Raw genomic sequence first — 129217 nt, 5'->3', positions numbered from 1 at the left:
TTTTGTTTTGTCTTTCTTTGAAGAGCTATGTGACATGGTAACTAACACAGGAACTGCGTGTCAAGAATATATCGCAATATATTGTAGATAAAGTTGCATTATTTTTTGTCGGCTGTTCCTGCTCATTAACACAAGCACTTAACACCTTAACTTTTTTTGGTGTATATATGTCTTCAACAAGCAGATTTGGAAGAGACATAGAGTTTTCTCTTTTTACTGTATTAAACCTCACATTCACGTAACAGTACAACAGCTAGTGTTTAAGTGAAAGAGATGAACACTTCCTCCCTCCCTCCTTCCATCACCCTGGAAATACCACTAAAACTGTTAGTTTTTTCTAAATTATTCAAGACACTTAAGGGAATAAAATTAATGGGAGGGGGAATAGGATGGGATGAGGCAGAGAAAAAGGGAGTTCTGCTTTTCTTGATCTGGAGAACCACCACTTCTGTGAGGACAGGCAGAAGGACATTTCTGCTGCTCCCTTGTTTAATGCACAAAGCAGTAATCTACAACAGACAAATTACCAGCTAAGGAATGACTTCACTTGCTTTCCAGTAGAAGATACTGAGTGAATTTGGTATTCTGCATCAGTGTCTTACAACAGGAAGTGCTGCTTCTCCCCCCACCGCTCATGTTTTCTCTTTTGGCTTTGGGGTTCTACAAATATTGTGCCATTTTGGAATGCCTGGGTACAAGCCAGAAACTAAAAGCTTAACTTTGAAGGCCCAATAACTTGTGATTCCCCATTAAGGTAATCAGTACAATGATGAAAATGCACTTCTGTGCAGGACAGGTGTTGTTCTGCATTTGGTAATACAGGAATGAAAGAAAATCTCTTAGCATTGGGAAAGAGAGAAACAACCGTATCTGAAAAGGACACTACAACTGTTAGGAAATTTAAACTACACCTGTTCATAATTGTTATGTCCAAGTGATTGTGCATGTATAACTTAGGGCCTGGAAACAGCAAGGGCTGTATCATGTCCAGCAGAAACAGATACAGCTCCAGTGCCAAGAAGAATCCGAAAGAGTTGGATTTGGATGTAGGTTGCTAATTCCTCTGTGAACTTCTCGGACTTTGAGAACAGTCTTGTGTCGATAATGTGCTAGAGCCAATGTGATTATACACAAATGCCAGTCACATTTACTAGCCACCAGTTTGTGATTGTATAATGAGTGTATGTTTAGTAGCTGTTTCGTTGACGTCATCTGCTGCATGTGAAGAATAACCTTCTTTGATTCAACAAATGATCTGCTTGGCAAATTCTAAAGCATTAGCTTCCATGAGTGCATGGTATTCCCAAACAATGCTTAAAAGAGGAGTTTAGGGGTAGGGTGGAAAGCTACTTCTTAGGTTCCTCCTTAGTCATTTGAATACTCCTCAGGGCAACTGGTAAAATAGATGAAGAGGATGAAGTAAAGTTATTAAATCAGAGTGGAAGACTAGGTATTTCTGAAGAATACACTCTAGTCTTGCCTTATATGAAATGTAAGGCAGCATTGTTTTGTTATTCCTATTAATGACGACCCAACTCTTAGTGGGCATCAAGAGGTGGCAGAGGTTGGGGTGAGGGAGGGGAATCTTCAAGATGAATGTAGTTGAACTCCTCCAGAAGAAAAAACATGATTTGCTGATGGACTATTCCCCTGTTCCTTCCATTGAATTGGAGAGAAAAAACTGTAATACCTAAAATTCAAAGCCCTTAATCTTTGATTTCATTTGATTGGCCTTGATTCTTCATGGTATACCTAACTATGTACCATGTATAAATTAAGTACTGTATTCTCTTAGTTAGTTAGTGGCAAAAAATTGAGATAAATCACCATGTGGAATATTCAAAAGTATTTACATAGCTGTCAAACGCAAACGCTCACAGATTTAATCTTAAGATTTGTCCTCATTTTTAAGCAGCTGTGGTATCTAGTTGCATCAGGTTATGTGAACTGTAAATCTGTAAAAGTCTCCTATACCTCAGACTACCGTGAAGATAAGAATTTGCAGTGTGCCAAGAAATGCTCATTAAATATTCCATCAAAGTCTTCGAAGTTTCAAGTTAACCCTTAAAAATAGAGCAATTGTCAGTATAGGGGGTTCTGCTTCTCCTGACAGAGAATGTCAAAGCAATGGGGCATCACCTTTTCATAGTTCTACATCTCTGTTTAGATTTTTTAAATCTGAATTTCATGTTGAACAAATGCATAATTGTTGAAATGTTTTAACATCCAAGTGTAAAGTATCCCCAGATGTTTAACAGTCTATAATTAGGTGAACCTAATCACTTTATTCATTAATGAAATTACTGGCACTTAAGGTATACGGTGGCTTTGATTAGAGGCATTCCCTTATTAAATGGACGAGGGCAGCACCCGAGGATGTCTATACCTTGAAATATTAAGTTGTTCCTGTTTTGTTAGTCATGGCTCCTTTACAACTGTCTTCAGTCATTTTTAATGATGGAAATTTTTACATTTTTAAGATGTAAATTCAAACCTGCTCTGATTTATGAATGAGAACATTGTGTGCTGCTCTGTAACTTGCATAAGGAAGTCAACAGTACTAACATGAAAGAAATTAATTAACCATTAAAGCAACTTCCCACAGAAATCTAGGTTTAGTCATTATTTACATTCTGTATGTGAATTGAGATTTAACTTGATCACAAATTACAGGCTTGATGCAGAGATTACTGCATGAGGTTATGTAGCATTACCACTGCATAGGGTTAGGTGGGCACAATGGTACCTTATTTTCATACGGGTATCATATCACATACCTGAATTCCTACAGGTAATAATGAAAAAAAAGAGTATATAGTATACACAGCAGAAAATGTTGTTGATTTTTAAGTAAGCTGATACAGAGGCAGGAAAGGGAAAACATAGAACACAGTGATGTATTATAAATAGTGAGGTTTAACTAAAAAGACAAAACATCAGGTTGTGTGAGTACTTCAAAGAAGTCTACCAGCGGACAGGGTTTTGTTCAAATAAGGATTGGAATGATTTGAAATACTGAAACTGAAGTCTGTGGATAATTGTTTTGTACTTATCAGTCAGGTGTAGAGCGTAGCATTAAAGCATTGTAGTGCAGTGTTTTGCAGGTGTCAAAAGAAAGCTGGGTACGGAGAATGCAGTTACTTAGAACACAGTATGGCTCGAGCTGATGTTTCCACCTCTACAGAACTGACTTTGTCATGTCTAGTGACTGAACAGAGCTCTTAGTCCTCCTTTTGTGTCCTGTTTTTTTATAACTAAGCACATTTCAGTGCAGCAGGGTTTTCTAGTACCGATCTGTTTACCGATCTGTAACACAGCAAGTCAAAAAGCAAAATACTGGCTACAGATAATGCCGCACCCCCTCCTGTACCACACGGAGGCTAACGACACTTGTTTAAAGTATTCCCTCTGAGTGCTAAGCAGGGCTGACCTTGCTTAGCCTGTGATATCATCATACCCAGAGCAACAACACACTAAAATACAGTACATAGAAGGAAATATTCACAAGAGATAGAATATTTAACAGAATGGTGATGTTAAAGAATGGGCTTGTTTATGTGGTAGTGAACATCCAGAGGAGTAAAGGGGTTGAAGCATACAATCGGTTCAGGGCAGAGAGAGAATTAAGTCCACAGAACCTGTGGTTGAAACATCGGTTAAAGTCTGGCCAACAGTGGCTATTTGCAAGTACTAGGGTACTTAGTGTACTAGTGCTGGTGTACATTAACCACTAGTGTACTTACTAATGGTTAATATATTTCTAGTTGAAAAAATAATTAATAAATTATAGTTGGACTCAGAATTACATTAGTCCCCCCCAGCTATATGTGTGTCTGCCTGCTTGTTTAGGCTCTTCCCCCGCCCACCCCCCATGTGATCCTGAGCGAGAGCTAAGACATAGTGGCTACAGTCGCTCTTAATCCAGAGTAGTAAAGCAAGGACAAATTAATTTATTTCACAGTTGCTTAAGGCTTTATATAGCTCTGATTTATCAAAAATACAGTGAAAATAATCCTTAAAATAGTTTTGACTGCAGTTTTCTAAATGAAACGCTATCTAAACAGGCAGACAGGGGAAGGAATGTGGAGAGAGCTGCAATTGGTCCCCTTGGTTAAACAGTATGATTGGTCCCATCAGTAGATGGTACTCCATTTCTTCAAACGCTAAAAGCTAATTAAACACTTGCATTCTGCAAACTGTGTCTGCTTTTTTTAAAAATGAGAATTTTCAAAATGAAGAAAAACGGAAATATTTTAGGCTGTCAGGTGTGCTTGGAAGTTCAGTAGATGTAAAAGGCATATTCTTTTGTGCCCAGTGAAGATAAAAGGCTGAAAAGAGAGGTAAGGAAGGGTCTGCTAGACCGTGTTGTCAGGAAAAGGAAGTAGGTGAGTCTTTTCTTGTGTAACTTTTACATTAATTTAAAACCATAGTTTGGTGGTGGTATGAAATGTAAGTTGCCTATCATCAGTGGGGAAAACAGCAGAAGTCAAACTGGAACGATTTTGTCTCAAAGTGAAAGAAAAAGCAGTTAAAAGCAGCAGATATTTTAGATTGAATTCTGACTCTAAATTGATAATCTAAAGGTGGAAGGCAATTGAGGAGAGAGAGAGAATAAAACAAGACTTAGAAGACCTTTAGAAAACATGTCAAGAAAGATTAAAGGAATTGGGTTGGTTTAGTGTAACAAAACTGAAGACTGACCAGGATGACATAACCACGTTTCAACACAGAAAGTTGCTACACCAAGGCAAGTGATTAATCACTGTGTCTTCAAGCAATAGTCTGTTCTAGCTTTAGAGCATCATGGAAGAATGGCTGTACCGGGTCAAACTGAAGGTTCATTTACCCTGTTACCTGGGTTTTGATAATGATCAAAAATTCATGCCTAGCGAAAAACATAAGATTATCACACACACAAATACTTACCCCAGGTATGCTCAACCTTCAACAATTTTTAGCTCTGAGAATGCCTAAGTGAAAATGATTTCTGTGTATTTAATAGTCTTAAATAGTCCTCTTGTTCAAGAACTCAGCTACTCATTCTTTTAACTCTGTAAACTTTGAGCAGCGAAAGACAGTACTGTGTGACAAGTTCTTTGACTTAATGACACACTGTCTGAGGAATCATCTTTTTGTTTGTTGTGAACTTCCACTTGCTAGCTTCCTGTAATCCTCTCCAGTTCTTTTTCTGAAAGAGACATGAACACATCAATCCCCATTCATGCTCCCTATGCCACTCGTGCCTTTACATAACATACGAGGTTGTCCCATAGGCATTTGAGACTTGTATGCTTTTGCCATTTTATCTGTTAGATGTCATTGCGATTTGTTAAAGACATAGGTCTGGGATGCCTTATGATTCGCTTCTCTCAGCGTCTTTGGAAGAGGATATTTCCTCTTAGCCACATTTATTTTTCAGATCTGTCTCCTTTTGCAGCTATTTGCCATAGTGAGTCACCTACAGGATACACCTATCTTCTGTACAAGATCAAGAGTTTGAAAGAAGTTTGTGTGTCACACTTCTAAAGTACTAAATATGCAGCTGAATAGAACCTTCCAAAGTGTTATTTATTCACAGATGTGATGATTATCAGATTCACAGATGAACTTTTCAGTTCTCTGGCCAGTGAACAAAAGAGTTTAAAAACTTGAGGATATGATACATAGGTTACTTAGTGTACTGTGATAGTTTTTGATTAATTTCAACTTAATGAGATTGCTTTGGCAGCTAAAATGTGCAATCTTTACATGTGAAATTTCAATCTATTTTTCTGATAGGAATTTCTGTTGAAATCCACTACCAGCATACTATATTTGGTTAGAATAGCTCATCTAATCTTTCTAATTCATCCATTAGCAATTTTCCCAGGAAGTTACCAAGGCATAAAGATATAAGATTTCCAACAGTGAGATGGGAAATGAAGAAGTGTAACAACAAACAAACATTCCTGAAGCCTCCCACCTGAGCACCAAGAGCTGTTGCTCCCAAAGGGATAGCAAGTCAGAACCCAGCGTGGTAACACAGGGACCCTGCTGGGCAGGGCCCCATCCCACCATCCCTGAGTGAGGGAGCAGGGCAGGCCTGGAGACAGCAGCCAGGGTCAGCCAAGAGTCCAGATTACCAGACAAGTCCATAGTGAGGAGGAAAAATCTGTGGCACAGGTGCAGAGCAGCAGGTCCACAGCCAGACTAGACATGGATGCAGCAGGAACTGTAGCTCAAGCGGGGACAAAGCAATAGAGCCTCAGATCAAGAGCAGCTCCCCAGGAAGGGGACAGCCCTGACTACAGCCTCCCCACCGAGCTGTCTGAAGAGCTTTTCCCAAGGTCACCACCTGCAATGCCTGGCCTTGAGCTCTGGGAGCCAAACCCAGAAGACAAGGGAGGACGCATTTAGGGCCTCAATACCTGGCTCTGATGGAAAGTATGCACCTGAGTGAAAGGAGCTACAGCAATGTAATACTTGAGATGTGCTACCGTTCCCCCCGGAAAAACATTTTTCTAGCAGATGCACACCAGGTCTAGCAGGAAAAGCAAGGAGCTGCGGGCAAGTTACTAACGCTGCTGTGGTTTTCTCAATCCCCTTCAATCCCCATTCACCAAAGCAAATGCAGCAGGCAATCTGGCCATAATTCATACTCCTTCTCGCCTTTTTAAAAATCATATTTGCACTATAGTCAATCACTATGCTGAAGGTGACTGGAAAGTACCAGTTGAACGAAGACCACGTAATTGCATGAGCACTTTCGCCTACAAATACAAGTAGCTGTCCAGGCATCTAGGACAGGGAGAATGTATTGCCTTTAGTTCAAATACTCTTTCTAATCTGGCTTGCAATCAAACACAGTGTTTTCTCCTGAACTATTTCTGCTGATTCATTATTAACTTTGCATTGCAATGTTAAAGTGAAACATGTTTCTTTAACTCTCTTTAAATGAACTACCTTTGTGGCAGTATTTTTAGATGGGTCTTTTGATGCCTTTTTAATGGTACATTAAAACTTAATGAATGCTGAGTAACAGAAGAACCCCTATGGAAGCACATATGGTATCTACATTAATACTGAATGAATGCATAATGATCAGTAAAATTTCTGTGATTTCCACATGAATCAACAATGATGAGCCACTTAGCGTTACACTCAATTACATCATGTTTAATTTATGTAGCATTGTTTGGACATTATGTTTAAAATGTCTTTAGTAAATCATTGAGACTCTAATGGAGCCTCCATTTCAGTGACAAATTGCACTGTAAACATTAAATTCAGTTTTCTACACAACAATTAATTTATGTTGAAGCCTGCTTGCAAAGGGTCAACAATTTGATATATTCTCACTATTACTCCCTGAAAAAATGGAATCCTAGTATGAAAACAAATTGTAGTACTTGTTAAATTATTTCTGTTACCTTAGTTATGCAGCAGCCGGACACTGGAAATGCATTAATTCCCTGAACCCTGGAAACAATGGCAGTACCTCAACTGCTCTATATGACTGCTGCCAAGCAGTTCAGAAGACCTTTTCAGGTCAGAGTGCCTTGTCCACATCTATACAGCAGACTCAGAAGAGTTCTCCACAATGCAGAGTCATACCACCTCTCATATATTTGGGAGGCCCTTCTAACACATCCATGACTCACTTGCAGTGCCTGTATATTTGGTGCCAGCAAGTTGGACCAAGAGCTTTTGAAGGGTGAACATACCACCACTCTGCCAGAGGTAGCTAAAGAGCTGGTCAGGGAACCTACACCAAATGCAGACATTGTCTTTCGGTTGTTCTCCCACACTGTGCAGGACCAGGAAGCAAACACCTATTCCCATGGTGTTTGTCACCTAACAGCCTGTGCAGACGAATATAATCTTGCCTCAGTTCCAAAGCATTACAGAAGTGTGAGGGCCCTCTACCTCACTTCATGTCTCCTGTTCTACCTTGTAACACAGTGACCGTGGGCAGCTGGTTGCACAGCTGGTTGCACTGAAGGGCCTGTAAGAGCCTGCCAGTGGCAAGAGTCTGTAGCTGTAGCCCTCCACTGAAGTCTCCCACAGCAACTGCTGCAGCAACAGAATTTGGAGTGAAACAGGGCAGAGACTTGTCAGAGGACGCTATGCTAGACTCTATCTTTCCAGACTGGCTCCACAGGAAGACTAGAGATACGCACATATCTGAGCACCGTGAAAAATAATACAAGTAAATACACTTTGTAAGGGAAAACTGGAAATAAAATACACACACTTTAACCACCCCTAGGAACAGTAAACTTCTGCTTGGCTTTCACTTTTTCCTGTCAGGTGCTTCAAGCAGGTAAGATCCTGACACACTGTTTTAGTAGGGATCTGCTTGAGCTGGTTTTGTAGATGTTCCAAGGCAGGTCTGTAAAGATTAATTCATAGAATAAGGCTGGGATTGCCTGTTTTACTCAGTCAGATCAGTTATCTAAAGAGCCATCTGAACTTGTCTGACTTTTGGCAGAGAAGATATCCTCTTCCACTATTCCAGAAGAGATCTTGCACTCTCTATTCTCTCAAGTAGGTCCTTCTCATTGGTAGTTAAGAACTTGCTGGCCTGATCAAGAGTCTTTTTGACTTTAATATTCTTCCTCAAATAGCTTTTCAAAATACAGTAACCTTGAGAGATTGGGGAGTTGGCTTAGGGGAGTTTTTAGTTCTGAGAGATTGTCTAGTCCAGGTGTCTCAAAAAGGACTGGGGAGAAAGAGAAGTGGGTTTGGAGACAAAATCCTATCAGCTATTTACAAACAAATCCATCAATATATTTTTAGATTCTGCAAATTTCCTGTGTTAGGTTCTAGCACTAGGCACTGCATCCAGTTACTTTAGTTCATAGAGGATTTAGCATCTGTGAGTATACAAAGCTATCATTTTAATTTGCTGTTCTTTTTGATCTACTGTGAGATAATCTGATAACTGGCAAGGCATCTAACAAACAGCTGACCAACAACTTCGTTAGAAGATCCATAGATAAAAAATTTTATAATGATAATGATCACAACAATAGCTGCTCTCATTTCTCTGGATTGCTGAAAAATGCAAATTCAGACCTTTAATAATTGCAGCTCAGACTCTCATTTCTGACAGCAAAGCGAGAGAGAAAAAAAATCTTTCCATCCTAAGAAGCTGTAAAGGAGGCTATCAACTTTTTTTTTTTTAATTATAATTCACTTCATTCTTGTTAGAAGAATTTAATAAAGTATAAGAGGGAAAAGATACTTACAGAGAACCTTTTCATTTTGCTTTAGGAAGTCCTTTTTGGTTTATGTTGATCATTTTAATGATTCTGTTCTCATGATTCAGGAATTCTATGCTGTTAATTTAATTCAGCTTTAATTTGAATTGAATAAAATATTGGCTAGCTTGCTGGCTATGATGATAAAATGCATGTACTGCTTAAACAGAAAGTGTTTGAAATATATAAAATGATCTGATATACACTTCTCTTCAATGTATGCCTAATAGATTTTAGTGATGTAATTATTTCTAATTTGTTATGTAGGTATATATTTTTAGAGCCTGCCATGTAAGGACATTTTGTAAAATTAGATGTAATGAGGTTATAATACCACTATAGCCTTTGGAATAACACCAATACAAGAAACAGTACAAGAAAATAATCGAATGTATGCCTTGAGCTACATGATGACTGTACAAACAGACTTTATGGCAAATTAGACTTCTTTGACTAGTGTTGTGGTTACAGTGATATAATTCATGTTTCATAACTCTGAAGAAATAATGAAGACATTGTAACCAGAAATTTGTCAATTTGAATAAATTTATTATGAACTGCTTTGGTTCTAAAAGCTCCCAATATGTTATAATAGAAGCCTACGTTCTTCCTTGAGAGCCAGCCAAATTCTCTGTAGAGAATGGAATGAGGTTTTAACCCATTTAATTTATCAGTTAGGAAGTTTCATGTGTCACCTTCAGTGACACATTCTGATTTTAATATGACTTATTGGTCAGAGGCTCTGAGGTCATGGCTTAACAACATGCTAAAGTGGGCCTGAGGCCTTGAAGAGTTGCCACAGGAAGAAGAATCCTCAAACTCACTTTGTTAGTTCAAATTTCTTAAGAGATTTTCAATAGGGTGAATTTTTCCCAGTAGGCTTTTTGCCAGATCAGATATTGTCTGTCTTCCCACAGCCTGCAAAAAGTCAACACAGTAACATAAAGCTGCTACAGATTCTTTATCATGTGCTGTGGCTAATTTGACAGAAATGTCACTGTGTGCTCATTCCTTCTGTGGAATGGGTATGTCATCTTGAGTGATCCAGTAGCAGAAATCCAGTCATGAGAAAGAACACCAACCTTTGTGTCTAGTGTGGACTTATAAAAACCTGGACTTTATGAAAAGGGAATGTATTACTCTAGTAGTTGTTCTTGGATGATAGGATGAAAGTTCAAGTGGGTTAGAAGTCTGAAAACCGTATTGCTATTGTTTTATAAAACAAGTTCAAGGAATGTAAAACAAAAAATTGTGTTGCTTTGAAATATTTGAATTTTCAGACAAGTACAATGGATTGAGCTAAATTTATGGAACTGATGGAGAACACCGAAGGTTGAATTAAAAAGGGCAGAGTGTCTATAACAATTTTCCTAATTTTACGTGTGATCTCAGTTTGCACTCCTGCTTCTCAAATGCTTCAGATACATCAGATGTTAAATTTCTTTGAAGTCAGGTGCAAATTATTTATGAACTGGTTCAGTAGCCAGCATTTTTCTCATTTCTCCTCCCACCCCAAGGGAAATTTTGTAAGACTTTTTAACTTTTAAGCAGAATTTACGGGGCCACTATGTGTAATACAATTGTCTGGAATTACCTTGTATGTTACTCTTCATGTACTGTGTAATGTCTCCTTCATAAATACATAGAAGTGAACTAGAAGGTTGCTTATGTTCAGTGTTATGGAAGTGTTCTGTTTGTCATGGTAAGATTAGAACTATCAGAAAAAAGATCACTTTTTAAATGAAGCAGAGTGGCTACTAAACAACTCCAGAGCACAGCTTCAGTAAATGTGAAATCAAAGGAAAATCTACTTTTTTCTCCAGCTGAAAGGAAGATCACCTTTTGGACCAGATTTAAAGCTGACTTATTGTCAGCAGTACCTTTTTTATTCTTAGAAATAAGAAACCTACATTGTAGTTACAAAGAAGGACAGCCTGATTGTTAAGAGTACTAATTTTGGACTCAGAGTTTGCATTCCTTACTCGGCCACAAATTCCATTAGACCTTGAAAAAAATCACTTAGCACATTAATTGCGTTGTCTAATTTTCAGCAGCTAACTGAGATGCTTAAGTCAGAAGACAGGTCTCCCTAGGTTTCTCATGTCGTCAGAGGAAACAACAAGTTACTCTGGGATGGCTGTCAGCACTAAAACCCCTATGTATTTTTTAGTTGACCTCTGGAGACTTCTGTTTCTCTCCATGGAAGTTCTATGCCTCTATGTTAAATGGCCAACCTAACTTGGTATTGTGTTTAAAGTCAGGTACTCTGAATACCCACCTAGGGTTAATTTTTAAACATGTTCAGGCACATAAAGATGCAAATATTTACTCATCCGTATGAAGGGAATAAATACATTAAAATGTTAGGTGCACTGATGTTGTGATAATTAGGTTCATAATAAGTGCTGAGATTGTCATTGTTGGATAGGGTTCCTGAATTATAGACATTTGCATTAATAACCTTTTAATATAATAATTTCCAAGTAGTCAGCACAATGCTTTTAAAACAGGAACAGCAGGTTGGCTTTTCAAACGTTTATTGAATACCTCATTCCCTGAATATAGACTTCTTGGAAAAATTCTCGAGACAGAGCAAATGCCCCTTCTCTATGTAAATCTTTCAGGAGTAATTCATTCCAGAGTACTAAAGGTCCACCACCCAGGTGATGTATTAAAATGGTAACAGATATGTTATCATACAGTGGCACTACCTTAGGAATTCCAGCATTTGTTTGTTTTACTTTCTGTCATTTGGGAGGAACATAATGATTCCATCATTAAGGTTCAACAGACCTTTCCATTTCAGAGCCCATTTTCAAGGCATTCTAAATTGCACACGCGCAGGCAGATTGATTTGGAAATTGCTTTGCTCAGTCAGGGCTGGTGAAAATTTGAGGGTGCAAATCTGGGCTAATTTATTCTAGTGATTTTGGAAGAGAAAAATTCCTCCTCCCCTCACATGTATACAGATATGCATACAATCACATTTTAAATTTCTTTCTGTTCCCAGAATTCGAGAAAAATCTTAGATCTAATGAAAGCTTCCAAACCAGATTTCACAATGAAATATCTCCAAAGTTACTAGACTTTTATTTTGTTTCCTAAAGTCACAGACAGTCTATTGTGAGCTGCATGTTGCAGAAGCAGAAAAGAAACAATATGGGTGAGGTTCAGACACCTAAATACAAGTGTCTGGTGCCAAATTTAATGTCCAAGAATATCTGTAAATCCACACTGGGCTGTTATATGTGAGACAGGATGAACAGGAAACCCATGCCTTCTTAGGGCATGGTAGAACAGGTATCCAAATTGGTATTAGATGCCTACATTTAGGCAAACAAATATCTATACATCAACTTTTCAAAATAATGAATTCACTTTGTGTTTAAATTTCATGTATCAGCCTTGTACTCTGATAGCAGAAGTGGAATGCTGCTGGCCTTGAGTCTAACCAGGTATGTTGTTTCTTTTTGCCCAAAATAACTCTAATCTCCCTTCCTCTTTACATATATCTGGGGACTCTTACTGTGCTTTGTCTGGTACTATTGCTTCAGTGTCCTTGGCAGCAGCTCAGAAACGGCTGAGACTTAGGAGTGTGTGGCTGTTTGTGGAAAGTCATTTTAGCTCTACATTTCTTGCGGATTTTTGGGTTTTTCTTTGGTTTTTGTTTTGTTTTGTTTTGTTTTGTTTTGTTTGCTTGGCTTTTTTTTTTTTTTTATTTTTTTTTTTGTGGGGTTTTTTGTTTGTTTGTTTTAATACTTGTATTTTTTTTCCCACTTTACAAAATTACTAGTGTTAAAGGATCTTGAATCTGATTTCCCAACAACTCACATTACGGAAACTGAACCTGTATGTCCTGGATAAACTCAAGCAGTACCAGATAGCATAGTCACCTGCACCCTTCCCTCCATAAAAACTACATGTTTGTGTGCAGTATCCTGAAGGTACATAAGGTCAGAAATTATGCTCTTTGTGTAAGGTGAAGTTCCTGAAAAACGGCTGTAAAAAGTATCAGCAATACTCTGCTGTTGTGAAACATCGCCTGCTTAATTTATCTAAATATTTTATCACTTACGTGATGTTTATAGTCATCCACTCTTCACAGCAGTTATTTCAGAGGAACTAATAAAGCATTAATTATCACTAATATTTACATTGGATTAGTAAGAACAGAGAAATGTATTAAAAGAAAAATGTTTCTTCCATAACAATACTATCATTACAAATGTTTGGCACTGCTAAATCAGACTCGTCAATTCACCCCCACAAATAACTGCAGCAGTATATTATGCGGTTCATTCATCCGTAACTACCCAGAAGATTACATCTGGTCCAGTAGATTTAGACCCATTAGATAGAGACCTAGCCACTGTAACCCACACATATGTAATATTCACCCTGGACTATTACAGTTCCCTCTAGGAAGGAACTTTATTCCTTATAGGAGTTCAAGGTTGGCCAGTGCAGATCGCATCGCCTAATGCACAGTTTATTATAGACGCTGATGAATGACTGATTTCACGCAGCCTTAGCGCGAGGGAGCAGAAGCCAGTATGTTGCGTTGTACGACCTGCATCTCGCAAGCCCTACATGCCACCCAGTCAAACCTATGCTGAACCTAATTATTTGGTTTTAGCTACAACAACCTTTCAGAAATCATAATGATTTGATTTGAATGGTATCAGTCTTACTCTCAAAACCCCGCACAGAATTTAATTCTGTTCTTGTGTTACAGTTCAAGGCAAAATGCCAGCAGGGGATGTTCTGGACTGAAGACAAAGCTGTCACAGGGAATCACAGAACTTGAAATAGCAAGCACTGTTGTCAAGGCTAGCAATAAAATCCATCCCTCTACTCAAGTTTCTTATGTGAGTACGCCAAAGTATTCACGCTTTTCAATAGGTAAAAAATCCCCAACCCAAACAACAACAGAAAACACAGTGCACATCTGCTTCTTGATAGTAAGTATAGAAAAGGAAAATTAAGTCGGGGGGAACACCAGAGCGTTACTGTGCTGTGGTTTGTGTAAGTACACACACAGGGAGATTCAGATTAGGTTGAAAAGCAGCTTCTGGAAATGACTGAGACTGGCGGTGCTGATTTAATACCTTGGAACCTTTTCCTTACCTGCAATAAAAGATACACATTTTAACAGTAACCCCAAACTTAACATTCAATGCAAGCTATAATAACAGGCAAGACTCCTCACAAAACATTCAACCACAGATAATTTTCAGAGTTATGCACTACTGCCAAGAAGTTAGCTAGCGATACCTCTACTTGGATAAATTTGGCTCTCATGAAGTACTGCCCAAACTGATGGGTCAGTTTTCAAAGTTAAAAATGGGCTTTTGAAATGCTCAGGAAGGAGCAAGACTGCACAGCTTGTTGTATCAGGACCATGATATGTGTTCAACATATTCTACATACATTGAGAAAATAAATACACATAAATTACAAATTCAGGCTTTATCTTGGTGCATGCCTTTTTCACTGGACAAATAACTTTTTTTTTCTTAAGGTGATCCTCTGTATCATTGCATTTGATGCAATTTATTTTGGGGTGCTTGTAAAGAAAACAGTGTATTGGGAGAGAAGACTTAGGCCTCGTTATAGCCTTGCACTGGAAAAACTAGCTGCTTCTGTGGCTTCAATCCACTATTTCAGTAGAGATAATTCTTTTCTCTGCTACTGCAGCTATGACAGAAGATGGTGTCAAGGTATGATATAAGTTCTCTTAGTGTAACCATCTTTAAGAAATTATAGTGAAGCTTTTTATGGTGTAGCCATTATACATACAAAACCACACTGAAAATATATTGATAAAAGAAAGGGGGGATGTATGGAAGGGTGAAATAAAAAAGTCCAACCAACACCCTCTAGTTTTCAGAGATAATCACATTTCGATTGGATTTTTTAAACTTTCTTTGTCAGTAATAACTGTGAAAGTTTACTCTAATTAAAGGCATAATTTTGTCACATTAATCAAGTGCTGTGGTTCTAAATAGCACACAGGCTTTTAAGAACTGAAGAGCTTGATTTTCTGGAAGTGGGGTGCATACTGAATAGCTCGAATCCATTGGAGTTTTTCTCAATATATATTTTTAATTTTACTTAATAAACACCTGGACCTGATTAGGGCTAACAAAGATTAAATTAAATGAGAAACCAAAACCACTGAGTTGAGGACTGAAGAATGCCCAGAAATTTAGTTTTAGGGAAATGTTAAGTCTTAGAACAAGGACCACTGTGCTGCAGAAGCATAGCAAGTATCAAAAACCAGACTAGGCAGCTTAGGTGTACTTATGATAAAAAGGAAGCCAAGTCACACAGCTCAACAAATATTTTGGTGTCAGGACTTAGCAGCAAACTGCTAGCCTTTTATTATCAACACTACTAATTGTCGAGATTACTGGGTTTGTACTTGTTCAAAGAGTTAAAAAAAGTTATGCTCGAACAGAGTCTAGGCTAAATGCTCTCAGATATCTTTTGCCAAGCTCAGGCCGTCTTTTTTATCCTTATGGTTGTTTGCAAGGAGAGACAGTAAGTCAGGAAAAACTTTAGTTTCACAATATCACCTATGCAACATTTCCAATGCTACACTGGAACAATCACCGAGGTCTTTCTGTGCCTCAGTTTTCCAATGACTGTGTTTTTCTCCTACAATGCTATTCCCACAGGAAGAACTGAAAGCAGCAAGCATCACAACAGACTATGAGAAGTACAAAAAATATTTTTAAGTCAATTTGTTTCCTAAATTACTACATTCAAGTGAAAGTATTGAAACATAAGCATTGAAACATAGAAGTATTTAATTTATTTGCTAATATTCCAATTGTGGTTTTTATTTACCTGCCATTTTAAAACAATTACATTACTAAGCCAAAGACACAAAAACATACCATGAATATTAGGTTGCAGCTGCGTAAAAAAGTTTTTACATGGCTGAACTTTTAAAATGCTGACTAATATCAACATATAATTGCTACTGGAAGGCTTTTATCTCTTCCCAACCTCTATTTTCTACCTAGAGCACCTGCACCAGTTGTCCTTCCTTCTATTCTTTTGCAGACAGTGAGGTTTAACTTGCCACATTTATGCCAGTGAATCAATTAGGCAAAAAACAGTGGTCTGGTCTGTGCAGTTGTGTAAAAAGATAGCTGTTCGCAATCAACGAGCAAATCCAGTCAATCATCTGACACTGTAAAATTCCAGATACATTTGTCAGTCTCTGTACATAAAATTGTTAATCAACTCAGACTTGTACTTCTGCTGTCAGCATTACACAAAATGAGCTGTTCAGAGGACAAGGAATCCTTCATTTCATTGAAAATAAATGTCCTGCAAAATCATCTGTGACTCAGCCAAAATGAAAACTGTGAGTATTGCTTCTATATCAGAAAAAATCTTCCTCCAGAATTGAAATTTTGGCTTGTGTGTGATGATTTATTCGGTGGATTCAGGAAAACAGCAAAGCACACATGTACAAAACATTCTATATTTTCGCCAATCTGACTTCTCAGTTACTGCCCCTGAGCATGCCAAATACAGTCAGAAGGCTTCTTCACACAACTGTTTTTACCAGTGGCTGGGTTTTAATTATATGAGTTTCTATCAAATTGACTGAATTACACAATTTTACCCACTCTGTTTGGTGCCATCAAACTGTTCTTCATACAGCAAGGGGGTGTTTTTATTTTGCAATAGGATGAACGCTGATAAGGACAGCCATGGCATTGCCACGTAGGATTTTGTGTACACAAAGCAGGGCAGGAGCTGGGTTCCTCAGCGGCTATGGAGGACCCCAAGGCACGAGGAAAAACCTCTCTGCCGTACCGCACCTGTGGCCGAATGTGAGCCCTGGGCCCAGCTGGGAACCCACCTTCCCACCAGCTGCTTCTTTGGCACAAAGGTAATAGGTCTGTCCCCCGGCCTTGTTCGTTCCTTATTTCTCCAAGGCAGAGCCAGATATTCCCGACCTCACAGAGGAATGGGGTAGCTTAGCTCATGACTAGTCAGGCGCTCGGACAAGTGCCAGGCCATTCCGGCGGTCCGCAGCTGGGCCCTGTTGCGCTCCCGTTCGCGAAGGGCCGGCCCGGCCCGGCCCTGCCCTGCCCTGCCCTTCCCTGCCCGGGGCAGAAGGTGCCCGCGCCGGGCCAGGGCCGCGCTCCCCCTCGGCTCACGGGAAGGGCCGAGGCACACGGCGGGATGCGTCCGGCTCCAGCTGCGGGCGGCTCGGCCGCCTCCTCAGGGGCCGAACGGCGGCGCCCCTTGCCCTCAGCCGCCCCGCGACCCCCCTGTCAGGCCGGGCCCGACGCCCCGGGCAGGCCAGGTTACACCGCAGCTTCGGGTGCCGGGGCCGCGCACCTGCCGGGGCCCGCGTCGCTCTGCCGTGAGGGAGCGGAGCGCAGGTCTCTCCCCGCCCCGGCGCGGCAGCGGCAGCCGAGAGGGCACGGCTCAACCCCGCCCGCCCCGCGCTGCCTCCCCGTCGCATCGCGGAGCCGGCAGCCGCCCGCCCCCGCCGCCGCCCGCGCACGTGTGCCGGGGAAGGCGTTCGGTGCCGCTCGCCGCCCGGGCGGCGCTTCCCCCCCGCTCCCCGCCGCCTCCCCCCTCCTCCGCAGCGGTACCGGAGAGCAGCCTCCGCCCGACACGCCCGGCAGCGCCAGGGCCGCTCGCCGACGTGCCTCCCGCGCGGGCGGCCGCCCAGCCAGGACGTCGCCGCCACTGATGGCCGCTCCGCTGCCCGGTGTGCCGCCCGGCGCAGGGCAGGCGGCGGAGCCCGCGGGAGGCGGCCCCCGTGGCGCGGCGCGCTCCCCCTGCCCGCTCCCGCTGCCCCCCGGGGGGGACCCGCCGCCCTCGCCCCCTGACAGGTAAGGCCGGAGCCCGGGCGGGCGCCACCGGCCCTGCCCGCTCCCTCGAGGGCCCGCCCGCTGCCGTCTAGGGGCTGGCAGGCGTCTTGCGGGCGGGAGCGCGGGGCTGGCGGAGCCTGAGGGCACGGCGGCTCGGTGGCGGCGGTCTGGGGAGGGGGCGAAGCGCAGGCGGGGGGCGGCCTGTCCCGGGACCATCCCGCGCCTCCCTGGAACTCAAAAGTTGTTCCCCGGCTTTGCCGACACTTCCCTCCGCTGCGGATGCGTCTCCCTCGCGTCCTCCCCGTTTTTGGGGTTTTTTTTTTTTAGAGGTTTCCCAGTTTGAGGTGAAAAGAGGCGACGCTGCCGAGCCTGCCTTGTCGAACTGGACCGAGCCACCACTTTTCTCACTGCAGTGTCCTCCTTGTACTGTGCGTGAGATAAACTGCTTCGCCGTTAGGGCTGCCGCTGTAATTGCTCTCAGGGATGTGCACCCCGTTTGTTTTAGTCTCTATTCTTAGCAAAGGAAACTGCTAGCTAGGTTTTTCATGAAGCGTCTAATCAGTTTTGGTAGACCGAAGTTTACAAAATCTTAAAATACTGCATACAGGCTTTTTCACTCCTTAATGCTAAATATCACTTTAAATGAATGTTCGGTGAGGATTTCCATGAAGTAAAGCATTTTCCTTCTGCATTGTTACCTTACTCTGATGGTTTTCCCCACAGTTGTAACAATTAGTATGTGAAATCTGGAATGATAATAATGAAGGCAGTAAAGTTAAATATTGATCTCGGAGCCATCGACTCACGTCGAAAAACCTGATTGTATCTTGGTAAACTCAAATACTTGAGGTGCTTTGGGTGCTGCTCTCCAAATGAAATCAAGTAGACAAAGTGCTGCTCAGTATTTTATGTGAGAAAACCATGCACTGTAATGTACACAGCAGCCTAAACAACCACATTGTTAATGTGATGCTTTAAACCAGTGCATAACTGAGCTCTTCAGCAAGTGCAGTGGTGATTATCTTCACTACTCCTGCAAATGCTGCTTGGTGATACTTCTGACCCAATCAGATTTAGGTAGCCAGCGACTACTGAGGCATTTATTTTTTGATGGAGCTATGGAGATTCGAATACAAAAGTAATTGAAAACGGAAATGAATGTATCGCTTTGCACTCTTTTGTCTTGTCAATCACTTTTGATTCCTGATTCTGGTGAAAAAAAGTTTCCATTTGTTTAAAATCAGTTGTGATGTACTCAGGAAGTGTTACTGAGAAGTTACATACATCCACTGTTGTAATATGTGTGCACAGGGAATGGCATGAACACAGGGACAACAAAATATTTACTAATGTCCGTAGGAGCCAATATAAATATATCTGTGCTGTTACTCTGCGAAGGCTTACACGTTTTCAGACAACTTTGTATTCAGAGCTGAATACCTGGGTTGCTTTCAGGTAGTATTAGCACTGTATGTTAATAGGTTCAGCCTACTGATTAAAAAAAATAACTGCACAAAAAAGCTAATTGCTGCAGCCAGGAAGTATCGTGGTATTAGTGCCTTAGTATTTCATGTGTTGTGGTTGGATATTGCTTTTAACAGCAGTTGTTACAGTTATCGCTTGATGTTATGTATTTTGTTGAAATAGGAGAAAAAAGAAAGATGACAGTGTTTTGGAGATCCCATCAATTCCAAATCCTTTTCCCGAGCTGTGTTGCTCTCCATTTGCATCAGTTTTGTCAGCCAGTCTGTTGCCCAAGGCAACTTCAAGAAAAAAACAGGTAAGATTTATAAATTAGTATTTGACAAACTCTAAATTGGTTTCATGAAAGCTTGAGGAAAAGCTCAGTTACCTATTAAGTTATTTTTCTAAAAAAGGTGTTCCATATTTCTGTAATTCGGTGAAATTTTCTTTGTAGGTCACTGATGACTGTAGAAAATGAGGTTTTGGAATCTGTGACTTGAGACCTGACTGTTCTTTCATAGAGTCTACATGTGACTGTGCAAATTTTTTTGGATAAAGCGGAACCAGGGGCAGGCAGGCAGTACTTTATGTCCTTAAATGAGAAGTTAATTTCTTTCTTCCCTTCTTCCCCACCTCCAATTACTGTCATCAAGGCTATAGCACGGAACGTTTTAACAGTCACTGAGTAGCTTCTGGTGTCTGAAGGTCTAATTTTGCTAGGATAATTGCATGAAACCGAAATTGATGGGGAAGGAACAAATGCTGTGTACATGACTGTATTTTATACCCATGTGTGTTTATCCGTGTATGGTTGATGTTGTTAGATTTCCATACATACCTTAAGCCAAGGGAAGTTCTGAGTGGGCAGGCAGACCTGGCAGTGCTCTTTCTTAGTTCGCAGAGTATTTGTGACCCTGAGCAGGTGTAGAAGTTAAAGAGGAAGAGCTTCCAGTTAATGGAGATTACTGGTGTTGAAGATCTGTGTCACTCTTTGAAAGCTTACCTGTCTCATTTCTCTTTTCTTTTCTCGAGGCTGGAAGGAGTTCTGACAAGGAACAACTGTGGGATTCAGAGTACTACCTCCTTCACGTTCTCTTTTTTTTTGATGGTCTGCAAGATCCTTGTCTTAACAGTTTTAGGGGTGATATTGGAGGTGTAAGAACTTAACACTGCTGCTGCTTATTCAGTTTTTAGATTTGCATGAAGAAACTGTCTGGAAGTCAAGTTTCTTGTAGCTGAAGCTCACTGGCCATGGCTGTTTCAGTGCACCTGTCAGAGAACTTTACCAGCGAAGTCTTGGCAGGCACCTTAAGCAGGAACCTTCTCCCCCCCTTCTCCAGTGAAAAACATGTATATGTCTAGGAAACTGTGCTGATTCTATCTTGCCATATTTTGCATGTTCTCTAAAAATAGCTATGGTGTCTTTCTGGACTACTTTTATTAGTTTTAGTTCCTTGCTACAACAGCAATACCAATCTGAAGCATTTCTGGTCAGTGGGTATCTAAATGTTGCTAATACAGTGGGGTAAAATTATGCTAGTTCCGTGCTTGGGCAAGGTGGAAACGTTGACCATCTCTGCAGAGGCAGGAAGAACACTGAATTGGTAACGTTATCTTTCAGAACATAAGGACTAGAAGTCACAGTTAAAAAAATCAGTGTAAATTACTCGTGTTGCTGGCTTAAATTGCACTCATCGAGGTAATCTTTGTGCTTGCAACTGGAAAGTAGATTTCTCAAGCGTGATTAAACACACAAAGGTCAACTATCTGCTTTTGTAGCCTGTCGTGTTTAAAATTACTGACTGGCTTGATCAGTTAAGCCAGCTAAGTATTGGCTTCAGGCGCACAGAAGCTGAAGTTCATAGCTCCACTCATTTAACTTGTTTATTCACAAAGGCTGCTCAGAGTTCTTCCATGTCTCTTGGTTTTCCATTTAAGAATAGTAAAGCTCTCTGGTAAAAGCAGGATCAAGAACAACTGATTTACCGACAGAAGCAAGCTAAAATAATAATAGTGTCTGTGGAGGGCCCGATCCATTTTCCAGTTACCGGAAAAATTGACAGGAGTCTTCCTGTTATTTTCTGGAGGCATTTTAACAGGACCATGGTTTCTATGAAAAAGCCTTTCACCTTGGTTATCTGTTTATGGCCACTGCGGGAGAAATGGTACTGGGCTAAGTAGACTTTTTGTCAGGTTCAGCGTGGATGTTCTTATCTTCTTCATCTACAGTTATGAAAGGTTAAGGCCAAATGGCAACTGTTGAGTTAAACTTTTATCTTTGAAATTTGGGTTGAAGTCTTCTTATATATTCGTAAAATTACTTAGGTGAGAGAGGGAATGAGTAGCAGGTGTGCAAAGAGAAATGAACTGGCTGTGGAAGTTGTGCTTGGAAATGCCCTGTTGCCACTCGCATTCTTATTTTGCAACTTTGTAACAGCTCTGTCTGCAAATACCTAATCCATGTGCAAAAATTTCATTGAATATAGCCCCCAAGGTCATGAATAATACTGTTACAGTTTGATAGTTTCCTAACTCTTTAAGGGAAATGAGCTACACTTAAGCACTTTTTTTTTTTTTTTTTTTTTTTTATAGTATTGACAGCTGCCAGAGTTTTTTTTCTGTTGCTTCTCTGATAATCTATATATGTTTCCAGTGACTCTTCTTTTAGATTACTTTCTTTCTGATTTGGTTTCTTTTTCTGCTGTGTTTTTAATTTCAGGCATAATAAAGAAAAATTACAGAGTGAATTTCTACTTATGTCTAGTAGGTAACTATTATCCAAATAGGTGTTTTTAAAAGAAAAAAGGAAGTTATGCCTCTTCTGTCTTGTTTTTCTCTCCAGAAAAGATTTTCTATTTCCAGGGAAAAGAGTAGTTGTCACAAATGCCTACTCTCTTATTCATAGCACCTGCGATATCTGAAATCTTTCCTCTTTGAATAGGTTATTAACATTACTTTGAATTCTTATTTTTCTAAGCTGAAGTTCTTACTGTCTTCTGATGATTTTGTATCATAAGCCTCTCAAAACATTGAACATGCTGCTTGAACAGCATGTCTGTTTGTGGGATTGACTTACGGGAAATAAGTTTATAAAAGCAGATTGGTAAAAGCCACATAGCAGAATAGTGAGTTGCCTCTGTGCTTGGGAAGTAGGACATCTGTGTGTCTGAACATTATTTGGTCTGCCTCATCAACACAGCTGTCCATATCCTTCCTTCCCCTGCAGTTTGGAAGAGTTTTGTGTTATATCCTCACACGCTCATAATTGTGACACGTTAACAGTAATAAGAACAAATCTTCTTCAAGAGGCAACCTTGACTATTTTTCTGTCTTTTCATTTAAAAAATGAAAGGAGGGGGAATGATGGGGATCAAAATGAGGAGTAAAAGTATAGTCAGTATAGTGACAAATTTTTTTATCCTAGAGGGAGGACTGGGAGCTGGGCAAATGGGAAGAACAGGCCTGCGTTGAGCTGCTGAGAACGTGCAGACTTGAGCCTCAGATGACCTGTTGTCGGTAGAGCATTTCATGGAGGTGACCCTGTAGAGTTGATGTTACGGTATCACACCCGTGTTTGGCAACATGGAACTTGGAGGCGTTGCACAAGTGGGAGTGGGTTAAGTATTTAACATCTCCATCCTCAAGGGAATAATATGGAGGTGAAATAACAGCTGAAAGTATAAATGGCAAGACCACTTTGTGGATTGCGTAATCCATTCTGTGAGAAATCAAGTTTAGTATCCTTGGAAGAAACATAGGAGGGAGTTGGGTGCTTTTAGCATGAATGATGTTATATTTATGTATGTTCAAATAAACTGAATTTTATGCTTCAGAGTGGAAGACTTTTATCTGAAAAGGCCAAAAACCCCAGCCTTCCCCTCATGTTCAACATGGCATGGTCAGCTGGGTGTGCAGTGGGAAATGTTGCCTTCCTCTCAGGCATCGATCATTTGCTGTTACTGGGTGGAGTTTGTGAACTTGTGTGGAAGATCTAATTGTCTCGGAGTTTGTGTTCTCTAAGAAGCGACAAGGAACTGAAAATGTAAAACACTTTATACTTTTGTCTCTAATTATGATCAAAATGGGTATTGGTAGGGACAAATGGTAACTGTAAGAAAACATGTTCTGTTCTTTAGTATACTTCTGGTCTCTTTGGTCAAATGAACTAAAAATAGGTTACTATAGTTTTATGAAAGCTTAGTTTTTAATTCTTTCTGAAAACAAAACCTGAATCATTTGCACTGCAGTGACAGTTCTTGCCCTGCTCAAGGATAAGCCAAAAAGTGTTTCATCACAAAAGTAGTTCAAGGTAATTAGTGCCTTGTTTCTTTAAATTAAATTAGAAGTGGCAAAAATAAAACTCAAGTAAATCTCAAGGTGAAGAACATTCAAATCTTTCAAATTTTAATATTGCCTCTTTTGTCATCTTGGTGTTCTAAACAAGTAGATATTTTTATCATTTAGAATCCAAATACACTCCTACAATGTTCTTTCCAGGAAATCAATTGTATAAAGAGACCTCAAGTACACATTTGATTGTAGTGGAACGTCACTTCTCTTTTTGCATTAACAAAGAATTTCATGTAAAGCTCTCTGGCAAAGAAGAACTGAGAGGAACTTATGACAAAGAGCAGATGTTTCTTTAAATGTGTGTGCTGTTCTAAGTTTATAAATAATATTGAGCATTGACAGTTGTAACTGGTGTACCTTTTTTTCTTTTTTTTTTTTTTTTTTTACAGCTGTAGTTCAGGGTCATCTAGTGTACCCACTTGAAACCTCATTCTTCAACAATTTTGAGTATAATTCTATTAGCAGTCATAAATGGCTAAGTATCTGGTACTTAGACTTTTTCATGACAGATTTTTTGGCCGAAGTGCCTGTTTTCTCTTGAAAGCTTTGACTTTTAAACAACGCAAAAATGAAAGGATTTTTTATTGGAATGTAATAATTCCTCAATTTCCAAGCACTTTCCAAGGGTTGAAATATTTTTTCCAACCACAAGATGCATTACTTAAATTGACTCTGCAATTCCATTCTGCCTGTTTCTTGCCAGATTTCTTTCCAGGTTGCAGAGCTTTGCACATATCCTCCTTTATCAATTCTCAATTTTTTTTCCTTCCAGCTCCTAAACATATGTCTGTTTTTCCCGTGTCTTCCCCTTAAATTACACAAAAAAGACTTAGAGTTTCAAAGGCAAAAGGGAAGGGAAAAAGTCTTTCCAATCAGTTTACAGATTAACAGAAAAAAACATACTGTACGGAACCAAGTTAAAGAGCTTAAGGTTTTTATTTGAAGTCTGTAATATAAGACTTGACTCAGTTGGACTCATTTTTGTGGTGTCTCATCTGGTGGTCTTCTGCTCCAGTTTCTGTGCTCTGTTCTTCGTTTAAATGGGTGTACCCTCCCACCAAGGAAAGATTTATTGCTGTTACAGTAGGTTAAAATTATTTAGAGCCCTATTAAAATAGTTGCTGGTTTAATATTATTTATATATTAAATATATATATAATATAAAATATAAATAATATATAATAGATCTTAATACTAATTGCTATTTTGATGCATGTACCTTTGTGCTTTGACCAGTCACCTTAACAGTGCCAGAAAGTCAGAGGTCTATATAGGTAAAAATCAGGCAGCAGAGTTGAACAATTTCTCATTTTAGCAATAAGTAATATCACTTGGTTTATATTGAGTTGGCCTAGCACAAGTTTTCTGATACATCAGCCTGGGCAAGCTTCAGAATCATCACCTGTTTCTCTTTTTGTGTTTTACTTTGTCATCTTTATATTCGTTCATTCATTGGTGTATCTTATAGAGAAAAGAAATTGCTTTCTGTCAAACTTCACATCAGCTCTCTATGTTATTACATATTAACCTTGTACTTTGTTACCGTCCAAAAACAAACCAAGCAAAAACTCTATAAACATTCTAACTTCACAAAAATAGCTTGTCTTTTATTTATTTTTTTTTTTCTTTCCCTTTCTAATGAGCAAGAAAACAAAGTCACTTTAACTTTTCCGGTTACTAAGATATTGCCTCTGCAAGTTTGTCGTTTAATTCATTTACATGAGGAAAATGTTAGGCTTAAATTTTTACTGTTTTTTACTATAGCTGTGTAAAATAAAAAAAATCATCAGTACTGTCAAAGGTTCTGGTAGACATTTTGGCAATACTTGTCAAATTGGAATGATTTTAATAGTTCTTTCAATTTTGATTGTTTTGGGCTTCATCAGCCTGAAAGTCAACACTGAAGTTTCTTTTCTTTTCTGTTAGGATTGTTTTCTCAATACAAGAAGCTGCCTCTTCTGTGCCATTTGGGAAGTTATATTTGGAACAAGGAACCTCTGGTACATCGCAGTACATCTAATTTTTTGTGTAGAAAGCCTTCTCTGTAAATTTGGAAACCTTGATTCTCTAAAAAACGATTCTTTAATATTCATGTCTTGAATTCTGAGTGGACTACCTGGTATTTTGGTCCTGTGACACCTCTGTAGTACTATGTAATTATGAGGTGGCTAGAGCAGACTGATAAAAACAGTCTCTATTTCTTTGAATATGATGATATCTCTTTGAATGAGACTTGACAGTTAAAACCAGCTGAAACTGCAAGGAACTTCTGCTCTAATTTTGCTGAGTCACTTTTGATAACTGAAGTTTTATTGAGTTTGGCTTTAAAAGATTGAACTCTGATGAATGGAGCTTGAATCCTCATAATTTTCAGGAGGAATGAGGTATGATAGATGCCAACACTGTTCTTTTTCATAATTGTTCCCAGGGATTGGTGCGTTTGTTTAGGGTTGGACTGGAGAACTAAGAAGTTCAGATCATTTTGTAGCAGCTCCATACCTTCCACAGACAGATCCATGATTAGATAAATATTTTAGTGACAGATCTTTTCCCAGGTGCCTTCTTAGTGGTGGCATTGTCAGTAAGTGATACTTTGGTACGTGTGGGATGCAAGATGTCAGTATTGTAACAACAGAACGCTATTGACATCTTCCCTTTATAGGCCACTGTCTGAACTGCCTTTTGATCAAAACAGATAAACATTCCCATCAGACTTCCAGGGACACACAGTGTAAGTTAGTCAGAATAATGTTTAGTAGCATTTGTGATTTGTATCATTTATTCCAGAATAACACTGTGATTCATATTGAAGAAATTATGTGGATTTCTGTTTAAAGGCATTATGAAACTAGAAGACCCAAATTCTGTTGCTTTTTGAAGCAGTAGTCCTCCCAAAGTACTGAGAGCTTTTCTATTGCCCCAAAGAATTGGTTTTTACAATCTTAAAAGACTTAAATGACAGTGTTTTTAAGCATGTACATTTAGAATTAAAGTTCATGTCTGCATGTGTGTGAGCACTCTGTAGATCATTTTCTTTTTTTATTGCCACAGCAGTTTTCATTTTCAACCAGATAAAAATGAGACTGAGCCTTATGCATTTCTGTATTTCTTGTGTTTTTTCTCTGTTTTGTTTTTCCTCAACTTTCTTTTCTGATCTTAAGACCTCTGTGGTCCTGTTCTGGTCTACTTTTGTCATCTCATTGACCAGTATTGTAAACACCTGCTTTATTTCATGTTCTGCTATTTTTATAATCTAAACAATTTAACAGTTGTGTAGTATTGAATGAGATGAGTAGTCAACAATGAATAAATTACTTAAATGAGTATCTTTAGGATAAAAGTAGTCTTCTGTTTGGTACTTGTATAGCAGGAACCACAATGGCCAGGCAGTGGAGGGGCATCAGAATCCTGTTACTGACAATTGATGTCAATGCCTTTTTTCTCGTGTGCGTGTGCAGAGCCAAGAACTGATACAGCTTCCAGTTGGGGATTTCTGGGCTGAGGGATTCCAAACTTCTCTAAGCAGCTGGTTATTTCCGCTAACAAGATGGGATGTATCTCTAGCAAGTGGTGAAATCCTGCAATGATAAGTGGGAGATGACAGCTGACCACTGGGTATATTCTCCTTGTTTGTCTTCAACGTGTTTAAAGCTGTTTCTTCTGAGGGCATTAATGCCTTTATAACTGCCTTTAATTTGGGAATGAAGATAAAGGGAAACCTTCAAGACAGCATACTTAAGCGTGTCTCTCATGTTAGAGATGGGAGTCTAACCTGATGGGAGTCACCTCAAATGGGAAGATTAAAAAAAAATGCTAATCAGGCCAAAGAAAATTTTTCAAGAAGGGCAGTTGTGGGAGGAGGAATTAAGAGGGAGAAGAAATTAGACCTCTTTACTCTAGTAACAGCGTGAACTTTCTTTTCTCCTGTTTCAGTCACAGAACATTCGTTTGCAGCTAATCAGCTCATATTTTAGCCCAATAGTGTACATGATATTTAATACTTAAGTCTCGAGGGGGAAATATATATCGGTTATCTTAGAGGTGTGCCTGTGCTCCTAATTAGGATACTGGTGGATTGTTCCTGCCTATTTCTGGTATATATGCATATGCTGCATACCAGTGTGTCTATCTCTTTGCTTCTTAACTTGATATTATATTCACAGGAAAACAAGATACAGTAGATTGCCTTGTGATCAGAATTGTATTTTTCAGTGGCTGCATTCTTAGGCTATAAATAGCCTTTTTATATTAGTTGTGTTATGATAACTCCTGTTACTGATTACATTAAGACTTGGAGTTTATGAACAGCTGCAAGCACTTGATAATGGCACAGAAATGGTATCAACTGTTGAGGAACAGGCTGGAAGTTTGCAAGAATCTGTTCTCGTGATCCCTAGAATTTACTGCTATGTAGTAAGGGGGAAGCCCATGCAATATGAGGATTTTCTTATTACTCAATTGACAGAACTCTGTTACCAGTGTGCTTTTCAATCAGGCTTGAACCTATTGATTGCAAAAATAGGCAGCTGAAAAGCTTTGCAAGGAATGTATGTAACAAGGCTTTAAGATCCCACAAACTTGTGAGGAGAATTGGCGAGCGTGAAACACTGCATCAAGCTCTTCGATACTGCAAAATTTAGATCTGCATTAAAGAGCAATGTTCAGCTTTTTGCCGTTGTTCTTGCAATGTGAACTTTTCTATAAACATTCAATGGGAGATGAATAATCTGATGAGAGAAGATTTTTTTCCAGGCTGGTGTCATTTTCATTATGAGGCTTTTCTCTAACATCAGCCCCTCTCTGATTAGTCCATTGTAGCATTAGGATACAGGAATAGTCACTTCCATTTTGGTAAGCAGGCAGGATCTGCATAGTTTCTGTCTAGTACAATAATTACTTATTGGGCTAAAAGGAAATGTGTCTGTATCCTGATTTTCATACTTTAATTTAGTTCCTATATCTGTAATTTTTGACTGGTTGCCTTTCATATTTATATCTGATTGTTCTCATTAAGTTACATTTTAAAGTGATTCTCTTTGAAATTTTCTCAAAGTATGGAGTATGTGTGTGTGTGTGTGGTGTGACTTGTTCAGGAGGTAACAGCTGTCTGATTTCAGATTGTCCTGGAAAGCTGTTTTACTTCTGCTGTAGTGTTAAGATGTTGATTTTCTGGGTAAAATATGAATTACTCAGTTAGGATAGACCTGGAAGAGAACAAGGTCATTTAGACTTCTCAAATAGGTAAAAAGAAGTGATTTGCAGAGTTGAAGATTAGGGATTCTGCTTGTGGTGCTGAAGAAGAAGGTTTAAATCCTTTCCTCAATTTGAAGTGATCTGGATAGTTGAGCCAGCAATGTGCTCTCATGGCCAAGAAGGCAAATGGCATCCTGGGGTGTATTAGGAGGAGTGTGGTCAGCAGGTCAAGAGAGGTTCTCCTCCCCCTCTCCTCTGCCCTGGTGAGACCGCATCTGGAATAGTGTGTCCAGTTCTGGGCCCCTCAGTTCAAGAAGGACAGGGAACAGCTTGAAAGAGTCCAGTGCAGAGCCACGAAGATGATTAAGGGGGTGAAGCATCTCCCTTATGATGAAAGGCTGAGGGAGCTGGGGCTCTTGAGCTTGGAGAAGAGGAGACTGAGGGGTGACCTCATCAATGTTTATAAATACGTAAAGGGCGAGCGTCAGGACGATGGAGCCGGGCTCTTCTCGGTGATGTCCAATGACAGGACAAGGGGCAACGGGTGCAAGCTGGAGCACAGGAGGTTCCACATTAACATAAGGAAAAACTTTTTCACTGTGAGGGTGACAGAGCACTGGCACAGGCTGCCCAGAGACGTTGTGGAGTCTCCTTCTCTGGAGACAGTGAAAACCTGCCTGGACACATTCCTGTGTGATCTGCTCTAGATGGTCCTGCTCTGGCAGGGGGGTTGGACTAGGTGATCTTTTGAGGTCCCTTCCAACCCCTAACATTCTGTGATTCTGTGATTCATTGCTCTAAATTGAGCAAAGCTGGCTCTTCCTAGTGTTTTTATGACCGATAGTTCTGAAATAAAAGAGATACTTCACAGCTAAAAGTTTTAATTGGCAGCATTCTGATAGGCTCTAGTCCATGATTAGTCACTTCTGTAATAGTAAATTTCTTTGAGTGTAGTGTGTTCAGGTAACTTCGGAACATGGAACTTACAAAGGGAGTTTATGTTCTCGTCTCCTCTGGGCAACTCACTGGGCAGTGAGATCCAGTTTTACCCAAGTGTCCTCATAACTACTTGTTAGTATCATTTTAGGATAATATCCTTCTCATTCATAGAAGTGAGGAGAAACCATGAAACGAATATGCTGTGTTTGTTGGGTTTTTGTTGTGGGTTTTTTTGTTTTTTTGTTTTTTTTAATTAATGTAAGATCAGAAGTGTGTTGAAAGGATTTTGGAAAAGGGCTCCTCTTAAGTACTTCTTAGCAGGTTTTGTACTTTGCCCTTTGTACTTCTGCCCATGAAACAATGACCTTAGTAAATAACACTGAAGATTAAGCATTAATACATTTTTGAAGTAAGCTAAGTATGCATCAGGAGGTTTGTAACTTTGTTCTTTTTTAGCAGGCATTGGGCAAACAGATAGAAGACTCATAGGTATGAAAGATAATGCCAGTCTTGTCATGTTCCTGTTAACACTTTCGCAGGAGCTGGCAAAAGCTTATGTAAGGAATAGACTTTATGGAAAACTGGAATATGTAACTGCTGTGTCAGCCAAGCCATACAGGAGACATAAAATGTCTCAGTGTACAGTGAGGCAGATACATGGTTTGTGGAGCTCTCGTACTAGCTTGCCTGACTGCTGTTGGTTGATTTCTGTGTAACGGAAATACGAACATGAGAAAGGCTTCTCTTTCTCAAATGAAACTACCTCCTTCAGAAGACAAACATAGGGAGGCAGTAAAACTGAAGCCAGTGATTCAGCCATGGCACCAAGAAGCTGCCTTATGTGTCTTTGTCCACTCACTTTCTTCCATCAAAAGAGAAACCTGTGTTTCTGTTTGCTTTGGATCTACGTGTATTTCCTGTGGAAAACTGACACTTGCTAAAAAATTGTTTTCTGATACAACCAGTCTGTAATCTTGGCTGTCAGAAAGTACAGTCCCTGAGATTTTTTATCCAAGGATCTTGTTTTAAGTGTGTTTAAGGGCCAGTTTGACTCAGTTTTTTCATAGCTATAACCAGGGGGAAGAAGGAAGCAGACACATGAGTTGGTAATTGAAGGATAGCGTTAAAAAGGAGTTCAGTGTTCATGTGGTACATGTTTCTTGGCCAGCAAAAGGACAGTGATCTGCTGAGAGCTATGAAATTATGTATTTGGAAATGGCTTTTCAGTGCAGGGTTTGGGGTCTAGGGTTATCTTGCTTTGCCCTTAATCTACTCTGTCATGGTATGTTGTTTGTAGTGCCTGGCTCATCCATGAGCTATGATGTACTGGTTCGTTTTTGTGGTGCATTACTCTCTTAAAATAGAAGCATTTGATAGGTGGATAATTATATGAAGAAACAGAAAAAAAGAGATCATGATGACTCAAATTGTGAAGTTCCTAGGTATGTTATAACATGTAGGTTGCTTTACAGGTAGTATAGCCTTAGTGTAACTGTTTCTGCATAGGAATCAATCATTATCAACCCTCTAAGAGGGTGTACTGTGTGTTTTGTTTGAGGAATAAGACCTTTATAACTTTCTTTGTATAAGGGACTATATGAGTAGAAAGAACAACTCAATCACTTTGAAACCTTTCTTTTGTGGGGTGGTTTTAAAGAAAATAGTTATTTGCCAAACGTATGCAAATGTACCTGTGCAAATAATACCCTCTGTGTGTTTCACCATCACATTGATATTAAATGACTCTTCATCTAGTGAAGAGACAAAGTGACTGTGCAAAGCAAACAGGAGAACTCTCTCAAGAAAGTGCAGATAGTACCATGAATAACTTACCTGACTTTATATTGATCTTGTGTAATAACCTGCTTTAGCTTGAAGAAAAAACAAGTACAAAGAAAGCATCCAAGTTTTGTAATAAGCCTTAACGAATTTATATTCTCTAGATTTTTTTTTTTTTTTTCACAGAGAAGCAAAAGCTGAATCTGAGTTGCTCTTGTTACCTAAAAATGCTCACATTCCTGCATTATGTCTGGCAGAGCCAGGAATAGATCAGCTGTTGTGACTCCATATCCAGTGCCTTAAGTACATCACTGACTTTCCTCTACTAGCAGGAGATCACTATTCCATATGTTGTTATAAAACCCTTACTTGGAGCTACTAACTCTTATTCAGACCTTTTAAATTCTTGCCCACTCAATTTAGTCATGCTTTCTTTAGAGGCAAGAAGTAGAAGTGGTTTATGTTTTGAAGTATCTAAAAAGTATCTTCACAATGTTTTCAGAACTGTATCTGGTAGCTTAGTGACAAAAATAGGAGTGAAAAGCTGCATAAACATAGTCATTTTACAAAGCTCTCAAGCAAGTGAGCTGGATCTGATTTCCTTCCTGTCCACTGGCACCAGCAAAATTCTTTGTAAACCTGCCATGGACAAGTCAAATCTTTTACCTGTAGTAAAAAAAGTGTTTATGTATGTTTCCCTGGAGACATAATTGACTTTCAAAGCCCTTCTGTATCTTACGTTTAGGAAGAGGACTCCTCTTGACTTTCACATAGTGAAGTGATTCTGCAAGGCTTGCACTTAGAAGTTGAGATGTATTTTATTTTATTTTATTTTATTTTATTAAATGGGTGGTTGTGAAATTAAGAGGTGAGGGTATTCCTCAGTGTCATTTTTAGCACTCGGGTGCAGCTGATGTGTGCTTTCATTAGTAAAAGTAAATAATTGTAGTATTTTTATTTAAAATCAAGTCATATCTGAATATTGGATTTTTATTACAAAGTCAAACACAACACTCAAGTTTTTGCTTACTTTCTAAATAGGTCTAGTCTGTATATCTGACTGGAGAAGATAAAATACAGATAAGCTTGCCAAGGAAAATAATCCTCTGCTTCACCTTGCAGACAAATAGGTCAATATTATTCATAGAACAAAAAGCTGCACGTGCTTTTCAAGAGCTAAGGACCTTCAGTACCCAGGGGTAAGGAAAAATGGCTTGAGTTATTTTTATTTCTTTCCCAATAAAGCCACTAATGCAATGAACCAAGATTTACAATTACTATTCCCAAAACATTTTTCTGTAAGATCCAAGGAAACAAGATTGTGGAGGGAGTTTTTTGTTCTGGTGCTGCAAACATATGCACTTCAAATACTCCTGTGAGTAAAATGCCTACAGGATCAGGCTCTGGTACCACAAGTTTTTTTCTGAATCTTACAGCAAAATTTTGCAGCTATATTATAGAATTTTGAGAACATGCTCCCGTAGGAAATAAAAACTATGTGCCTGAAAGGTAAAAACCTAATTGCAAACACTTGACATTTATCATAGCTATCTCTAGTAGAAAAGGATATTCATTCCAAGTTATTACAAAATTAACGCTTCAAACGATCTCTAGAATAGGTTTTTATTCTGATTTCTGAGTCATAAGGAGCTTAAGAGAGAAAATTTGGACTGGAGCTTAAGAGAGAAAAATAAAAGTAAATAAATATAATACCTTAAACCCAGAACGTTAGTTGCTATGGATCTGTTGCAGCTATAGACTCAATGTAGAATGAGTCAAAGTTAAAACTGAATGTTTATTATTGAGCCAAGGAAATGGATAATATCTGCTGTATTTTAACTGGTTTTATGGCTTTATTAAAAGCTCTTGTTTTAAAGCGAACTGAACAGGGATCAAATGTCTGCCTCCAAACAAGTTCTCTTTGCGACTTGGCATCAGTTTCTTACTGGGCTTTTTCCATCCTGTGTGTCTCGATCAAGGACAACAGATTTTGAAAGTTTAGGAAAATATTTGTCTTTACTTCCTATGCCTCCGCAGTGTTTTATTACTATTTGAGAGCTGCTGGTAAAATGCCAGTGCATTGCAGGCTTCAGTTTTTGGAAGGGAGCTGTATTCTTTTTGTATTTAGTGTTTGTCCTTCTTGTTCATCAACAGAATTTACCCAAGCCCTACTGATTTAAGGATTTCAGGAGAGTGATTTACCATCAAAATAGGTGCTTTGAATGCATGGATTCTGAAGTATCTTACTGGTGCAAGTGACTTATCTATTTTTTGCCACTCAACAAACTCTGAAAACAGAAAATTACATGAAATCATATTGTTTATGTTTAACTTGCCAGTATATAGTTTATTATGTCTTGGAGACAAGATTTTTTTCTAGACATGGGATTACTACATTGTGTGCTCATCTCTAGTTAATGAGGGAGAAACACTGTCAATATGATTTAGTGAATTTTAACATGTATTATTGTAATATTTGCCAAGTCAGTTCAGAATGCTTCTAGGACATATACATTAGATGTGTGCTAAATAATATTCTTGCAGTAACTTCCTATGAAACTACAGTAGTCAGCATATCTGATACGTTATTGTTTGAGATGTTATGAATACTTAGTACAAATAATTTTTGCAGAATTTCTGCAGTCTTCACCTATGGTGAGCAATGTTTCTGATGCAAACTGCTTGTTCAAAAGTTCTAGAAGAAATATCCAATATCACAGTTTAACATCTTTATAATAATTTGATTTACAATGGGATTATTGCTTAGTCATGCTGCATAAAAACAGGAAACTTTTTCTGCTATAAAGCACATTATAAGACCTTAAAAAAAATTATAGCTTGGGTTATTATACAAGCAATCCAAAATTTTACCCTTCTTGACAAAGAAGGAGAGGAAAAACCCTGACTTCATTAGTAGAACCATGTTAATGAAACCAGACTTGTTATGCAGATATTTGATACATAAAGTAAATATGTGACTGAGGGTGATCAACAACATGAATTCATAAAGCAGTCTTAAATTTCACTCATTTGTAACATTTTATGTGCGACATATTCAGGCCTTCTTTGCATTGCAAATGTAGAAATTACATTACTTTAAGTAAAAGAGGAGTTTTGCTGCTGCTAAATGGTAATTAAGAATCATAGAATTAAACTCCATGGATTCAGTGCATCTGTTCTTACGCTTAGTTACTTTCCTGAGACCCTAAGATCAGAAGCACTGAAGAATATTTTGTTTGCTGGAAAAAGCCAGGGAAAAAACCCCAATGCTGTAACTGCTGTGTAAAGTGCTAGGTTAGTCTTTAACATTTGGTTTTGTTTTTGTTTTGACCGTGAAGACAAGGTTCTGAGTGTTAGAAATGCATGTTGTTCTGCTTATTTTTATAGCCAGAGATATCAGTGTGTGCCTTTTCAAGGACAGAAGATGAGTTTTCAAGCTCTTTGGTTGGTTGATTTCGAACCCCAGTACTACACGTGTCTTCTGTAGTTGGCTTTGAGTAGGACTGGATTCACATAAACAGTAACAGTTACTACATCCTTAGTCTTTCTTTGCACTGACTCTCCACTAGTTGGGTTATAGGAAGTTAGGCTTCAAGGAATATTGCTAACTACTTTATTGTGCCTCATGTAATCACCTGGAAGAAGGTTGGTGAGTTCTGTGAAAAGCAGACATGAGTTTGTCTTCAAGAAGAGTAACATTGCCTGCAGTTATTCCAAAAACTCTGCAGAAATGGGTATGGCATTTAACTCAATCTTGTAATTCTGACTTTTGTATGGGTTGCTAATACATTTGCTTAGTGTAAATAAACAATGTTTAAAATCAACAGGGCTATATTTAATTTTTCACTTATTTTTTTTATTTCTCTAGTGTAATAAATTTTCTTTATTGATAAATATAGATTTTTTTATTTCGTTGTGTGAAATATATATTTACATAATATACATAAATATATATGTGTGCATAATTGAATATTTGTTACTGTGCTTTTTTCTCTGTTATTATAATTCTGTACCTTGTGCAAGAAATTGATTTTGCTTACTGATTAATGTAGTTTTTAAATATAAAAGTGTCATCATTGCATTTCAGAATATTAAAATATGCCTCAGTAGAAGGCTATGGTACTGTTCCTAATGGAGGATTACTGGAGTCCACTTCCACAGGCTTTGAATCAACCTTAAGCACAACATACTTTTTCCTCACCCTCTTTGGCTAACATCTGAATAGCAAATGGTCTATCATGTGTTTTGGGAATCAGGGTAACACTGTATAGTGTTTCTCTGTAGCCACTGTAGCTTGCCTTTTTTATATCTTGCTAAAAAGTGGAAGCAATACAAAATCATTATGCCTGTGTGCACTAGGACTGCCTGGTGTAACTCTATGCATTGGGGGTATCTGTGAAGTTAAAAATACACATGGAAGTGAAGTATGGAAATATTACTGTCTGCTAGGCCAGATATATTAACATCTAAGAAGTTAGTTCAAACAAACTGTAATTCATTCATTAGTTTGATTTATTTTGTAAATGTGTAGATATTTTTCAAAAATTCATTGCTGCATAATGTGCCCGAATCACTTAGACTCTTCTGTTACTCAGAGGCTTTTAATATACCAGCAGTGTGAAAAATGAAATTTCACTGAAATACTACTACAGTATTAAATAGTTCTCATGAGCAATTTACACGGGATGTATATTTCTGATGGAATAAGTCCAGTGGGTCTAAAGTAGTTTATGAACACAGCTCTTGTTGATTTGGGATATATGGTATTCTTTCAGATTACTTCATTGTTTGAGTTGGAGGGGAAGCCTGTGAATATATAATCTTAGTACAATTGATTGGTACAGATTAGAGTATACTAATGTCTTAATAATATGATAATATACTACTTTTCTGGTATAGTAACTGCCCTTTCAGTTTTAGAAGTATGCAAGGTGTGCTTTTACACAGTTTTATTGAAACAATTTGGTATCTCTCTGTTACACTCCTCAAAAATACTCTTTTAAAAATTCTGTTTTAAGTTTTAACTTCTCAGCTCTCATCCTCTCAATCCTGTGGTTCCCTCTGCTTCCTCTCACCCTCCCCCGAACATCCCACCTGATCTGTTGTTTTATTTTTGGCTGTTCATTGGTTATTCCTGTGTTAGGAGATGAAGGTCTTTGTTCTTGCAGTGTGTAGTTGTGTTGGACCCCTCTGGTATGCACACAGCAGTACTTGGTGCTATGTGGGAGGGGAGGGACATGTAACTTTGCTCAGTCTAGCATTCAGAAGGCTAGGAAACTCAATTTTAACTGTACTGTCTATTTTAATGGATTACTTTTATTTTTTTTTTTTTTTGCTGTTGAGAGGTATCATTCTCTGACAAAACTTAAGGGTTTTTATTTTTTAACAAATGCATGGTAAGATGGTTTTCTGTGCATTCTCTCCTATTTTAAAACACAAATATTTTCACACTACTATCAAATGAGCTGTCAACAGTTACTGGCTTTACTTCTCTTTATCTGTGCACTTTGTAAGCCCAAAATAAAAATAATGGAAGTAGTAGGAGGAAGCAGCACAGGATGGTGCCTTAGGTAGGTAGATATTGGGTTACACTGAGTTGCAAAAATTCTCAAAGGCATGTGTCCTCACTGAGGGCTCACTATATGCCAAATTTAATAGTCCTGTTTATTCTTGTGGTGTTTGTATCTATGCATGTAGAATTCCTCCTGAAACTCTCTCTTTTCTCTATTCAGAAAGTGCTTTTGTTATATCTGTAGAAATACCCTAATTTATGGGACTGGAATACTGCCGGGACAGAAGGCAGGAAGGCAGGCAAGAAAGAGCATTGCTTGTAAGAAATAACATTGGTTATGTGTGGACATGTGCATGTCTAAAGTTGTTTTTGTTTCTCACGGACACTAGAACCTTAGACATCATCTTTGACTTAAAGTAGTGCAACTTCTATTTTTTGTAATGCAAGAGGGACCTGGAAATATAAAAATGTTACGTTAGCACTGCATAGTCCTTTTTTTTTGTTTTTCCCTCCCTCACAAAAGCTAAAATTTTGCATCGTCAATGTGCTGATCTGGCTGTTCTGCCAGTTTCTTGTATACATGGGTTTTTCTCATTTTCATTCCACATATATAATAAGCTTTGTCCAAACTTATTGCATACTTCTTTCTGTTTTAAAATCTGATATCAAGTACTTATTACAGTTGATGTGTTTTATTCTTAAGTAATATGTTTTTAACTAAAGCTACAGGGCCTCATTTAGATTCCAAGGGGTCTTTTAGCACAGGCAAAGTGACTTGCTTAATAAGCATGGAGAATTATGCATACTGAGTACTTTTACAACTAGATTTATAGTGTCTGTATAGACTAGATGTATAATTAATCCAACACAGTTAGAATAACTGTCTTCTTTATCTTTTGTATGAATAACTTTGTACTCTAAAAATGTTTTTAATAAATTAGATTTAAAAGGTCATAATGCATTCAAAACATTGTTTTACAGTCAGTTAAAGACCAATCATTTATTCAAGATAAACACCCACAAGTCTAGTAGACTTGTTATGTGATAAGTAGAAAAGTACTTATGCACCTGATGTTGGATGCAGGGTGTGTAGAGTTGTAGTTTTTTCCACAGCAGCTGGGAAATTCATAGCATACTAGGTCACATGATGTTAAAAAAGCCTTGTGTACGTAGGCTTGTACATGTATGTATTGCAGCTGAATAATTTCCAGTGATTCTTGAAGAGATTGTGTAGTGTCTTTTAGTTGGAAGAAATATTGATTAGAAAATGAGGATGTGATTTAGGCTACTTAAATCTAGGACTGGTATAAGCATGCAAATTTCAAGATCCTCTTGCATCTTTATGCCGTCTATTTTTCTGGCCTGAACATGCTGCCTTAATCAACACTTGTCCCTCCTCCAGGGAAAAATGGTCACTTGAGCCAAATTGTACTGAGAATTAGTAATGTCTGTCTGCAAGGCTAAGAGCGTGAAAGTAATTTTTCAGTTTTGCATTTGGGTGCCCTGAGATGAAAGGCCAATGTACTAATCCAGGAATTTTACATAAGGCACTTTAAGTAACATGATAATGGTGTCACTAAACGGATACCTTTTATAAAATAACTGGAGGCAGACAAAGCATTCATGTATGAAACATCTCTTTGTAAGGACAGTTTGAAAAATCGTCATTGGAATATGCATAAACAACACTCATGCCCTTTTTGTCTTTTGTACAGTAATAAAAATAAAAGAAATAAAATAATAAATAATATAATACAATAAAAAAATAAAAGAAAGGGTAACATCTTGCAGAGATTTGAAGAGAGATGAGAGGTTTAAGTGGAAGATGGCCTTGAGTGTGCTTTAAAGACTTTAAGAACAGTGGTCAGAAAACCTGTGGTGATTGAGGTGAATATTTGAATCACTGTAAAGTCTTACTCTTAATGGAATGTTTTGTTTCATCACTTATTTGGGGATCTAAGAGAAGATAATGGGGGTAACCACAAGTAAAGCAGTAAGGTGGACCTGACTGGAAATTCAGTATAGAATTTCATATAAATTAGTAGGATAAAGCATCAGGATACGCTGCTACTGGACCTGCAGAGTTTGATACAAATAGTAAAAGTTTTGAGCCAGAACAAGAGTAGAGGAAGGCTGAGGAGGAAGGATGTATATGGGAATGGGCAGAGACCCACACAGAATTCAGGATACTGATAGTTTGTTTTTTGAAATAAGTTTATGTTTAAAATTGCTAGAAGGCCAAGCTAGTATATAGGCTCAAGAAAAGGTCTTGCCACCTTTGTGTATCTAACATGTGCTAAGATAGCTGCATTTTATTTGGGAAGATCTGGACTTCTTGCTTCCTTTTAATAGTACATGAAAACTTTTATGAAGCTAGTTTTACAAGTATCTACCACAGATACTTGTTTGAGGGAGCATACAACTTTTGTGTTAGCTATGAAAGGATTCATGAACTGCCTAGAATTCAGTCATCTGTCATACTGTACTTGCAGATATTAAATTACCTACTCATGATAGAGTCTGATGTGATGCTAGGGATTCAGTTTGTGCATGATAAGAAAGAAGGAGGTTAGCAGACTTGTATTTTCTGTCATTGTGGAAGAGGTCTGGTTAGGTCCAGGGACTGTTTAGGAGAAAGCTACTGTCAGGGCCTCCTCAGGGGAAGATATTGCATGACTTTTCCCCTTGCTGATGGTGTTGGACAAATAAATCTAGATCTGATACTATACTTGAGAAGAGTTCTAGGGCCAATTTTTGTTTTGAATATGTACTCTTTATGCTCAAGCAGGCACCTGAAAATGGATTCAGGGAATAGCAGTCATATACTGGTTGGCCAGTCATATTTCCTGCTTTGAATAACATGAAACCAGTAAAGCTTCCTATCATTTTTATTGTGCGTAAAAATGATCCCACATGGGTAAACTAAATCAAAATGGGACTAACTTTAGCAGTCCCTATGGTTCAGCTACTGGGGTAGAGAGGGAGGTTTTTTCTATCCCGTGACATTCCAATCTCTACAAGCAATCAAATTTTACAGAATATTTTGTACACAAAATTGTCAATGATCTTGGAATTTAAAATGTCTGGCACTATGCTGCATATTTGCAATGAATGGTAGATAGGGATGCGTGTGTGTGTGTATGAAAGGGTGAGTAATAAGTGCACAGAGCTTTTTAAAAAGTCTTTTAAAAATCCCAGTGGTTTAATACACTTGGTTATTACTTGTCCCTTGTATAGTTTGACAAGGTTTAGTGGCACAATTAATGTTGCACTCTGTCGCCTCTCTGTCTTCAGTTCTTGAACAAGTCTTTGATATGTTTTTCAGTTTCTTCCTGCCTGCTTTGAACATCTAACATTCTTCATACAGTAACCAAGGAAATTGGCAGTGTTTAGTGCCCTACTCTGCTTTTTTATTGGCAAAAATCCTTTGGAAAAAAACCAGATTTTTCATCAAGTGAAGTAAGTGCTTGGCCATTTTCTAGCTCTATTACTTTAAGTCTCCTCTTGAATAAATTAGGCTTCAAGAAGTCCAAACTTGACCTTCAGACTGTGTTATCTAGCCTTGAAGTATATCAAGAGCTATTCCCGAATAGTTATTTCTTCTGTTAGTAAAATCCGTACTGATTGTGTTGCGTAGGTGTATATGAAGGGAGAAACTCAACCAACTGCATAAGAGGTGTGTATGCGAAAAATCAAATTTCCCTTACTTATGCGTCTTCTGTGTGTTACTTTCAACATCCTACAATACATAAGGAAGTACCTGAAAAACTAGATGATTTTATTTTTAATAAATTGAAAATATACTAATGAATACCAAGAAAATTTATCACCTTGCACCAAGGAATTATTCATATTTAAGCTTGCTTCCTTCCTTGTTTTCATGCTGTTGCTATGGGTATTGGCCATGCCCTGTGCTCCATCACTCCTTGTTTTTCTGCCTGTGGGTCAGGAACAGAGGCAGAACCAACGCTACAAAATGCCAGCTGCCTTAAGGCCCTAAAAAAGAAGTTATGACTGTATGATCATGTATTTGGTTTGTGTGGCAAGGTTTTGGTAGTAGGGGCCTAAAGAGATGCCAGAAGCATCCCCTATGTCTGATAGAGCCAATGCCAGCCAGCTCCAAGACAGACCTGCTGCTGGCCAAGGCTGAGCCCATCAGCGATGTTGGTAGCACCTCTGTGATAATGTATTTAAGAAGGGGGAAAAAAAACCCCGTGCAACAAACTGCAGCTGGAAAGAGGAGTGAGAATATGTGAGAGAAAGAACTCTGGAGACACCAAGATCAGTGAAGAAGGAAGGGGAGGAGACGCTCCAGGTGTCAGAGCAGAGATTCCCTTGCAGTCTGTGGTGAAGACCATGGTGAGGCAGGCTGTCCTGCTGCAACCCATGGAGGTTAACGGTAAAGCAGATATCCACCTGCAGCTCTTGGAGGACCCCATGCCAGAGCAGGTGAATGGCTGAAGGAGTCTGTGACCCCGTGGGAAGCCTGTGCTGGAGCAGGGTCCTGGCAGGACCTGTGGAGAGAGGGGCCCATGCTGGAGCAGGTTTGCTGGTGGGACTTGTGACCCTGCGGGGGACCCACACCAGACCAGTCTGTTCCTGAAGGACTGCACCCCGTGGAAGTGACCCACGCTGGAGCGATTTGTGAAGAACTGTAGCCCATGGGAAGGACTTGCATTGGAGAAGTTCATGGAGAACTGTCTGCAATGGGAGGGACCTCATGCTGAAGCAGGGGAAGAGTGTGAGGAGTCCTTCCCCTCAGGAGGAAGGAGCAGCAGAGGCAACGTGTAATGGACTGACCACAAACCCCATTCCCTGTCCCCCTGTGCCGCTTGGAGGGGAGGAGGTAGAGAACTCGGGAGTAAAGTTAAGCCCAGGAAGAAGGGAGGGGTGTGGGGAAGGTGTTTTAAGATTTGGTTTTATTTCTCATTATCTCCCTCTGATTTTGCTTGGTAATAAACTAATTTCCCAAGTCAAGTCTGTTTTGCCCATGACAGTAACCGCTGAGTGATCTCCCTCTCCTTATCTTGACCCATGAGCCTTTTGTTATATTTTCTCTTCCCTGTGCAGCTGAGGAGGAGAGTGATAGAGTGGCTTTGGTGGGCACCTGGTGTTCAGCTGGGGCCAATCCCCCACAGGTTGAAACTTCTGAACCAATATAATTCAGTTGTAATACTGGAAATTTTACCTCGGTTCCAGTCCATCTTAGTCTCTTACACTTGGTAGTGACTTCCTAAAGTTACTGTTTTGAAGTTCTTACTCAGTTGCTTTCGACCTTTTATTTATGTTTACATTATTTCAAGGCAACCTGTTTTTCATAGTTTAAAGTAGTTATATGAGAACAAATTTATTCTGGCACAGTACAGTGCATAGTGGGTGCGTAGGGAACAGCTCAAGAGTCAAACTTCCCAAGTCACACTTTCCAGGAATGCACATCCAGCTTCTTGAGCCAGAGTTCTCATCATATTTCTCATATTTCATCACCTCTCTCTGGCAGATCCTAATGGCTGTCTTAGACTGCTGACCTGTAATTCTATCAATACACACCCTTGGGCATTAAAAATGTTAACTTGGAGAGACATCCTTAGGTCCTTTCCTCTACCTTATGGTTACAACTTCCTGCTATTTGTGTCTTTGCTGATACCTTTTCTGTTTGGCACCACTGAAATTCTTACGAAGGACTGAGACTTGGGAGGAAGTGTTTGGTTGACACTCTTAATACTTTTCCTTTACTTCCTACTAGAATCTTCTAATCTTCTTTTTTTCTCACTATTCCTCTAGTGTACTCTGATTTCTTCACAGCCTTTTTCATCAGTCTTGTTGCGTGTTGTATCATTTCCACCTCAGACCTTTGCCCTAACATAACATTGTGCTTTTTTCTTAGACCACTTAGACTGCTTTTCTGAACCAGTTAATTCCCTTCTCTGAGAGGTTAGCAACTAAATGGTATCTAGACTAAATAGTGGTTGGAACCCTCTGCTTATCTTGTATTAGCGTGGCAGCCAGACTTAACTAGCTCATCAAATTATCCACCAGCTGTGTATGCCAACCCTCAACATTGTCATTTTTCCGTTGATTCTATCGATTGTAACTTGTTGGATTGAGTGTCTGTCACCATCCTTTTGGGTATCATGTTTGACAAGACTTTTAGGATGATCGTAACACAAATACATACATTTATGATGTATGAACATGACTTGTGTGTGGAGAAGAGAAGCAACAATCAGACCACCCAGAAGACCTCTGAATGTAGCGTATCACAGCATGTGTAGAGATGAGGAATGTGCTACTGATTTCTCAGTTTTCGTGTATGACTGAAGGCTGTTCAGTCTATGTACCTCATTTTTACTTTAGAACAAATGATTAGGGGTAAATATTGTCAAAATACACTGAATTTGTGAAATTTTCCTTATTAGTACATCATCCACTTAATCTTTCTGTTCCACTTTGCTCACTTGTTTCAGTGAGTGTCTTCTACATTAGATGACTATTGCATTTTTTGGGGTTGGACTATTACACTATTACACTTGGGGCTTTGACTAGATCTTTAAGGTCTCTTCCAACCCAAACCATGTTATTATTCTGTGACTTTTAACAACAATTACAGGGCCTGTTCTCCATGCCCAGGTGCTCCTGGTCTTTTTTTCTGTTCCTGCAGTGATTTGGATTTGTCAACAAAATTTGTTGACAAATCTACAATAACGCAACAGCGTGTAGTTAAAGGTTTTACATGGTTTGAGTAGACTAACTAGCTTTATTGCAGGATTTACTCTTTATTTGGATTTTATGCTTTGGCTGGAGGGAACAATGCTATGTGAATAAAATGAAAGACAAGTTGAAAAGTGCTGAGGGATAAAATGTTGTCAGAATAACTATTCTACAGCAGTTAAACCTTGCCATTGTGTACCACCAGTGACTAGAAACAGATACCCAGAGACAGTACTGGGCTGGAAGGACGTTGTAGTATGACCCAGCAACGCAGGTTTTTTGGTCTTATGCCAAATGGCAAAGTGTTTCAGCATTCTAAACCAGCTATTTATTATAGCGGGTTAACCTATATAGCCTTTGTCATATTTGCTCTGGAAATTCCTTGTATCACCACAGAAATTCCAAGAAAATTTCCGAACTGTATCTTCTTTAGCTAAGAATCTAAATTTTGCTTAGTCTTACAGCATCTACATTCTTTTCTCCTCTAGTGACCTCCATGGGAATACATAGTGATAAAGGTGATGACAAAGGCATTCTTTGCTTTGAAGCTGTGTTGTAATTCAAGTCAGAATTGTAGAAGTGAAAGGATGTTTTAAGAAAAAATCTTTTATATATATATATTTAAAAAAAAATATTTTAGGACTGCTGCAAAGGAAATAGGAAACTAATTGGTCTGTTAATGGTGTTATTCAGAAACTTGGTCTCTCTCAGCTTCAGCAAGAGATCTGCTCTGCTGAGAAACCAGCAACATAGTGTGAGAAACCAGCAACATAGTGTGAAAAACCTGGTAGAAACAATAGGTACTTCTTTTTATAGCTGGTATCTCTTCAGAAACATAGAGTGCAGCCAGAATGTGGCAGTAACAGATTTGCTTTTTCTTGTGCTGGAACACAGCATTTATTTATCTCTGACAAGCGACAGATATGTTGGACAAACTGCACTATTAAATACAGAAAGCCTCATTTAAATAGTGTTAGTACTTTGACATAAATAGGGACAGGCAATTCAAACATGAGGCTGGTAACATTCTGCCCTTAAATTTGTTGTACACAGAAAACAAAAACTGGAAGTGTATTTTAGTAGCTTTATATTTTATTTTCTTTGTCCCCTCATCTTCATACATGACTTCTTTGAAAAGCAGAGTAGCATGTGGCTAATTTCTACAGTATTTCTAATTTGGGGGATAAAGAATGCTGTTGCACTGGGAACTTTTTTCATTTTCTGTTCATTTTCTATTTCACAGACTTTTTAAAAAAAATGAAATAGTGAAGTTCCTTCTTCAAGTCAGATTCTTTGAATCCTCTAGTATGATTTGCCATCCCCTCCCTCTTTTTAATTCCGGTTAGTCTAACTGGGTATTTTTCCATCAGTATATGGTAAGCACATTCTAAGTGTTGCTATTGTATATGGTAAAATGTAAAGCTGTGTATTACTATTAAATATATGAAAGCTATGTAAAGTTAAGACTTAGCAGGCAGTGTGGAAGCAAAGGACAGAAGATATTAAATGCCATAAGTTTACTAATAGGGCTAATAAGCTGTTCACTTCCACTAAATTAACTTTTCATAAAGAAAAGTTCATGTGAAAGTACACTGTTACTAACTTTAATGCAGTAATCAAGTCTGGTCTGAATATTGATCTCTTTAAATCGAACAACAAAGCTTTTCAACTGTTATCATAAAGGACTTGGTTTAGGGGCAAAAATATGAAACTCTTAGCTGCTACCAAGATGAGTTTTGTACCTTGCTAGTTATTGTAGCAATTTTCTGTGGATTTCATGAGAAATGTAAAGGTAGCTGCAAGTGAAGAGAATGGGTTATAAACCACGTACATTTAGCCTAAATAACTTAAGCTTTGTACTGTGAGCTTCATTGGTTAGATACACTGAACTATGTGATAGAGAATGGTGATTCTGGCACTAAGAGGTGATGATGCATGGCTAAAAGGGAGAATAGCTTGTATACGAATGTACTTGTTTGGAAGTTGGATTATGTAGTGTTCTCCACTGAATTTTACAATTACTTTCCCTTGGTTAAAGAGTTTTACCCAAGTTTCACTGTGTGGTCATCATCATTTATTTGTTTTTAGTGAATAGGAAGATGTAAAACTCTCTTGTCTTCCTAACTGAGATCTACATGTCTATGTTCTAGGTTTAGATTAACCTGGGAGCTGTGTGTACTGTGCACTGAGGTTGAGAAGTGACCTATATTTGATTAGCTGTCTGTAAGTAAGTGGTACATAGAAGACAGGATTAGGGAACCTTTTACCTTTCCCAGGGCCAAGGGGTTTTTCAAATAGCTTTGTGTCAGATGTTAATGTACACACTTAGCATTACTCAATAACGTAATGAAAAAATAACTAAGACTTATTTTTATCATGGCTTATAAGACATGGGTTCTCCACTCTGATTTAAAGGTTAGTGTAAGTAAGAGTCTGAAATTACTTGACTATAGCCAGCTGTTCTAAAAATGAACCATTCATTCGAAGTTTATCTTTATTTTGTTTATTTATCTCCATAACTGTTTGATCTTCATAATAGCTCTTCCTTTGAAGAGCTTGGGAAAAGTTATTGATACCAGTCAATGTGAGCTGCATTACCCCACTGAGATTTTTCAGAAGCGGGATGATTACTCTAAATCATTCTAGTAACTGCTGTGAACAAGATGAGGAAAAGTTTTCATAAATTTAAGAGTGGATTTTCTTCTAGGAAGAGACAGATTCAGGTAACATTACAAGATTCTTACCTATGGGCTGGGCAACAGTGACTCACAAATTCACAATGCAACACCCCAAAATCAATCTGCTGCAATAGGCCTTGGGCTTTTCCTCTTTCTCAGGACTGAACAGAAGTTAATACCCTATGCATATCAGATGAAGTAATAGGTGGAGGCTAAGACTCCATTTCTATTGATGTTAGGATAGACTGGGGTTTGCCATTTAAGTTTCTTTAAATTTTAGACTGTATAACCTTCTCTAAACTATTTGGGTTTTGTCCTTTCGTTTCCAGTGTCTCCTCTATTTAAACTGGCAATTTTATTTCACCTATAAAGAGTAGATCTGGGAACATGTTCTTCCATATCTGTTGTGAATAATTAATGCAAATAAATAATTTAGCTGCTCTGCAGTGTGTTTATCTTGTATAAGAGATCCTTGGACTGCTTAATGATTTGCAAACCTGCTAATTTTCTTTCGTTTCTGCTATTCTATGGAATTGTACTACTTGAAATTTTTGCTAATCTTTAAATTTCCTGACAACTTTCTAATTATTCATACACACCTTACCAGTTGTGCTTGAAATGCCTTTAGCTGCTTTTGTTTGGAATCTCCATAGTCTGAAAAAAAATTCTGGTAAGGCAGAATAATTTGATACTCTATTTAAATAAATCGTCCCATCCACCCCTGCCATTCTTTACAAATGTGTATTCTTTTTAAGGACTTTATTGTGGTTTTTTACTTCTATAGATGCCTTTGTATTTCTTACCACCAATTTGGTTCTTTGTTGGCTGTTGGTAATAAATCTTTCACTTTCTATATTTAATCTTCTACATGTTATTTATTCCTGCAATTCTTACAGTATGTTGAACTTCACAATGTAGCTATTGTTATTTAATTCTCCAAGTATAGTAACTTTTTGAGCAAAGTGTCATGTAATTATCGTGTCTAGTTAGCAGTGATCTCACTTTCTGCTCTAAAAGTAGTTACACTATGAGTTAATTGTCCAAAGCGTGGCAGCTGCTTTCTCTAGACCTTGCCTTTTGTTCAGTTTTATACAGAAAAATGAAATCTTCTATAACTATTCTATTACTCTTTTGCTTCTGTTGACCAATATTGAAAAAGTGAATCTATCAAATTCAGGATTAAATAATGATATTTTAACTTCCCTGTTGTCTTTCAAGCCTTGTTTCTCTTCAGTTTTATTGTCACTGTCTTTGAGATGATTGCATGTCAGCATTGTCCTCATTCTGCCATTTTTTTCTAATATCATAATGTGATTGTCATAACCTTCATTTGAAAGAACTTTGCTGGTATATTTTTGCACATAGCTTATTATAATTTGGAGATCTGCATAATTTAACCTCCCTTTTCATAATACAGCGTATTTACACATCTAAAGCAGTAGTCATATGAGAAAGTCTAAGTGCTTTACAAATCTTAATGAGTTCAATCTGTTACCCTGCTGTACAGAAACAGATTTTCAGTTCCCCTACCCCATTTTACAAAAAGGAAACCAAAGGACTAATACCGGCTTGCCCAAAGTCAGATGGCAGATGCATATTTTAAAACTAAGAATTGTATCTTTTTTGCCTATAGGTAATTTCAGATATTTTTTGGTGACTTCTTCACATTGCTATTTAATCATTTTTTTGTGTGTGATTTTTTTTGTTCATGGGGTGGTCAGCTCGTGCTGGATAGGTAGGGCACGGAGTCTGTACTAAGAGTCTGGGGTAGGGGAGTGACTGTATAAGCTATATAGTATAGACAGTTGCCATAGTGCCATAGTAAACTATAAGAAGACTACTACAGAAAATAAATAGAAATTGTTTTAGTTGATAATGTGCGCATACTGTTACTCTGAAATTAAACATTTTTAAAAATACCTTCTAACAGAATATTTAGGTCTAAAAACATTCATTGTGTTTTGAGGCAGCAAATTAATGAATTGCTGGAGAAATGGAGCTTGTCCATGGTCTTATCAAAGGCTGGAAATTGACGTTATTTTTGCTCTTTGAAATGTCATTTTAAAAATGGTTAGATTTTGGAAACAATATGAGATTTTTCTAGGTTGTGCTAGGAAAGGTAGGCAACTTTCCTAGACTTTACTGTTCCTTTCTTGTCACTTTGATTTGTTGCAAGACAGACATAATTGATTATTAGTGTTTTTATATCTTTTAGTGCTTGTGTGACCGTACCTCAATCTATTGATAATGGGTAAGTGTATACTAAGTTCACTGTTGGTCACTCGAAAGAACAGCTCCTCCTCCTTCAGGCAGCTACTTCGTTCTTTGATGTTTGCTGTCCTTGTAATCAGTGACTTGGCTTACCTTCGGTTTCTTTAAATTGATCTTCCAAGTCTTCAGTATATGGCTTCACAAGCTGTACAGAGTGCTTAACTTTTCATTAGTAGTCTTGATGGTCTTATTGAAGAAGATGACAGTTTCATTTCATTTCATGTCACTTCTAAAGTGTCCAATCTGCCTATATAAATTTTCTGTTTCATACCCTGACAGGAAAGCAAGGTATTCTAGAACATTGGAGCTATAGAACAGAAAATGTTGCTGGCAACAGGATCTTAAAATTTCCCTTCCTGAAGTTGGCAGGAATACAAGGAGCCTGTGCATGACAGAAATTTTGAGTCTAATGCTCATGTCACCTAAACTACTGTATGTATATCCTGTATATTTGTCTGCATGAAAGCAGTGCTCCTTCTACCTCTTGAAGCTGTACTGCGTTCCAGATGAGAAGTCAGGATTCACTGGACCTGTATTTTACATAAATTTGGTTTTTTGGGTCACCTGCTGGAACTCAGAGTTGCCCTCTTTCCCTATGGACAGGCTTCCAGGTAATTGTCCCTAATCCCTGGGTAACAGTTCGAATCTGCCCAATTATATGCATTGACAAGTCTGCACAGAAGTCATGTGGTGCCTTGTGAACCCTTCTCAGCAGAGAGGCTGAGAGGCTTAAAGACCACGATTTTGGATTTGGATGCCTGAAATATTAACAAATCCTCTGTTGTTTTTGTGTCTGTGCTTCAGTTCTCTGCGTTCATTCCTCAAAGGGGCATTTACAGGACAAATTTTGAAAGCTGCTGTGGTGGTGACTAAGAAAATAGTTGCTTTACAATGATCAGCTACAGTTTATCATTGTGTGCACCTTTTTGTTTGTTTGTTTGGTTTTTGTTTGGTTTTTTTTGGTTTTAATGACACATGTAGATTTCTCCAAACTGAGATTCCCTTTGGCCTGGAAATCTTCCCTTTGGCCTGGAAATCTTCCCTTTGGGGGAAATACTGGAAGCTGGCCTCTTAACTGTAGTCTGGGATATTTAAAGGGAAGTCTTGCATTCACACCTGATAATGAAGATGGTAAACTTTATTAACATGCTTTTTTTTTTTTTTTCCCTAACTAATTGTGAGTTCACCTGGGCTTAAATATTTTTATCAATGTGGAATTTTGTTGATTCTCTCTAAAACCAAGACAGACTATTGCTTAGAAGTCATAAAATACTTCAAAATGCTAGAAATTTCCAATTACTTCCATCATAGTTCAAATACACTCCAAATTCCCCTACCCTCTGCCAATATCAATAAGCAAAAAACTTTGTTTAGCAGGGAGCAAGGTTGGAAGCTGGAGAATGAATGCTTCAGGCAAGTAGCCTGTTAGTTATCACTAAAGACAGAGGTTAGCGCAGTATCAGGCAGGATCTCGGGGGAAGTATGGCACCCTGGAGTGTAAGACTTTTTAAGGCCTAGTTTTGCATACAATAACTGTGCATTTGAGATAAACGTGACTGAAATTGTAATGTAAGTACAAAATGTGCCATGTTTTATTCATGGGGTAAAAATAATTGTAGAAATGATAAACTAAAGTTAGGTGCTCATATCTTTATAAATAAAAGTGGCTTGATTTTTTTTTTTTTTTTTTTAAAAGGTATTGACCATCCGCTGTCTTAATGGCTATACAGGAGCATTAAGAATCATGTAAATGTCAGGTCATTTTGATATAGGCACATAAATATGGACTCCATGTGCTGGGTGGTTCTTTTCCTGTTGGATCTACCTGGCTTTTTTTGCACATTATGACTTAGTTTGAAATTTGAAATTCCTTGGTGCAGGGTATGGTCTTTCCATATGTTTGTGCTGTTTCTGCAGATTGGAACTTCCAAAACAGATGGCTTGAAGATTCTGAAGAATCAGACTTGGACACCCTCTCTTAAAAGTCTATTAAACACGCTATTTAATTATTGTAGTGGAGATGACAGTTGAGTGTAGAAGAAGACTTGGGGGAGTAGAGTCCAGCCTTCTCTTTCTCCTACCTCCTCCCACACTGATTACCTTATGTACTCTTTTACTTATTCTTTTAAACAGTTTCTGATTTTTTTTTTTTTTTTTTGCTCCTTCTGATTATTTTTTAATATAAAAACTAGGGTCTCCTTTTTCCTTTTCTGTGTTAGATACTAGGTTATATTTGTCAACATTGATTTTTACATTACGAGTTCAGATGATTAGTGAAATACAACACTATATTTTATTTTGAAGCAACATTTCTTATCAAAATCATTTTTGGAGGGATAAGGATGCATTGTACATACTTGTGGGATCTTAGCTGAGTTTTAGTATATTGAAAAATGAAAGGAGGACACATGGGGAAGCTGTACCTCCTTGTCTGCTCCCATAGGCGTTGAAAATGGTTAATGCTTGTCGTGCTCAGCTTGATGCTTTCCTCTTGTAAGAGGATCTTGGAGCTGTTAATTTCTTACTTCCAATGGCTTAAATGGAAGCTATTGACATGTTTCTTTTTCTGGCCTTAGGAAGAAGTAAAATCTCCTTGTATTTATAAAGTAGACAGGAGAATATTTGAGCACTACGCTTTTTCTGTCTACTAATAGGTATAGTCAAGGGAAGTTAAATAGCTTGCTTTAGAACAAAGCTTGAGAGTGTATGGTCATGAAAACTGTAATGACAGCTTGTTCTCGATTAGCAGCTCTTTTCTTCTGCCACTTTTCAGTGAAATTTTCAGGAGAAAAAAATGTAAGAGAGTGGGAATAACTGGCCAGCCTAATGCATGATTATAACAGTTAGTAAAAATAAAGAAGTGGTCACTCAAGCTTTCTCATCTCTGTTGGAGGTCAGCGTAACTGGATGTTTAGCATAATCCTACCATCTTTTAATTCTTGGAGCACACTCTACTTCTGTGAAGAGAAGTATTTATTGTAATGTATTTCTAAGGAAAAAATGTCATTTAAAATTTATCCTTTTTCATCTGATCCATTCCCCTTGGAGCAAATACATTCCTAGCAAGTCCTACAAGAGACTTTGCTTCAAACACAGCAGAAAGCACAGACTGAGCAACTTTTTCTAATTAAAAAACCCCTCAAAGGTCACTCTAACTGATGAGATTTACACTATCACATGCAATTCATTAAACTAAAACTGTAGCAGAAGTTCAGAAGGGTCTGTTAGGTGACTGCCTGTCTGTTGTCCCCTGCTGTATTTGAATCCCTTGCAAGGAAGAGAATAAGGGCACAACATTTGTGTTTTATAAGGTAGCTCATGTCATAGCTGTGAGCTGGAGTGATTCATTGTCCTAGACTTGTGCAGGATTTATTTCCCTGTACTAAGAAAGCTGAGTGAGAATACTCACAGAGAATATAAACTCTGGGGTTTTTTTCAGTTGATTTTTTGTTGTGTTGTTTTGTTTTGTTTTAGCTGTGCTCCTGTAGTCCAAGGCCACCTCCAAGGCTTCCCACTCCCTGAGTTGAATGGCTGCAGGCAGCTCATTATCATGACTTGTGTTGCTGTCTTCAGCATTTTAAAAAGTCTTTTTCTGTTTCTTCTGCAGTAAGAGTGTAGTCATCTGCACTGTGACTTTTAACCCTTTTAAAAAGAATTTCTGTAAAAATTGTCCACCAAGGGCCTCAGCATGGGCTGTACGTGCTCTTGCTGTAAAACAAGCATAGCACCTAACTTGATTAGTACCTGGAGAAAACTGTAGTTGCTAGTATGTGCTGGCAGGGTCCCTAGCTGGGGTGCTGGCATGGATTCTCACCCTGGCTTTATTGTGAGAATATTGAGAAATAGAATAGAATATTTCAGTTGGAAAGGACCTACAACAGTCATCTAGTCCAATAACAGGAAAGTTGCTTTAATTCTCTCCTTTCCTTTCCCCTTCTGTAGTGTCTCTTTTCTTTACAGCACTTCAGTCTGTAAAATCTTTTAGATTCAGCCTGACACAGACTTACTGGAGAAGGTAATGACACTGTCTCTGACCTTCAGTGCTCCCTAGAGTAGGACATGTTTGAAGGTGATGGGATGCTGTTTTGTTTGCTCACTTGTACAGGCCTCCATCCCATTCACAGCATACCCTGCCAGACACCTCTTAATTTCATCTTTGAATCCTTGTAAATACTACAGGAATTTAAATAATTCATGCTGGTTTATCCTGAACTGCGGAACATCATTTCTGTGTGATTGGAGTAAGAATTTAAGTTGTGTGTTTGGAGCAAGACCCTACTGCAAGCAGGCTGCATGGTTACCACTCTCACTTGGTTAGCAGTGGAAATGCTACCAGAGCATAGACATCTTATAAAACCAAACATAGCCATCAACCATGGCTGCTTTGTCAGCACTGATCATTGAATTCAATTAACAATGTGGTCTTTTTGCCTTTTGTATTAAATATAAGTACTGCACTGTAGCTTAGGCCTGTGGAAACTTTGGATCAACTTTCTCCAAGGTCTGCAAGTTTTCCCTGGAAAACTCTGCTTTGAGGGGATTCATTCATGAGTAGAAAGAGATTTTTACCACTTTAGAAGTATGATTTTAATGTTTGCCGTATCCTGGAGATCGGTGTCATGGCAAGGGTGGCTGAACCTTGTCTGGAACTCTTGAGCTGTCATCATTTATTAGGTGAAATATTAAAGCAAGTCATCGTGGACTTCCTGCTGATTTAATATGCAGGGCCAAAGTTTGCAACAGAATTACTGTATATGTAATTCCATAGAGAAAAACAGGTTTTGGAGAGGAGTAAGGCCATCAGAGTGCTTTAATCTCTATGTGGTTTTCAAATGGAGTCTTTTTTCCTTGTTCTGATGTTTGGAAACCCTGAGTGAACTGAGCTGATTTTTTTTTTTAATTATTATTATTTTTGCCATTAGTGAGAGGGAAGCAGGTGGCAGGAGAAGCAATTGCAGCTCCTTACTCACTTTCCTGCCAACTTCAGCACAAACCAGAGAAGAAGCTGCTGTAACAAGTTAGGGCAACAATACATTGCTGATAGTTCATTAGATGCTCAAAATGAGTATGTGTTTAGTGAGGTAGCAATTAAGGACTGGCTGACAATAAGATGCTTGTTTGTCTTTAAAGGAAGAACTTGTGTCTTGTTTAAGGAAGGGTTTACAATAATATTTAGGTTTTGTGAATAAAGTTCAGGTGAGATGTGTAGTGTATTCTGATGAATATGGATAAATTGAATAAACTGAGAGGAGGATTTTTGAAATAAATTTAAAATATCTTGGGTGCCCTTTGTCTTGAGGATGTCTGTACTTTGGCACAGAAAAGGTAGGCAGGGTAGTTTAACCTGTGTTGAGTTCCTTGCTGTTGTAACCAGATTGTCACTAGCGAGTGAGCTGCTTATTGTTGCCATTGACACAGTACACAGCAGGCGCTGCGCTGGGGGTGGACACTCAGATGGACATTCAAACTGGTACTGTTTTGGTAGAGAGGGAATAATGTTGTTCAGCGTTACTTCACACTACTGGAAAATGTAAATATTGGGGAATAAATCCTTCTTAAAGATGAATTCTTGTGTTCACTTCGCATTCTCATGTCACTGAGTGGCTTTTGGGTGAAAATGCTTGTTTGAAAATAAAAAGAGTAAGAAAGATACATTCCAGACTCGATCGCTTAGTGTGTTTCTGGAAGACTTTTATGGCATGTTTAATGTTGCATCAAATCTTCTGTACCTACTGCTCATGTTTACCTGCCTGTTCATGTTTATAATAAAATCTCAAGCATCTGTTTTATTTTAGGAACTATGTTACTGTTCCAACATACAGTGCCACAGATAAGAGTTGATTCTTTGTCAGGAGCCTCAATATTTTTATTCTTTTCTGTTTTGTCTACTTTTAAAAAATGAGAAATAGGGGAAATTAAAGAGTATTGAGCTTCTTGGCTGCTGTAAGGAATATTAAATTATTTTTTACTCTTATACAAAAAAACCCTTCTGTGTTGCCTCTAATGGAATCAGTCACTGTGCAGAGCTCAAGAAGACAGAGCGCTAGTGATTTGCATCAATTCCATCCAATTCACTGATTCATCTGATTTATTTGATTCATTCTCCTTCAGAGAAAGAAAATACAGAAAAAAATACCTAAATTGCCATGTCTTCTTTCAAACAGTCTATGCAATAAGACTTCCTCAGTCTCTTCATTTGAAACTAAGAGTAAGCTGGTTTAGCTTCACCTCTTCAAGAATTTAATGGACACTTAAATGTGTACCAATGTTGAAAAATAATTCTTTTTACTGAAATTTAAAACTGAAAATTACAAGAATAAGTCATGTGAGTTAGTATTGCCTCCTCCCTGCCCCCCCCCCCCCCCCCATACTTAATAGAATAAAGAAACTTGGAAAAACTACTGAAATAAACCATGATAAAAATTGTCTACTTTGTGGTGAGTTTTTTGCATGTACTTCTTCTAGAACATTTTATTTACTTTCCTGATCCTCATATGATGGTAATTCTTTTCCCTGTATGACATTTTTGATGCTGTATGTATGTATATATGCCTTTTTTTTACTCATAGTTACAGTTCTTGCTTGTCAAAATTTGGAGCAGCTCTGTAACATCTGGTTTTATTGTCTATAGAATTGTGAGCATCTTGAATCTGATTGCTGTTGTCTGAACTAATTCTAACTTTATGACTGCAGAACTATAGAAAGATTTGATAGACTTCTTGAGTTTCATTGTTTATCCTCTGTGGTTTCTTCTTTAGCTTATATGAGAACATACAGTTTCACCGGGTTTATTTACCTCTCCATTGCTTTTTTTTTTTTTTTAAAGTGAATTCACCAGTCTGTCCAGTGTCCTGTGGCAAGGGATGTCCACTAGCCAAATTTAGAAGTGGGATATGCTTTGCTTAGCTCTTTTATTCTCAATTACACGATTGCATTAGAGAGAAATGGCTGTCTTTAGTATTGAATCCTATGTGTATAGGTTCTTGGCTCAGTCATGAAGCTGAGAGCGCAACATATTTGGACTAACTGAATCAAAAATTAAACTTATGGATATTTTAGCCTTTTTATTTATTGCAGGTAATTAAAGTGTACAGTGAAGATGATACTAGCAGAGCTTTGGAAGTACCAAGTGATATAACAGCCAGGGATGTATGTCAGCTGTTGATATTGAAGAACCACTATATTGATGACCACAGCTGGACTCTGTTTGAACAACTTAGCCACACAGGTTTAGGTAAGACTAATACGATACAGTGGTATAGCAGTAAATAAGGTGTTTGGTTTTCATTTTCATGTAGAAGTACAATTATAACAGAAAGGCTTGGAAGGAAAATGATGTGAGGGCTTGTATGATTTTGTTCTTTTGGGAGTTTGTTGCTTCTGTTTCTCTTTTTTGAAAGCACAGCTATAATGTACATTATGTTACAGTGTATTTGCCTCACACTGCTTTTTCTGCATCTGTAAGGGTGATTTGGAAGACACTGACCATTAAGGTTCTCACTGCGAATTCTTCCTTGCTTTTCCTTGCTTTTCTTTGGCAGTTCTTCCTCTTTTGCCGGTATTTCCTGCTTATCTCTAGCAAGACTTGGGTTATTGGCACAGGTTAGGCTGTCAGTATTTTCCTTCAGTACAATCAGTGTGCTAGATTTATTGTGAACTCTGGGACAAGACTACTTAAAAAGCAAAACAAAACCATTCTTCTAAAATTCCAGTTATGGACCGCTGAACTGTGTTGAAGTGATTTTATGCTTAGTGTTTTAAGTTGCTGGAAGTGAAATGCTCTGAACTCCTTCCTCGTCATCAGTGTTCCTCTAGTGTAGTAAAAACCCTCTTTTTCTGTTATTCAGTTTAAAAGGTGTAATCTGTGGTTTCAGATTACAACTGTAATTTTAACTTCTGATCTGTTTCTTTTTGTAGTGCATAGATGTAATTTCACAGTACAAAAACACATTAAGACAAAGGAAATGTAGGGAGAAACGGCATTTTTGTATTGATGTAAAAAATGCAGAACACGGGAAAGACTTCACTCAGCAAGTGATGAGTTTAGAAGCCTACTGCTAGGATCTAGTATTGAACTGATACTCTAGTGAGAAAATCTTCCTTCCTTTTACAGCACTATGTTTCAGTACTGTATTGTGTTTGGTTTTAATAGGGAATTATATCAGAAAAACCTACTAGAAGACAAATGCCATAAAAAAATCTGGTTTTAATTTCATGTCACTCAAAGTTTCTGTTTAATTCTTGAACTTTGGCACTGTACTAGAGTTACCAAAAATAGTACTTCTGCAACCTCAAGGGCAGTTTTGGCTGCTAGTGCAAAGTGTGACGTGAGAAAGAAGATGTCTGGGGAGGCCTTCCTGCATTCTGAAATACATAGGAAACTCCTTGGAGTCCTTAACTCTCAGAAGAGACTGTGCTGGTACCTGGTAAGTCCAGTACTGTCAATTTAAAAAAAAAAAAATACACACCACCACCAAAAAACAAACCACCCCCTTCACACACACCATAGATATTTATATATGGCTAAAAGCTATTGTTAAACTCTCTTTCTGTGCATTTGTCTAGGGAATCTGGACTCTTGCATTTGTGTAAGATAAACTTGACTGTGCCTCTCCGACTGTATTATGTTTAACAGCCATATTTTAAAGATGAACTACAAAAGCTAAAACTATTTTCTGCCCTTTTCTGCTCCTTTATCCTATGAAGGCAGCCACAAACATTTTTCAATTTTTTTTTCTTCCTTTGTAGCATTTCAAAGATATTTATAACCTTTCGCACTGAATGTAACAGTTGTAAGATGCTTCCAGCTTAGAGTAAGGTCAGAGTTAAATCTGGGTCGAGGCTGTAAATGACTGACTGCTACAGAAGAGGAGGTATAAAAATGGCTTTAGAGAGCACTACTATATAAATAGTAGAAGTGTTTTCTGTGTTTTATAGTGTGGCTGCTGTTTAAGTAGTGTAGTAACTATTGAAGAAGACACTTCTGACAAACCAAGCCAGAACAATAGTGGCATTGTTTCTCCAGGTTTATTTATTTGCACAATACACTTTCTGTCAAATAGTTTGCTTCAATCTGAAGGATTTCTTGGAAGATTTCAATATCAAATCATTAGTGAAGTTGCTTTTCCTAACATTCCAAAATTCTCAAAATTGCTGGCGTGCAGGTCTGAAGACGTGCATTCACCATACAGTCTTCTGATTGCTCCAACTGCCTTGGGTATAATTTTAGGAAAAGGTGAATTGTTCATTTTTTAAAATAAAATTATTTTCTAGATGATGAGGATGGCAATTCAGCATTACTAGCCAAGGAAAGGAACAACTTGAGATATCTTCTATTTTTTTTTATAATACTGAATAATAATGGATTTATTTTTATGATACTATTTGATCTCATTTTGTTTGAAAAACAAACTGATCTTGACTTGCACTAAGTATATTCTTAGCCACTGGATGAGTAGCATGAACAAATATTTTTTGAATTATAATTTGTTTTTGTATTGTTTGCTATTTATTATTCTGTTGTATGTTTTACCCATCAAAATTTGGACAGTCTTTTTCTGCTCCTAAGTTAAATGAATGAATATAGAATGGAGAAGTGCTGTGGGTGAGAGTGTGTGTCTGTGTAAATCCCAGTATGATGTGGATTAATAATTCATTCATCAGTTAGTGAACATTTTCTTTAATATCTAACAGCTGTCTGAATATTCCTGAATTAGATATAATTGCATGAATCTGAGTGAGCTGAGCACAGCGTTCTGCTTTTAATCAAGACAGACATTAAATACATCACTGGAGTGTTCCTTCATTGCTGTGTGGAGGTACCTGCATGTGAAGGCTAAAAAAAAAAAAAATTAAAAAAATCCCACCTAAAAGAAAACATAAAATCATGGTCCATATATTCCTGTTTTCACATTTAACAAACCTATATGCCCTTTAGTGTTGAGCTATATTGTTGAACATTAAGCATGGTCATATCTCCGCTGCATTGCATGGCAAGTGCTGACCAGGTGGTGTTGATTCGGGGTGAGTGGGCAGGTAAGATGGTTCCTCCAGCTGCGTCTCTTCTCCGGGGCACCAGCCAGTGCACCCCATCTGCCTGCTATGGGGCACCCGTGCTGCACACAGCCTGCTGCCACTGCCTCAACACCCAGGAGGCTGAGCCTTCCTGCCCACCTCCAAAGTTTTGCAGTAGCCTGGGCTCTATTTCAAATATCGGAAGTATAAAGATTATTACAGCACTATAAATATCAATGTATTTCGGAACTGTGTGCTTCTGGTATGTGTCCTTCTTGTCCCAAGCTGTTGAATTCAAAGAAATTCTTGGATGCTTTTCACCAGCATCTGAGATTATTGAAGGTGGCTGAGATATGCCTAAATTTGGATGATGCCATGTCATCCCTACCAACAGGTACCTTGGTGTTGGTGTCCCCAACTTCCACAGGGCAGGCTGTGAAAACAGAACAGTTTTCCCATAGCTGTGCTTTTCAAGGGAAGTACTGTCTTCATCCTGGAATTTTTCCTTTTCTAGTGAGAAATTTTTGGTTTGGCTGTAAACAGTTCTCCATTTGCTTCTGCAGCTCAGCAGAGTTGTGTTCTAGGGTTCCTCTTTGAGTAGGCGATAGTACCTTGGCCAGGCACATCATCATTGTGTTTCAGTCTCTTATTTTGATTTCACAATCTGCATTCTTTTAGGTAGTCTGTAGGAAGGCTCACAAAGCACTATCTGTGCAATAGTACTGGGCAATGGCTTTTATGATTTTATTTAGTTTGAATTTTTTCCCCCTCTGGGTGGCTAGAGAGAGGCTATTTGAAGTGTGTTCTGTCATGCACTTCCATATTAAATCTTCATGTGCTTTAGTTACTTTCCATAGTTAACGAGACTGTTTTGGACTGTAACAGGTGCTCTTAGTGTTAGAGATAGTAGCAGTAAAGAGATGGTAAAGAGTCTTCAGTCTAGCTGAAGAGAAAAAATGATCTAACTAAACCAAAGTACCGTTTTTTCATGGCGACATTAGGGTTTTGATTACAGGGCTGTGTTTTGGAGAGCACTAACTCAGTGTTTCAGTTCCTTCAAGAAAGTTAAGTTGAATCAAGTGTAAAATATTCTGTGATGTGACGCCTTAAAAATAAATACCAGCATCCTTACCCATCCACTGGGGTGATGCAGAATGTCTAGATTTTGTACCAAGAAGTAAGTCTTGAGGAAATGGTATTTTCTTAAATGTCACAATGCCAAGCATTTAAGAGTTTTAAATGTCATGCCAGAGGAGTACTTTCTCTCTATAAAACTGAAAGAAAAAAAAAATGCTGGTTTTGAGTAAGAGCTCCAATTCTTCAGTGTCTTTTTACCCCTGCATCTGAAGAATGTGTTTTGGAGTAGAGCAGCCGGTACAAGATTTTAAAATGCTCGCTTTTCTTTCAGTATTTCAGGGGTATTTTTTGTTTTCTGGATTGCTTTACGTTTTGTTTGCTTCATTTGATCTGATTACAAAATGGGAGTTTCATGTAGCATCCTTAATTGCTATCTTTATGGGCTCAAGAGTGAGTTAAATTCAGTGAAGAATGAATTAAATTCAATGGAAGTTTAGCTTTCCCCTACTTGATCTGTACATCATGGGAGTGTTTTGTCTTCTGCTAATCATGAGCTTGATATTTTCCTGCTGAGGTAAAATTTAGCTGTATGAGCGTAGTCTCTAAATTTGCTACCTGGAAACTTCCTGAAGAAGCTTATATATTTGCAAGATATAATAAGGCTGTTACTCACCAGATAGGACAGTGTGGAAGTATGAAGCAGTGACTGGTGAAAGAGGTGGCAAGAGAAGATCAATAAAAAGTTAGTTCTAAAGAGGCATTAATGATTTCAAATTTGAGGTTTGATTTTTATCACTTAGAAGATTGTGCATGCTATGTTTTGTGAAATTTAGGCTCTTTGTTAGCCAGGACCACTTGCAAAAGTTTACCATTTATATTAATTTAATGTTATGCCTAATTAAGTTTTTTAAAAAAAATCTTAGGTGCAGGTCGTATGTTGGGTTTTTTTAATTTGTTTGTTCTTTTTACAGCAAGAGCTATAGAGGACCATGAATTAGTGATGGAAGTCCAGTCAAATTGGGTAATGGAAGAGGAAAACAAATTGTATTTTAGAAAAAATTACGCCAAGTATGAGTTTTTTAAAAATCCACTGGTAAGTCCTAACATTATATCTGTGAAGTGGTGCAATTACTGTTGCTGCAAAGTAATCTTTTCTGTTGCTCACAGATACAGAGTGTGAAGCTGTTAGTGTAACATGAGTCAAAAGGAGTAATTGGGAGGGAATATATGTGATACAGGGATAGATTATAGTGCATGTAACTGTTGGCTGGTCCCTTTGTTGCAATTGTAAAACATCCACGTTCATACTTTTTTTTTTTTTTTTTTTTTTTTTGGTGAGGGGGGCAGACATTGGTTTAACTTCATTGAAGTTTGCACACAGACATCTGTCAAAAGAACATTTTTGAGTTTGAGTGAAGTTTACATCAAGTGACAGCAAAATATAAAATGAAGCAGTGTGAGGAGGGGCATCTGTAGCAAAGATGATTTTATTGTTAAAGTGAAAATCTAATGTTGTGGTCCAGCACTGCCCGATGGCCTTCTCACAGCTGCAGCTAAATGACACCTGATTCAAAAGGCCACAAGTGGCCATAACCTGTTAGGAGTAAGTGAAAGTAAAGCCAAAGTTAACGTATGTAAGGAATGGGAAGAGAGCAGAGACAACTTGTAACTCGAGGATGTTGCCAAAGGTTAATACTGCTGATTCAGGCCTTGGCTGATGGCAAAGGACATGGAAGCAGTCCTGGCTCAGCAAGAGAAACTCACCATCTGGTTGCTCAAATGCGTGGTGTATTTGGATCACTCCTAATGCTCTTATAAAGCCAGCTTGTTTCAAATGTCAAAAGGAGAAACAGCAGAAATGTATGAAGACTTGAAAGGTGAAAAGTGGAAGGGAACTCAAATTATCTACTTGTGAAAAGGATGAAAAGGTAAATGTTAAAATACCAAAAGATATGAGAGATCTGAGGGTTTTTTATCTTGCTCCACCTGTGTTTATCTGTGCAAATCATGTGCTTCCCTGACATGGAGATATCACTGCACTAGTGAAAAATTCTAAGCTTGAGATGGTCTACAGTTAGTAGAGAAGCTTTCAAAGAATAAGTGTGTTTGTGTATTGGTTAACCAGTGAGTGGAACGAGCTGTGGAGTGTGGCAGCCATGCAGCTATGACTAGTATCAGTGGCTCTGGCTAATCAGAGTCCTTACTGTTCTGTTGAGTCATTCTACTGGGTACTGTGGTCCCAGGTGTATCAAGAATGCTTTATCACAAATGAGTTGATATGAATTAACCCTACCAGTAGTTCAGTTTTATTAAAAATGAAAGTCAGTGGGCATTGAATGATCAAAGGAATATGTCCTTTGTCCATGTCCTTGTCCAAGTCTTGGGAAAATTTTATTAGTAATGGTCAGGCTCTTGGCTGGTTCATACCTGCATGACTACATTGAATTCCCCAGCTGCAGGTCAGTCCCATAAATTACCCCTTGAGCTTTCCTTGATAATGAAATTGGCACTTTAAATTTGGACTTGTTAACCACACTATATTGATGTAGTCAGATTTTGATGTTAATGCACATTCATATCATACAAAATGGACAATTAAAAAAAATCTGAAAGGACTTGTTCTCTATTAATGGAAGTTATTCCAAAATACTTTACTGGGTTTTTAGTGTAATGAAAACAGTAGAAACCGATATGTTTTCCAGCATGTTGATGTGTGCATCAGCCAGGGCGTGGCGCGGCAGTTTGCGCAGCACTTTACGTGGAAGGGTGCGCAGGGAGGGTGTAGTCACCCTACCAGCTCAAGAGGTGAGTTCAGTTGCTGGTCATCACTCTCTCAGAAGGAGCATAGCTATGGTATCCACCTGGCAGAAGGCTCTGTCCTCTGCGTTCTACAGAATAGATGTGGCAACCCAGACAGAGCTCCCACAGATACATGCAGCTGTCCAGGTCTCAGGCTGCAGGGAGTGCCAGAGCCTGTCACTGGTAAGGGTCACCAGTAGTGAGAACAGCTGTGTGCAGTGTGACCAGGTAGACAATGTGCTTAGCCTGGTGGCAGAAGCACGAAAGGAAATATACAGGTCAAGGAGCATCAGGGAGGCTGAGAAAGAGATAGGCTGGTGGAGCCATGCTCTGCCCTCCCTGAGACAGAAACAGGAACACTGACCAGAAAAAACCCAGATCAAGGGGACCCTGTGTCCTCCCCCTGCCAGGATGAAGGCAACAGCTTAAAGGGAAAGGGTGAATGGAGATAAGTCCGTGCTTGAGGTGGCAGGCTTCTTGCCCACCGTGCCCCTCCAGGTGCCTTTGTACAACAGGTATGAGGCTCTGGACATTGAAAGCCAGTTAATGGGTGATACAGATGATAGTCTGTCTACACCAGAGGTGTCATCGAGGTCAGAAAGGCTTATCCACCGTATCACAACCACCTCCACGAGGAAGAAAAGATGGGTTATATTTGTAGGAGACTCCCTTCTGAGTGGAACAGAGGGTCCAATGTGCTGGACAGACCCCCCTCTTAGGGGAGTCTGCTACCTCCCTGGGGCCAGGGTTAAGGACATCACTAGGAAACTCCCTAGCCTGCTATGGCCTCTGACTGTTACCCGTTACTGCTCTTCCATGTGGGTGGTGATGAAGCCGCAACATGTAGTCCAAGAGCGATCAAAAGAGACTTAAAGGTCTTGGGGCAGGTGGAGAGAGAATCTGAGCACCGGTTATATTTTCCTCTCTCCTTCCAGTTCAGGTCAGTGACATTAGAAGAAATAGATGGACTCATTACTACATGGACTATTACTACATGGCTCTGGGGCTGGTGCCACAATTTTGGGTTTTTCAATAATGGGATGGCCTACACAGCACCAGGCTTGCTGGCATCAGATGGAATTCACATTTCTAAAAGGGGGAAGAGGGTCTTTGCTCAGGAGTTTGTGGGACTCATTGACAGAACTTTAAAAGAGACTGGAAGGGGGATGGGAATAATATCAGGCTTGCCTGTGACAAGCTGTGGGATGGCGTGCCATGATTAGAGGGATGAGGTGCTAGTAAGGGCCCTCAGCCTGTCACCCTGAGATATGCTGGGTACACTGCAACACACTTGAAGTCTTATGGAGGTGAGCCAGGGGCTCCTGAGGCAATAGGAGCCAACAGGGAAACACAGGTATAATCCTTCAAGGAATTCAGGGGTGTTCCTCTAAGAAGGTGACACAGCCGACAGCCCAGCTGAAGCCCCTCTACACCAGTGCACACAACATGGGCAACAAACAGAAGAAACTTGAAGCCACCATACTGCTAGAAAGCTACAAAAGCTGGTTGCCATTACTGAAACTTGGTGGGACGAATCACAAGCTGTTCAGAAGGGACAGGCGAAGGAGGAGCAGAGGCATTTTGCATATGTCAAGAACTGGATAGAGCATGAAGAGCTGTCTCTGAAGAATAGCCATGAGCAGGTTGAAAGCTTATGGGTAATAATTAGAGACTGAGGCAACAAAGGGAACCATGCAGCTGGTGTCTACAACAGGCCACCTGATCAAGGGAGCCTATGGATGAAGTCTTCTTACTCCAGCTACAGAAGGCTTTGTGCTCACAGGCTCTCTTCTTGCTGGGGGACTTCAGCCACCCCAAAATCTGCTGGAAAAGTAGCATGGCGAGCTGCAGACTATCCAGGAGACTCCTCAAGTGTGTGGAGGATAACTTCTTAAGCCAGCTAATAGACAGCCCTACCAGAGGGCATGCAATCAATACTGGACCTGATGATCACTAATGCAAGTGAGCTAGTTGGTGATGTTAAGACTGGAGGCAGCCTTGGCTGCAGAGGTCATGGACTGGTGGAGTTCACAGTCCTGAGGGATATGGGTCAGGCAAAGAGTAAAGTCAGGACCCTGCATTTTAGGAAGACAAATTCCAGCTGTACAAGGAGTTAGTCAATAGGACCCCCTGGGAAACTGCTGTCAGGGACAAGGGAGCAGAACCGAACTGGCAGATCTTTAAGGATGCTTTCCATAGACCTCAAGAGCTCTTGATGCCCAGGTGTAACAAATCAGGCAAGCAAGGCAAGAGAACCAGCATGGCTGAGTCAAGACCTGCTGGTCAAACTAAAGGACAAGAAGGGATTGCACAGGCAGTGGAAGGAGGGGCAGGTATCCTGGGAAGAGTAAAGGGATGATGCCCGGTTTTGTAGGGATGGGGTCGGGAAGGCCAAGGTGCGGCTGGAGCTGAACTTGGCAATGGATGCAAAGAAGAATAAGGGCTTCTACAGGTATGTCAGCCAGAAAAGAAAGGCCAAAGAAAGCGTACCCCTGCAATGAGCAAGACGGGTGAGCTGGTAACAATGGACAAGGAGAAGGCTGAGGTACTCAACAACTTTTTGGCCTCAGTCTTCACTGGCAACCTCTCTTCCCATACCTCTCGAGCGCATGGGCCGCAAGACAGGGACTGAGGGAGCAAAATCCCTCCCACCATAAAAGAAGATGAGGTTTGTGACCACGTGACAAACCTGAACATACATAAGTCTCTGGTGCCTGATGACATGCATCCCAGAGTCCTGAGGGAACTGGCTGGTGTAGTTTTCCAAGCCACTGTCTATGATATTTGAAAAGTCATGGCAGTCAGGTGAAGTCCCTGGTGACTGGAAAAAGGGAAACATTGCACCCATTTTTAAAAAGGATAGAAAGGAGGACCTTGGGAACTACTGACCTTGTCAGCCTCACTTCTGTGCCTGGGAAGATCATGGAACAGATTGTCTTAGAAGCTCTGCGAATTCACAGGAGGACAGGGAGGTGATTCAAGGCAGCCAGCATGGTTTCACCAAGGGCAAGTCCTGCCTGACCAACCTAGTGGGCTTCCATGGTGGAGTGACAACCTCAGTGGACAAGGAAAGAGCTACGGATGTCATCTATCTGGACTTGCAAGGCCTTTGACTGGGCCCCCCTGCATCCTTCTCTCTAAATCGGCGAGAGGTGGGTTTGATTGATGGATTATTCAGTGGATGAGGAATTGGTTGGGTGTTTGCATCCAGAGGGTAGTGGTCAAAGGCTCAATGTCCGGATGGGGATAGGTGACAAGTGGTGTCCTCAGGGGTCTGTACTGGAACCAGTGCTGTTTAATATCTTCAGCAGTGATGTAGATGGTGGGATCGAGTGCACCCTCAGCAAGTTTGCAGACAACACCAAGCTGAGTGGTGCAGTTGACACGCCTGAGGGACAAGATGCCATCCAGGGGGACCTGGAGAAGCTTGAGAAGTGGCCTGTGTGAACTTCATGAGGTTCAGGAAGGGCAAGTGCAAGGTCTTGCACCTGGGTTGGGGCAATCCCCGATATCAATACAAGCTGGGAGATGAGAGGTTTGAGAGCAGCCCTGCCGAGAAGGAGTTCAGGGTGTGGGTGGATGAAAAGCTGGATATGAGCTGGCAATGTGCACTTGGAGGCCAGAGGGCCAGTTGTATCCTGGGCTGCATCAAAAGCAGCATGGCCAGCAGGTCATGGGAAGTGATTTTTCCGCCTCTGTTCTGCTCTGGTGAGACCCCACCTGCAGTACTATGTTCAGCTCTGGGGTCCTCAGCATAAGACAGACATGGAACTGCTCGAGCGAGTCCACAGGAGGGCCACGGAGATGATCAGGGGGCTGGAGCACCTCACCTGTGAGGACAGGCTGAGAGAGTTGGCGTTGCTCACCCTGGAGAAGAGAAGGCTCTGAGGAGACCTTATTGCAGAATTTCAGTACTTAAAGGGGGCCTATAAGAAAGGTGGGGGCAATCTTTTTAGCAGCGCTGGTTGTCATAGGACAAGGAGTGATGTTGTTAAACTAAAACAGGGGAGATATAGACTAGATATAAGGAAGAAATTCTTTACTGTGACAGTGGTGAAACAGTGGAACAGCTTGCCTAGAGAGGTGGTAGAAGCCCCATCCCTGGAAACATTCAAGGCTGGATGGGGCTCCGAGCAACGTGATCCAGCTAAAGGTGTCCCTGCTCACTGAAGGGGGGTTGGACTAGATGGTCTTTAAGGGTCCCTTCCAACCCAAACTATTCTGTGATTCTGTGAATCTATAGCCTCCCTACTTTGTAGCATTTTGAATCCCCAGGCAAGTCTTACATGCCAACAGCAATAGAAATTACTAGAAAAAGAACGCTAAGGGCCACGTACTGCAATATGACTTGCACTGGCATATGAAACCATTGATGTTTTCTCAACATCCTGTTTTTCAGCAAATAATATATAGGATGTCACAAATGTAGATATGATATTAAGGTAAGCTTAAATTGTTGGGTCAGAGAATCTGTGGTGTCTTGCACTGCATTGAGAACTTTAATTTTATGTCCGAAAGAGATAGGACGTTCTGTATTTATTTTTATGGAACTTTGATACAAATCATTATTGTTTCAGAGCTTTTTTCCAGATCATATGATATCTTTTCCAAGTGAGACCAATGCAGCTGTAAGCAGCTCTGGGATATTACAGGTATGTAAACTTTGAATGATGAGCTACCATAGCTCAGAATTTCCCGTTGTCTGTGTTGTGTGAGCATAGTTCTTTGTCACTGTTGGATCTGTTGCTACACTTGGAATTGTTGGATCAATTTCCACACTCGGAAGCTTGCACATTCTTTCAGAATCAAGGAGTGCCAAAACAGACAAAATGCAGTAAAAATGGTTAATACCTTTATTGGGCAGTTCAGCTGAAAGACCCCGATTCCTTAAAAATGTAGAGTGCTGTAGTACTCATCACATACTCAACAGCAGGCCTTGGTAGAATACTGAGGAACTGGTAATGTGATACAAATGGATATAAAAAAAGAACTAAATGGTTAAACTTAATGAGTAGAAAATTTAGACTGACCAGTATGATTTGTTAGCTTGAAGGCTACTGTAGCCTTCGAAAAAAAAATATGGTAGGTCACTCCGTGTTAGTCATCTTTTAAGCAGACACCAGAGTTTAATTTACAGTGGGAATAATTTCACAGAATGACCATATCAGGGATCATCATCTTACTTCTCAAAAAGGGGAAAAATGAGTAATAAAGGTGGAAACATGCACATCATCACTCTTATTTGCTTGTCACTAGAAAAATTAATTAATAGAAGAACTGTCTGGTGTTAAGACAACAACCCTGTGTGTGAGTTTTGGGGATAAAGAATGATTGGAAAGGCAACATAATAACAGAAGATATATAAGGTAGAACTGAAAGAAATACAGAAATTACAAGATTTTAATTTCTTTTAATCTATATAATAAATTCTACCTTAGCATCCACTAGTAAATGAAAAACATTAAAGAAATAATTCTCAAAGCATTCTTCTGTATTAAAGTTATATCTTTAGTTATATCTTTATAGACATGGATGTTAGTCAGGAGGTTAAGATTATCCCAAATATATTAAAAAATGTTTCAAATTAAATTTAATTGACACATGCTAGATTCTGTAAATCATTTTACAAACCTAAACGAAAACTTTAGTTTCAAAAGATGCTGCATATCCACTGAAAATTGGTTCACATTTGCTATCTAAATAGCAAATAGATTTTGCAGTCTAACATAAACATTTAAGTTAGAAAATTTTGTCCCCTGTGGTAATAGAACTTAATATTTTTTCTCACAAATGTAGTTTGGTAGTTTAAAAAAAGAAAAAATACTCTTATAATGTAACTGTTAGCTATATACTCTTGCACAGAACTTCCTTAAGCCCATATTGTGACATGTAGAATGTGTGCAGATCTTATGGGTAAGATTAACAATAATTGTAAGTGTATATTGTTACATCCCATTTTGATAGCTTGAAAAATTTGTGGCGAGATCTCCTCTGTTGGTATTTTATGTTGTACTGTCTGTTTAATTGTATTTCATCAAATGAAACTTACTAGGCACAAAGTAGAGAATACCTTTGTGGATTGTGCAGCCATTATGCATGTTTCAGCAGAAGCTGTTGGGTAAATTGTTTACAGTGAGTCGCTATTACCTTGGAAACTTTCATTAAGACAAGTTAATGGGCTTGTGTTATTATTTGTGATATGCTCGGTCAACTATCAAGGGAGACATTAGTTTTAACAACTCAGTGCTTACAAGTGATTAAAAAAATGACTTCTGATACTTTTATAGCTTTTTCTGGCTTGAGCTGTAAGCAAGTAAAACATTTTTCAAGTATGTTTTTCTTGACTTTCATTGAAAGTGAAAGATTTTGTCCCATGACTTTAATCAGAGTATCCAAATATCCTTAAAACCAAAAAAATGTTTACCTGTCTCCTATCCATTTAGCATGTGCTAAGAAAAATTACTAGGTCTGACGTATACCGAATGTCTATATATACCAAAGAGAGAGGTTTAATCTCTGCCATGAAGCCCTTTAGCCTAAAAAAAGAAAAGTGTGTCACTGTATTGATTAGAATAAGGCTGCTCTGAGACACAGCACTGTATGTACATATCCAGTGGTAGGCAGTATGGATCATTTGGAACTTGCTTTAGGTTATTTTTGCAAATTAAATGGTTTAAAACATGTAAAAAATTAACGTAGTGTGAAGATTTTAATCTGAGGCCTCTCCACGTAGTGATGAAATATTCTACTATTTTCAGAATTTGGTGTGGGTTGGTTGGTTGTTTTTTGAGAATTAGCAACTTTCATTGGTGAGCAACAAATTAATTGACTTGGTCTAATTAGATGTGAAACAGTTGTGGAATGTAATTTTAAACAGGGCTTATGATTTATTTAAAACATCATCTGCTTATTGGAGCAACTATTATTTTAGATGAATTCATGTGCATACTAGATCCTTTTGTATTCTTATTCATGACAGCATTTGCAATTAATAGACTGCACAGCATAGATAGTGTTGACAGAATTGAGTCCATCTGAGTTAGCAGATAAAATCCTAGCCTCGCTGAAGACAATATTTTTTTTTTTAATTACTTTGAAGGTAAAAATTTTATCCTAGGTTTCTTTCATTTTCTTTTTGTCTGTGAATAACATTTCTCCAATTTTGCAATTATGTTTTTTTTAATCTTTAATTGTATTTGTAGCAGATTTTTTTCCACTATGCAGTATGTCATACAGTGTTTTAAATTTAACAGTGACATCGTCAAAATAGAAGGTTGAAATTACTACGTAATTACACTTTTTTCTGGTTTTGCTTTAAGAATAGACCTATTCCCCCCACCTCTTCCTCATTGTTTAATAGATGCAATTGATATTCAGGTTCTGTAGGTAGACTTGAAGTTCAGAGTTCAACTCTTCTATTGACCAATTTAGCTGCTTCTTTCTAATAGCTTTTTGTGAATACATTAAAAAAAGCTATTGTAGATAGCACATAACCAAGCCATCTTGCAGAGCAATGAAAAAAACCTTACACCTGATGTAGAATATATTAAAGAGGGGAGCAGAGGGGAGCATATGTCTTTCCTAAATAAACATTAAAAAAATAAATGTTATGAATACAAAAATTAAGTTAAAGACAGAACAGGATTACCAAGGCAATCACTCATAATTTTGTGAAAGGCAGAATTACTGCTAGTGTCTTTTCCTTTTGCCCTTTCACCATTGCCATCTCTTGCCCCATGTTTTTAGTTGTTCCCCTTCTCTGCCTTCACAGATTTAAAATTCAGGCTTTCATTTCTTTAATCTCTCTGCCACAGGCAGTCCCTCTTTCCCTGACCAGTTTCCCATCTGACTCCATTACAGTCTTCAGGCTGAAGTAGCCATGCACTGAATTTCAGTCTCTTGGCAATCTCGGAAATGTGTTCTTGTCTGCCCATTGCCTTTCCCCAACTTCCACTCCAGGTTTTGCTGGTCTTTCTCCCAGTCTAAACCTCAGATTGACAGAAGTCTATAGGAGACAGTACTGAGAATCAGTATCAGGTCTTCAGTGGAATTACTTGGTGCCCCCAAAATTTATCAGCAGGTTCAGGGAAAAATCCTGCTCATTCCCAGTAGAATTTGGCTGCATCATGACTCGCTGTCATCTCATCTTTGAAGAAATCAGTCATCAAATTCAAACTTGATTCCCAGTCTTAGGAAAATGATGGCTTCTTTAAGTCTCCAAAAGAGTGTGTAAGTGCTTGAGAAGCATCCACCTTAGAAAATATTGTCTCTGCTACTGCAAGCATTCTATCATGCAAAATGTTGAAGGTGCAGACAAGTAAGTTGTATCGTTATGAGTGCAGCTTTCAATCTTTATTGCAGTGTGACATTTAGTATTTCTGTGGGGTTTTATTATGATATCCATCTGAGACAGTGCAATGTTTTTCCTGTTCTGTTGTTTTTTCACTTGCTGATTGGATTTTTTTTTTTTTTTACAACAAAAGACATATATTTGCGGGGTTTTTTTCAGACTGGTTTTAAATTGGTTGATTTTACAGCTAATCAAATCGTAATTGGGTCCTTAGTGCTGTCATATATTAGTATCTGAAAGACATGGTGACATTTGACACCACCCTACATGTGATGTTATATATTTCACTGCACAGGGGAGAGGGTGCAAACATATTTGTGCGTATTGTGTGACTAATAATCCCTGTCTGCACCATACCGCCATTTGACTCTCCCCACTTCCTCCTATATTAAGGACTTTTCTTATTTTTCTTATTTTTGTCCTGTTTTGGTTACCTCTTATCTGCATAAACAGGGCTCTGTTCCCCCCCTATTAGAAACTTGCATGTACCTCCATTAAAAAAACCCAACTAATGAAAACAACGACAAAAAACCCAACCAAAACTATCCCGCAACAAAAAAAAACCCTCAAGGAAGTTATCTTTTGGACTATCTTCAGTTTTAGGTGTTTATTACAGACATTCAGTTCTCACTCTGAAATATTTTTACTGCTCATTCCTTCTGACAGTTAATGGTTTTGACTACTACTTGTTCATGTTATATTTTCTCACACAGTCCTCAGCTGTCTTAGAAAGCAAAAGATGGATCTAGGATTGCCTTTTCCCTAGCATTATTGGTACTTTATTTTAATTGATAGTGTGGGTACCACAGTGTCTGTTGAAGCTGAGCTTTGTATTGCTCCTCCACTTTGGTCCACTGAGTAAGAAAAGTGTTTTTCATGACAGCAGTTCTGGTTTGAAGCTCTTGTGCCAGAAATCCTGGACACTTGTTGCAGGCTGGGAGACAACTGCTCCTTTCATCTTCAGCAGAGATACTAAAGCCTGAAATGATGCTCTTTTGTTTTTACATACATTGACTCTTTTAGATTTTCCTAGAGCTTCCATTTCACTTTGTTTATGGAGTTCAAATGCTTTTTCAAATCACCCTTTATATTCACCATCAGTGAACCTGTAATACATGGCAAATGGGAAGATTAAGAGGCTGGAACACCTACAAGGACCTGCTGGTCTGCTTCAATGTGGCTGAAATAGCTTAAACTGCATTTGCACACAGCTGTGTGCCAGCAGCACATGTAGCCAGATGTACCCAGCCTTACTGTAACTTTTCAGGTAAAGAGCAGTGAAGCTATTCATAATGCCTTCTTAGTTGTGGGCTAGGGCACTTGCCTGTCAAATGAAGCCTGCCCATGTTACTGCAATCACACCAGCTGAATTTAATTAGCTCAAGTTGGTCTACAGGTGGTATGTACAGTCATGCGTCTGACTGCAAGGTAGGAAAACAATAAAAGTGAAATAAACCATGTGTATCTTGGTTGGACTGCATCATTTAATGGCCAGAGAACTTGGTATACTTCCAAAATCACATTGACTTCATTGTTTTGTTGCAGTCTGGTGCTGACCAGTCTGTCTTTTGCTGGGTAATCTCTTGCTTCATGTCTCCTCAAATCAGATTTTCTGGCAGTAGACAGGAGGAAAATGCAGCAATGAAAGCTGCAGATACTGACCAGAAAATCCTTTGTTCCCTACCTATGTAAGTCTAGATAGTATTTATGATACTGCAGGCAAGCCTGGGGCAAGGTTCCTTGAAGAGCTTGGTAATAACTTAGCTTCCTTTGCAAATAGGGAAACTGAAGAATTTTAGGTTAGTATGTTTAGATGCAAGTCATAGTTCTGAGTAGTTTTATTGGAAGAAGAGTAATAAAAATTAATGCATTACATGGAATTAGAATAAAGATAACATGGTTGCCAGCTTTTAGTGGGTACTTTTGCAGACTGAGTAAATCCGTGTACTTGGTCTTAGCAAGATAGCAGCTGTGTTGCACTCTGACAACGTCTGGTTGAAATGGCTGAAGAGAAGCCATTGAATAGCTTGAGTGGAGGCAGGAGCTGTCTTAGTGACTGGCCCAGCCTCTCCTAGGTTTGGTTCAACTAAAGCTCCTATGTAACCACTTCAGATCCTGAGGCCTTTGTTCCCTCCTTTTGAAAATGGTAATATCTGCCTGACTCACATGGTTTTGTGATTCAGATTTTGTGATTAGTTTGCTGCATTAATTTTAACTCAGATCAGTTCCTTTATCTGGTTTGTAACACAGAGGAGGGGAGGGATGGCATTTTTTTTCTTCCATTGGTAGCATTGATTGGCAGTTTTGTATAAATGGGGTCTGAGGCATGGGATCAGAACTTCTTACAGTGGTTTTGTTGCTGAAGTCAGCATATTGCATAACTAATTCTCTCATTTCAAACCAAATGTTCCATATAAATATGTAACTTGCTTAACATACCTTGGAGTTGTGTAACATTCTACACGCCTTAAATCAGAGGTACTCTTCATGGGATTAGATGTAATCACAACTGAATTACTGTGGTGTGATAGTGGATTTAGGGGTTTATTCCCCTTATTCCTGTCTGAGTATGTTAATGAAACAGAAATGTGGGTTTCAGATGAAAAGAAAAACTGCATGTCTGATATTTTCTTTCAGATGTTCTTAAGCTCCAGCACGTATCCTGAGATTCATGGTTATCTGCATGCAAAGGAGCAGGGAAAAAAATCGTGGAAAAAATTGTACTTTATTTTGAGAAGATCTGGCCTTTATTTTTCCACTAAAGGTACATCTAAGGTATGGGAACAAAAAAAAAAAAAAGAGAACTATGAAGTTAGAGCAAATGTGTATGTACTTATCATTTGTTGTAGTAATAACCAAAATTTGAATTTCAACTTATAGTGATGAAAAGGAAAAAATAATCAATCTATTTATTATAAATAAAATCTAGAGAGATATTTACATATAAAACTGGGAAAATATTGTCTTAGAAACCGTAGTTTCTTTTTGCGTGATCACTTTGCTTCATTCTAGTTAATATTTTTCTAGTCAGTTAACAGAGTACCCTTTAAAAATGAATTTTCAAATAGTAGTTAAAATTTTGAAGTATAAGTAGGTGCTCTGAAAAGTGGACATAATACTTCATTATCCAAAATAAATAAATACCTATGTATAAAAGGACTTTACAGGAAGATTTTGAGAGTTCTCAAATTTTGTCACTGGACACTCGACAGTTTTTCATTTTACTAGTTCAACTTTTTGATGGCAGTACTTTAAACCTGGCAGTATGTTAAACAGAATACATTGGAGTTGAGGCACCTTTTACATAAACCACTTAAAACAATGTTTTTTCTTGTTCTGAATTTCCTGTTAACTGCCAGAGTATTCATTGAGCTGGTTTTGTATCCTTCAACAAATTTCTTTTGTTTGCTTCCTTGACTTAATTAACCTTAGACAACGGAGATAATGGTTAGAAATAGTAGTGGACAGTAATTACTGCAGTATGTTGTTTTTCAGATTACGAAACTACATTTTATTTTTATGTTTGAAACGTATGCTGCTCTCAAAACTTGACTCCTATTCTGATACTATTGTGTCTTGGATTTGGTGGATGTTTTCCCAGAAATTACATACTTGTACTTGGTTTCTTTCCTTCCCTGGAAGAATGAACTCTTTGACTAGTTTGAGGTGTTCTCTCTCTGCATTATAAAATTAATGTTGAGTTGTCTCTTTCTAGATTTCATGTCACAGTTAAAACGGCAGTATGTAAGACTGTTTTGGGACAGGATAACTACTATACTCTTCTGAGTTTCTTAACTGGAGAGGCTGGCTAAAAATAGTCTAACTGTATTACATTGCTCTTCTTTTTAGGAGCCAAGGCATCTTCAGTTTTTCTGTGAATTCAGCAATAGTGATATGTACATGTCTTTGACAGGCAAAAAGATTTCTGGAGCACCAACAAATTATGGATTCTGCTTTAAGGTACAAGCTTATTATTCTGATACATATTAAAGCAAGCCACAGTTTTTAGGTAAGCTTAAGTTTCTTTAAGGTTTTTGAAAACAATATTCAGCTGTCTATTATAAAATAGGAGAATTAGTGGCTTTTATTTCAACAGGTATTATCTTCAAGATATGCATTAATGCTAAAAAACATGTGCTGTGGCCTTCTAGCCTAACAAATCAGGAGGAACCAGAGACCTGAAACAGCTCTGTGCAGATGATGAACAGAGTAGGACCTGTTGGATGACAGCAATTAGATTGCTTAAGGTAATTCTTTTCTGTGGAGTTAACTTCTTAAGTTTACTATGTGAAATTTTGATACTGTGCGGTAGAGAAGTAACGTAATTCTAGGTTCCCATGCTATAGCAATATTAATTTTGTACTCTGAAAGCTTATTTTCCTTCATCCTAACAAACAGAGAGAGATCAAAGTACTGGAATTATTGTAGGGGATGGGATGTCTTGAAGCCTCAGTCCTGCAAATGCTTAACATTAAGCGTATGCTTATATGTAACCATGTTGAACTCAGCGAGATTGTTGAGTAATGTTGAACAAAGTGACAAGAACACACAAGAAGGGAACTTTAATATGCTTTTGAAATGTGTCTGCTGTGACAAAATAGGAATAGGTCGATGTATTACATGGGTAGTATTTAATGCAGAGCGTACATTTATAAAGGTAGCAGCAGCAGCAATGATGATGTTGTGTATTTCCTTATCCTAACAGTATTTCTCCCTGAAAAGTTGTGTTATCTTTTACATCTGCAAAATAAATTTACTTGGCTTAGGTTTCTAATTTAAAATGCTAACCATGTTATTTTCTGGTTTTAGTATGGGATGCAGCTGTATCAGAATTACATGCAACCTTATCAAGGTAGAAGTGGCTGCAGCCCTTTGAACGTAACACCTATGGTATGTCCCACAGTAGCTCCATGAATAAATATGTTGTTTGTGCCATCATGCTATTTTTAAGTAATTTGTGCCAGTTACATTGCTGACCTGATCCTGCAAATCTTTGCACATGCGAATGCTTGCTGACATATTTAGGGCTGTCAGGGTTGACTAGAGAGCTAATTAATTAATTTACTTACTTAATACAAATTGGGTAGTTCAGACCAGTTAACAGGCTTTTTCCCTTTGTCAAATCTCCAGTATTTTGGAAGTTCATTGGCTTATTATCACTGACAAAAAGAATGGAAAGAGGATTTTGAAAACAGCAGCGGAAGTATAAATGCATTAAAAAAGAAGCAAAGTGTTTAAGGTCATAAATGATGAATAAGAAAGTTATAACAAATCCTTTTCAGTATACAGTAATACTTCCGTTGTTGTTTTTAATATAAAATATTAAGTACTTTAATTTCAGCTGCTGTAATACTGACCGGACTTCAGAGGAACACCTTAATTTGGCAGAACTGGGTTTTGGAGGAACAACAGCCTATCCTAGATGCTGCGTCCATCTCCTCAGTTGAGATTGGATCAGATTGTCATTTTCTTTAATAACTTGTTCTTTATGAGTCATTTGATTTCAGACTTTTTCGTGGATGATTTATATCACTTTTGTGGGTTTTGTTGGCTAAATTGGGTAAAAATTACTTGTTGCCCGGACTTGTGATAGTGATTTTATGGTGGATTTTTTGAGCTTTTATTATAGTTCTTGCTGTTAAAATGCCTAAAATATGCATTTGCTGTTATAGGTATTCACAAAAGTAGTTTTCAGTGATACTGCTAATAAGCATGGCATCAACATGATGCTTAATACACTGACCATGTCTTTATGTTATGTGAAACTGTTACATAGCCAGCTGCTGCTTTTATAACAGATCTGGGAGCCATTACTAATTGCACTGTTGCGTGCATTTTAGCTCATGTAGCTTCTAACACAGGCAGAATCTGTAACCAAGATTGAGCACGGCACTTGTGTATAATTCATGAATTAAATAGCAAATTGGATAAATTTGGGAATTAAGTGCACAAGATAATGAACATACTTCATAGGGGAACTACTTCCACGTTTCACATTCCTCAATAACTCACAACCATGTCAGCTACAAAGAGTTCCCTCCGCTCTCCTAGAGGCAAACATTTTCTCCTATTTTGCCCTTGCTTTTTTTTTTACTTTTGCAAAGTTCGTTACTCATTACAATTACTCAGGCAGACCTTAGACTACAGTGCCAAGAATTACAGTGAACTACAGAATTGCAGTCTTCTATATCTAGTTATATTCATGCTTGTAACCAAATAGGAACAAAACAGAGCTGCTTTGGTTTTGGACTGGGAAGCTTTGCCAATCCTACAGAAATCTGGGCTTCTTGTGTTCCAGATGTTACTTTAACTTATAGAATGCTAGAATGTTCTTTTAATTATTTGTTATTCCAGTGAGCCATTAGAACCCATATTAAACTTGATTTTGTAAACCTTGTTTTCTGAGAAGTATTTTGGTGAGTTTTAAGACTGTTTTGTCAAACTTCAGTGCTTTTTATTCTATTGTGATAAACTTGATCTGGGAGGAAAAAAAACCAAGCATTTTTTATAGCAGATCCTGCAGTTGTTGAGTCTATTAGAAGAGTTAGAAGGGATGTATTAAAATAGAAGTTAAACTCCATAGAAATGGCTGTTTTCAATGCTTAAATCCAGTAAACTTTGAGTGAAAGTATATATAGAAAATATATACAATTATAATGTATTTCTAACAAAATATTTCAAATCTTTCTTAATTTGATGGTTGTGTATGTATAAGAATTTTTTGTGTTACTTCCACAACTTAATAACAGTTTCCTGACTTGTCTTGACATGGAAAGGGCTAGTTATAGTTAAAAATATAAATAGAATTTATGGTAAAGGGATGTATTTATCATCCATTGCAGTAATGCAAAAAGATGATCTGTCTTGCCAGACTGTAAAATTTAACTTTGCAGCAGCATACTGGAATTACAAATGCTCCCTAGGGTAAAATGAGTTTGTCTCTGATGGGAAACACTGCAGATATTTGAAACACCACTTACAAAATATGTTTTCTCAGAAGCTCACTTTTAAATGATGGATCTTTTAAAAAATGAACAAACTAATTTTTTTTTTTTTTGTTGCAGAGAAGCATTTCAGAAAATTCTTTGGTAGCAATGGATTTCTCAGGACATAGAAGCAGAATTATAGAAAATCCAACAGAAGCCCTTTCAGTTGCAGTTGAAGAAGGATTAGCATGGCGGGTATAAACATCTTTGCTTGATCAGAATAGTATTTTCTGATTTTTTTTTTTAAATAAAAAGCTTTGAAATCATGTTTTTACTCCTCTTTCATGCAGAGGAGAGGGTGTCTACGGCTCAACACACATGGTAGTCCTATTGCCGTGTCTAACATGGGTATGTGCAAGTTAATTCATTGCCAGAGAAATGCAATAGCTGGTTCTTTCAATAAAGGCAAAATGTTTTTAAAAGATCTTTATTTCTACAGCTATACACAGATCTCAGTCATGGTTTCATCATAAAATCTCTAGAGAAGAAGCTCAGAGACTTATTTTGCAGCATGGACTTGTGGATGGGTAAGTTAATTCTTTGCGTAACTCTTCTGAGACAAATTTCTAGTCAAAACTGCTATTTTCATGTACTTCTTATTGGGGGGGGGGAATGGAGGAAGGTAGATTTTGCACTTACCTAATAGAAATAAAAATTATTTTATGTAAGGTTATCTGGGGATCGGTTGATTTTTATTTTATATCTTTTGGAAGCAATAAAGTGGTGAACTAACACTTTGATTCTGTCACTGACAGATTACTTATGTCCACTCAGACCCAGGCTCTTGAGCTCTATATTTGCACAATATTCTCTGGGAACTGTCAACTTTACCACCAGTGTCTTTTGTATCTCTTATTAGTGATGAAAGAATGAAAAAAAGCCTGAAAACATTGTTCTAAGATGACCTGTGCAGGGACAGACATTGAAAAAAGTATGCTTTTCCTCATGAAATGACTAAAAATTGTATTATACCTTAATGGTAAACAATAAACATTAGGATAAGACTTTTATTTTTCTCTCATTTAAATATTAGTTTAAAAAAAAGACAAAGGAAGTAGGTATTTTATGTTCAAATCCTGTTTTTCATTTCTGTATTTTTATCCTTCTGTATTAAATGTAAACTTAGGCCTCTTTCATTCAACAAGTAATTCCATAAAACTCTGTTTCTCTGAGTCTGTTTCCAATTAGTTACCTGTAACATCACATTACTGGTTAAATTCCTTCAGTTTTAGATCAAGTATGTTGTAATACTGTTTTCTACATCTGCAGAAAGGGCTCAGGGCGGGGGGGAAGCGATGGGAAGGAAAGAGAGAGAAATCGTCATACTCGGCAAGGATGGCTAATTGCACTTCCCCTTTTGTATTTTTTCTTCTTTTTTTAATTTCAGGGGTCCTGTTTTTAAGCCTGGCTAATCATCCTGAAATTGCTTTTGTGCTCTGCATTCATTTTTGCATTTTTTACATGAGAGGGATGGGACATGGGGGTGAATCCAACATCTGTTTCTGAGCAGTGTGTCATTCTAGAGCTGATGAATCTTACAGTGTATTTCAGTGGGTACACACACATACTGTTAAATGAAACACACTAGATTTGGCAAGTAAAGAGCAGTGGTGTTTGAGATGAGAAAGTGAATACCTTGCTAACATTAGTTTAGTGCAGTGGTTATGTTATATTCCTGGATCTATTCATAGATATGCATTGTGGTTTTGGTGAGGGTGATAATACTCTTGTGTGGACTGTCTAGAACTGATTAGAACATGGTAGTATGAGCGCTCATATGCTGTCAGATACATATTCAGGAGTTAAAATGAAGTCATGAGTACATTACAGCATGTGACAAGTGCTGTGCTTTTTAATGGGCTGAGAGATAGGGGCAGAGAAAATAGTCCATGTTGAGCCTTTTAAGGTGATCCCAAGCAGGGACATCTCCTGCATATATGACAGGTTGTAGGACCTCTGTAATACTGTATGTACTAATAAATACGCTGTTCATGGTGGCTTATGGAAGATAAAGGGCCTATTATATAAAGGATCTACAGTAGTCTCAGTATTTGGATAACCTAATAACAGAATTTGGGATAGCAACAGTCTTAAGGTGTGCTATGAAGCAACAAAGTTTTTGTATCTACTGTTCTGGTGTGAAACCAACTTTCTTAAATAACTTTATGTAGCAATATTGTAGATTTCATACTTTACCCCGTAAAGGACATTTGAAGACTTTTCAGTGATAAATCGTTGACAGGATTGCAAACTGATCAGCATCTGATTGATGAATGGGATAATAACATTACCAAAAGGCCCATGACAAAATGCAACTGGTCATTGAGAGAATTTCTTACAAGTTATGAAAATCATCCACTCCAGCCTGGAGAAGAGAAGGCTCTGGGGAGACCTTATAGCAGCTTTCCAGTACTTAAAGGGGGCCTACAGGAAAGGTGGGGAGAGAGTATTTATCAGGGAGTATAGTGATAGGACGAGGGGTAACAGTTTCAAACTGAAAGAGGGGAGATTTAGGTTAAATATTAGGAAGAAACTCTTTACTGTGAGGGTGGTGAGGCCCTGGAAGAGGTTCCCCAGAGAAGCTGTGGCTGCCCCCTCCCTGGCAGTGTTCAAGGCCAGGCTGGATGGGGCTTTGAGCCACCTGGTGTAGTGGAAGGTGTCCCTGCCTGTGGCAGGGGGATTGGGATTGGATGATCTTTAAGGTCCCTTCCAACCAAAATCATTCCATGATTCTATGATCCAGCATGTCTAAAAAGTTCCCTTCCAACCAATTTTTCTAAGATTCTGTGGACTACAACCCTCCCTTCATAATAAAGTTTTTAAAGGTTCTTTGACAACTAAAGTAGGTCTATTGTGATAAGATTAGAAAAGAGTAAAGGCCTTTTTATGTGAAGGAGAACAAATGTTGCTTATTTAACAGCTTTTTTTACTGTTACAACAAGGAAAAAAGTAAGAAAATGGACTTTAAAAGATCTGATGAATGGGAACATAATTCCTAAGTAACCTGTATTTTCTTTCCTACCCAATGTCATTACTTTGTGTATTGTTTAATGTGGATCCGAGTATTTGGGTATAGAGACCCCATTTTGAGTATCTGCAAAGTGGCACGTTCTTATAGTGTCATTTTTTTGAATAAAATAAAATGCCAGTCCTTAATGACAAACATATAAAAGATTTAAGTTTATGCAAAGGATCTATCTAAATATGCGCTGAAAAAATTTCAGTCATTTCCTGTAGAGAGTGAAAGGCCACTAGGTGGTGAGAGAGAGCTTGTTAGGAGAGCCTGAGTCTGTTGAGAAGTCTTATCTGTTTTTATACTTGCCGTGTGCTCCTGCAAGCCATATGCTGAGTTAGCAATTATCCCTCCTTAGTAACTGAATTAGTATTAGGGCTCCAAATTAGACTGAATGGGGGTTCTGATAGAAACGTTAGTGAATTAGATGATCTTTAAGATCCCTTACAACCGAAACTATTCTATGATTCTGGACTCCAAATTTCTTGATTCCAGGTATTTCTTACTTTGTAAAAATAGAATTCTTAAAAACTTTGAGGGTGAAGTTAGTAGTTTGGATCCATGCCGTTAGTCAGTGAAAATCCACTGTAAACCTTCATCTGCTTTCTTCTCCTGAAATCCTTTCTTTTCGTAGAGCAGTTGTCTCATTCCTGGTATGTGGTTGGGCAAAAGTAGGTGGCCATTAGTGCTCACTTGGTTGATACCTGCAAGTCCATCTTGCCCATTTCTTTTGTGTCCTTAAAGAGCAGCATGCTTGCCAGTGGCTGTCCCTCCATTTCCCTTCTTTGGTACATTGGTTAGCTATATCTGTTCCAGACCTGCACAGTACGAACAGTTCAGACTCACTCCATTACAAAGCTATGAATCACATCCTTCCTTCCCTCTGTTGTCCAAACTCTTCTCTGCCATTATTCCAAACCCAGTGATTCAATGAAAGCTGTCTCTTAATTAGTGTATCATCCTTTGCCTGTACCAGATTATCCTACCAGGATTATGGCAAAATTATGTCTGTCCATAACCTGACTGGAACAAGTTATAAGTGAACTAGTTGCAGTGACACTGTTGGCCACTGAGAGTGTTGTGATTTGAATAATGATGCCATAAAGTTAGCAGAGTATAGCTCTTGTCTCAGTGGGAATTTTGCTGATATGCATTTATGAATATTGGCCAGATGTGAAAATCATTCTGATATATCTTGCATTACCTTTTCCGTAAACTTTCGGTTGGACTACCTTTTGAATTTTCACTATAACGCTTGTGATTTAGGAAGCTGTCAGAGTCCAAAGAAGAGTTTTGTTCAAAGCAGAAAATTTGAGGGTTCTTTTTTGTCTGAAGAGATGCATTGTAATTATATTATAATGACGCCTACAGTGTCATTCATTCTGAGAATGCTTATTTGTCACATAATAGACAAGGTGAAGAAGAATATAAGAAAAGGTATTTCCAGTGATGTTTGTGAAGAAATACGATTAAAAGCATAATTTACATAATTACTATTAATTTTCCTTTTCACTAATACTTACTGTAATGAATTTACAACAGTTTTAACTGGATGTTTTCAAAACGCTTTCCAGAGTGATCTTACTGTGAAAATTTTCAATCTCTTTTAGGGTATTCCTGGTACGTGATAGCCAAAGTAACCCCAAAACATTTGTGTTGTCATTGAGTCATGGATTAAAAATAAAGCATTTTCAAATTGTTCCAGTAAGTGATTTCTTCAGTTCATATATACAGTTGCAAAACAAAACAATTAAATAACTGTGACAGAATATGGATGGATTTTTTTTTCTTTTACTGTTATATAGAAGATTTAAGCGTAATACTTGTATCACTAACAGTAATTATTATTCTTGAGTAAAGTTGAACATTTTTGAGCTTTGCTGTTTTATTTGTTATAAAGCTTGACTAGTGTTATGAAATCCTAAAAAGTGTTTTGAAAAAATAGACAAATCTATTTGAACTGGAGTCAATGCAAACCTGATTGCATGAAAATTGTGTATTAATAAAGGTCATATTGCGTTTTCGTTTTTCAATATGCGCACGATTTAGTCATCTGTTTAGGTGGACTGCCTACAATGTGTGTGTGTATGTATATCTCACTGACTTATCTGTTCAGAATAGTTTCTCTCAGTATTTGTAGTCAAACATTTCTTGCTGATCTCTCTTCTTGATTCATGTTATTGTGATGTATTCATGTCCAAGTCTTCTTCAGGGGGACAATTTTAGCAAAGAAATTGATATACTTATTTAGTCCAGCTACTTATAGGTGAGCTGAAATTTCCTACATTGAAATCATATTTCCGTCAGATTTCACTGAAGATATCATCCAATTCTCCTGCCAGAATGGCCACCTTTCCACATCACTTCCACTCTCTCCAGAGGTGATTTATGCTGTTTTCTTTACAGGATGCTTCTGTTGAGAGGAGAAACACTTTAGCACAGTGTTATTTAGCCACAGATACTTGATGTAACTGAGCAGACCTATAGCTTTTTCTTCTTTCTTCACAGGAACCTTTTTTCCAGACACATAATCCTCTAGCCTCCATGTTTCTTGCTACTGAAGTTTCTAGGAGATTGTGCTGTTTCTCAGTAGAAGTGACTGTGGTTACATTTTTGGTTTTGTTTCTGATCTGGTGATCCCCTATGATCATTCACCTAATTTCTGTATGTACCTAGGGCTTATAGGTGATGTCCTCCCCTAAAAAAGTTCCTGTAGAATAAAACTGAAGCATTATTTGGGAGGGGGAAAGGAGTGAATCAATGTTAGTTAAAACAATTACCCGGGATTTTTGTTGTGTTTAGGTACAAACAATGGAGGAGTCCTTTATCCAAAAGTGATAGATATGCGCTGGATCCCATGTGAGCATCAGCATATGCTCTGTGATCAGAATTCCAGCCTCTGTGATTCTATTGACTGTGGTTGCTTCTAGTATTTACTTTGGGATAACTGTTGTGTGGTTTAGAGAACCTTCTGAGCTGTGTACAAATACTGTATGATTCTACTTCATTGGGTTGGCATTTAACTCTCAAATTTAAGAGACCACTTTTTCTTTCCCTATCAGGAAACAGACCCTCTCTTGTCTAAGAGCAGATGTAGCAGAAAGCTGGAATTATTTTCGGTTTCCTCTGAGCTGGAAGATTCTCCTCTTCCCTTCAAAAAAAAAGATCTATTCAGTTCTAATGTTCTGCTGCAGATGTAAGCAGTGCATTTGAGGATTTGGTCATATACATGCATGCTAAAATGTTGTTGTGCTGTTGTAGGGTCTTTGGAGGAACCAGGAATTCTTTGTTTTGACATAGATTGTCTACAGACTTGAATCAATTTTTCCTTGCTGATGGTTTAGATGACCTGTACTACTTCAGTGCAAAACATGTCTTACTTGAAGGAAATTTTTTTTGATTGTTTTTAAAGTAAACCAATTTATCCTATGCTAGTTACCAGAAAAAATAAATCTGTAATGAGAACAACTTAATCCAGAGAGAGAATGTCAATATGGAAACTGAGTTCCCCAAGCATAGGCATATTCCAGTTCTTTTCTGTCATTTAATTTCCAGTGGCATTCAGTACCCTCATGCCATTTTCAGTGCCTTGACTTACCGCATGCTGTGTTTTTGCTAGAAGAATACTCTGTAAGGAGTTCAGAAAAGTATTTTTTGAGGGAGCAAAGATTTTGCTTCCAGTTGCTGCTGATCTTCTAAATGAATTTATCGTTTTCTAAGAAACAAGACATTTTGTGTTACTGCAGTAAGCAAGCAGCTTATTAGTTGGAGATCAAGGTTGGTTTTGAACTTCAAATCCTACTGTTCTTCTAAACTCTTACCTTTTTCCAGTCATTGGGAAGAGGAGATAAACTTTCCTATTAAATGTAAACAAATAAATGGCATCTAGAAGGTCTTTTTACAAGTTAAAAATCATTTGGTCTCTAAATGAAATATGTTTCTCTTACATTTTAAGTTGCTTCGGGTTATACTGCATTTAAAAATGGCTCCTTTTAGATAGGGCATGCAGCCTGCCAGTTCAAGCTTCCCCTACTTTAGCAGATGCATCATGTTAACATTGGTAACATGTGCAACAGGTGTTGCAGGTGGGTGGCGGGGCGTTGATTGTAAAAAGTTGAAAAGAAAACCTTTGGAATACATTTGGGGTCCTATACTGTGAAAACTGGAGAACCTGATAGCTCAAATGTATTTTTCAGCCTTACTGCTCTGAGCTGATACAAGTTAAATTCCGTTTAGTCTTCTTTCACGTGTTCTGTAGTCCATGTGAAAGAAGAAGAATTGATATACATTTCTGGGACTGTCTTTTTCCAGTAAATTTTCCTTCATAACAGCTGCCTTAGCTTGCAGAAGATGTTAGGTTCTTGGGCAGCATACCTTTGATACGAGTTTTGGCTTTACAAAATATTGATTGCTTTAGAATTAGCAGTCTGTCTGGTGTTAACTTCAAGGTTTGGGATTAACTTAGAGGGGGGAAAATGAGGTAAAAATAGAATCCCGGTCAACAGATATCAGAATTGTCAACTCTTCTTGCCCCCAGTGTGTTGGCAGGAAAATTGCATGCATAAAGAAGGTCCGATAGATCATAATCCATTTTCAGGTTCTTGGCTGGAGTACAGGAATTTACACATGCACACATTGGTAATTCCTTAACTAGCAGTGTTTGACCTGGATTGACCAAAGCCTGAGAATCAGGAAATTACAAACTACTTCCAGATATGATAGAAAGGGGTAGAATAACCAGGAGTCATAAGCAGTTCAACAGCTGCTTCAGATGAGAAATCTTAATTACAGGTAAGAGAGCTAATTATAACTTCTCCCTTCCCCTGTACTCAAGCAGGATAGTTATATCTTTCCCTAGCACACCATCTGCTGCTCTACACTAGCCCTACTTTCAGGATCTTCTGTTCAGTCTCTCAATCTTTTAAAGTATCTTTTTTTTCCTTATCTTTATTTAAAATAGTTTAAATAGGGTTGTTTAATTTCCCCTCTATTTGCATTAATACTAGTCACTATTGCACTGAAGCTTGCTGATATTAGATGCATCAGCAGTGGAGGAAATAAATTGAGAAAGTCTGTTGTCAGCAATACAATGCAAATTGTGCGAGAGCTAATGTTCAGTAACCTAGAATAGGGAGGTACTGATTATAAATTTTTAAGCATCTAAAAGTCAAAAGTAGTCTTTCAAGATACATTTTGCAGTTTCTTGTTTCTCTCCTGTGTCTATGCCAATACATGTGTTTGGAGCTGCAGCAGTTCTTTCTCCTACAACTTCCTGCTACATCAAGCATGTTACTTTCGTGACGGGCGGTTTCCTGTGTAGCAAATGTCGTCCATTACACTGGTGAACTAGTGTGTAGCCTCATTGCACCTTACTAAATAAGGGATACAAAATGTAGCAGTTACACCGATCACGAATAGAGGAAAGGTTAAAATCTATGAGTGAGTTGAAACTTGGTTGGTTGTTGTCAGTATGTAAAAACTCAGTGTTCATATTGACTCCAGCTATCATTCCAAAGCAAAGGCACAGAGTAGTATGTGGAAAGTAGTGCAGAAAGAATATTCCTATAATTATTTCACTGTTCTTTCCTTTTAGGCATGTACCTAACTTAAAGGGGAAGTTAAAGAATGTGTTATTTTTCTGTTGGTTTTTGATCTTGCTGTGAATGATTGCTGTATTTTTCCTTCTCTCAGTAGTCCTAAGGTTATGAATATCTTGGTCTACAAGAGGACTTCTCACACAAGTATTGCAATCAGGAAGAAATACCATAGCAAAAGAGGATTTTATTCTATCTTGTTTTTCCATTTTTGCAGTTGGAAGATGATGGGAAGCTATTCTATACCCTTGATGATGGCCATACCAGGTTTACTGATCTCATCCAGCTGGTGGAATTCTACCAACTTAATAAAGGAGTACTGCCTTGCAAGTTAAAACACTATTGTGCACGAATTGCTCTTTAACCAAAGCGTCTGTTGTTTCATCGAAGGGAAAGGAAGATACTAGGATACTTTTTCCCCTAAAGATGATTTGTATAGTAAGAAGGGAAAAAGCATTACATTGTAAAGATTCTATATTTAAGCTGAAAAAAAAATTATATTCTATAGAGATATGAACTTTGCTTTGTGATTGTCACAGCAAAATTAATGTCATGATTTTAAAAGAACGTTCTTTCCTATGTAATTCTTTAGTGTTGTCTTGGATTCTTTGGGGTCTTTTCAGCTGAAAATTATTTAAAAAAAATTAATACTGTGTAACTTCTGCAAAAGTATAACTGAAGGGAAGGTCTTTGTTCCTAGGTTTAAAATTAACTTTTTGTCTCTTTAAATGTTTCTCATAATTCCTATTCATGACATAGAAGAATAATATTTACTGTGGTGAGGATAAGAAGCTGAACTGCACATTTTATTTGTAAATAAAATGAATAAATATTTTTCACTATATTTTTGAATGCTACTTTGAGGATTATCATATACAAAAAATGAAAAATCATTAAAGCTACTTATAACTGATCAGTTGTGTTGAGTTGTGCTATTACTGTTGTCATATTTTAAAGGATTTTTTTTCTCTAATGACTAAATCTACATCTTTATACAGAGCTGGAATATATATGTATACACATGCATAAAGTATCATGGTTTAGTGTATACGTACAGTCTCTAACAGACAGGGAGAGAGAGAGACCTGTTAAGTACTGTGGATTGTTGCAGAGTAGGGGAGGGAATCAACTTCAATTGCCCTTAAAAAATAAAGGTAATGTTATAATATTAACAGATTTACAATATTTACAATACTTCCAAATAAACATAAATCCAGTGAACTTTACTCATTGCTGAAAACTGGTGAGAGTATACTTGCAGTCAGTTCCTAGCTTATTTTATTATTTATCACAGGATAAAAATTTCAATATAGCTGCCAGTCAACCAGTCTTTAGAGATTACCAAACATCTACCATTCCATCTAAAAAGAACTGTTATGCTAGACCAAGTCAAATGTTGGACTATAGCATTAGAAGTACTTTTGGTGTCTGTGTTTTGAAAGAGAGATGGTACTGCTGCATCCTTGAACAAAGACTTGAGTGGAAAGGGGCTTGGATTGAAAGAGGCATCCCTGTCCTGATGCTTTGCTGTCCAATAGGTTTGATCTTCTTACGAGGGTTCAGGACCTGGTCCTAGTATCTTTACTTGGGGTAAAGGCTGGAGTGCAAGGTAGTGCCTTGGAGAGGGGTCATCACACTGAATCAGATCCCTCCTTCTTGTGCTTGCTTTAATTGACTGTCAGACATACCAGCTGTTCTGCTGTAGGATTGGTGGGGAGAGAAGGTGAGGGAGGCCCGGGCAAGGGATGGAGTAAGGTGGACCCAAGGCACAGTAGTGCCAGTGTGTGTAAGCTGACAAGGTTATGTAGATGGAAGCATTAGAATAGTATGGTAGCTGTAGCCTGTGGTTTTGTTATTGTGTGTCTGTGGAAGGCAATCGTAAAAACATAATACTGTGATACTTAATTTACTGACTTGATCCACACATCACTGACCTTTTCCTCTGGTATGCAAATACAGTTTTTAAAGCTCATTAAAAAAGCAGTTCTTCATAACATGTACCAAAGACGCAACATATGTGGTGCCTAAGCTCATTACATTAGGAATGCCTTATAAAACTCTTCACAGTCTAATAAATTTTACTCTTAAACCTCAAATATAAATTCAAATTGTAATTAGAAAAATAGTTTTAATTAAAACCTTCTCAGATTTAGTTTAATCATGTGATTACTTCTCATGACTAGTATTATTTCAGATTGGTATAGAATAAGGAGAAACATTCTTCTCTTCATCCCTGTTTTTTTGATCATCTTGTGGCAAATGAAATGACTTCTCTATTGTAGTCCATTTCTACTTGGATATGTGAAAGCTCTGTCATAATTTTTATTTATATTTATGTATTTGCTAGCATGCTTGATAGAGAAGCTAACTCAGTGAGTGAGTACCTGTCACCTTTGCACCTATCAGAAAAAAAAGAGAATGTGGGGATTATGTCATATGGTGGAGAGATATCAACCATCAAGAATCTGTGCCTGCTTTTTCAGGTTTTTTTTTTCCACAAGGGAAATTGAAAATAAACCCCAAAAACCTAACATCAAAAAACCCCAAGTAAAACAAAGTATTGCTTAATGAGCATGGGTTTTGGATATTTGAAAGTTTTTAACTGGCAAGTATTCAAAGCATTCTTACTTCATAAATGTTGCCTCCTGCATTTTGACAGCGCTCTTAATTAAAATCTAAACCGAAATCTTGCTGAGAATACAAAATCTTTTTTTTTCAAATGTGCATACTTTTCTTGAACTGTTTGGTTGTTCACGACTATGACATAAAAACCAAATCAGTAAAACCAATAAAATCCAGTTTGGTGTTTAAATGAATTAACATGCTATTTCCTTGTTTAAATAGTACTGAAGGAAGAAGCATGAAGGAGGTAGTCTTAATGTGTAAAAACAAACAAAAAACCCCCAAACCAAACCAAACGAAACTCTTTGTTATCCCAGACTAACTTAAAACATGCTAAATGGTACAGGTGGTTGATATATGACTTGCAACATCCTTGCTAGCAACCAATATTTTCTTGTCAGAAAAATGGCAAGGTTTTTTATGATACCACCCAGGGTATGTCTGACCATAAAGTTCTTTGAGAGTGCAGGCAACGCTGTTTAAACAGAATTTCAGTGTGTTAACTGTGGCTGCTAATTAGAAATACTACACTTTGGTGCCCACCTTCACAAAGAAAATTGGCTAATCAGGAGATGTTAACAGCTCAGGGAGAAATCAGTACTATTTTGGGCAAGCTGATCTATCCATCTCCAACGTTTTGCTTCACTATAGATGCAGACAATTTTATATCTACCTCACAGAGCATTTAAGGACTGAGTTTTTAAAAAAACACAATTGAAATTGGTATTGTTTGCAGAGGGTTTTTTTAATATGTAAGAAAGTGGTATGTTTTTGCCTTTACTTTGGGGAGGTCAGCATCTGCAGTCTTAAACTTCTTGATGGAAAATCAGTGTCAAAGCACCTAGGTCTGAAGCATGATATTTGAAAAACACTTCATACTTTTCTCAGATTTAAAATTTTATACTTCTGTGAGTGTGTATGTGTAGTGCAGTGCAGTGCCAGGAGGAGAGAACTAAGCTTGCCATGCAGAGGTACCAGAAGCAGTATAACTGTACAAGCCCAGCTTTCTATCTGGGGTAATTAGCCCTGCAGGGGTATGCTCTGCAAGATGTGAGCTAGTTCAGAGATTGCTCTAAAGCTCAGCATTGTATTTGTTGGCATGCCCTTTGTGCCTTAGTTTCCAATCTTAAAATCTTCTTGGCTCAAAGGAGATTAAAAGTTAATTCACTAGTGTTTCATAATGCATATACATAGACAGCCAGAATTAAGGTTGCATGGGCAGCATTAAACGACATTTTTTAACTTCTGAGTGTTTTTACTTAACAATCTTATTAAGTCACTTAATGAATTTTTTGAAATGTAGCAAGTCTTCAGTTCATCAAACTAAATGTTTTGAAAGAGAGCTTTAACCCATTAAATAAAAGAGGATTATGTATGTAACTAACTACAAGTGGGATCTTTTAAGGATAATTGAATTTCTGTCAAATGTTGTCTGTTATATCCTGGTTTAAGAATTGTAGCATTTTGTGCTTCCCTGAGGGTAGAATTATTCTGTAGTGTAAGTGGTTTTGGGATGTCTCATTTTAAGACACAAATCAGCTTATTTCAAGAGAATAGCCTTTTTTTTTTGTTGTTAGATTGTTTGAAAGCTACTCTTCTTCATCTAAGTAGAAGCCACTCAGCCACCAATTAGTTTTAACTGTTTAAACCTATTTTATAGATGTAGCTTGCAGCTTAGTCTAGCATTTGTCAGTAAGAAATCTTATGCATAATTTTTTTACCTTTATTACTTCAGTTCAGAAAAATACAAAGCAACTCACAGCTTATATCAGTGTTTCTGTTTGGTTAATTAAATAGATATTTTTATTACTGTTCTGATATTTCAAACTATTATTCCTTAGCACTGTAACGCATTCCATTTCTAATTTCAACTTTGTAGCTGAAGCTTTCACTGAAATCATTGAAGATGGGACATACCCCACTACTTCAACATATTTGCAAGCTTTCAGAGGTTAAACACTTATGGTCTATGCATAATCAATGTGTATGGTAGTGCAATTAATGTTAACTTTAATGAAATGCATGAATATTTAAAACTTAATGAATCTGGCTTTACAGTGCTCTTTACAGCCTGGTTCACATATGTGAACAGTATTGACTGTTGGCCTCTGGATGTCAGCAGTGTATCACGAAATTCCTGTAATCAGCCACTGTTTTCCTGCTTCCTCCCAGAAATATCTGTGACTTGTGGTCTCTGCACACCTCCAGAACACCCAGTGCTTTTTCCTCTTATAAATTATTCACTTACTCTGTACCAATTAGTTCTACCAGTTGCTAGGTTTGTTATCAAGTTAAGCTTCAAGACAAGAACCTGAACTCAATGAGTGATTAAAAATTTATTAGCAGAGATGATTAAATATGCAGATAGTCTGTGAAGCTTGTTCTTGAAACCATTATATTACCTTTTTAATACTAATGATTTGTATAATTAATTTTAAAAAAGCCTGAAAGTCTTTTAAAAAAAAATCAGAGTAGGACATAAAAGGGAAGAGATTAAATGCAGAGGAGGCAGTGAACCTGAGTATTAAAACAGCTCGTTCACATGTATAGGCAATAAAGTGATTTCTTTACAGGAACAGTTTGTGGGTTTTTTTCCCCTCTGCCAAGTTGATTATTTTATTAATCTTTTAAGCAATTTGGGAAAACTCTATCCACTGGTGAGTCGTATTTTCAAAACAGAACTTTATGTGATTAATGCTGATAATACAGATTATTCCCCTAAACTTTATGGTTAAAAACTAAACCATATCAAGATGCAGTTTCAACAACACTTAAGCATATGCTGGATTTTAGGCAGGGAGTAACCCCAGGGTTTCTATGAGAACTACTCAGGTATATTAGTGCCACCAGGGAACTGCTGAGCAGCATAGCAAATGCCAGGCAGTTTCTAAAAGAGGGGCTGTCCCCCAGGCCAGTTTTTGAGGCGGTGTGCATGCATGTGAGGTGAGTGATGAGAACAGCCTGTGTCCTCCAGCTGTGCCCGAGGAGGCAGTTAGGCAGATTTGGGGGTGGGGGTAGGTATACAGAACCCTCTGGAGCAGCCTGGTGCTGTTGAACCTGCAGGGCTGGCTCTGGAGGAGATGGGCCTGCCCTCCCCTTCCATGGGGGAAAGAAAATAATTACTTTATTGCCTGCTAAGGAGTAGCTGAAGCAGAGAGGTGGTCCAGGGGCCTGGCTTTTTGCTTTCCACCCCCCTGAGAAAAGTGAACCCTCATGGCAGCATAGGAGGGGCCTGGAGAGGAAAGGTAGCAGGCACCAGCTATGGCACAGAGGAAGCCCGTGTGGCTAGCACTAGCCAACACTGGTGATGTCATGCCACTTTTGGCATCTGCTCATGTGAGGGCACTTGTGATAGGTTGGTTGTTTGGCAATACCTCCATGAGAGGGTATGGGAGGTGACATGACCTGGCTATGTACAAGGAGCTGGAACAGGCAGGGGGGGAGGCTTAGGGGTGAGCTGGGGCGGGTAGTAGGCAGCGCCTCTCAGGCTCTGCAGCGGGGAGAACCGAAGCTCACTTTTCTCCCCTTCTCCTTCCAGTTCTGCCTCTGGCCTGCCTGATGCAGCACTACTAAAGACCATGGCCGGTTGTCCCAGGCACTCTGTGGGAGTGAGTGGCTGCGAACAAGGCGTGAAGGAAGGTGAGGGCCTGCCCCAGCTTCTCCTGGGGGCCCTGTGCAAAGGGGGGTGCGAGCAGCCCAGGAGCTGCTACCGTACTCTTTACCTCCTGGAAAGGGAGGAGTTGCCCCTCAAGTGAGGCTGATGAGCCGCACGAGCTGGAGATTGTCAGAGTTAATGAGTTGCACTTAAATATGTGTGCTCTGGGTTTGACTAGTAGGTGTGTGCTCGGGGGAGACATGTTAAGTATTAAATGGAGGTCAGTATGAATAGTCGGTGAAATTGTTTATTTTTTAAGATTGGGGGCTTGAGGTGGGAAAGGGAGAGCACGAGGGGAGGTTGTTACGTATCTGTTGTGTTGCCCTTTAATTCCTGTTCTGTTTATAGAGTGTCTTTATTTTCAAATGGTAAGCTCTATGTACTAGTCTTTAGGCTTCGGTTATGTGAAGTGCAGTGCATGTTTTTAGCCCTGGCCATAGCAGGCAGCAGAACTGGAATGCAGCTTTTTCTAGAGTAGAATCCAAGGAAGGTGTTTGTACTGCTATCACCAATGAACTTGTATGGGCAGGATCTCACTGTGGAGGGTAAGTCTAAGTGAAAAAGGTTATTCTTTATCCAAAATAGCAGATGTACCTCTTTGATGGTGTGAAATTAAACTGTGACCTAGGAACTTCCTTAGCAAGGCACAGTCCTGGAAGCATTTCTCTAGTTCTCTGGGAGATGCATTACTTAGATGTACAATTTTCCTTCCTTGCTTTCCTTTTGTTCTGAGATATGTGGAAACACCACATTTCAGAAATTTATTTCAGCTTCCCCTTTTATTATGCCAGCTACCTACTTGAGGAACAAGAAGGACCAGAGGAAAGACCGTTAACTAGGGTAAACAAGTTGATAGAAAAAAATTGAGAGGACATTGAATGAGGTGCTTCCTGCTTTCCTCCTTGTGGCTGAAGTTGAACAAAAGAATTAGTCTTGCATTCCTGAATATGGGGTAGGCTGATGTGCTCCCAGGTGGGACTATAAGTTTAGATTGTTTTTTAACATCAGCAAAAACTTTCTATTGTGAAGAAAAATCCTTAAACTGAGGGAAAGGAAATAAATAATTTCAAATCTTTTTATGATGCAAGAGGATGCAGTTGGGAGAAAAAAAACGCATGCAGTTTTCACAAGCTAGATTTTCTTGTGTGTTTCTTTGTAGTTTGTTATGGTATTTTTTAATAAAAAACCCCTTATTTTATTAAATTGTGCGGAACTCTGCAATTGTCTAATCTACAGCCTGTGCTAAGTGTTTAAGTTTTGGGAAATAACTCATGGAAAAATCTCTTCTGTTGATGGATGTGAGGTCAGCTATTCAAACTAAAATACTTTCTCCTCAGTTACATGGTATAGGCCTGTGGTGCTCAGACCATATGCATAGTTAGTTATTTTTAGGCATTTAAGGGGAATGTAAAGGAGGTGATATGTGTAGGAGGGTGAAAGGGTAAGGAAGGAATTTTAAAAGAGATACTAACACTTGGAACAACAATAGATATGCCATTGGAGTGATTTTTCCTAACCTGTACACATCATATCTGAAGGGGTTTGCTTCTTTACGGAACAATTAATGAAGTCCTCATTTCTGAAATGGTGCATGTGCTTGTTTGTGTGCTGTGCATAATGCTATGGATTTCAGTATGCTTAAGATAATGTGTGTAAGTGTTGGCAGGATCAGAGTCAAAGACATCAAAAATAACTTGGAGGGCTTGTGGAAATTCACAAAGTGTAATAAGGTGATACTTCAGCTGGTGCTGAAGTGAAAATTGTAGCTGATATTATATTTAATGATGGACTGTGGTCACTGGGTTCACTGTGACTGAACAGTATCCATCTATTTTTGAGGTAAATAAAGACAAGTACATGAAGTTGAACTAAAAATTAAGACTCTTTTTGCTCTTCAGTACTTGTACATTGATTATGCTGTTTGCACTTATTATCCTGTATTATGTGTTTGAGGAAAAAATGAACCCAAAGACACCAAAGTCGTCTTTACAACAAAGGATTTGTAGTAGGAATCTATATTTGAAGTGGCCTTGGTCTTATGAAAGTGAGATGTATGATACTTTTGAAGAAAAATTTCCTCATGCCTTAGCACTGTCAAGTTAGGAACTAGAAAGCATTATGGGAATGATCTAATTGTTTTGATTTCTTTGCTAGAAATAAAACTAATGCACTAATTGAAAGAGTATCATCAGTACAGGAAAATACCCTGTTTGCTGTATGAAGAGCATTACTGGTTTGCAGTTCTTTTAACAAGTTTTTGATGTAATCTAGAAGCAGCTTTGGTTCTGTATGTACAGTTGCTGAATCTAGTGCCGAAAGCATAATACCAAATGAATTAGTGCACGTGTACTGTTCAGGATGCTTTCAAAGACCGAGCAGTAGGAGAAAAATGTATTTGATGTTATGCAGACTCCTCAGAAAGAAATGTGGCAGTGGAGAAATTCTGCAATACTAGGTTGTACGGACAAAAAAGTTAGGCTTGAGGTAACTGAACATCTTCAGGGGAGTGATTTATCTTTATAGCGTATCAGATTGGTTGTGGGTAGCTCAAGAGAATAGAAATGAAACAAATGGAGAGCTCTTGAAGAGAACTGTGGTGATGAAGAGGTGGGAGGAAACGAGCTCCAAGTAAAAGCTAGAGAACTATGGCAGTTTAGCCAAGTAGGCTGTGGTAGTTTCAACCCTGAAAAACACTAAAAAGTGGAAGGGTGAATGGAAAATCAAAGGGAAGGGAAGAAGTTGGAGAAGAACAACTGCTTCGGCTGCTTGAGGTGGAGGAGGAGTCTTAATCTGTTTGACCCATGATTATAAGGCATTCTTACAGGGATGCGTATGAATTCGGAAATTGTCACCAACTGTGTCAGTCACCTGTGGGGTCTCATGGAGCAATTCTGAGCTAGTGAAACACCAGTGTTTTAGTGAGTAACTCTGAACTCATCACTCAGAAGCCTGATGTTGCAGGGGCAGTTTTGTTCTGAGGGGTTTTCTGAACCTAATCTTCTTATGCTCTATCTAACAGGAGCAATGGCATAAACTGGAGACAGGTGGAGAGATGGTGAGACAGAAGTGAGGTAGATGCATGGTGTGTGCCACAATTATGAGGTTTGACCAAAGATGGAGAGACTGGTAAGAAATTTTATTTCTATTTAGTAATGTGGCACCATTTGCTGATGGCATGTAGTTGTAACTAAAAAGGTCTTGTGACCTTTTTTCTGGCTTAGGTTTATTATGCCAAAGATACTGATCTATACTTGTTAAGGGTTAGCTATAACAATTGTTACTTGAAAGTTTCATTGGAAGCTGGCTGACTTTGAAGTGTTGAAGTAGTTGAATGCACTGCAAAGTTTTGAAGTAAACTTTGCTGTGATCTCTCTGCTAAAGAGTAGTGTAGATATTTAAAAAAAAAAAAAAAGTAGAAAGGTGGAAACAACATATGTAAGCATGTTAACTTTTTATTAAAAGAAATCATTCCAGGAGACCTCATTAAGCCAGGACGATATTCTAAAAGTGAATGTACATGTTGACAGCTACACCCATAAATTTGAAAACTGCAAACATGTTCAGCATAAAAGCCATTTTTGAAAAAAGCTGTTGCTCTGCCCTTGTACTAATTTAAGAATTGTTCTTTCATTCCGATTTTTATAGTTTCTTTTCACATATATAACTGGGACAGTTTAAAAAGTACTTTAAAGAATCCTTCATGATGTCACAAACTTCATAATGCAGAAGATTGTTTTTAAAAATGCACACATTACGTAATGACTGAAAGTGTCAAATAAGCTCAATAATGCCAGTCTTTTCCTTTTTAAAGAAACAAAATTATCTGTCCATAGACTGTAGCTCTGTACAGTATTCTTGCAAAGAACCTCTGTTTCCTGGGAGTAGTGATGTGAGTTTAAATCTCTTGGCTCCAGTGCTAGTCTTGGTGAGGAGGTTCTCTTGTTCTATTCATACTGTTTCTGAACACATAATAAAGTCTGAACATGGAGCACAAGATTATCTCGGACAATCTCTTTCAGTAGCTTTCTGTCAGAGTACATTCAAGGTATGTGCATATTTAAGTTAGTTTCAGTAAAGTAGGGACTTAATACTGACCCATTTTGGAGAAGTGGAATCGGTACAGAGAGACTTGAGTATTCTGCCTGTGCTTGCAGACTCTGAGGAACAAGAAACAACCAGTCATGACCTCAGGTTTGTTTTCTCGTCGGTGTGGGAGGAAGGAGGAGGAGCGATTTGCTTGGTCTGCTCTGTGTAGGTGGAGATAAGATATTATTCAGAAGCTAGAATTTTAAATGAAGATCAGTAAAGAGAAATCCCACCACAAAGAGCATGGGAAGATGGCAAAAAGTCATCAGGTGATGGAGAGGAGCTGAGAAAAGGACAAGACCTTGGGTTGGAATAGTTCTTTGGCATTAAGAAACATAGTGTAACTGATTTTTTGGGAGTGGTGGTGGGGATTGTTTCCTTTTCTTTGTGGCTACCGTTCATATCCAAAATACATGAGTACAATCTGATTACTTGTATTTCATCATATTTAGCAAATACCTTCTAGGTTTTTACATGGTGATACCTTGCTTGGGAAGGAGTTGCATTTCATGCTTAAATGTATATGTTACCTTAGATCTTCTGAGCAACGGCCAGTGCTGTGTTGGTTTCCCCACTACTTGATTTAAAATATTTTTCATAGAAAATATTCCTCTGACTTTCTGTCTGAGTGGTGACATAATAAGGGAACAGGAGAAACAAAGAACTGTTGCTAAAAATAATTTGATGATACTTGAGATAAATCAGTACCTTGCCAATAGAAACAGTATTTATGATAAAGCTTTTGATATGTTGACTAAACTCTGTCATAGTATAGGGGCTCAAAACTTTTGATAAGTAGATATTGTGTTTACTTTGATAATAAATGGAAGACTGAGGCAGAACTAAAAGATGAATCCCCATGGATTCACATTAATAAATGCTTGTTCAAATATTGATAAGATTCCATTTAAGATCTCTTAACAGCCAAAAAATACAATTTTGCTACAGAAAGGTCATCAGGTATGTTGCAGTGCAGAAATGAAATCTGCACAGAGTGAGGGAAGTTGTAAAAGCTACAGAGCTCCCGGACAGAACTGACACAGAATCTTTCTAATTAATTGCTGACAGAGTTGTGCTGTTTCTGGCCTCTTCCAATCTAACTGAACGTAAGTTCCTCAAACGGGCTTTTTATTAGTGAATATTAGCGGAAACCATCTGGTAAAGGAGAATCTGTTTGTGCAAAGTACTTCTTTATTTCTAATTAGTGGTCTCAAACAGATTTTCATCTCTCTAATATACGTGTATGTTATTTGTGGGTAGCAGGAAGAGGAGTAAGAGTAAATTTCTTATCCTCATCAAGTGTCAGCAGCAGTTCTTTGTCAGTCCAAGGGCATTACTACTTTCCTATACATTAAATTAGACTCCTGCGTCAGTTTTATATTTTGTAACACATTCTGGTATCTCTGACATAAGCAGGGGCAGGAAAATAACCCCCAATATGAGCGTATAAAAAAAAAATTTTTTTTTTAGGTGATGAAAAATATTAAAAAACCCCAACAAAAACACCTTATGCATCCAGAACAAAGGATTTATACAAGCACAGGAGATGTTTTACACAGTAGAAGACCAAGAAAAAGTGAGGCTTCAAGGAGTGGTGACTTTGGCACGTTCTCTATGGCTGACACTTCCAAAATCATATAATGACCATGGACTTACAATAGGAAACCTTGCCTGGAACTTTTTGAGGCTTTTTTTTTTTTAACTTGGGATAGAGCCAATAACAGACCCAGACAGGGGCAATTAACAGTTTAGGAAAAACAGCTGTGTCAGAGAAAGGATTAAGGTGATGCTATATGTGGATAAACAACACTGATACTGAAGAAGAGAAAGAGAGGAGTGTAGACTACAGCCAGTAAAACATTAGTTTGGCAAAATAATATCCACATGGAAAAAACATCTTTAGAAGCAAGAATGATAAAGGCTCATTATATCAAGCTGCTGAATGTGGAATAAATGTAGTGACTAAAATTCTTACTTGTGTAAGATTCTCAATTTTCCTCTGAACAAGATTAGAGTTTTCTGCAGAGGTAATAGAGAGCAAGAGTACATGAAACTGTGGAAGAGAGTACCAAAGAACTAGGTGCCTGACATTGAAGGTGTCTTCCACTTCATAACTGAGATATCTGCCGGTTTACTCTGTGTTGATCCTGGTGATAGACAGAAAAGAATTGTGCTGGTATGATACACTGAGGTCAGGTATGGAGGTGTGGTTTTGGTTGTTTGCTTTTTATTGAACATAGCTAAACTGTTTTTAAGATGGCAGACTCAAAATAACTGCGTACAACTTGTTCAAATGTTATACTACTGGTAGCCAGCAGGAAATATTCTTAGGTATAACCTAGGTACCATGTACATACTAACAGTGGATAGCAATATACCAAATAGATCAACGTGCTATTAGTACATTTAATGGCATTCAGCTGCGACTGTTATGGCATACAGGCTTTCTACATTTCTTTGTGTGTGTAATGCAAAAGGTATGTCTTTGGATAAGCATTCACATTCTGGTTTTATGCCAGGTAATGGTGTTATCAGTCAGGTAAACAGTGATATTTGTATCTTGGCTAACGGACTTTTAAGTGATGCATTATAGTTGGAAGAATACCTTTTCATTGAATGGTTTGGGGTTGGTTTTTTTTTTTGCACAACACAAGCTGCTCTTGTATTGGAGAAGAAAATAGATGGAACTGGGCAACTGAGCAAATATGACCATATGGCAGCATGTCCTAGTGCATTCTTCCAGATTTTGCTGTGGCATCAATAGCAGTAAGACTCCCATGTTATAAAATAGCTTCTATATCCACATCTTTTTCTTAAGGTTAGTTTAGCAAAACATAAACCTTGCAGTATTAATTTCAGAGTCTAGTCAAAACTACCTAGATGTCTACAGTTCCTTGTTAAACCTCCTTTCCAGTCAGCTTACTTTTCTTCTTCAATTCCTGAATTCTTTGCCCTGTGACTGGAGTTATGGGCCTATGCAGATTAGTTGAAGGCTATAATTTTCTTTGGATCAAGGAATAATTTTGATGTATCTTCTCTGCTGTGAAACACCAAACTCTTGCAGCAGGAACACTGCTAATGATTACCAGAGGTGGAAGTGCAGGCTGACTGGTTCTGTATGAGATGGAGAAAGCACAATGGAGCACTGAAGAAATGAGATTAAACAATTTGAAAAGATGAATACCCTTTGCCTCTAGGAACAGGTATTTTGAGTAAGGATTTCGCTTCCCCTCATCCCCAAAATGCTTGGTGGGGAAATGCCCATTATGATTTTTGCTAATGTCTCCAAATTAATTTAAGTCAAATGGACTCAATATTCTCCTCCTATTGGTTGTCAGTTGTAAATGTTGGTAGAGGGAATAGGAAAGAGAACCTATATGGAGGGACTGTCTTTGCGTGCATCCTTTGGCAATCGGTCTGTCATTAGAGAACTTCCTTGCAGTAGGCTGCATCGTGTCTATTCTTAATTAGTCATTACTGGACCATGAACTATTTTCAGCTCTGTTTGGTCCCATTTATACTCCTGACTTCCACCACGTCTTAGGCAGAGTTGCGCTTCTTGTCCCATGCATGAAGTTCTTTGTGGGTTTTTGAACATGCTGCTTGATGTGTTTACCAGATGTTTATAAGCAACAAGTAGTGAAAAGGTGACTCATCACCTTTACCTCGCTGTTTGTTGCTTTATAAACACAGGCATAACTGTCCTTTGCTGGGAAAGAGGCTAGTTGAAGAGTTGAACTCTCTCCCTTTTGGCAGTCTTCTATGTTCCTGATGATTCTTGTGCTTTTCTTGACTCTGCTTTCCTTTAATAAGGCTATCAAAGCTGCACTCAGAGTGAAAGATCTGTGGACATTTGGGTTTATGAAGTCACATAATGTTTTCAAAATTCTCGCCTCCCCATTTTTCCTTCATTACACTTTTTAATATGCTTTTTATTTTTCTGACCTCTGAACATCAAACCGATGTTTTTGGAGTGGTAGTATGTAACTTGTGGGCAATCATTGCATGTGTATGCTTTAGGTTATTCTTTCCCATTACTTTGAATTTAATGACACTTTTTATTTTTTTTATTTTTTAAGATTTTAGTTGCTGTGAAAGTAGTGAGAGAGATTATGTCATTCTTCCTGGTTTGTTGTCCGATGTTGTCCTTGGTGTTGTCTGACATAACTTGAATATTTTAGAAGAGAAGACATAAAATTTGGGAAACTTTTTGTTCTGAAAAAGTCCAGTGAAGCAGCAAAGATAAGAGACTGATGGACAATAAAGGAAAGGGATATTAAAGAGGATATCTTCGAGGCAGCTGGCTGGGCTAGCCTTCTGAGTGAAGAAAGGTACTGATCCTGAAAAGAAAGGCTGACAAATCCAGGACTCTAATGAAGAAAGCAAGAGTGGCATGAATGAAATGGTATGATCTTTGGCTGGAAGGAAAGGAAAGTGGAACAAAGAGATAGCTTGGTTTGAGAAGAAGTTTAAAAGTAGAAAATTTTTTATTCTCACTTGGTTCATAGAATCATTTGTGTACACTTTTACCAGTGACCAGTAAATTAAACTTCTGAAAATTGCCATTTGTAACTATTCCAAACTGCTGGTTTGAATAGACTGCAAAGATATCTTTCCATCCACTCCACTTCCCCTGCCACTTTCAGTTAAGATAGAATCCTGATGGATAGCATCATTTTGTCACATTGTGGCACTTTATAAATAACATAATGCAGTGATGTACAGTGCACTGACAATTGCAGTTTTAGTAGCTATTGGGAAAGCTAAAAATGAACATTTTCCATAATCTAGATCGTTTACTTTGGCAGTTCAGCTTTCTGCACATCTCCAGTATTGTATTCCCATAAGATATTAAAAAAGATGTATATGTTTTTATTATATTGTGTATACAGTTTGGTAGGTGTAAAATAAGTTTACATTTTAAATGCATTTGTGCTGCTATCAGAGAAAAGCAAAACAAAATAAATTGATGCCAGGGGAAATGTCAGGCATGCAACACAGATTTGTTAAATAAACATTACTGTGTGGCATTAGCTAATGTTATTACTTTGTTTCCCTAGTGGCTCTTTTTTTTTTGATTATCTGCATTTCTAAAGACTGCACATTTCATACACACTAAGAACAGAGCACAAGGATTCTGCTTACATAAAGAGCCTTGCAAAAAATAGAGAATGTGACGGCATTTTTTATTTACAGCTCTGCTAAAAACATGCTTGCATTTTTGTTGTGGAAGAGATAATGTGAAGAAATTTAGCTATTGAACTTTTTTGAAACTGTATGGGAACTATATGTAGAAAAACTTTAAAAAGCAAAATAGAATCTCAGGGATTTAAATAAGAGTTAGAAGTATATCATGCTTCTCCTGAATATCTTCCAGAATGGAAACCAAAATAAAAGTCTAATTTAGAATTTGTTTAAAGCACCAGACAAAGGATGGCATAGATATGCTTATAATTGTGGAAGGTGATTTTGTAACTTCTGCTCAGCCTTTTAGACATAAATACTGCTTATTCATAGAACAGAATGGTTGAAGCCAATATGCAGTGTAGATAAAGTTCATACATAGTGTAAGTTTGGGATATCTTATGAAGAATTCTGTGGGTGGGAAATCCCTCCCTCTGTGGCCAATTCATATCCAAGAGCAGAGACTGGAGTACCTACAGTGACACTGCATGACTTATTTAAACAATCTGGATTTATTAGCAAGGATTCATAATACTAGCTAGGGGTTGGTCTGTTTATGTATTTGCTGTTACAATATTAAATTGGATAATGTATGTATGTTTATTTGAACAGTATAAAGCTCTTTTTCAGGGTTTGCATAATCAGCATATTTCAAGCAAGTCTGATGCAGAAAAGTGACTGGGGTAAAAAAGAATATCAAAGCTGAATGTTCTTACCATCTGTTCAAGTTATTTTGTATACCATATTGCTGGTCTTAGTCCAAGTCCAAATAGACTTGCAGCCATACTACAGCTGACATCAGCTGGCCTGCCTTGTGGCTGTTGGTAGAGGAGAGGGAAGACTGAGGCAAGAGACCTGATCTCAAGCATGGCTGAGAGACTTCGACCAGAGAATTTAGAGGAGAAAACTTGCATGGACATTACCTTTCTCAGGAAGACAACTTCATTTGAACTCAGAACAGTAGGATGGAGACGTGTAATTGTCAGTTCTTGTTTAATGTAGTGTTTCCCCATGTAGAATATTGACTTTGCAGCCTAAATTGCTATTTCAGTGTAATTACTTGGTTTTGATTATAAAGTAGGGAGCAAGACAAAACTTGTATGTAAGGAGCAATACTGACTTCTCTCTTGGCCAATCCATCTAGTATATCCTACTGTAAGAGTCTTTACTTCCCTTGACTTAATGAAGCAACTTGTAGAAGTGGCAAAGAAATAGAAGGAGAATACTGTTAATCTCTGTTGATGAAGAATGTAAAACCTGGGTTCTGGGCTTTTTTTGATACATATTTTTGATGTGTATGATGTATTCATGGTCTGACTTTCTGTCCCTTCAACTTTCATCTATCAGACTCAGTCTTCTGGCTGCTGTTGCTTTCTCTTTATGGAAATAGGCTGACAAGGCATTAATCTGTCTTCTTACTTACTCTTGTTTTTGACTTTTCTGGTAATTGCACTGTTTCTTTCCCTAATATAATGATACCTTGTATGGGTAAAAACGAAGAACGCTCTTCCTGATTTCCTTTCTAGTGCCTGCCCGCTTTAGGTATTTCCTGCTGCCAAGAGAAGAGTGTGGCTTGGGTCTGACTTCTCCAGATCCTGGTATGTTCAGGGCAAGCACACTTTCTGAGGACTTTGCCAAAATATGACAATGATCATTTTAGTATGTGCAAACTAAATATCAAAAACCTTATAGCTTTGCCAGAACAGGTGGAATTTCTATGTAGGTTAACGGGCAACTCACTTTCCCAAATGTCATATTTCTCATGAGAAAACATGTTCTCCAAGACTGAAGTTGTTTGATTGTTTGCCCTCCCCGCCCCCCCCCCGAGTTAAGATATTCAAGCAAGAAGTGGTCACTCTGGGGAAAAATGTAATTTCAAGAAAGTTGTGATCTAGTGAGGATGTGATTTTATGATGGAGAATGAGACACATTTAACTACAAATATTCTCTGTCTTTATTAACTATGTTATAGAGTGTATGGTGGAGATCTGCTGAAGAGAAACCCTCTATTCCTGGGGAATATGTGGCATGCCTGGATGAGCAGCTGTGTCAGAGGTTCATTGTGCATCATACTGAGCATGTATTAGGATATTTTAAGACGAAAACTTCAAAACACTCCTGAGCCTGATGCAGCTGAAGATGACAGCTGATATACAGTTCATTAATTTAGGAGCTGGATCCACTCCTAAATTATTAATCTTTTTTTGCATAAAACTAAAAAAGAAGAAATTCAATGAGTTTTGCTAAAGGTATAAAACCAATTGCCACAACTGTAATTTCTAGGCTGGCTTTCAACTCTCTTTTAAAAAATGAACTTAAAAAAATAACCCTCCTTTTTTGTTATTGTTAACCCTATTAATGGATTCTGTCACCTAGTAGTAGGACTTTAATCCCAGCACCCACCCTTTCCCATAATTTTCCTGAAATCTATCATTTGCAGCATGTGGCAATGGAGACTCTTGAATAGCGACATATATTTATCCTTAAGAAGCAGGTTTTGCTGGGGTTCATGCTTGAGTCCGTTTTTCTTATCTTTCTCAAATGGCCAAAGTTAGCTGATTTGAAAGGGCCTCATTTTAAATTACATTCATTCAGTGAAAACAGAAATTAACACTTGGAGACATCTATATGCTAATGATTGTAGCTCAGGGAATACCCTTCTAACCTTTTCAAAAGGAGTTGGTAAAAAGCCATTTCACTTGAAAGCAACTTAGTAAAAATGGTAGATTAATTAAATACAATAAAATTTCCCTAAAATCTTTATCCCATTTATCACTTATCATTATTTTTCCTTTTCACATATGTACCTTAGCTCCAAACGGAATGTTCCAGGATGCATTTATTAAAACTGTTTTTCTGGTGGCATCTGTTAGATGCTGAAAAACAGAGGTTAATAATGTCATGAGTTTTAGGGTTGGTATGCAAACAGAGGTGAAAAAGCAGCTTCATCTATCACAGTGCACAAGTTACTAAGTGTATGAATTTTGGCAAAAGGGTCAAAAATGTGTAGGGGAAAGATTTTCTATAGCCCTTCCAAATGCTAAGCAATGAACTGAACAAGAAGATCCCAAGCTTTCAGACCTCTTAAGTGCTGTGCATCTGCATCCATTAGAGAGTTTACTGTAAATGCAAAATATGATTATTGCAGCTTATAGGCTTATTTATTACAGGTGCAGTCTGTGTTTGTTCTTGACCCTGTTTGTAGGAGGTCAGAATTCCTGAAGAGGTTAAATTGAGGATTGCACATATTAAGCTGCTTGTGCACATTGGTGTTCTACCTCATGGTACCTGTGTTACTGCCTTATGTGTAACATTTCTTAGAGCAGGTCACTGTTATACATAGAGGAGTTTCAGGTCCTTGTATCTTGCATTCCTATTTGGAACAAAAGGAAAAGCTTGTAGAAACAGTTCTCTTGTTCTTAGACCACTATTTGTGTTGTGGTTGTTCTTAGAGGAACAATTTCTAAGGAAAAGGCCTAAAAACCTAATGCCTGAAGCTTCTTTGAAGCTACCTGTCTGATTAGTCTTGTAGATCCTGATATGAAGTCAAACTAGGGTCAAATAAAGTATTAAGCCCTGGAGTAAGATGTGTCTGCCCTAGGCTAGAAGCAATTTGCAACTCATACTTGGTTTAAATTTAATAGCAGTAAAAATCCTATTGAAACAAAATGTGGCAATTATTGCACTTGAAATTCCAATGCAGGAGAGACTGGAGGAAGGTCAAAGATCAGTACTTGGTTTACTGATGAAAATGTGTAAAAGTGATGTGAAGATCCAAAAGGATCATAAGCTTTAGTAACAGTTACTTAAGGAGATGTTACGGAAGGACTTCCTTTCCACCAAGCAGAAGAGAAGCCTAGAAACCTTCCCCGTTGTCTGAGCAGTGTATCTGCGAGCCCTGAGGCAGGCATAAAAGACTTGCCTTCAGCTCTACCTCAAGAGAGGAAGAATCAAATATGCTGGGCAACCAGACAAGAGAAGATAGGTGGTGACGGTTCCTTGAGCAGAGAAGGACACTTGTGTCTCAAGGATTGGAGGGTGAGATTTTTTTTCTGCAGGAACTGACAGAGAAAGCTAAAAGACTGGGTGATAGCCACCTCTCACACAGCAAAGGAAAAGAGACTGGGAATCTTTTGACGAAGAGCTGCTAACAGGTAATATATGATTAAAAAGGAATAACTGTGCCTTGAAGACACACCAGAAGAGTATGTGGGATTTGAGAAAATGGCTTTTGCAGGCTTTATTAGCAGCTCAAGTGTACCCTGGGTTTTTTAGTGTTATCAGAAAAGTAATGATCTACACTGCTGTGGTTTTGTCCCCTGGACTGCAGAAAGACAGTTTTTTATGGCGTTAGGCAACAGCTGCTTAAAAGCTAACATGACCTGGGATCAGAGCAGTTATGAACAACAGGGTCTTTGTTTTTCACTGTTCTGAGCAGGAGCTGTTCCCTCTGCTCTTACAACTTCAGCTTTCCCCTGGGTTTTAATCAAAATGGTGTCTCTTTCAAAATCCTTCAGAAAGGGGAAAACATTCCATTTGAGCTGGCAGCTTTCAGCATGTGTGTGTGTAATAAGACACATATTTACAATGCTAAAATATCTCTCAGTCTGTTGTTTCTCCCCCACGCCCCTCACCCCAAAAGACAAAGCAACTCTTGAAATTGCAATTCTTTACCTAATCAGTTTTGGAAGCAGTACTTCTTTCTTCCTGGCAGCCACTGACTTGCTTTTCTGCACTGTTTTGGCTCCTGATAAAACATGATAGTTCAATTAATTTTCTTAGTTAATGCAAGATTGTTTCCTTTTTTTGGACAGTTGGTACTCTAGGTTCTAGGTTTGTCTGGGTAAACAAAAGCCCTGCTGTCTGCTGTTATGTGGGGCACTCCAGAACTGTTAGAGCTGGAGAGGCAAAGCTTTGTCCTTGTTCTCTTACACTTCTCACATCAGTGTTGAGCACAGCAGGGAACTGTAACATACTCTGCTGCTGGTCTGCAGTCTGAGACTGGCTACAGGCTTTCAGCACTCTTCTTGTAAAGGCAGGGCTGAGAGACCAAACATCTGTAACCTAAACTATTTGGTATGCTATAAAGCAACAACAAAATGCTTGTAGAATCCATGACTAAACAATAGCCATAAGTTCAGCAGTCAGCATGCTTTTATAATTGTTGCACTGATTTTTGTAGTGATGGTTAATATTCTTAGTATTCTGTGTATGCTTACGATTTGTCATGCTCCTTAAGCTATAAACTTTGGGTGTTAAATTGTATACAGCAGTTTGGGTGTTGCAATTGCAATACTTGTGCAAATGTGTGGAAAGGAAAAAATATAAATTGTATAAGCAATGGAAAATGAATTATTTTCAATGCATTGTGTTTTTAGTTAACATAACTGTAGTTTAACTACTCTTCCCTGTGTCTCTAAACGGGGGCTACCTTGCAGTTCTGCTGTTGGTCCAAGAACATTTTGTAACGAAGGGTTTGTGGCTTCCAAGGGGGTGAGTTGAGGGTCATGTGTGCGTGACAACTCTGAATTAAAAAAATGCAAACAAAAAAAAAACAAAACAAAACAAACACCACAATCAAAAAACCTGCTCCCAAAATCCCACAAACAAAACAAAACAAAATACCCAAATGACAAGCAAAACTCATTTATTGGTTCTGTGCAGAAGGAGTAGTGACAAGGTTCATAAAATATTGCAGAGAGGAAAAAATATTTTCAGCACAGAGAGAAAATAAAAACCTGTTACTTTCACTGTGCCTCCCATGAAATGGTATCTGATACCTACACCATGTTGCTCAATTCTGCACTCATCATCCTGTTTCCCATGGAGGCAATTGCTGTGCTTTGGGCATGCTGTCAGACTAGCACTTGGTCCTCAGTTTGCACACTTTGACAGTATGTTGTCCGACTTCTACAAAGAGCTAAAAATATTTTTTTTGTGCATGTATGTACATCAGGTTTTCCATTTATTTTAAGGGAAAAAACTTGTTTAAATCTTGTGGGCTAGATGCTATATTTAATTACAGTTTATGGATTTATTTCTTAATTGGCAAAGCATTTGTATGAGTGTACGTGGTATTTGTTTCTGGACATACCTGTGTGCATTTAATTCGGTTTTTGTTATTTTTATTTACTCATTTATTTCCACCTCCTTCTGCTAAAACAACCAAACTAAAATTAGCTATTTGGAGACACCTTACTCCAGTGATGCTTGGTACCTTCACAGAATCCAAGTGTTGCTAGTAGCTTGTGTTTCTTGCTCGTGGAAAAGCTTAGTTAAATGGGAGATGACTGTTGGATGAGGACCATTGACTCTTTTCTGCTGGGAAAGGAGAACAAAAGCAGAGGAAGTGGAGCATGTAGGGTAGAGGACTTGTGGTACTTTGATCTAAGACCCAGGAGACTCCTTTTTTCAGCTCAGTAATGATTTGGAGAGGGACGTGATATCCTGATAGATGTACTTGGTGGGATTGAGCAGAGCTCCTTGCACAGTGGTGGTGGGAAGTCAGGGAGCTGATGGAAGTCCAGATCTTCTGGAGCTGCTCTTTGGGTTCAGAGGCTTGACTTGTCCCCTGCCTCAGGGCATATGAGTGCTGTGGGACTGATGTTGTGGAACTTTGAGTTCCCTGGAGGTAGCGGGGGCAGGCAACTGACTGTAGCTCCACGTACCCTGAGAAGGCTCCCTCTGTCTGTTAGTAAATCTACCCACTTCTGATTCACGGTCATCAGTGTGCCAGACTGGGTTGCTTTGTCAGATGTGTCAAACATTGCTTGTCTTCAGCCTGTGCTTTATAAAAGCAAAACCACATATAAAACCCTCTGGCACTGTAATAGAACTGGATTCGCAGGAGTTTAGCAAGCTAAAGCAGAACCTGCAAGTTGAGCAGGTATAGATTTAAAGCAATAGAAAAACCTGACCGGGGGAATTTAATAAATCCTGTTTGCTGAATGCATCAGTAAACTAATTGTTTAGTTTGCTATGGCTTGAAAATTTAGCTAGCTGAGATAGTTATCAGTCTTTTGAAGGTTTTACTCCCTGAAGCAAGATCAAAACTGACTGAAGTTGATACTGTCTATGTTAATGAAGACATTTTTAAATGGATAGCTTTATTATAGTTAACAATTGCCATGGTTACAACAACAGAAAGAAAAAAAAATATCAGAAACTCTCTGGGTGAAGATAACAGTGTAAAATTTCAATCACTTCATAGTTTATTATAAAACTAAAGCAAGCCTCTAATGAAATCTTATTTTCAGTTGGTTATACTCTGCTTTACAGTATTTGCACAGGTTGTGGCATAGGCTTCTAAATCTAGAGCATATTTAGACTATAGCTTGATAGGGAGAAAAATGTTCTGTGGTGGCTTGTTATAATTATTAGCTGAAGTTATTAACTTTTAACAAAATTATCAATTTAGTTGGAATGCTATTTTTCAGGCTTATTTGGAAAGTGCCAGTAGAAGATGATTGTATCCTATCTATCTGTATCACTAGCACTGTCTGGAAAAAAGTCTTCAAAGTACTCCACCTTTCCCCTTTAGCTTTTTGGGACAATATTCAAACTGGTACTTCAGTTGTAATGTGAATTTGATATGTCTTGGTACTTAAGCTATTGAAAAGCATACTAATGTCTTGAATTACCCCTTCCAAATGCAGTACCTAAGCACTTGTGCATTCTTTTGTAAGTGAAGTATTAATTGCTATGTGATAGTCTTTCATCACTGAATTAATGTAACTATGAATGAAAAATTATAATGGTAATGTTTAACAGTGTATATATAATATACACTGTTAAACTGTTAAAAGTGTCACTAGCATCAGATTTCATCTGCATCCAGAAGAAGCAAAAAAGATGATGTATGGGGGTTTTGGTGTGGTGGGGGTTTTGGGTGTTCTCTCAGATCTCCAAGGTTCTAATTAGAGTTGAAAGTAAATTCCCTGCTTTTATACATTTTTTTTCCCCACTATTTAAAAGATACAGAAGCATTTACAATGTAAATTTCTATATTAAGTTTAAGTGTTTCTTGAAAATATAAACCCAGCTTTTTGTAGTCAGTAGAAGTAGACTTCTGAGACTTCTGATATTTTTCTAAGCAAGTTTAAGACTCAAAGTTTTTCTCTGTATCTTGGTTAAAGAAACATCCATGTTAAATTACATGTAATTTCAGCTGGTTTACTTGAAAAGGAAAACAGTTCTCTTTGCTGTCTCATTATACATGGAACTATAAAAGCTGAGAAGTTGCTTACTATAATATTAGTGAAATGGAAATCTGCTTGGGCAGGGTGATGCATGTTGAACCCAAGACTGATCATGTGGTTGCCAAAACAAGGAGAGGAAACTGATTTCCCGCATGCATAAGCAGTGCATGTACATACATGTTAAACTCGCATCTTTGTGCACTTACATTAATAGACTTCTGGGAAAAAAATGTTGCCCAATTAGTTAATTTCTACTCTGTCACTGCTGGTAGAGATTTATTTGTCTTTGCACTAGGTTTTAGGTATTCTGTTCCTATAATAAGAGCACAGCAGAGCCATGTAAGGACAAGGCGAAACCCTCTCAGGAGGGAAGAATGACACAAGGCCAGCTTTGATGGTTTGGGTCTCCCATGCTGTAAGCAGGCACAGAGCCAAACATCCAACTGATATCCAGTGTATCACATGTAACAGTGACAATGAGTTTGTAATCCAGCCACAACATTAGTTAATGACAAACTGAATTGGAGCAATCTGTAATTTTAATAAATGTCTTATGGAAATAGATCCTTTGTTGATGTTCAAGGGATTTAGTGTTTTCATACAAGAGAATGCAATGAATTACTTAAGAATAGCACAAACATGCACAAGGTTTTGCTATTTATATGTATATAGTCATGTGATTGTCTGACTGCATGTCATGGATAGTTGGATCTCGAGGCTCTTTTGCCAAGCTGCATCTGTACCTTTTTGGAGCATTTACCCCCTACCTGCCTGCTCCCCTCGCCTTCTCCCAAAACGAAGCTTAGAGTTATGATCTTTACACCTAGATATCTGAAAAGATGCTTCATGCTGGCACTGCTTATGGTAGAGCTTGCTTACCAGGAATTCAATGCCCTTAAAGGAAAGCGCAGATTACAGCAAATGGAAATTGCCTTTTCTTCCCTCATCTTCTTTGACTCAGGTTTTGGGCTATGTGGACCACAATGGGATAACTATTTATATAAAGCTTTTGAGACTTGCTTCAACCTGACCCTTTCCTGCTTCCCTCCACCCCCTAACCACCAAAATACTTGTAGTTGTGGGACTTTTTGGAGGCTGCCAGATGTAGTCCATTCAACACCCCATCTCTCTAAACCTTCATATCTGAACAGTATAGGACCATAAGGAAGCATAGTCTATCGGATATCTACAAAATACTTCCTGCTATCCATAATGGCCTGCTGAAATGAATCATCAAATTTAATTGTTCACATCTTGTTGTTTAACCTTAATCTGAGCTGTAGTCTGAGCCTAACACATAACCTGCTGATGTTTTGAGTGTGCAAAAGTAGCTGTATCTCTTAGGACCTTGCTGAAGCCTGCTAGTATTCTACTTGCTCTGTGCCTCACAGGATGAAGCTGAAAACAGAGCTATTCAGGATTTTATTTTTTTAATGTTCCCAACCCCGTCCATGTCTTTAGCACTAGGTATCTGTGACATGGGTTTGCCTGTGTCCAAAAGAGGGTGGAAACTGGTCCTCATCCTTGCACTGCTCAGGCATTAAATACCTGATGTGAAGTGTAGGCACAATGAAGTAAAATGGCCAGCAGGGTTGTTAATGCTGTGCGATATCAAAGTTATGTGCAAACAACTTTCACATAATTTTTTGAAACCACAGGGAGAACTTGATTTTTATAATTAAAGATACAGTTCTTCTGGTTCCATCCATGTAAATATTCCTATCAGAATCTCAATTTGTAATTCCTTGGTCCTAACCCTGCAGTGCTTGCTCTCAGAAATAATTTAACTTTGGAATTTTGTTATCTGCCAGTGAGTCTCAAGGTGTCTAGTGCTCAAATAGAGGATACGTAAAAATGCAAAATGATTCGCTCAGGAAAGTTTAGTAGTAAACTCTTCCTTCAATGCAATCCATTCTAATTTGTGCTGTGACTGTCATTTTTGATGGAAATACTTTTGCAGTTTGGAGGATGAAGAGAATCTCAGATCTGTGTAAAGTGTAGGTAACTTTTAGAGCTATATATATAACAGGAGCCACATGAAATCATAACCCATCACGCTTTAATCTCCAGCTTGTCTGTGTTTAAAAACAAACCATAGGTTTTTTTGAATGGCTATATACATCTTGCATCTTGTTAGATAGGAAAACAATACTCATTTTTCCTTTCAAATAGGAAAATTCTTTAAAGTTTTCTGTCTCATTGGAATAATGTAAATAGAAGAATGGATCTTGCATGCATGCTTCTGTTGTCCTACAGACATGGCATTAGAAAGGGGTATTCTGTTACCAGATATTAAGAGCTCTGTATTTTGTATTTTACTAATATGCTTTAGCTAATAGAGATATGCAGGTGCACTGAAGTTAGAGAGTTTTGTTTATTTGGTCCTACTCTGTGATTTAAACTATAGTTTAATGCCCCTCTTACATAATTCTTGTATCATTAAACTAGGCATGCAGTATAACACACCTACAAAGGCAGCAATAGTTCTTCGAAAGACTGCTTCTGGGTAAGCCACTTTGGGTGCAGTAATGAGCGTGATTTTAACACTGAAAAGTAATATAGGATGTATTTTTACAGTTAATATATTTACTGTTCTTCACTTGCTAGTAGCTATATGGAGGAAAACTCGTACTCCTTTATGTATTGGAGCATACCCTGCTAAGAATCTGGGATTTACTTCCATGGTATATTTTGAAAGTATTATTGACATTATGTCCCAATGTGTTACTGGTGAATGATGTGTCGATGCTTGCCATTAACTATTCCCAATCTGTTGTTGCACTGTGCTGATGAGATGGTGCAACCTATGCTGACATATACATACAGTAAGTAACATTTCTATGCTTTGGGAGGAGGTGAAAAGAACCATCTCGGGCAAGAATTGTGGAAGAAAACAGAACCTGAAATAGCCAGGAGAATGCGTTTATAAATACTGTGAAGCTTGTGGACTGTGCTCCTGACATAGTTCACAAAGGTTTGACACTGATACTACCATTTGGTTAGAAAGATCACACCATATGATGGTAAAAAGAGCATTTTTGCTACTCTAATTACAATGGGAAAATGTTCTTCAGCATCTTTGCAGTGCGTTTTGGAAACTTCTTTGCGCTTTTCAGGGTAAGTGATGTAGGTGGCAATTTTCTCATCTCACTGAAGAAAGTGGAGAAAATATACCCATAGATTCATGCAAGAGGTGTCTTTGGCAAAGAAACTACTATTAAATATATAGGATGAAAAGATGATTTTCAGGCTGATTGAAGATCTGCTACTGTGTAACAGTCTTGAACTTTTGATGGTCCTGTATAATTTTGCAAAGTGTGGGAACTGACTGTAATGCAAACAGTTCCAAAAAGGTGGTATGCTCTTTAATTTTAAAATTTTGTATTAAATATATTTCTTGTGTTCTGCCTATGGTATTAAAATTAGGACCTATAATGTTCTTGGTAGCCTTGATAGAAAGGCTAAGGAATTACTTTTCTTGTGCAAAGGCTAAGGAATTACTTTTCTTGTGCAAACCCTCAGCCCTTTGAATTACACTTAAAAGTTTATCTTAAAATTAATTCTTCCTTATGATTCAGGATGACTGAAGGTACCAGGTCTCTTTACTTCTTTTTGTTCAGCTGTAAGGCTTTCTTAAGGGGGAAAATGGTAGTCCCACACATGTTTCTGTATTACTGCAGGTAGGAAATCTGGCACTGAATTCCAAAAGGTGAAAATAGCCCTGCATCTAGGAAAAACATTGCCAGTGTATAATATAACGTATATTTGTAACACAAAAAATATGCATGTATTTTTCTTTTCTTTTTGTCCTAGGCTCAACTGAAATGCATTGGAAAACACTCTGTGCATTCTGCCTATGATAGTTTGGACTGAAAACTTTAATTAGTTTGTAGGGCTTTTTATTATTTTATCTTTATTCGTTATTTTTTTGCTCAGTCTTTGTGGATGTTCTGTATTTTCATCATCAAATAACTTGCTAGCTATTTTTGTCAAACAAGAACCCTGAAACCATCGTACTGGAGTGCTGAGCCTATCTGCCCATTCTGTCAACAGGATGAAAGTGAATCTCAAGCTTTTTTAATTACAAGGATAACATGTTCGCTCATCTAATAATGAAGATGGTTAGCAATTTTAAATTTTAATAATCAATTACTGAAAGTAATTCTCCATTAAACCACAAGAGAGCCATTAAATCTCAAAAGATGGAACATGCTGTATGTAACAGTAGCAAAATTTCTATTTTTAAATATCATTAGGGAATATCTGATTTTCATTTCTCTGCTTTTCTTTTACCTTTTTCCTCATGCAGACCATCTCATTTTCAGCAGGAAGACAGCACACGATCTTATAAATAATAAAAGAAAACCCTTGCAAGGCTTGATCCAATGTGTGAAATATGTGCTAAAAATCTAATTTGTTTCAATCCCACATATTTTGACTTAATAATAACGAAAGTGACTAATTAATATCTTAATATGCTGAGGGCTGGGTGGCGTGGTGGGGTTGATACACTCTTCTTTCACCTCAGGAGACCTGAGTTTAGATCTTATTGATATTGCAGGTGCTGAACAGAGTTTGGGGGTTTCTCTCTCGCTGCTGATATAGCTGCCATCTAAAACCACAAAATTCAGTACTATTGGCAGCTTCAATTATAAGCATGTCGAGAGCTGGAAAGCAGGGATACTACAGCGCTCTGATAGCTTGGAGTGCTTACATATGAGGGTGCCTATTCAGTGACAAGCAAGCTGGCAAACATAAATTGATAGTTGCTTCCAGCAGAAATAAAATAACCCCAAAGTATTGAGGGGGAAGGGAAGCAATAGATTGGTCTTGCCTCAGCTGCAAAATAGCTGTTTTTCTTTCAAAGCTATTTAAAATTGAAAGCTGCAGAAGTGATTTGGAGTGGTTTGCGGATAATGTGGTCTAACTATTAAAATCTATACTGTTTAAGTATATGATGGTAAGGCATGACCAATGTATAAGGTGAGTCACTTTGTATGGGGAAAGGACCTGAAACGTCAGTGCCAGTTTGAAGGAAAAAAATAAAGCTCAGAAATGAAAAGCTGATACAATTGTTATGATTGGTATTATGAAATGTAAAATGTGATTGAAGTAAGTGGGAAGCTGCTAAAAGTCCATTCTGTATTCCCAATCCTACTTTGGTAAAACAGTAGCTAGACATGATTTACAGTTAGATTTAGGAACTAGATACCAGACAATGTGGCTTTGTCAATAAATAGGATATTTCTGTCAGAAAGGGTGACGGATTGTGGTTTGGTCAGCAAACCATGAAGAACTACTTGGGACTGAAGATTAGAGAAGAAGCAGGCAAAAAGTAATTCCAGCAAGGGGAGATCATGACTTCCTACCCAAATGATACCACCTATTCAAACAAGACAATAGAAGATGACAGAGACTGTGCACTAATTTGCATTAGAAGCAAGAGAAAAGAACTGATCACCAAAGTGAATAATGATGAATCTGTATATAGTTTATAGTTACGGAAAACTCTGAGGCCAGGTGTTCTGTCTGGGACAGACATCTATTAATCATAAAATCATAGATTAATTTAGATTGGAAAAGACCCTTAAAATCAAGTCCAACCATCAACCCAACACTGCCAAGATGTACATCAATGAAATAAAATACCTCAACTCTATGCGTATATTGATGTTTTGCACACTGGGTACCGGACCCTACCTGTGGGACAACATTGTGGCAACACAGATGGGACTATGGGACTGTGTTAACAGCCTTGCCCAGGTTGTCTTGGTGCACATGATAAGGAGAAAAGAGTTGAGTGGAGTCCAGTGCGCACCAACCTGTGGACTGGGGACTCCATTGGCTCCTCCCTTGCAGTCAGGTGGTAAGCAACACAATGGTGTGATGCTACTTAGGAGTTGTTGTTTTTTTTTTTTTCTGAAATGAGGAATGGCGGGGGAGGAATACCACTGAGAAGCAGTGAGCATTTGGATCCTGTGGAAGACATTTCAAAGAGGATACACAGCAGAAGATGAAGGGAGATGTACCACATTTGTGGTTAAGGGGGTGGAAATCCCTCTTTGTTGGTTTTCCTGTGTAAGATGCAGAAGACGAAGGGAGATGCCCTTTGTTTGTGCTTTTTCGGTACCAAAATGGGGGCTACTGGTTCCCAGGAGGCACCCTTCTCTATCCCTTAGGATGCATCCTAAAGAATTGGAATAAATTTGGCAGGGATCCCCTGACAAAAGACAAATTAAAACATTATTGTAATTAGTGGTGGCCACAATATCAATTAGAAGATGATGAAAAATGGCAAGAAAATGGATCTTTAAAATATAATACAACATTGGAATTAATGTTGTTTTGTCATAGGACTGAAAAATGGGATGCAATACTTTATGCTGATTTATTCTTTACTTTGAGAAATGATTGGGATATTTGAAAAAAAAAAAAAAAGTCGTTTGATAGACTCTAAGCGTCAAATTGGTATATTTCCTCTGAATGGAAAAAAGAAATAAATCTTGTTGTACTGTATGTAAGGGTGGGAAATCTGAGACTGGAAAAGTGAAGAGGATGCACAATTATTAGTATCCCTCCCTAAGAGCCTAGAAACAGATAGTCCATGTGATGAAGAAAGTAAAATCATGAGTTCAGTTTCAGGAAGAACAAGAAAACTGGGACTTGGGGTACAGGCTCCCCTCAGGTAAGCTGTAGGACCAGAAGGGACACTATTATATGTACGTGTGCCATTTACCACTTCTGATTTATTAAATTGGAAACAGGTGGTAGGACCATATCAAAACAATCCTAAAGGAATGTATAGTACTATTAAAAGAGTAATGATGACACATATCCCCAACTGGGGAAACGTAGAGACTCTTTTAGAATACTTATTCACTACTGAAGAAAGAAGGATAGTTTTAGAAAAGGCTGGACAAGGAGTAACCCAACAACACGGGGAGTACCTAATATAGACACCTACCTCCCAAGAGAAGACCCTCATTGGGATCCTAACACAGGGGGAGGCATGGAAATGTTAAAAGAATACTGGAAATTTATTTTATATTGAATTCAGCATGGTGTACAGAAACCTAGAAATTTATCTAAGTTATGTGAAGAAAGGCAGGAGATAAGGAGACTCCTTCTGCTTTTTATGAAAGATTGGGCGAAGTGGCATGGAAATGGAATGACTGTGATCCAGAGGATCTCAGCAACTTAAAGCTGTTTAACATGTTGTTTATTGGTCAAGCTGCAACAGATACAAGAAAAAAATTGCAAAAAGTAGAAGGGGCAGATGGAATGTGGAAGGACAATCTTGTAGTTATTATCCATTGCATATAAGGTATATATTAGTTGAGAGAGGAGGCTGAAAAAAGAAAAACAAGGATGGACCGAAATCCAAGGGTCCTGAGTTGCTGTACTAAATAGCGGGAGAGGTAGAGGGTGAGGAAGGGGATGTGGAAGGGGTGTACTTCAGAGCAGAGGAAGAGGACAAGGAAAATACAGTGGGGAAAATTATGATGTTCCTTTAGGAGCAAATCAATATGCATTGACATTGGGAAAAGGAATGTCCTAACCTCTTTAATGTTCAAGAAAGAAGGAAAGAGGAGGCCATTGAAGTTATGACAGAAATTGGGTTAGACTGAAGGGGACTAGAGGAATCTATTAAAATTTCCCTAGCTAATCATCTCCTTCCAGTTAAGCTGGGGAATAAGACAATAGAATTTTTTTTAAAGTGCTAGTGGAGCCATATATTCTGTAGTAACTAGTTATAAGTAAACTAAAATAAATGTTGGTGCAATGGGGAGAAGGATCTTATGGCTGTTTTTAAAGCCTATGGAATGTTCGCTTGGTGATACAAAATTAACTCATTAATTCCTCTATATGCCAGAATGCACCCTGCCGCTTCTGGGAGAGGATTTACTTTGTAAATTGAGTGAACATCTAACTTTTTCTGAAGACTCTGTTCCATTACATATCCTTCCAGAGATTGGCTGGAAAGCCCAGATATGTTTATTGACTGAAACTGATTCAAATGAAGAAACGCACATCCGAGAAGAAGTACTGAATGCAGTCATACCTCTGGTAGGGGCATCAAAGATGCCTGACCAGGCGAAGAACATGACCCTTGTAAAGACAAAACTGAAATCAGGAGCTCAACCAGTAAGAAAAAACCCCGATATCCTATTAAGTTGGAGGCTCAGAGGGGGCTAGAATCTATAAATTCCTTTTTGGAATATGGACTGCTACAGAAATGTTAGTCAGAACTTAGTACTCCAGTTCTACCAGTAAAGAAACCCCACTCTTCAGAGTATAGGTTGGTTCAAGTTCTGCAAGAAGTTAATGCAATGGTGGTGGATGGCCACCCTCCTGGCCTCAATTCCTAATAATAATACTTATTTTACAGTATCAGACTTGAAGAACACTTTCTTCTGTATACCTGTGGATGAACAGTGTCAGACCATCTTTGCCTTTGAGTGGGAGAATTCAACTACAGGATGAACAACACAACTATGTTGGACTGTCTGTTCCCAAGGATTCAAGAATAACCTCACCTTTTTTGGTAGCATACTAGCTAAAGAGCTGGAACAATGGCAAAGTGACAATGATGCTGTGATGTTATTACAATATGTTGATGATTTGCTAATTGGCTCTGATAGTTATGAGGCATGTTTGGAAGCTACCATCAGTTTTCTTAACTTTTTGGGCGTGGCAGGGTACCAAGCTTCTAAAAAGAAAGCACAAATTGGGAAAGAAGGCCTGATATATGGGGTTTGAAATTACAAAAGGACAAAGAGAATTAGTTTCTGAAAGAAAAGAGGCAATTTGTAGGATTGCTGTGCCTACATCAAAGAGGCAACTAAGAGGATTTCTGGGAATTTATGGGCCCCCAATTTTGGACTGATTGCTAAACCATTGTATGCTGCCTTAAAAGGACCTGAGGAAATCCTCGAATGGACACCAGAATGTAGAAAAAGCTTTGACATTAAAAGACAGCTTATGGATACCCCTGCCTTGGGACTCCCAAGTTGGAGGAAGCCCTTTTACCTGCATGTACATGAAAACCAGAAGGTAGCTTTTGGGACAACACAATGATTAACTTCAAAATAACACTTCAAGTCTTTAATACTTGAAGTCTTTAGTTGTTGTGTGTGAGTTTTTTGTTGGGTTTTTTAGGTTTGTGGGGTTTTTTTGGGGTGGGTTTTTTTTGTTTTTTGTTTTTTTTTTTACACCAAGTGGCCACTGATATTACAGAGCACATAATCTTTCCAGCAGCTAGCAGTTGCATTAGGAGCTGCAAAGTTCATTTTGATTCTTTGGACCCAATCAGTGAATTATCCTGTCCCAATGTGCTTGATGGCCCAACACTGGAACAATATGCAGTTGAGGGATTCTTAACATTAGTTCATGTCATTTCCATGTACTTGGAAGGGAAGGTCTGTGTCTCTCATGGCTTGACTTAAAGCAAACTGATGACATCAACAGAAACTTTATCACTTTTTTCAAACAAGCTGTGAGATACCTTAGGAGCCCAAGTTTTGTCAGAAATAAGGTGGAAGAAGGTTTAAGATTCTATTTATTTTTTTTTAAGCTATAGCTGTGTACCACTGATACTTGGAAAATTCTGTGTTTTACTTGGCATAAAGCCAACTGACACAGTCATGATAAGTTTGTTTTAAACATTGAGGGGGAAGGACTCCACATCAAACTTAGGGCTACTATAATTGCGTTAGGTATATCTTGTTCTTGGCTTGTGATTTTATTGCTGTAGAAAAAAATAACCCCAGAAAGCAATGTGGTGCTCTCCTATTTCTTCCATGACTTCAGGTTACAGATATAAATTGACTCTTTAAGTAATGTTTCCATGTATCTGAAGGCTTAAGTAAGGTAATAATGATATGTTTTTCCGCTCTTAGGGAATAAAACTTGTTCAAACTAACCAATCTCAAGCTTTTCAATAAGAAAACAACTGACATAGCTGCAGGGTTTAAGGCGAGGGACAAACAAGCTTTTGAACACAAAGCCATTCCTAGTGTCTGAAATAGAAGCAAAAAAACTTTCAAAATTAAATATAGGTTGAGAACAATTGCTCTGAGCTTAACTTGATTATGTTCATCAATTAGGCAATTTGAAAGAAAAGGTGATTGGACCTGTGAAGCAAAGGGGAAGTACTAACAAGAAGAAGGGTGACAAGGTCACTAACCTCCATAGCACAGAGAATGAGACAGATAATTATCATTTGTGGAACATTAAGGCAGTATTTGGGGGTAGGAGGTTGGTGAATAAACTGTAATATTCAAAAAAACCCCCATTGTCACTTTGTTTTGTCACTACAGTTGCCACTGTAGAGATATAATTCTTAGTTTTGGTCTTGTCTCTTATGTCTTCAGCTCTTCCTCACATCAGGGCTGAGAAGCTAGAAAAGGAACGATTCTTATGTGAAAAAAAGTCTGTAGTTATTATTAGCATTTCTGTCCATTTTCTCAGTTCTCTGTTTACATTCAGGTTCACAGTGGCTGTTAGGAATTAGTTAGCTGAAACCGTGGATAGCTTTATAAAAGGCACAAATAATTTTAGCATGGTATAGTTACAGCAATTAATGGCCGTTTTCTGTCTTGACTGCTCTGTGATTGCCTACTTCCATCAGGTAAAAGACTGCTCATGGGCTATTTGATTCCAGTGATGGTTTTGCTGTCCCACAAGTGGGGTCCAGTACCCAGTGTGCAACACACCAATATACACGCAGCACTGAAGTATCTTATTTCATTGATGTGCATTAACAGGTGTCTGTCCCAAGACAGAACACCCAGCCTCAGGGTCTTCCGTAATTATACACTTAACTAATACATATTCATCATTATTCGCTTTGGTGATTGGTTCTTTTTCCTCACTTCTAATGCAAATTAGCGCAGTCTCTGTCTTCTTCTTCTGTTGTCTTCTTTGAGTAGGTGGTGGTGTTTGGGTAGGTGGTCAATGAGTCGGTGGTCGCTATCTCCTGTTGCCAGAATTAACTTTTGCCTCCTTTTTTTCCTCATCTTGTCAGTCCCAAGCAGTTCTTCGTGGCTTGCTGATCAAACCGCAATCCTTTACCCTTCCTGACAGAGCCACGTTGTCTAATAGCTAGTTCCTAAATCTATACCTAAATAACATCTAGTTACTGTTTCACCAAAATTGAATCAAGACCATACAAAGGGCTTTTAGCAGCTTCCTAATTGCTTCAATCGCATTTTACATTTCATTAATGCCAATGGTAACAGTTTTTGCTTTAAACTTACGGGGTTTGAAGGCTAAAAGCAGAATCTTCCACTGTGAGCAAAGTTCTTCTGAGGTGTGATCTTCTCCTAGTATACATTTTAATGGCTTAATGAGGTTTCAAGGAAGGCTGTTAGGTAACAATCTAAGATACAGATGTATGGGGCACTTCTTTATCTTGAATATGTATATAGTACATCTTTGAAGGAGCCACATGTCTCCTAGAGGAGCTAAGAAAGTCCAAGAGTCTAGGTTAAAAGAGTATCTGCAAAGTGTCCTCGAGTAGTTCTGAGAGCAAGTGAGGTAGTGTTTGAGAGCCTGTCTTTGTCCTCTGGCAATTTTTGATGTGTTTGGAGGCCTGGGGCTTCTGTGGACTAGGTCTGCAGGTTTTTTGTTTTTGCTTGGGTAGACTGTGCTTTTGATTATGTTGTTTGAGAAACTAATTGAAGAGAAACTGGTAGAGGGATTAGGTTGTCTTATCTTCCAAATTAATCAAATGAAACTTAGAGTGATAAGTCAAAACACTGGAAGAAGGGCTTCTGTTCTTGGAAATTTGTATGTCTTCTCACTGTTATTAAAAATACAATTTTGTGTAGTTTGATTAAACTTAAATTTCCAAGGAAGGGTCATCTCTTGTACTTACAACTGTAGAACATCATGAGTACTACAGGACTACTATTAGTGAACAGAGGTGCATGAGTGTATTTGGAGACTCCAATCTTCTCCTCAGTGTTTAGTCTTGTGCATGAGCTTAGGCTAATTTTGCTTCTGGACATTCTGACTGTAGCTGGTAATACTGTGATACTATTAACATGCCTGGAGAAATGCTGTGTACTGTTCTTTGTTTCTTTGTGTTCGCCACAACCTTCATTGTTTAACTCTTTCTATTCTTCTGAAATACTTGTCCCTCCTCTCTGTGGTATATTTGGTTTTTTGTTTTTTGGTTTTTTTTTAGTTTTGCTCAAACTGTACTATTTCTGTCTGATTTTGAATTACAGCACCTTTCAAAATTTGAAATTCATTACATTTAATGTCCTCTATCCTCTCTGCAGCTTCCCTGCTGGCTCTGCTAACCTGGCTGGTGACACAACTGTTGCTCCTTTGATGTCCCCAACCCTGTCCCACTGTGCTTTCAGTGCTTTTGGCTGTTTCCTGCTAGTTGTAGCGTGAACATAATTTTTCAGAGTACAGAGAGAAGCTTTTAAGTGTAGGCTTACATCTTGCAATGGCAGGAACCCTAGAAATACTTATATATCACACAGATAAGCAGAAACACCACAAAGTTTAGCACAGTTTCACATCAGTAAGTGTGGCCCAGCCCTTGGAAGTACAATCACAACAGCTGCCCAGAGTTACTGGTTGTACAAGCTGCCTTCTCACAGGCTGCAGAAGGGAATGATTAAATGCTTGTTTAATTATGTCTGAGTAGAGATGTAACTCTTGGCTAAGAAAATCAGCTGCTGTCCAGGACTGTGCATGAGCTGCGCTGCAGAGAGGTTTTCTCATGCCATAGGTAAGCAGTGCAAATTCAGTCTAATGGCAGCTATATGCAGTAGTGTGTAAATATAGGAGGAAACCCCCCCGAAACTATAGATGCAACAGCATAGCCTGCTCTTTTCAGCTAAATGGAGACAAATTTTTTTGTGTAGGTGTGACTAGAGTCTTCTGCTATGAAGAAATCAACTTTCCTTGTCTGATTTCCTCCTACTGTGCTCAAAGAGATGAGATTATGTTCTGGTAATAAGCCTGACAGCTGCTAAGAAAAAAATATGACTAGAAATCCTCAGAAAGAAGATGTTATCTTCAAGAACCTAGGAATTATCTAATTACTCAGGCCAAAGTAGTGATAAAATCTATTCATTCTTGCCATCCAATCCTAATCATTTGCAGTAACAAATGAAGAGGAATTTGGATAAAGAAAAGAATCTTGTCGGGGATAGATGTGTGGGAGGAACTAACTTTTGAAGATGAGTTAAAAAATAATCTATTGTAGTCACATATGATTTGGCTAGGCAAATGAAATACTAGACATGGCAAGGGCTTGAAAGCAAGCAGCAAGAGGGGGAAGGGGAGACTTCAATTTTAGCAAAAGGCTGAAATTAAGCAAATGGAGAATTGCAGCAAATATTTCTGAAAGCGTTGCACAATAAAGCTGAAGTTGCATGTATATTTAATTGAGCGCAATTTTTAAGTCTTGCTGGAGACTGATGCTACTAGATGTTCAGCTGACATAAGACTTTTGTGGTGTAAGCAGAATTTAAATAATGTTGGCAATGGTAGGGACAGGTTTTGAGCAAGAGCAGGGGAGAAGGGCTAGTTTTGCGGTCTCGAGGTGGATACAGTTGCTGGGGGAACAGATTTCTTTCCTCTTTACTTTCGTCTTCTCAGGATATCTGAATCCATGCTTCACCATTTCCTCAGAATGTGTATTAATTATTTTTCTGCCAGGCAACTGCTTACCTCCACTCCTATACTCTCTTTGACCTCTGACACCTTTCTGTGCTGCTGAGAAGGTGGCTTTTATTACAGGGAGAGGAAGGGCTGATCCCAAAGCAGAGAGCTGTGGGGCAGAAAATTTTCTTGTCCCTACTGTTGCCAGAGTTTGATGGCAGGAATTGCTTTGGTGCATTGCAGCTGACTCTTGAGGTGAAGACTAGTGTATGTTCAGTGCCTCCTCTCTTGATGAGGAGAGGCGATGACTGTCATGGAGTGACCTGAAACTGCTGATTGTTGTCTTCTCCAGCACAAACAGGATGAGAGCGGCTTGTGGTGACAAACTACTGTGTATGTCTAATGCTTTCAGGCACTTCCGGTGCGATAGATCCCTTGCTAAAGTCTGAATGCTAGATACTGATCTAATGGCCTTTTTGGGCTCAAGACTTTGGTGTACTAGAAAATGGTGAATATCAGTGAATACATCCTCCAAGTCAGGCAGGGAAAAAAGGCTAAGGCTCAGTCTTGCTCTTGTTTCAAAATCTGTTTTCAGGAGTTTGAGTCCCTCCTCCTAACCCTGAGGTAAGTGCCTGTTGGTCAGGATTGGATTACCCTTTAGAGGTTAACTGGACATTGCCATGATGTGTCATGCTGTTACACCTTGTGATTTGTTGAACTAAGTAACTGAAAAATCCTACGGCTTCTCCCTCCCCCTGCCTCCAAGTGAATGGCTCTGAATATAAAAATAAACTATTATCAGTACAATCAACTGCCTGCCTTTTTGGCCCTCAGTAGTATATGCTCAAGTGTTGCAGTGTTTTCTATTTATTTTTGCTTATTTTCTATATAGTTTTTTTTACTATTTGTCTCATGTTTACAAAGAGTTCAAAGTACTTTTAAGAATGTTTACTACTCTTCTCTGTAAAGTTACTCATTCTCTCTTTTTTTTTTTTTCTTCTTTTTTTTTTCTTATGGCTAGCAAAGGAAGAAAAGAATATTTAGGAAATATTTAGAAATTTAATACTGCTGCTTGATCTGTTTTCTCCAGTTCTTGGTCATGTGACCAACCGTCAAAATATAATCAGGAAGCACCAAATGCCATTCTTGTATGGTCCTTGTATTCACTAATGCTAAAATAAAAATTGCTTTGGTGTTTCTCACTAGTGTACTGCCTTCCACCAGCCTGATGTTATTTAGTATACATGTATTTTGATAAGGCATTTTCTGTAGGCGCTTGTTTTTACAGGTAGCGGAAGGATAGAGGGAAAGGGAGGTGATAAAATTGCTTCTTTCAGTAAACAGCAGATTATATTAATTTTAAATTAATTAATATATTGAATATCTTTTGAGCCATGTAGCTAATGATTAGGTACTGAAACTTTTGCACAAAAGTATAGCTGGGTAGCTGCCATGAGCAGAGAGTTGGGGAGAAGTCCACATGGTGTGCTGGGGTGTGCCAAGGGGAGTACAGCTCACCTGAAGAACTTGATAAATGTTTTAGAACCCCTCTAACCCCGTTGGTCTACTTTGTTTTGCCATTTTGCTAATGAATTCCCTGTACACTGTAGCCTTATAAATAAAACTAACTTCACTATAAGCTGAAACTAGCTCTCTCCTTAAAACTACATACTATAATAAAAATTGAAAGTAATACACCGGGAATAATCTCAAAGTTTGTACCCCATGTATATAATCAGTGGAAACTACTGAAATCTTTGAAGACTGGATCTCTTTTGCTGTATTAAAAAAAGAAATCCAATCTAAAAATAAGAAAAGAGAAAGCAAATTGCCAAAGTCTGCAGTGCTGCTATAATGATTACTGGACATAGGTATTCAAAAGTACATGTGCTATTTCTCAGCGTGATCACGGGAAGATATAATTTCTTACTGCCATGACTGCAGTTTTGTTAAAACCTGCAAGACACAGCACCAAAAACTTTGGAAATGCAGCTTTAGCATTGTTCTGTGTTCAATAATTAAATTCAAAATGCAAGAAGTTGCCTCCTTGACTTTCAAATCATACTTTTGCCACATCCAAAATGAAACACAACTGCAGGGTACTAATAAAAGTAGGCATGACTAGGCAAGGTAATTTCCTCCTGCATTAATCTTAAGTTCTTTAAGAGTCATCAGACTTTTATTTCACTGGTTCTGGTTTAAATGGCTGGGTTTAACAACACATTAAAACTTGCACTGGGGAGATAAATTTCAAACAAGTGCTCCCTTTACAGTTGTGCCTGTATGAAGAAAAGCAATCTTCTGTTGATCAGAAATTCAGTGTGGTTTAAAGAGCATTTTAAGGAGCCAAGTGACTCTTGTGTATGTTTTAATAGGGCTGAGTGCTTGATGCCCCCTCGTTTTGTTAAAAGCAGTTTAATTTTAACAGCGAGAGTTTGGGACAGCATTTCCTTCTGTTCTGGGACTCGCTGAGCACAGAATGGATGAGTAGCTGTCAGGGAGCAGGTTGCAAGTAACCACAACCAAAGTCCTGCTGTGTACTGGATTACTCATAAGGAATTTTTTTTTTCTTCTAAGTGACAGTGTCTAGCTCAGATCCCTTAGAAATCAAACACACCTTTAATCTGATTTGCAAATTTACCATTCTTCCCTTCTGGGCTCCCTTTTGCTGAAGACTGGTGGAATAGAAAGGGCCCCAATTTAATTTCCTGAATTACGGAAAACTCTTAAATGGGCTCTTCTCCCTGTCCAGTCTCTGTATTACAAAGGAAATTACCTTATTTATGCTACAGTTGAAAAAAATAAGGCAAGATAAGATTGTGTCATGCAACTCTTGTTCATTTCTGTAATCCTTATATGGATAAATACGTATCCTAGTCAGTGGAAATAAGGGAAAGACAACCTTCTTGTATGGCTGTGGGCATTGTCTTATGCCTTGGAATGTGGAGATTAAGTAGTGAAATCAATAGGTAAGATTGGGTTATTGTAACAGCAATCACTCTTGCATTTAAACAGTCCTAGTGAAATCTTTGCAACTACCTATATGGGGTAAATACAATCACAATCTAAACTTCCTGATCTCTGAATTGTGTTATCTGATGTCTGGAAGCAATATTTGAAGCAAGCAGCCAAGCATAAATAAACTTGACTTCTGTTGCTTAGTAGCATGTATATAATTTCATGTTTGTGTTTCATTTTCAGTGATTTTTAGCTGACATCAGTGCAGAAGTACTCAAATATTTTTGGAGGAGACTAAAATAGCTCTTTTTGAGTTTTACATTGCCTTTTGGCCTTGACAAAGCTGATTTGGTGGCTGGTGGTGCTTATGTGGCAGGTATCTCTGTGACACCAGTGTAGATATGCCATCATCAGAACTGTTTCTCATCACAAGGTATGGGATAAAATTTATACAGCTCTTATTTTTAAGAGGATGCTGTCTGGTCTGGTAGGCTTTTTTTTTACCTTCTTCAAGTTTGCATTTCATGGATTAGCCTCTCTGCTCTAGGGCTTCCATGGGTTGCGTGTTCATCAATCGCAGGCATCCCTGCTCACCTCGTGCATTCAGCTGGCTACGGGCAAAGTCTGTTTATTTTGACTAGTTTCTTATAGGTTAGTAAAGGGTCAATTTTGTGAGCAAACATCAGGTGGCCTTATATTTCTCTTCTGCATTCCCCACCGTGTTGGACATATTTGGCTTTTTCTTGCTAACTTGGAAGTAGCAGAATTATTAGAAGGAAGAAGAGAAAGTTCTTCAGGATCTACCAGATACTACTACTAGCTGTTAGCCCTCATCAGAACTGACTATTTACCCACCACCTATACTGGATACCTTAGCAATAGTCCTACCTTAATTAACCAAAATGTGCCTATGTTCCCAGCTGCTTCTGCCTTTCTTCTGATAGCAGCAAACATTGCCTCTGCCAGCCTCTAGCATCCTTAGCAGTTAGAGCTGCTAATTTTTCAGTAACTACAATAAGTCATCAGTGATTATTTTAAGACAACTTTCAAATATGCATATTAGGTAATTAAATTTGCAATAAGTGTCACTCTGTTATGTTAATGTTAAACATGCAACCCTTTCCTTGTCCTTCTGTATTAAGCCTTTTCTAAACTGATGTGTCAATAACTAATTTTTTCCAGCTGTTCTAGATCAACAGTTATTTTCTGAGCTATGATGTGAAAAAAAAAATGCACTCACCTCATTTATACTCTATACAAATGAGATGTAGCACAGTCAGAAGTCACTTTATTGCATTCAGGTGTCATAGTATAGCTTCTAATATTAGTTTTCTCCTTTAATACCACATAACACTTTAAGTTGTAGGATGTATCCTTGTATTGCTTCTATTTTGGACTCTTTGAATTGGCCAAGCTGCAAGACCAACAAATCTTTAATGTAGAAAAGAGTCTTAGATTATTAAGGGACTATTTTGTACTCAGAAAATCTACTAATTGCAAGTAATAAAGATTCAAAAATACAGAATTCTTTCCTTTTAACTGTCAGATATTTTCTCTTCAAATAGTTTCCTAAGAAGGAAATTGTTCTTATTGGGGTTGAGGTGGATCAGAGCTCAATCCTTTCAAAAGGCTATTTCTGAGATGTTTTGCTCTTTAGATTTCCTGGTATAGGACTCTGAGGTTATTCTTGCTTTTACTTAATTCTTGGGTTTTATCTCCCAAATATGAGACTTTAAGAGTTGTCTAGGCAGAGAACCAGACTATTCAGATATCACTGGTTTTAGTGGTGGATGTAGTAGTGTTAGGTTGAGTTTGACTTGGTGATCTTAAGGTTCTTTTCCAACCTAAATGGGTCTGATTCACCAGGATTCTTGCAAGTTGCCCTGCCTGCTTCTGCCATTCTCTCTTAAGCTTCATAGTAGCAGCAGTAACACACTATTATTAAAAAAATTTTAAAAAAAAATTAAAAAAAATTGTTCCTTCATCCTTTCTTACTACAGAATTTTACAGAAAAGATAAAATTCCAAGTCATGACAGCTGGAACTGAAGAAGCTTTCCTTGATGAGAAAG

General features: G+C 38.3%; 1 protein-coding gene across 1 annotated transcript; it reads left to right on the top strand.

Annotated features, from left to right (window-relative positions):
* Window positions 1-17969: 17969 nt before the first annotated feature.
* Window positions 17970-87182, top strand: GRB14 (growth factor receptor bound protein 14). Its single transcript, XM_086465398.1, has 14 exons — window positions 17970-18112; window positions 19739-19871; window positions 56063-56219; window positions 61048-61169; window positions 67453-67527; window positions 73863-74000; window positions 75075-75185; window positions 75377-75472; window positions 76035-76115; window positions 78290-78406; window positions 78502-78559; window positions 78651-78738; window positions 82835-82928; window positions 87036-87182. The coding sequence occupies exons 1-14, from the start codon at window positions 17970-17972 to the stop codon at window positions 87180-87182; spliced, it is 1560 nt and encodes a 519-aa protein (XP_086321524.1).
* Window positions 87183-129217: the final 42035 nt, after the last annotated feature.

This window comes from Leptosomus discolor, chromosome 5, assembly GCF_034619465.1.
Source record: "Leptosomus discolor isolate bLepDis1 chromosome 5, bLepDis1.hap2, whole genome shotgun sequence".
Classification (NCBI taxonomy): domain Eukaryota; kingdom Metazoa; phylum Chordata; class Aves; order Leptosomiformes; family Leptosomidae; genus Leptosomus; species Leptosomus discolor.
Note: the sequence above shows the minus strand (reverse complement) of the source record. Positions and strands in the feature narration are given on the sequence as shown.

Coding starts and splice junctions, on each gene's coding strand:
- GRB14 (XM_086465398.1), top strand. CDS start 17,970: ATGGCCGCTCCGCTGCCCGGTGTGCCGCCCGGCGCAGGGCAGGCGGCG. Junction 61,170..67,452: donor AGTTTTTTAAAAATCCACTG/GTAAGTCCTAAC, acceptor TTATTGTTTCAG/AGCTTTTTTCCAGATCATAT. Junction 75,186..75,376: donor ATTATGGATTCTGCTTTAAG/GTACAAGCTTAT, acceptor GTGGCCTTCTAG/CCTAACAAATCAGGAGGAAC.